The sequence below is a fragment of the Corvus moneduloides genome, chromosome Z (genome assembly GCF_009650955.1).
Source record: "Corvus moneduloides isolate bCorMon1 chromosome Z, bCorMon1.pri, whole genome shotgun sequence".
Classification (NCBI taxonomy): Eukaryota; Metazoa; Chordata; class Aves; order Passeriformes; family Corvidae; genus Corvus; species Corvus moneduloides.
The window spans coordinates 13,080,525-13,214,409 of NC_045511.1; the positions used below are offsets into that span (position 1 = coordinate 13,080,525).

At 39.8% G+C, this 133,885-nt stretch overlaps 4 protein-coding genes across 9 annotated transcripts; 3 read left to right on the top strand and 1 right to left on the bottom strand.

Moving 5' to 3' along the window:
- The first annotated feature begins 10,916 nt into the window (after positions 1 to 10,916).
- On the top strand, positions 10,917 to 41,640 carry RANBP3L (RAN binding protein 3 like). Of its 3 annotated transcripts, XM_032096730.1 has the most exons (16): positions 10,917 to 11,375; positions 20,528 to 20,586; positions 20,847 to 20,883; positions 21,487 to 21,564; positions 22,579 to 22,653; positions 24,446 to 24,520; positions 25,167 to 25,291; positions 25,804 to 25,907; positions 28,520 to 28,640; positions 30,037 to 30,136; positions 31,252 to 31,382; positions 32,310 to 32,430; positions 32,975 to 33,117; positions 34,484 to 34,676; positions 38,711 to 38,775; positions 39,126 to 41,640. In XM_032096730.1, the coding sequence occupies exons 1-15, from the start codon at positions 11,123 to 11,125 to the stop codon at positions 38,755 to 38,757; spliced, it is 1,662 nt and encodes a 553-aa protein (XP_031952621.1). In that variant the 5' UTR covers positions 10,917 to 11,122; the 3' UTR covers positions 38,758 to 38,775; positions 39,126 to 41,640. The 3 variants fall into 3 exon arrangements, with proteins under 3 accessions (XP_031952621.1, XP_031952620.1, XP_031952622.1); XM_032096729.1 differs by lacking the exons at positions 38,711 to 38,775; positions 39,126 to 41,640 and adding an exon at positions 37,803 to 38,704; XM_032096731.1 differs by lacking the exon at positions 38,711 to 38,775 and having other exon boundaries at positions 10,918 to 11,375.
- Positions 41,641 to 48,348: 6,708 nt separating this feature from the next.
- NADK2 (NAD kinase 2, mitochondrial) lies at positions 48,349 to 80,976 on the top strand. Of its 2 annotated transcripts, none has more exons than XM_032097369.1 (12): positions 48,349 to 48,831; positions 64,437 to 64,525; positions 64,878 to 64,966; positions 66,471 to 66,552; positions 67,862 to 67,945; positions 70,195 to 70,331; positions 71,116 to 71,194; positions 73,365 to 73,508; positions 75,597 to 75,652; positions 75,736 to 75,789; positions 76,243 to 76,366; positions 78,189 to 80,976. In XM_032097369.1, the coding sequence occupies exons 1-12, from the start codon at positions 48,484 to 48,486 to the stop codon at positions 78,325 to 78,327; spliced, it is 1,425 nt and encodes a 474-aa protein (XP_031953260.1). In that variant the 5' UTR covers positions 48,349 to 48,483; the 3' UTR covers positions 78,328 to 80,976. The 2 variants fall into 2 exon arrangements, with proteins under 2 accessions (XP_031953260.1, XP_031953261.1); XM_032097370.1 differs by having other exon boundaries at positions 73,413 to 73,508.
- A 532-nt stretch (positions 80,977 to 81,508) lies between these two features.
- SKP2 (S-phase kinase associated protein 2) lies at positions 81,509 to 94,191 on the bottom strand. Of its 3 annotated transcripts, XM_032097372.1 has the most exons (10): positions 94,109 to 94,191; positions 93,118 to 93,374; positions 91,457 to 91,568; positions 91,038 to 91,181; positions 90,413 to 90,547; positions 89,095 to 89,193; positions 87,497 to 87,624; positions 85,848 to 85,899; positions 84,588 to 84,695; positions 81,620 to 83,466 (listed from the first exon to the last, which is right to left on the bottom strand). In XM_032097372.1, the coding sequence occupies exons 1-10, from the start codon at positions 94,114 to 94,116 to the stop codon at positions 83,256 to 83,258; spliced, it is 1,254 nt and encodes a 417-aa protein (XP_031953263.1). In that variant the 5' UTR covers positions 94,117 to 94,191; the 3' UTR covers positions 81,620 to 83,255. The 3 variants fall into 3 exon arrangements, with proteins under 3 accessions (XP_031953262.1, XP_031953263.1, XP_031953264.1); XM_032097371.1 differs by lacking the exon at positions 94,109 to 94,191 and having other exon boundaries at positions 81,509 to 83,466; positions 93,118 to 93,679; XM_032097373.1 differs by lacking the exons at positions 81,620 to 83,466; positions 94,109 to 94,191 and adding an exon at positions 83,486 to 84,046 and having other exon boundaries at positions 93,118 to 93,723.
- Positions 94,192 to 94,301: 110 nt separating this feature from the next.
- Positions 94,302 to 121,000, top strand: LMBRD2 (LMBR1 domain containing 2). The gene is made up of 18 exons (XM_032097367.1): positions 94,302 to 94,428; positions 100,918 to 101,144; positions 101,583 to 101,662; positions 103,802 to 103,897; positions 104,713 to 104,880; positions 105,700 to 105,910; positions 107,350 to 107,424; positions 107,766 to 107,879; positions 108,454 to 108,637; positions 108,960 to 109,141; positions 109,941 to 110,074; positions 110,281 to 110,386; positions 111,068 to 111,165; positions 112,960 to 113,063; positions 115,310 to 115,356; positions 116,498 to 116,600; positions 117,800 to 117,929; positions 120,412 to 121,000. Exons 2-18 carry the CDS (start codon positions 100,971 to 100,973, stop codon positions 120,470 to 120,472), a joined length of 2,067 nt encoding a protein of 688 aa, XP_031953258.1. The 5' UTR covers positions 94,302 to 94,428; positions 100,918 to 100,970; the 3' UTR covers positions 120,473 to 121,000.
- The last annotated feature ends 12,885 nt before the right edge of the window (positions 121,001 to 133,885 follow it).

A 133,885-nucleotide genomic window follows, 5' to 3' on the forward strand; every position in this document is an offset into this window, starting at 1 on the left:
CATAAAGTCCCATTTATTTCTGTGGAAGTCTTGCCAGTTGACAAAGTACTAATTCAGGGCTTTTACATTATGGGGCACTGTTCCACAGTGTAGCAAACTAGAAGTGGTCCCTAGCAGATGGATTTCTATCCCTGCCCTTGGCCTGGATCCTTTGCCTTGTAAGCATCTAGTTTTCATTAACTTGTTATGTCTTAAATTGTTGGTTTTCTTCTTCCTCCAAATCTTTATTTATTTCAACAACTTCTTCCTGTCCCCCTACCCTTACATGCGAATCAATTTTGAGGAGGAATGTTTGTGCAGATGATTTCCTCAGTTGTTTGGCTTCCTCCATCTCTTCCCAATCTACTTTGTTACTTTATCCTTTTACCTAATTATTATCAGAGTATGCTCAGGTCTTTAGCAAAAGTCACGTGATAAATGAAGTCAGGAAATGAGTATTAACAAAATCACACAATCAGAAAACTTATGTTTTGATAGAAAGGAGAAACAGTTTCTTTGAGGAAAGACATTGTGTGACTAACATATGACAGCTCCTAACATGCAGGGAAGTGACACAGCTTTCCAAATCAAAAGAAGTCCAGTGTTTCACAAAAGGTTTCACACAAATCTAAATGCAGGACTTAAAAAAATCCAGATCCTGCTTTTATTTTTAGACACATATGAGATAAATGGTTTGTCATTCTGTCCATGAAGGTAGCTTGAGTGAACTTCAGAGGAATGTGCAATACCATAACACCTCAATTCGGTATTTCTTCCCACCTCTTGCAGATGCATTGGTGATCCATGCCTTGAGTCGTAAGAATTTATCCCTTACTCATTTATGACTCAATATAATTGTTATTCCTATATATAGTACTTTTACACACTTACTAATGTCTTGCCAGAAGTTTGTCTTGTGGCAGAGTGTTCCAAGTTGTCTTTATCCATTCTGTTAATAATGTTTTTGCTCAGTTTTAGGGTTTTTATTGTGCAGTTTCAGGATAAGTAGCTGTTATCTGAGCTGGGGCCTGGTGCAGGAACACTCAGCTCTCTATTATACACAGATGTAGTTATTCTCAGGACAAATGTTGAACAGTAAATTGGTTTGTTGAATTGCTTAATAGAGTTGTGCAATAGTGTATAACACTGGCTAGCTCTCATTTCTCACTAGTTTTACATAAGTAAAGTATCTCAAACTTAATTTTCAATGAAGTTAAGTACAGTTGTGGAGAAACAAAGGCATGTAGTTACTTATGTTTTAAGACTATGGAAAGACATTTTATTTTATAGGTCAGACACAAAGGGAGATATCTGTCATTATATTTCCTGGGGAAAAACCCACAATAATGTATTTTACAATGCTGCCTTATTACCTTTTATCATTTAACCTCAGTAGCTGTGGGTTTTATCGTTTTCATTTCCCTGGCAATTTATGTCCAGTCATATGGAGGAACTCTGTGAACACTATTAAAAAATGAAACCTTTCTGGATTACAGTGAAATTTGTCATTATCCATTATTCTTGTTATTATATGTATTATATATATAATTATCTATATTATATATATAATTTTATATATATAGTATAATGTCCATGCAATCAAAGAAGAAACTGACAAAGCATCTGTGATTAGGAGAGACAAAACTACTTGAGTTTACCTCCTAATTTGTTCTGTCTAGTTTTCTCTTAAAAGAACGTAAGTGCTTCTCTTTCTCCTTGATTTTCTTTTCACTTGCTGATGTCTTACACAAAAGACCAATGTCTTAATCCCCATATTTGCCATAGTCCCAGTGACCCAAATCAGGCTTTTGACTCTAGCCTTGAGCAATAGCTTTTGATTTCAGCCCTTACTTTGTGTATTAGCCTGCTTGGTACTCTGATTTTTTTGGAATAAAGGATAATAAAAATACAGCATTTGTAACTTAGTTCCTGTTTGTGTTTGGCTAATGATGAAAAACTAATCTGATAGTAAGATAATAGTTTCCACAGTAGCAACATTAATTATAGCAATTTTAATGTACTGTATCACACCTATCACATAAAAACATATTCATGCAGAAATGCTCTCTTTAGTTCTTTTTTACTCTAAAATGAGATGGCAGCTGTGAGTAGTTAGTTACTTGTACACACAAAGGTAAAGTAATATAAAGATATTGACACTGAAAACCAAAACAAATTATTCACTTATAGGGAGATTGTATCAGCACAGTAGCTTTCATGAGGCTTGATGAAGTTTCTCTGCTCAATAATTTAGTTCATTAAGAGGAAATTCAGGGCAACAAAATGCAGCCTTGCCATGTCTGTGTCAGCAAGGTCCAACAGCCACTTTAGGATGTGGGAAGTGATTCTTCTCTCCTTTGTGCTGAACACTGAGAAATCATTCACAGACAAGCAGAGGATCTGGGCTTAAAAACTGGCAGTCCTGCAGTACCCCTGGCAGCTGCAGGATAGGGTCTGCCAAGGAAGGAATCCTTCTTGGGTCTAGTGCCTGCCAGCATGATACAGCAGCAGCTGAAATTCCATTTTCTTCAACTGGGACCTTCCCATTTGTTCAACATACAAACTACAGCAGCACACTCTTGAAACTGAGCCTAAACAGGAGGCAAATGAGGGAGATTTCAGTGTTTATCAGAGATGTGTGATATATGACACCTGCATTCCACAGGGCTTTTTTCATCATTTCACTTAATGTACACTTTAACAACCCATGGTTTGCTTTGAGTATCAGCTTCCAATGAACTCCAAAGGGTTCAGACTCCAAAAATATTAAAATATGTTTTGATATGAATATGAATTCCATATAAGGAAACCTAGTCCACAGAAGAAGCCTGGATAATTTAATGAGACAGGAAGTAATAAAAAACCAGTGACTGGATTGTGTATGCCTGTTTTATACTAAAAGGACTATACACTTAATCTCTATTTAAGCAAGGTGAAAGAGTGACATAAATAAAACTTCATGTTTCATATCACAAAACTGTCAGGTTGCCTGCTTCAAGGAATTAGAGCTTAGTATGTTTAATAGGATTTATTAAGGGTTTGAACAGTCTCGTGTTGAAATAAAAAGTATTTCCCAGACTTCATAAAGTTTATATGGTTCTGGCCTTTAGATGCCTCAAGTTCTAGTCATAATTTTTGTGAAACATGTTGACCATGGCTAGCTAACTGATTTCATGTACTGTGTTACCGACAGACAATTCTGCTTAAAAAAATTACTAATTAATCACCTTTAAAGCGGGGAGGTGTTTTGCCAACACTCTTAGAGAAATACTGTTTCATTTAGTTAGGCTCTTTGTTATATTGTAGAATTAAGGCTTTGTTTTTACCCAGGTTTTGTAGCATAGCATCAGATTTGGCCAGAGACACTATATATTTGTGGTTTGATCATACCAAGTTTGACTTGATTGCAGCAGTAGAAAGGGACCTTACGGTTATGTTCCTCTCCCAATTCTTAGGTAAATGAGAATTGAGTTGAAGAATGTGATTTCCTTCCCAGCAGGGGAAAAATACTACTTTTAGCCATTTGAATAGTTACAGTGATACAACTTTTGCACTCAGAAAAGGACTAAAGAATTTCCTCTGCATGTCTCCAGAAGCAAAAGAAGTGAGAAGGGATTGTTCTGCATGCAATTAAACACTAATGAGTCCTAACAGCTGAAGCAGCTTTTCCTATTCATTGATTTACAGATTAATACAGATTATTGCTAAAAGGGGTAATCCTGAACATTTCATGACCTCCTGCATAGTTCAGGCAAAGAATTTCAGTTATTCTTGCCCTGTGCTCTGGGAAGTCACTTCGTACTTGCAAAGAACCAAAAGAAAACACATAAAAATGTATTATTATGGGACCACAAGCAACTGAATGATTCTTACAATTCAGTCATCTAATTTGCAAATGTTTGAAAGATAAACCAATGGATAATAAAACCTAGTTTTGCCTGAAGTCTGAAGTAGTCATCAAAAATGTCTGTTCTACTGCACAATAATCTGCTGACAGCTCTTGCTAACTGAGTTGCCAAATGCAAACCCTTCCAGGACCAAAAAGGCCTGCAGCTTTTTTTGGTTGGTTGGTTGGTAGGGTTTTTTTTGGGTTTGTTTGTTTTGTTTTGTTTTTTTTTGTTTTGTTTTCCCCAACAAATATGAAGAGTGTAATTGTCTTTCATCTGATGGGTGGGAATCTTTTGGGAAATTGCTCCTCTGACATAACACCATAGTACAATAGAAAACAATTTTTCTATCAAAATCATCCATTTGCTCTTGTCCTGACAGATAACCGAAGTGATAGGGATCCTACTCTCTAATTCTTGTCCTTAAAATATCTGCATTTTCAAGGCATAATTGTATTAGTAGCATAACTTCATCCATTATTAACCAGCATTATTTTTTGTGATGCTAAACTAAATTTTCTTGCCTATTAGCATTTACTCAAATGCTACACACAGCTTGGCGTCCTCAGAAAAGTTGCTGAGGGTGCCCTCTACACCACTGTTCAAGCTGCTAACAAAGATGTGAAAAATTGCTGATGGAAGAAAGGAAAACACAAACCATTGGTAGAGAAGAAGCAAACCTACTGCAAAGAGTGTAGTGGTTTCAGTTTAAGACACATTCTTCATAATATGCGTCATTAAACCTAAGTGGCCTGTTAATCAGTGAATTTTCTGCCACTCAAAAGCAGCTTTGCACTACAAAAAAAAATTTTACAGATATTTGAAATATTTGAAACACATATATAAATTACAGCACAAAAATGAGATTTATATGTAAGTCTCGTAGACCATTGTGCTTCTGTATTTGATTACAGATCTGATGGTAATGAGTCCATTTCCTATCCCAGGAGGAATGAGAGTTCAATGCCAACAGAGAATATAATGGAAACTCAGTGAAAAAGGGGTGTATTAAGACTCAGACACCAAAAGAGAATACAGTATTTGTTAAAAGCAAGGCAAAAAACCCCCAGTTATTCCTAAGCAAAAGCAGGTTTTCATTACAGCTTTCAAGGCCTTAAGCTTCTGTGCACCACAAGACCTAATGGCACGTTCATTTCTTTTGTTTTAATGAGTAATATCTTGCTTTCCTAGCTGTCTCTTCTTCATTCCTTTTCATTCTTTCAGTTCCATCTCTCTACTAGCTCCTAGAGAAATCTTTGAGGTGGCTGTTAAAATGGCTTGAGATCAGCAGATAGAGCAGACAGAGGACCTTTTCCTGTCCTCTCCTTCTCTTGAAGAGCAAACAAGACAGTCCATGCTCTGATCCTGTCCTGCTGAGCACAGCAGGAGTATATTTATGTCCTAGTTCTCCTTCAATTTCCTTTCAATAATTATAGGAGGCAGGTTAATTAAAACCAAGCCTTTTGTACATAGCATTAAGTAATGTCAATGATGTCCAAGCATATCTATTACAGAAACACTGGAAAGTTGCCAGGATATCACATGGAGCTAATTTAATGTGTTACTTACAGAGAACGAGTACTATTGTCATAGCAACAATGCAGCACAGTATCAGATTTGACATTTTGCAATGCCATGATGCTGTTAATACCCTGTGAAACACATCAGTTGGATAGGGAAGGTAGTTGAAGAATAACAAGAAGTTATTCTTTACACCTGTGTATTTTTTGAATACAAAGATATTCCAAATGACTAACAAATAAAAAAAAAAAGCCTAAGAAGGAGGCCAGTCTACTGTCTTTTATAATAAGTGGTGGCAAGAATTTTAATGTATATGAAAAGCAGGTATGATTCTACAAATACTTAAAGCTTTTGGCTTTTAATGTATTTATTTTTATGCACAAGCTATAGTAAAGTATTCCACAGAGTTCAGAGGGACAGTTCTCTCAGTGTGGACTATACAAGAAATTACTCATCTTTCTCACTTGGAAGTTTTCTGAAGGGAATCCTTGAGAGTCCATGCTCCTTCCACAGTCAGTGGAGGGACGGTGTCGGTCCAGAGGCAGCTCAGATCACTGGAATCACTCAGATCACAGTAGCAAAACAGTTGCATCCTGCAGATAAATTTTGCCTTAAACAAAGTTTGGTTTTGAACTAAAAGACAAGCTGCCATTAAGCAATAGATCCTGCAGAGGCAGGGTAGAGGTTTTTTCTCTGCTGGTCTCTTTCCCACACCGTGATCCACCACTGTGCCGATGCACAACTCAGGAAGTTTACTGAGGAGCTTTGTCCAGGCACACACAGATGCACAGACAGTCACACTCTCACCCCCTCCTCTTGGTGCTGCCACTCTTCTAGAATCTTCCAGAAATAAGACTCTGCATGGCCAGAACTCCTAGTGGAGTTCTGGGGCATTTATGGGGAGAACCAGGGTTATAAAACCCCAATTTCCGATCTGTATCTGGGTCCCCACCCCCAATAGACCAGGGCTGAATATCACAACCACACACCACGATCACCCACAAACGACTGGAGCCATGGGTTGGGATATCTCTTCCCTTCTCTCTCTTTCCCTCTTTTTCTCTTTCCAGTTTTCCTCTTTTAGGGTGATCACACCCTCCAGAACAGCTATATGCCCCTTTCTATTTTTTCCGGTTATGATTTCAATGGAGTTGTTCATTGTTATATCAGTTATTCAATGCTGTTTTGCTTTAATACACCCCAAAGGATCTGTTAACAAGGAACCTGGTTGCCCTGCCTTGGAGGCAAATCTCAGCAGTCACCCTCTCTGAGGTACAGAGTAGAAGCAGAGCAATGAGTCTCTTAATTTAGATGCCTGACTTGGGTGTCTAAAATTAGAAAGGTGTAACTTCAGAAAACAGGGATTTGGATACAGGAAACAGGAATGTGTTTTCCTGGAGGCCTTAACATATCTTACAGTATTTGTTGACGATTCTTTTTTTAATTCCTGTTTGAAATCCAGAAATGTCAGAAGTATTTTTCTAGGTTTTTACTGTGTTGAATGACTTGTTGAATACTCACTCATGATGTACTCCAAAGTGTTAGGTCAAAGTAAGTACTGTTCTCTTGCAAATTGCCATGAATGATTTAAAATAAAGGTCCAAATAATTCAAATTTAATCATAGAATTAGGCTCTGGAGTAACAGTTGTTCTGTACATGTGTGTTTGCATTAATGATATGGGCCTTACATATTTCAGATAAAGTTTTACAAGTCTTTTGATTTAATACTGCATCGTCCTGATTAAATAGTTGCATACTCTACAATACAGAGCTCATGTAGAATGAGTCAAAAATTGGCTGGTGTTGCTCAAAAAGTAGCTGTCTTTGGGGAAGTCATCTTTGGGAAAATCACCAGTGAACATGTCTGGGTTTTCTAGAGATTGGAAGCCTGCAGCTGTTCTGCATTTACACCAACAGTGTACAGATGGCATAATGATTTTGGAGTGGGTTGTCTAGCTGGCTTTGTGACTCAGGCTTATTTAAAGAATAAATGCTATAATAAGGAAACATACAGCGTTAAAAATCTAGCAGTGGGAGCTTGTGCATCTGCTGAGAGTGGAGAACAGCCCTGCCTCTGGGAGGACTATGTGTGCACTTATGTGCACTTGAGTGCAGTGTTACAGCAGCATTGCTCTCCTGACCTGCAGGTTCAGAGGATGTGCTGTGGGGAAATACAGGTTTTGTCTGCTTAGATTTTCATGCCATGAAAATAGATCATATAGGGCGTAGAGAGTGTAAAGAAAGGCATTTAAAGAACAATATAACCATCAGGCATAGGCATCATGAGTTCACAGAGGGAAATTTATGGTCATTTAATTTGGTGTCTTTCTAAAAGAAGTTCACCTGTGTAGTGGGTGGAGGGAAGGCAGTGGATGTAGTTTTTCTGGGTTTTAGTAAGGCTTTGGATACTGTCCTTCACAGCATCCTACTGGGCGAGCTGTCCAGCAGTGGGATGAGCAGGTTCATGGCGTGCCAAGTGAAGAACAGGCTGGATGGTAGGGCTATGTTTTGGATTTGTGCTGAACACAGGGCAGATAATATAGAGATGTTTTTGTTATTGCTGATCAGAGCTTACACAGAGCCAAGGCCTTTTCTGCTTTTGTACTGCGATGCTGGCAGGGAGGCTGGGAGGGCCTGGGAGGTTGGGGGGAGACAAAAAATGGACAGGTGGACCCAAATTGACCAAAGAGGTATTCCAGACCATATGACATCATACTCAGGATATAAAGTGTGGGGAAGAAGAAGAGGGGGGGATTATTTGGAGTGATGGGGTCTGTCTTACCAAGTCATTGTTACATTTGATGGGACCCTGCTCTTCTGGAGATGGCTGAACAGCTGCCTGCCCATGGGAAGTGGTGACTTAATTCCTTGTTTTGCTTTGCTTTTGCTTTCCTTATTATACTTTCTTTATCTCAACCCATGAGTTTTGTAGCTTTTACCATTCCAATTCTCTCCCTGATCCTGGGGAATGGGGGACAGAGTGAGAGGCTGCTTGGGGCCTGGTTGTTGGCTGGGGTTAAACTACAACAGCACTGTTATCAAGTTTGATATGAATTATATTCCCTCCTAAAATTTTAATAAGTGGAGAGTGCTCACATCAAGGGTTTGGTTGAGTGATTAATGTATCTGTAAATTAAAATGAATGTATTGTGCTTGCTTTATTCATGTTAAATAAGGAATTCTCAGATGTTATTTTTGGATAAATAGGAGTAATGTGAGTGCATCATGCTGGCATTCCCAAAACCTGTGCTGTCCTTGGAGGTTCTGTTGATAGAAACAGGTCTGCAGGGAAGATTGCCAGAGATATCCACGACAGCAGGACACATGCAGGCATTTTCAGGATTTTGTCAGAACACTAGTTGCAAATGCTTGGTTTTGTTTATCATAATTGAGTGTTCACAAAAGTGTTAGACTCATAATTAAATTATAATGACTTTGATCTAGGGTTCATAGTTACTTTGCCTATCAAAGAACCTTGCACCATTTGGAGCTTGAACTAATAAGGAATTTATCTTGTGACCTAGCCAGGAGTAGACCCAGATAACTACTCTGCTTTTTACTTTTCTCTCTCTTATCCAAAATTAATTTCATCATGATGTAATGGAAAAACTACTTATGGAGAAGTCAACTGTTGGTTAATTTCCATATTCATAGTTGAAATGTCAAAATAATAGGTATGTGTGTTTTGTGATTTTCATATTATTTTGCCTTTGTTTTACTTTTAGTTTACAGTTTCAGACGATGTTGTGCACTTACTTGGCTGTCACAGCGTATTAAATTAAATTCAACTGATATTTAAATTCATATTAAATTAAATTAAATTAAATATTTTATTATTTAAAGAAGTTGGCAAGGAAAATGAATACAGTATTAGGGCAAGGATATAAGAATGGCGATGCTGAATTGCACCACAGGATCCTCTCTTGAGCAGGGGCTAGCAAGGGATGCTGAGGCCGAGAACAGGATAGGATAATGTGATTTTTCCACAGAATACTTTCTCTTTCTCCAGCAGCTGTTATTACGGTATCTATTGATCCCCCATGACTCTATAAAGACTGTCATAGGAAGTTAAAAGGGTTAATTTCAAATGTCTATATCTGTTGTCAGACAGTGCAGCTGGTTTCACTGGAGAAATAGACATAGCTCTGTGCCATTACCTTTTCTGCAACTGCCCATGGGCCACCTCCTTCTGGAGCAGGGTGTTTGTGAATTCAAAAGGAATAATGACTGAAAAATTTTGAACAGTGATCTCAGAAGATGACTAGAATATATGACAAAAGTATAAAACAATGAAATATTGTTCGGAAGCTAGAATAGGACTGTTGCACATAATAGCAACAAGGCAGTATTCAACTTAAACTGAAAACTTGCAAAGCAAAAATTGCAAACTTCATGCAGTACTGTGACTGTGGAACGTGATGACAAAGTGCACACCTCAAATCAAGGACATATTAAGGTTTATACAGAGGTAGCATATACAATTGGAGGTCACAAAAATACCAAGTTATAACAGTAAAGGCTGAGGGTTCTGCACTCCAAATGCTATGTTCAGTTTTGGGACTCTCACTACAAGACAATGAGATGCTGGAGCATGTCCAGAGAAGGAGATTGTAGCCAGGTGGAGCTTGGCCTCTTCTTCCAGGTAACAAGCAAAAAGACAAGAGGAAATGGCCTCAAGTTGCTCCAGGAGAGATTTAGATTGTATATTAGGGAAAATTCCTTCACCAAAAGGGTTGTCAGGCACTGGAAAAGGCTGCTGAAGGAAGTGGTGGAGTCACCATTCCTGAAGATGTTTAAAAGATGTATAGATGTGGTATTTGGGGTAGTGGGTTTAGTGGGGGACTTGGCAGCGCTGAGTTAGGGGTTGGAGTTTGATCTTAGACGTCTTTTCCAGTCTAAAAGTTTCTCTGATTCTACTGCAGAAGAGTTAAATGGTACACTTCAGAAATTATGCCAACACACATTGGGGCTCTAATGAGGAAAAGTCACTGAGCATCTGTGTGCTCTTGGACTTCTTGCATCTTTTTTCTCTGAAACGTCTGATATTGGCTGTGCGAAGACACTAGATTAGACTAGACATATGATTTTCATGAACTTACAGCAAATTCCTGCCTTTTTGTCTTGAACTGTTATGATTACAGGCAGTTTGACACCAGGCCAGCAATATATAATGGCCAGAAATCGCTTACACTTGAAGAATTTGGGGCTGTTGCCATTTAAGAGAACAGCAGGAGGCACGGGCGAAGCTTTAGAACTTGCAGCACAGCGCGTCTGGAAGGAGGGATCGAAACACCTATTTGTCCAGACGCTGCACTTGGTTCACGTCAGCCTGGAAACAATCACAGTGCTCTGCTGCCTTGCTTGATATTTCAGCTTCTTTTTGAAAACAAAAAGCCAAAAAACCCCCGTAGCGGGCACAGGAACCCACCCGTGACGGAGCAGCTCGCAGCCCGCCCTCTCTCCCTCCCCACGTTCCCGTGCTCGGCTTTTCATGTACCCTCCCATGGCCCGCCCCTCGGGCGAGGAGCCGGCCCTGGCCCCATCCCCGAGCTGTCCCCGCCGGCCGCCGCCGCCGCTCCGTCCCTGCCTGGCTGCGGGAAGCGCCGCCCGGAGCCCGGGCTGGCTGGCTCGAAGGGTGGCAGGTTTCTAGACCCAGCTACGGCGTATATAACATATATGATCACATATAGAGAGAGATAGATGTATATAAAAGGGTACTTAGGCTGACCTCATAATGAGAAACGAGCCAATTCCTGCTTGCAAAGGGAATGTTTTCTGTGCAGGCACGCGATGCTCCTGTGCTGACTGTGAACTCTCAGTCAGACCCCGGCGGGGCGCGAAGGTGCCCGACCTCCCCAAAAGAAGAGACTGGCCCGGTGGTCCCTGGCCTATGCACCAAGCTGCTCACCTGCAAGAACGGACCATGCTCAGGCCCTGCCGGGTCTCCCGTGGCAGCATATTAGATCCCAAGGAGGAATGCTTTACAGGTACGTTTTGTTAGCTATTATCTTTTGCATGTCTCATTCCTGGGGAATGGGATAAACACAAATGATGTGCCTGGTTAGTAACAGTGTTGTGCATAATGCAAAACAACAGCTTGGCTGGCTGTGCATTTTTATTGCATCGTTTTTACTGGTAATCTGTCGGAAATCTCCAATTTGTATTTCACTTGAGGAAACGACACTATCAGATGTGTCTTTGCGGTCTCTCTATGTTTCTGACAGTGTTAACTCCCCTGCCATTTGAGCTTTCTGCTGGCTTCCTAAATGCTGGGCCTGGCAATGGGTGGGACTAGCACTTGCATTCCTGGCCATACCTGGAAGCAACACTCGTTTTCCAGGACATTCATGCCCTGACGTGGCCTGCACCTTGAGAGCAAAACTGTCCTGCTCTAGCTCCTCAGATAGATGCCTGACTACAGAGGTGGACAGTAAAATCCCTTATTGAGGTAGCGAGTTGAGCTATGAATTAAGAGTGATTTATCAGTATCATTAAAAACTGATGAGGATGCGTAATGAAACAAGCGCTAACATTAAGGACATTTTGCAGATGATGCCACCAGCCATTTTTTACCACAGGGGTTGATAATGAACCCAGATTACCTAGAGGAAATGCGCACTGTCAAGGTCTAAGCCTGATACTATGACTGATAGATTTTAGAGCAGTTGGGCCAATTTATCGGTGACCAGCCTTTCAGGTGACAACCTTTTCAGCCTGTGCTTAATATTGAGCACACAGTCCAGTTTAGTCACTGAAATTTAAGGGTGCGTGAGTGTTGTTGGATCATGACCTTAATACCTGTATAGTTCAATTCCCGCACAAAGCCCCTGAGGGTTACTTCTATGCTACCTCATAGGGATTTATGAAATTTAAATTTGGTACAACGCCCTGAAAAGGATAACTTTTTTTATGCATATGAATTTTATTGCCCTTGCATAGGGTATTTTACAGGCTTTTACAACAGATAAGACTTCTTAGTCAGAAGTTTCAGTGTTTCTAAAATGATTTTTTGGTTATACTCTTTGTCACAGTCCTGCTGGTCTAGTGACACAGTTACTTCTGGTATTGTATCATTTCTATTACACTCCAGTGATGAAACTCTCAAAAATATTTTCTTCACTCTAATCTTTGAAATAAAGCCAACTGGGTTACATTTCTCTCAGAAATTATGTTATAGTATTTCTGAGATAGGGTGATTTTTATTGCTGTTTTAAAGCCTGTTTATGTTTTGCCCATATAAAGATGAGGACTGTGCTCTACAAAGGTGAGTGAGTGTGTCATATGCTGTATTTATAGACACTTCCACAGGCTGTCAGCTGAGTTGCCATGGCTGAAGAGATGTTAAATTTTAAATCTCATATCTTATGTGGAATGCTATAAACCACAGTGGGAGCTAGGAGTATTAGATGGAATTTTTTGGATAGAGGAACCCATTCCACCCTGATCCCTATCTGTGTTTAGAATCTGTAGCATCGAGAAGAGTGACTTAAGAGAGGGTGAACATGTCTTAAAATGTTAAGAGTCTGATTATGCAGGACTGTGCCTGCATGAAGAATCCTTGGTCTCATAACTGGTGTCACTGATGACAGGGAAATTATTTATGTGGGTTATGAACTATTTGTATAACAAAGAGTGTACAGTATTGGAGTCCCAACAATGTGGTAAAGCTGTCCTAGGAAAAATTCCTTCAGAAATTTTATTTTGCAATAGTCAGTTAGATGACTTTTTTCTTTCTGAGTGCAATGAAACAGAAACTCCCTTCTTTGATGATGTACTCTCTGCTGATCCAAACAAGGAGGTGTGAAATTATTTATTGGTTCCTCAACCTGTGTTTACAGGACGCTGTCTGAACCCAAGATAAGTGATGGGCACCTCATGTTCAGTACAGGGTGTTTATACAGCACACAGTGCTGTGTCCAGCAGTCTCTTCTTGGGCCACAGTCACTTCTGCAGCAAGCGCAGCCAGTGGCCAAATAATCAGTGATACATGTTTAAGTTCTCTAGAAATAAAATTCTCAACAATGGGTGGTTTCTTTTTTTTCAAATAATAAAAACTTTGTCAAAGATTTCATCTCAATAGGTTGAAGTATTTTTTCACATAAAACACTTCAGCATGGTTTTGGACCAACTATTTAGAAAAATTTCTATTGAACATATTTGGAAAATCAGAATTTGTGGGAAATTGTTGCAAATTTATTGATTCACTGACATTTAGGAGAGTATTATAAAAGAAAAAAATCCATTAGCATTCACGTTTGGAATTACAACTAAGACACTGGACGTGCATGTTGCTGTATAGCAGCATGCTCGTACCCTTTGTGTATGGAAAACTCTTCTGGTTAACATTGGAGATTTGACCAGATTAGAACTTCATTTGATTTATGACCCTATTTTATTTTCTCATTTTGTTTTGAGTGTTTACAGATTAAATAAAATGCGTTATGTACATATAATTAGATGCAAATGAATGAATCAATCTTACATTTCAATGTCTTAGCAAAAAAAAAAAGAAAAAGTAACTTTCTTTGGAAAATCCCCAGTCTTGTCATTAAAACTGATCAAAAGTATGGAGGGTAATAAATGAGAATCTGAAAGTAGGTTTCCAGGTCCATATTTAGAGCTTTAATTAGTGACCTGGTTTTCAAAGGTGCTGAGCAGCTGTGTATGTGAATTCCACCAGAACGCTCAGCTGCCCAGTGCTTCCAGAAACACACCCGTTACTCAGGATCAGCAATGGGAAATTTTATAAACCCTTTCCCAAAATTATTTTAAGTTGATCCATTTTATTAGGTTGGTTACATGAAGTACTGTTGTAGGACATCCACATTTTGGCTCATGTCATCTGTCATAGATGTCTAAGTTTTGGCAGAGGAAAGCCTGGCTTATGTAGTGAGGTCGCTGAGGGACCCAAGATGTTGGCTGGCAGCATTGTGGCACTTTCTCTTGGCTGTGAACTGACTCTATTTTATGTTGTGAAGTTCAGTGAGTATTTTTTAAACAGAAACTGTGGTTTTGTTGCAGGTTTGGAAAATCCTGTTCTTAGCCAGAAGGTTTTTGTTATTTTCCACCTCATTTTAGATTAAAATGGTCTATCACTGGAAATACTGACAGATGTCTTTTTGTGTCAAAAGCCAGAAACAATATTTAAACATGATCTAAACAAGCTTAGAGAGCAAAGTATTTTGTTAATTTATCTTATTTCTTGTTTGCACTATATGTATTTCTCTTCTGCCTCCTGCAGTTTTGCAAAGTAGTTGGTAGTTTTCTATGGTTTTGCAGCATTTTGAACAAAAATTGGTCTTACTATTCCATAGTTTAACTCCGGTGCTCCTTGAGGCCACTAATTTACACATCATCACCTAGCAGAGTGCAAATAATTTTTTACTAATTTCTTTTATCAGTGGTTTTCTCAATCCATGTCTCCTGCTTAAATGCTAGTCCATTGTTGCTTTCTTTTTCTTCATGTATATTGCCAAAAATACCACAGAATTTGTCTTAGAGGTTTTTCGAGTAACAGCTCTACACAGTGTATATTCATTAGTCAAAGCTTTCCCTTGTGGTTTGGTTTTTTTTTTTACTATTTTAGAGATATAAAACTACTTCTGGGGATGTAGCAACCAAAGTTACATTAAATCTACTTTTCTTCTCCACATCTTCCCAAATTACATGTTTTCATTGAGCTAATTTAGATGTGAAACAATCAAAATGGCAGTTGTATGTGCAAGGATTTGTTATTATTGATTAACTTTGGTTAGAGTTCTGTGGGAACCAGCAATCTAAGCTGTAACATCAAAATACAGCAGTGTTTCTGCTTCTGTTTTAAAAATTATAGCAGTAACGTGCAAAGCTACCAAAATATGCTATAGCATATTAGAGCACAGAGACTTCATAATTCTATGTCATGGCTTCATTGTTTGATAGGATGAAATTCTAAGCTGATTATAAATTTTCATGTAGTCTTTGTGTGTTGTGTAGCACTTCCTAGGATGTTGTGAAGGAAAGCTGGATGTAGTTAAAGGTTTTGTAACTCAGTGACATTATTTGGACATCATACAATTTTCAAGTATCATGTTCTGTTTGAGAAAAATTATTTCTGATTAAGATGGGTGTTTCTGTTTCGTTTTGGTTTTGTGCAGGTTTTTTTCCTTTTTGCTTGTTTGTTTTGTTTTGTTTTTTTAATGTTGTGGTATGTTGACCCTGGCTGCTTTCTAGGTGCCCACCAAAACCACTCATTCACTTCCCTCCTCAGCTGGACAGGGGAGAGAAAATTATGGAAGGCTCATGGGTTGAAATAAGGACAGGGAGAGAACACTCAGCAATTACCATCACAGACAAAACAGTCTCGACTTGGGGGAATCAGTTTAGTTTAATACCAATCAAATTAGAATATGGTAGTGAGAACTAAACCTAAATCTTAAAAAAACCCCCTCTTCCCACCCACTTCTCCCTTCTTCACAGCCTTAACTTCACTCCCTCCTTTCTCTATCTCCTCTTGCTGAGCAGAGCAGGGGCATGGGGAATGGGAGTTGTGGTCAGTTCATCACACGTCGTCTCTGCCACTTCTTCCTCCTTATGGGGAGGACTCCTCACACTCTTCCCCTGCTCCAGTGTGGGGTCTCTCCCATGGGAGACAGTCCTCTATGAACTTCTACGACTTGAGTCCCTACCACAGTCTGTTGTTCTCCATTAATTCATCCAGTGTGGGTCCCCAATGGGCTCACAAGTCCTGCCAGCAAACCTGCTCCAGTGTGGGCTCCTCTCTGCACAGGCCACAGGTCCTGCCAGGAGCCTGCTCCAGCACAGGCTTCCCATGGGGTCACAGCCTCCTTTGATGGCATCCCCCTGCTCCTGTTTGGGGTCCTTCAGGGGCTGCAGGTGAATCTCTGTTCCCCCATGGACCTCCAAGGGCTGCAGGGGCACAGCTGCCTCACCATTCACCTTCTTTCTCTCCTCCTTCACTGACCTTGTGTCTGCAGAGCTGTTCCTCTCTCACATTCTCACTCCTCTCTCACAGCTGCGATTGCCCTTGTGTAGTATTTTTTTCCCCTTCTTAAATCCATTATCCCCAGAGGTGCTTCCACTGTTGCTGGTGGGCTCAGCCTTGCCAAGCAGCTGGTCTGTCTTTATATAAAAAAATGTGAAAGTTTTTGCTACAGCTATGAATTAAAGCATTTTCAGACTTCTGGCCAGTTTGGTAATGGTGAAGATGCAACAGATTTATTTTTTTTTTAATTGAAAATATAAAAATTATCTATTTCAACATCAGAAATAAGAAACTTTTATTGAGACCACAATTCCTATCTTACCTTCTGAAAGATCTGAGGGGTTTTTTTGGCATCTCTTTGAGAGGAATAGAGACAAAATACTGTGACCACTTTTGACATGATTTCAGGCATAGGATTGCCTGAAAAGTAGAAACAGATATGGGCTTATATTCTCTCCACTGTGTCCTTAGCCCTCAAAGGTTAAGGATCATTTATGTGTCTTTAGGGCAAGATGGAAAAATAGTAATAATAACAACTCTAAAATTTTCCAAACCATCAGTGTCCCACTTATTTTTTTAATGTATGTATTTTGTAAAGTCTCAATAGCTTTAGAAAAAGCAATAGCAATGGAAGTGAAGAGTAGCATGTCACAGCAAAGACAGAGGGACCATTACATCTCATGGACAATGCTGGCTTTTGGGATACAAGCAAATCAGAAAAACATACAAAAACCCAGTTTTACGTTATTTCTTGTATGTTATCCTGGCAAGTGCTTCCAAGGCATCAGCCAGCAGTTACTTTTCCCAAAATGCTCTTTCAAATAGAATGCAGTCTCCATCCTGTGTGCAGGCACCAACCTGGGTGCCTTCCCTGTCAGGTACCTGAGGTATGAGCACATTTGATAGTGCTTCTGTGCAGGACAGGAGGCTGGAGCCAGGAGACCCTCCAGGTGAGATCTCAGACAAAGGAACTGGATGTTCCTAATGCATCTTCCAGGCAAGGGCCTGTTTTGATCTTTGAATATAGTGAACATTAAGCCAACACATTTCTAATTCAACAGCTTCAGGGGAACTGTAGCAAGGAAAAAGAGAGCCCGATCTGTGGTGATTATTCATGGGCAGACTGACAGGTTCTGTGTCTGGACTCTTGGCTGAGGCTGGTGGATTATTCCAGTCCCTGCAGCCAGAGGCAGCTCATTTGGCATTATTTTCTGGTAACTTTTCCAACAAACTCTTTTATCCACAAGTGCCAAGCTGCTGAGGACTGGAGTGGCCCAGTCTGAACCAGGCACTAGCCAGCCCGTGTCTGTCTGTGTCCTGGTAGTGATGATAAGGGGGAATGGCTCCGGCCCACCTGCTCCTGTTCCTCTTTCTGCATCTGCCATTCCTCTTGGCTGCTGCTGCCTGTTCCTGGGACAGAGTCTGGCACTGTGTGGCTGGGTGCCCCCAGTGCTGCTTGGAGCAGAGGGTGCAGGAGCACTTCTCTTTTGCCCAGAACAGCCACCCTGGCAGTGGCAGACTTCGTGCAGAAAATGAAGGGGAGAGATGCAGAGGTACTGACCGGTGTTAAAATTATCACGTCAACATGACTGTGGTAACTCCTTGATGGCCTTGTGTTACATCCACAGTAAGTTCTGGGTGTCTTTTTATGTGGGCATCAGCTCCAGATATTTTGTGCCTGAATATCTGAGAAGCTGACAATGTAAATGGAAATTTATGCTTAGGATACATATATAGTTAACACAAATATATTTTTTAAACCCTGTTATGAAAAGCCTGATTGAGGAGTGAAGATCTTACTGATAAGCTTTGTGGAGTACCCTTCAGGAATTACAAAAAGGTTTTCTTGATTTGAGTAGAAGCATTGGAGAACTGTAAAAACTATAAATAACTGTGGCAACCTCAGAAAACTGACTAAATCTACCGGCAGCTCTTTGGCTCAAGAGCAGTAGGTGGGATATATTCTTTATATTTACTGCAATATTAAAATATGCATATTTATCTTTGAAGGGTGCCATTATACTGTAGCTTCATGTGTTTCTGTTGGTAATCAACCAGTTATGGTTTTTTCTTCAGGAACTTCTGGGTTTTAAGATATTATTGGAATCTTCTTGCTGTTTCAGACGTAGTGAGCATTTTTAATTCCTTCAAATCCCCTAGCTCTCACAAAAGTTAATTCTGATAGAAAGCCAGTTCCTTTTTTGCAGCAGTTCACCCTTTGCTAATTCTGTTCTTTGGAGTAGAAAATGTACCTTTAAAAATACTGCAAGCTTCTGAGCTTGAGGATTACTGGGAATATGAAGGTTTCTACAGTCACTCTTTACTTTTTGTATTTTTCCTTAATTCAATAAGAATGGCAGTTTAAGGGAACAGAAAAAAGCCTATTTTCTTAAAAAAATCATATTTAAGTGAAATACTATTGTTAATGTGTGCCACTTCCCTCTAGTGAATAGAAGTGGAATTGCTCCATCTCATGCCACGCCATTGAGCCCCTAGCTGCAACCAGGTTACGGAATTTTTCTTCAAATTTCAATAACAGAGTTTGCTTTTCTGCAATGGAAAACAATGTGAACTTTTTTCTGCTTTTTCTATTAAGGAAGAACTAGGCTTTCACTGCAAAGCATGCTAGATTTGCTAAATCTTGTCCTTTGCACACACATAATGCCCAAGTAAATATAAAATTAACAGCAAAACTGTATAGTTATTACTCCTGTTTTCTGTATATCCCTGAGTTTGAGTAATAGTTTCATGCTCCTTGTCCCTGTTTGCATACATGAAGCATTTATTTTAACAATGTTTACTTTTTCCTTGATAGTTGAATACATTTTTGTGTAGTAATCTTAACTCCTCCATGATGGGCTGATGTTTGCTTTATTAAACCTTTAAGTAATTGATACCAAAGCTTGAGTTGTTTGGTCACAGATAGGTGTGCAATTCTAGATAAAAATATCTAGCCACATATTTTCACTTGGATGTTTTTGTTGAAGAGGTAACAGAGGAAAAGAGTGTTACAAAAATGTTGTGTATGTGATAAATATTCTGTCAAATGTCAGCCAACAAGGCATCAAGTGTGAGATTTCTCTGGCTAGAGGCCAGTCAAATAGCTCAGCAGTCACCCTAGTCTGTACTCTGTACTTATGAGCCATGGAGAGAAATACATGCATTTAGCTTTCCATTTATCATCTAAAGTACACAGCTAAAATATTCTCATGGTCAGAAGCTGATTGTTTCTATTTACTGCACATGAAAGATGTATCAAGCTAGCATGAGATGAATCCTGTATGGAGTGGTCTTTAAAAAAGATCTATTTGTGTCTGCTTCTTTGCTCATTAATTGTGCCATTAATTAGTGTAATAAATGTGCCATTAATCAGTGGTGCTGGTGAAAACAGCTTTTTTCTTGTACGCTGACAACCAAATTTAGTCCATTAGAGTTGCACAGGCTGTGAAGGTCACAAGCCTAACAAAGTAAACAGCTTGAAGAAGTTGTATGACTCGCAGAAGGAGTGAACCTTAAATCAGTATGAAATCTGATGTGAGGCAAATGTATGCAGAAAAATGTTTCATAGAAAAAAAGAGCATAGATCCAAGATATTTTTAGTAATGCCTAAGAGATGCAGAGGTATGCTGAGACTAGAATTTGCTCTGTAGAGCTCTGTATGTTTATTTATTGTACTCACACATTAAAGCTGACACTAGACATCCACCTACCTGAAGCTTAAAGAGCAGAATGTGTGAATGTAGCTGAAAGGCCAAGTGTAACACATTCCCTTGTTTTCCTTCCTTTAGGGATATTTTACATTTCACATCCATGCTCTTTTCTGCTACCCAAAGATGCAATTCACCCTTGTTCTTAAAGGATGGCAGATATTTTTTGTAATGGCTAAAAGAACTTTTTTTTTTACCAAAAGAAGTATTAAAAATATGAGGCCAAATCCCATGGCATCTAGTTAGGCAAAACTCACACTCAGATTTGAGGATTATAGCTTTTTTTTTTTTTTTAATGTACTGTGCTGTACATCACTGCATCTGTATATTTTCTTCCTTTGTAACAAAAGGATAAATTCCTGTTTGTTATTGCACAGCATTTTCAAAGCTCTGGTTGAGAAATACTATTACAGAATTGTTATTAAAAATTATCTCTCCTCTTTTCCAGAGAAATCAGTGCTTGCCCAGCCAACATTTGTTTTTGAAAAGAAAGACCACTCTTTGAAGGTAAAAAGCCTTTTTTTCCCTTTTTCATTATTGATAAAAAGTGCTGAGAAATAGAGATTCTATACACAGTTATCCTAGTAGTAGTATGAGATTTTAGCCCCAGTTAAGACTTGTAATAAGTGGTCTCAAAATAGAGCAAGGAAGAATAGAAAACAGAAGCAAGACTTAATGCATATATGCTGGATTTTATACTTCGTGTCTCTGTCTAGAAAATGACTCTTCTATTTTCCTTGACCTTTCCATGCTTATTTTTTTTCCAGCGGCCTGCAGAAGACCCAGTTTGCAAAGCTGAAAATGGTAATGACCACCTCCCTGAAACAGCATAATATAACTGGGTTATTCATAGGTCTGCCTGTTGCCTATGGAAACGGTGTTTGGACTCTTTCCATGAGCAGGGGCAAATCCGAGTTACCAGACTAAGATTTTGTGGACTGTAGAGCCACCTACTCTGTCCTAATATGTATGTCCCTCCCTCTCTTACCTCAAGAGTTCCTCTACCTCTCATATTTACCAGAAAGACAAACTCCAGAAGCTCTGAAAATTGCCCAAGCATATTCATCAGCTGTATGAACTCCTAACTGCCTTTTTCTATTTGCTCAGGCAATGTTATAATGTAGCTCCTCATTCTTAATGGTTTCTGAGCCCATGGGCTGTGAACTGATTTTAAGTGCTTGCTTTAGGTTCCCTGAACTTGGTAGAAATAAAGAAGACTCCCCAGGGCTTTGTGACAGGTGTTGACTGAGATTCCAAAGCCCTCTTGCTCTTAAGTACCACCTTAATGCTGTTCTGTAAGTCACTCCTGGAATTTATTGTGTTCAGATCTTAATTCTGTATCATAACATCGTGCTGATGCCGCCTGCCAACCTGTCCCTGCATAACATCATATTTTCTTTTCTCCAGATTTCATGAGTTGCTCTAGAAAACGTGCAAGATCATCATCTTTGACTTTGCAGAAGTCTGACTCTCAGTCTAACACTGGTATGACATTTAGCTCTAGTCATGTTTTAATTGTTGTAGTTCTGTATTCTCATCTGGTGAAGGAAAGAATGAATTCTCCTGTCTAAAAAGTGTTTCTGCGTTGTAGGCATGCTGCAAGTCATGAAAACTTAAACATTGATACTTGCTGGTAATTTCCAGTAAATACCTTTTTAGTTAAAAATATATTATTTTTTCCATACTTACATAATATTACATATAGTGAAAAATCTATGAATTTCATATCATTTTCTTGAATTGCTCACACAGTCAAGGGAGGATGAGGGCTGGAAAGGAATACTCTCTGGCTTTTTGAAGAGATCAGTGTCCCCTGGGCAATCTTTTAAAATGTAAAGCAGTTTCCAGAAGGGCCCCCCCTTCTATCCAGCCAAGAGCTGACTGGGAGGGCCCATTAAAGACTGTGTATTGCTTCCATGGGAAATGAACACAAATCACTGAGGCTACTGTGCAGAAGGACTGATCTGTTTTTCACAATATTTATTTAACATGTGGATGGTACCAGAAAGGTACTTCTGAATTGAGGCATTAATATGTGTCCAGTGTATTTTTTTTAATGTAGTCCTGTGACACATCTGAATGTACCTAAGAGGACATAAGATAAGCTAGGTTTGGTTTACTCTGAAAGTTATATGCTAGAAATTTTAGGGCATGCCTACCAAAAAATAAAGCAGAATGCAGGAGGAAGCTGGAGTTGATTGCCCACACTGTTTAAGTGATAGGTCCCTCTCTGGTTCTGTTTTGAACCTCTCCACCTGGTGGTCTCCAGGACAGAGCTGCCACAGAGGGGATTAGCTGTGTGCCTGAGCCAGGCTGTGCTGCTTGGCCTGAGAGACCTCCCGGGACCAGCAGCACAACAGTCTGCTTCAGAAAGATGGTAGGTAGCAGATAATAATTTATTCTACTGTCAATGAAAGCATGACATCAGCCTAGCTAACCCTAAAACTGGTCTTTTTTATTCTCCAAACAAGTGATAATTTCAGTCTCTTATTCTTTTAGATACAGCTCTCACTCAGAAAAGAGGGAGATCATCTTCATTTAACATCCTTCCTACTTTCCCTCCCTCCCAGACAGGTAATTAAAAAGAAATATTTATGTAGAAAAGCAAGTATTAGCTAAAATAAAGACGCATGCAGAAATGCATTTTGTGCAAGACAGAGCTGAAGTGTGTTGGATTAGTCTGGTATTTAGATGGGAGAAAGGAATGTTTTATAAGGAGGATTGGTAGTTCAATACAAGAAATGTTTTTTGCATTTGTAGTTGGGGAATCCTCTGGGGCAGGGGTGCACTTACAGAGTGTGATACAAGTTATACTTGAAAAAATAAAAGCTACAGTAATTACATGAATATTTTGCTTGCAGTTTAATGGTGATTGTTCCTACACGAATATAATTTTCTATCCTAGAAGCCTGTTTTCCGCCTAACCAGGGACCCAGGGAATATCCTCACTCCTAGTGCTAGCAGGAACAATGGAGTGGTCTCAAATCCTAGTCTATGTCTCTTACCAGAGACAGGTTCTTGACAGACACTGGCATAGAGGATTTCTAAACAATGTTAAGAGTTCACAGCACTGTAATAGCAGCAAAACATACTCTTGCAATGAAAAAGTGGTGATTGTAGGTAGTGTATCAGCGTGCCATTTCAGAGGATGTGGTACACGTGTGGCATCCCACTCTTAAGGGGAAGGGAGCACCCAAGATTTGTAGGTGGTCATGGTGGAAAGGAATGACAGAAGTCAGAGGTTCTGCAAAAGCTTACAAAGTTTTACTGGTACATTACACACTTGGCATGAAAACTGGTATAAGTCCGCCCCTGATCTATTATAAGCACATAGAAGTGGGTTTTGGAGGAAGGGGTAAGGTGAAAGGGAAGAGAGAGAATTAAAGAGAAGAGAGAAAGCAAGAAAAAGAGAAAGAGATCACCAGTCCTGATTCCAGCATCAGCATTGTTCTGGCTGAAGGCATGGCCAGGATCCTGGGGCACACACCTGGGCTTCATGGGGTACCCTTACATAGAAAGGTTTCCCCACCCTAGGGATAAGTTTCTCTCTTTCTATGCAAATCAGTTCTCATGTGCAGTTCCTTCTTTCTGGAAATGGGTCAGAGGCTTTGGAGGTCTTGGTTGGTCTTGATGCCCCTACAGTCCATGGCCACATCTTGGCCTCATTCCTGCTGTGCTGAGCCATGTTGCGCTTACAGTTGTCCTGGAAAAGTGCTGCCCTACCTCTGTGTGGCCCCTTCTCCAGCCACATCCTGCACTTTCTCACAGCGCATTACTACCAGCAGTCCTTGGTTGGCTCCACAGCTATCCGGATGTCAGTGAACACACATTACCCTCTTACCTTCTAGGCTTTTACAACGTGGTTGCCATCACCTTCTCACTGGTGTTTGATATCTTTATTAAAACAGTGAAAGCATCAATAGTGCACTACCATCATTCTAGAAAGTTATGAAGGCCTTTTTAGCAGAACAGGGCAGGGTACATTTACTTATTTATTCCTATATACTTGGATCTCATTTAATAATCTTAAAAAGGCCTAAAAGTCGAACAGATAACATTGCCATTTCAATGATTTCTACAAAACAGGAACACCTACTTTTAAAAGCTGAAGAAAGATTTTTCCTTTAAAACATTCATTAATATCCAAAAGACTGTGACAAAGCCAGAAAACCTCTGGTGCTTTCTGTGCCAAAGTCTGTCCAGCTGTTAAAACTGAGATAGTAACAGTTTTCTTGAAGATCTTTTTCAAATGGTTATGTTGGAATATTGTCAAGCACTACCAAAACAGAGAGGAATTACAGAAACATGAATTAATGGTTAAAATTTGGGTTTACTCATTATTCAATTTTAAATTCCTTTTCTGTAGTAAAGAAGAATAACATATTCATGACCTCAGCTCTTCTTCAAAGAAATCCTGACTTCACCAAAAGTACAAGAGAAGGTAACTGTCATTGTAGTATTTAGTTGCTATAGTTCCATAAAGACATTCTTTAGAGATATGGAAAACACAAAAATAGCAGCTCTTTTCCAGAATGAATGATAGGCTAGGTATCTTTATGCAGTTCATAACTTACTCGTTTGACTGTGTAAATGTCCTATGAACTCTGGTCTGAGGATCTACTCTGACTGCTTATTTCCTGAGTGGACTAAATATAACCTTGCATAGTGAAATTTCACATTTTGAGTACCCCTGCTCCTGGAGAAGGTAATGAAGAAACCTCCTGGCATCTGCAGATGCAGAATTAAATCTGAAACGACAGAAGACATATCTAAACAAAGCAATAAATATAAGTATAAAGATATACTTAAATATATAAATATAAATATATTTTGTAAGTACAAAAGAGTATGTTTATGTATATAACACATTACTTTTTTAATCCTGATAGGATAACGCATTGGTTTCACTTCAGAGTTGTGTATTTTAGAAACCATTACAATTTTTCAGAATATGAAGCAAGTAAACAACAGCAAATGTTAGTTAAAAATATTTTAAAACTTTCAGTTAAGGAGGCAAGACATATAGGTATGAAATAGATGTGAAGAAAAAGTATATGTTTAAATATTTTGTCTTTGTATTTTGCAAGGATCCTTGTCACCAAGTCAATTGTGGAATGTCATTAGACCTGCCACTTTACAGCCCCCACAAGCCCTGACCTGTCCTGAAATTCCTGTAGTATCTCTAGTGGCTAAGAAAGAAGCATGTGTTCAGGTAAAAAGAAAAATAATTTTACTGGACCTCAAATTAAGGAAAAAAACCAACCAAACAAAAACACCCAAAACAACCAAAACCAAACAAACCAGTGCTGTTTTAAACCAATTAATTATTCCACTGTGTGATTTTCAAGAAACTTCCCATATGAGTTTCAGTGGAATTGATGTATCACTGACGTGATTTGAAATGTTAAACTCATACTGTTTGTGTTTGAAAAATCATCTCTTCTCTGCAGGCTGTCTTACCTTTCTGATATCAGGGTTCTATGGGCAAATCAGCTTTGGGTGTTTTGGATTTTGTTTATTTAGAAAGTGAGATTTTAGTATTTTAATTGAGGGCACTGGCTTAGTACACAGCTGGAGGAAGCTCTGCCAACTACCACATCTATATCTGTAACAATCTATATCTGTCTGTCTGTCTATACCTCAGTGACTTTGGATGCTAGCAGATCTGTTAATGGCAGAAAATATAGCAGTTCTAATTAATCCATTTGATTTTATTATTCCTAGCTATCTGAAGACAGCTCTTATTCATCAGCTGAGAATTCAGTAAATTCCAAAACAGCAGTGGGGTCATCTACTACTGTGAGTTTTTCCAGCTCTCAAAAAACACAGTAAGATTTTATTTATTACATTTCTACATCATTTTGTCACTTGGCTGATGGCATGCCCTTTTGTCCTGCATGTCTAACATGGTACTAAGCCCATGCTATCTGCACCCACACAGCGCTCAGTCGTGTCTTTGTGTGGTGCCAAGATCTTTGTGTGCGGACATGAGCTTCATATACCATAAAAAATGGACTCCTAACTGTAATTAATCTCTGTGGGATAGGCAGTTTCTCACTGGCAACCACCAAGCCAGAAACTATTTTGGTTTGCCACCTCTCTTATGACTGCATGTCTGCTGCATCTCATAAAAAAGATGCAGAGAAGCTCAGGAAATTTCATTCTTTTGAGGAATTACCAATATATGTCAGCATATTGGACATGAGGCATAAATAAAAAAATACAGGATATTTTTGGAAGACCAGGTGAATGCTGCAATTGATGCTCTACTGTCCTTCACAAAGCAGAATTTCTGGCACAAAAAGCTTTCTGTGGTGACTGTGATAGGCTGGCATTTTTGTGCAGCACAGACTTCAGAATTTTTGTATGAGGAAGCTGATTTCCTTGGACTAGGATGTTTCCCCATCATCTCAACACTGTATGTGATGGAAAGAGCCCCATTCTTGGAGATTAATCAAATTCTGACTAAAAGCTTGGAAGGCTTGTGTCATAAGTGACAGAGGAAAACTCAGGCTTGCAGTCGTGTTCAACTTTGCACAAGATTTGCCTGGAAAACTGAAAGGGTTCAAGGCCAGCACTGGCACTGGTGGCTACTCAGACCTTTCTGGACACACTGAGAAGGCCACTACCTGAATCTATTCCCCTTCCATAATCCCATACCAGTACCTTAACCACATTTCTCCTCCCATTGTTCCTTGTTAGTGATCATTCCCTGATATCAGTGACTGTGTTTTGTATTTCCATGACAATGCCATCCCTGGTACACTTTGTTCTTGTCATGCAGCAACATAAGGCTATTGAGGCTATAATAACATTTTAAGGCTGGCACTTCCAGTTAACTTTCTCTTAAAAGAAAGATCCTGCACTGATTAATTTTTCTTACATTTCTGAATATAATCAAAATATTTTCCCACATTTTTTCTTAGAAATTAGCCTCTAGCTCTTGTTTTTTAGCTCTTTTGATGTGCTGTCCTTAAGAAATTGCTACTGGAGCAGCCTAGAAGTAGCAGATGAAATGTCAGTATGGAAATTGATCATAATTCAGTGAATTTTAGTGAGGGGTGTGTTTAAGGTTAAAAAACTCATTAATACGCTTCATATTCCCTGTTCATGGCCCAAAACATTCATAGAAGCTTTCAAGGCTGACAAGTATTTTCTAATTTCTCTTTTTTGCTCCTAGTCTTAGCAACACATCAAGCATGAGAATGTTACGGAATATTTTTCTCATTAAGTGTAAGATTGAGATAGGTGGTACTTGGTAAGCCCTTCATCCTTGAAGAGATTTAAAGCACAGTGTAGTTGTGAACAGAGAAACTGTGTTTTAGAGGCAATCATCAAGGTTCTGCCAACAAGCCCAGCTAATTAACAGGAATATCCTCTGCATGACATATGTTATGTTAAGCTCTTCCAAGGGTGATAAATACTGTGAAAGAAAAGTAAGTGGTGCTGAAGTATGCAGTTTGTGACACAGTATCATGTCGCCTTCCTGCCAAGTCATTCTTCTGGAATAGAAAGTGAAAAGAACTTGCATCGTTTTGCCTATGCCAGCAAGACATGTAGGATTAAGCTCTACAGAAAGCATAAACAACCCATAACCCTTTTGTAAAAAAAACCCAAACAAACGAAAACCAAAACCAAATCAGCAGCAGGAACAACTTCCACATAAAGGAGTTTACAAAGACTTTTGTAGTGACTTTTACAAAAAATGGACCTGTTAATTTAAAGTGGCTATGTAATTAGTAGGTCAAATCACAGTTCTACTTATATTAGAGTATTCTTGAGTGTAATCTCCAAAATATAGTTGTCCAGTACCAAAGGATTGCAAATATTTAGTTTTCTTCTCATTTTAAGTATACCTATGGAACAAGTAATTGAGAAATGGAAACACTTTTCTCTCCCGTTTTACTTATACCTCATCTTAAGCCATCTGCTATCATATCTTTATATGTTTTCAGTATTTGTGTGTGTATGTGAACACACTGCTTTCCTGCCCTTCCAAGATGTAAGCAGGATGACCAAGGAGTGCCTGTAAGACACCGGGGTGTACATTATTCTGCAGGGTACCAGAGCTTCACCAACATGAAAGGATAGCTGTTAATTGTTGGTAGTCCTTTGGAGAAGCAAAAGGAAACAGGGAAATGAAAGTAGCTCATTAAATTTTCTTGAGTAAGACATTTCGCTGAGGAGGAAGTGGCATGTTGTTTTGCTGCTTGTTCTTTGGTCTTAAGGAACATCCTCACTAATTGTAATAAAATACAGTGTGATACTCTTTGTTCCTTTTGTGAAATGTTGCATAGAGAATATTCTCAGATTCTCTTAAAGAATTCGCCCGATTACTTACGTGATTGTTTTTTGCTTTTCTTTAATGTTAGATGTGGTGAATCTTTAAAATGCTTTAAATAGTTCTAAATCACAGTCTTATATTATCTTGTTCCCACAGAAGTCAGTTGCTCAAAGAAAGAAGTGTACAAAACAGCAGCAATTCTGATTTTGTGTTTGGGGAAAACATGGTTGAAAGAGTTTTGGTTGGATCTGCACATGCTGGTAGACTTTTTATCAAGGTTAGTATACTTAAGAGTATAATTATTTTTTCAGATATTGATTCTTTTTAGGTCCTCTTTCTTTTAAAGATGGGAGTAAATATGGTTCAATGACTCTTGAGGAGAAAATATCTAAGAATGTGCTGCTGGAGGTGTAGGCATTCTTACCTTCACCACCTGAGACAGGTTCTTTAATTACTAATGCATACCATTACGCGCTTCTGGTTTGCTCATTTTTGACTTGAAAAAGTTTTTTATCTAATCCATGTAAAGTGATACAGCCACAACATAAGATAAAAGAACGTGGGTCCTATTGCTCTAATAACTTCCATCATAACTTTGAAGGGATCAGGTACTTGAAGGGAGCCTAAGAAAGCTGGATAGAGACTATTTACAGGAGCATGGAGTGACAGGAGAAGGGGAAATGGCTTCAAACTGAAGGACAGCAGGTTTAGATTTGATATTAGGAAGAAATTCTTCTGTTTGAGGGTGGTGACACCACTGGAACACATCGCCTAGAGATGCTGTGGATGCCCCATCCCTGGAGGTCATCCAGGGTGACCATCCAAGGCCAGGCTGGATGGGACTGTGAGCAACCTGGTCTAATGAAAAGTGTCCCTGCCCATGGCAGAGGGGCTGGAGCCAGATGATCATTAAGGTCTCTTTCAACCCAAACCATTCTGTGATTCTGTAATAAATGAGGGAAAAATTGGACACCCACCGTAGAGAGTGTCCATGTTAAAGCATATTGTGCATGCCCGCGAAACAGCTTAAGTCCTGAAGGACTCTAGGTCAAAAAGTTGGTTCCCAAGCTGAGGACTACACCCTTGAAAATGGAATTAAAATTCAGTTTTCAATAGAAGAAGGATGAAAACTGTATGCTTATCTACCAGGTAAAAAGCTTGGCAACCACAGGTTTGGGCTATGACTTCTGGCCAGGATTTATATATAAGGAATGAGTTGTGCCACTGAGCATTGTCAGAAGCCACAAGCATTTATTTAGACACACCTAAGAAAATTTATCTGCAGAACTGAAGGTGATAGAAATTTTTAAGTCCTCTGAGGTTAAATTTGTGCTGACTGAGTTTTAAATTACTCTTCTGGGAACTATGGCCTTGAACTGGAAATGAACTGGTACCTTAACATCTAAGTACTTTGGTGGATTTAAATATCACTCAAGGATCCATACAAAGAGCCCATTCTTCTTGGAGGAAGAATGGTGTTCTGATTCTACAATAATAATATTAGTTCCTCTAGAGACGGAAATTGTATCATCTGGGCCAGTTTTTACTCCGAAGCTATTAAAATTGCTAATCTTCAGCCTAGCATGCATTAAATGATTCAATGTTCTGTTTGATATAAAGTTACATACCATTTTATTTAAATAGGAATTGTTATTTCCCCCGTGTTTCTCTAGAGTCCTGAGAAGCATCCCAAGCTGTGTAATGAAGCTGATTTACACAAAGGAGAAATAACATCCATGTCCTTAGGATCTTCTCATGTTGGGCCACAAACAAGTAAGCATACTAAGCAAACAAACACAGTTAGCTTTATTGTTATGTTTCACTGTATTTTAGAGGATGTCAAATAAGTGGTGGTCAATAATTTTCATCTATTCTCAAGCTATCCAGTCACGAGTACACTTAAAGTATGTGCCAAAATCTATATTCAGAAAGCAGCTACAGCTTGGTTTATGACATGTGAACTGGACTAACTTCAGAAAGTATGATCTAAATTACTCATAAGCACAAGAGTTTCTGGTTTGCTCATAAGCACAGAGTTTTACAGATTTTTATTTATTGTTTGAAATAAATGCAGCAACTTTTATGAATGCCTTGTGGACCACATTTTTGAACTACAATTTTAAGCTGTCTGCTGCTTGCACTTTGCAAATTCTCATATAAATGACTTTGTTATTTGGGATGCTAATTGTGAGACTCAAAGTTCTATGCAGACAGATTTCAGGGCTTGTTGGTGACTGGTGTGAGATTTTCTACTAAACAAGCCATGTAAACCTAGGCTGTGAGGAAATCCCCAAGAGACCCCTATCGTGAGCCTTCTTTACAAATTTTACACTCCTCTTTACTAACAGATGTATTAGAGCCTATGATTTGTGTAAGCATTCTTACAAGTAAAAAAATTATAAAAATAAAGCCTTTGGAACATGTGTATAGATTATGCAAATGTACAAAGCTTTGTAATAATGCTGTTCCTTTTAAATCTTGTCCTTCTGTGTTACTGTTAAATATTAATTGTATATGTATTATTATACTGAATATTGGGATATGTATTACTCTGAATAGCAATATAACACATGAGTTTAATTTGGAAAATCAGCTTCTAAATATTTAGGCCTTGTTTCTGCTTGTTTCTGTTTGTCCCTTGGGATGAACCTCTGCAACTATAAACAGCCCTGTTCAATTCTGTATGAGCCTTTTTAGTGAGGTATTTTGCATTTCTGCCTTTTCTTTTCCTATTCTGTTTATTTCTTTGGCCAAAAACTTACTAATAACACTAAACCATGTCAGATATCACAGGTATTACTGAGGTCACAGGTCATCCTCTGTACTAGTTTTGTGATCCTAAAAATATTCCCCGTACAGAAAGAATTTCTTTTTTTTTTTCCCTACAGAAAGAGCTTTGTTGAGGAATGCAACACTAATTGAATCAGCAGCTGTTTGTATTTCCAAGCCAGTGGAGAAAATCCAGTTAGATAAAGTTGAAGTTATAACTGGAGAAGAAGCAGAACACAATGTATTGCAGGTGTGTACTTCATAAAACCCTGATGGTGACTAGTTTTTTTCTTGAAAAGAACATCTAGATCTGTTGCAGATGCAATAATCTGAAAATTACTTCAATTTATATTTTAAATTTTTGCTTTTTTTAAGCTATGCCTCAGCTAACCTATTTTTCTGTGGGTTGGTATTTTCTTTTTCATATTATATTTGTTCATTTTATAGTCCCTTTCGATCAGTGTCTTTTTCAGAATGTCCTTCTATAGTGGTATTTTATAAGCATCTACACAGTATACCAGTGTAACCAAAACCTCAGAATTGGAAGTGATTTGAGTAAAGATGGGGTTTATGAAAAAACTTTTTTGTGGAAAATAGCAATGTGTTGTTAAAGTAATTTGTTTTATAGTTCAGCTAAAATAGCAATTATCTTTCCAACCTGGAAGGGCATATCTTGCTATTCTTCATCTTCAGAATGTTATTTTCTCAGCAAATAGCAATTATGATTTTAAAAATCTTAACACTATTTTATCTTTGATTAATTCTTCTGTCTTGGCAGAACACAAAAGTTTTACTTGGAGCAGTACCCTTCTAGTAGTGGTACTGGTATCCTGGGCTGCATAACATTTGTAATGAGTGAGAAAATAAGGTTGTACAACTTTTGCAACAAATTCAGCTTCACTGGTGGATATCATAGATGAAGAGTTAATGAAGAGGAAATAATTGAAAAAGTCAACTGGGATTCATGCTGAATGTTTTCTATGATGTGAAAAGAGTTGAGCACAGATCTAGGAGCCATTTCATTTTAAGTAATAATGGTGATATATCTATATATCTACTGTTCTACATGTGCATATGGATGTATAAAAAGTCATACCAGAAGTTTTAGAACCATAAAGCTTTAGAGCAAATAAAACTAGCATTGGCTGGCAGGTTTCGTCATGTATTTCTCTTTCAGATTAACTGCAAGCTCTTCGTATTTAATAAGCTTTCTTTAACCTGGACTGAAAGAGGCAGAGGATCCCTGAGGCTTAATGACACTTCTAGCAATAAGCATGGATTGTTGCGGTCAAGGCTAAGTAAGAATTAAATAATGAAATATCTCATACAGAAAACACCAAATAACCTGTATTATTGTTGGCCAGAGTTTATTTCAGAACAGTTAAATCTGAGAAGATAATTATATTTAAGTCAAGTTGCTGAGAATCTTTTTACCTGATAAAATTCTCTGTTACAGACTGAGGAACTAGGCTCACAGACGTCATTAGATTCTGTGTACTTCTCTGCTGCACTGTGTCTTCAGCTCAGTCACCAATCTGACAATTTGCTCTTTGTTGGTTCTGCTTTTTCAGCAGCACTGTTTAAAGACACTTTTGGAATGTTTTTTTTTACTGTGCTGTAAGTTTTTGTACTGTATTGCACAGTTGCAGCAGATTATTTCCTTTGTGTGCCAGACATATTGAAAGAAACGAATATATATGGATACTAAAAAAAAAAAAGATCTCACTATTATCAGGGTTTTAGACCAAATTAAAAAGAATAATTGAAGGAAATTGAAAATATTAGTTGTATACAAATGCTGGAGAAATGCTGCAGCGTATCTTATTAACCTTCTTATTTGAGTTATGCGAAATCAAGGTAGCTTGAGGCTGATTCTCAACACCCGACTCTGGGAACAAATGGTTATAAAGAGAGCAAACAGAAAGAGTCTGTGCTTCACTGCGACAGATCAAGAGGATCACTCTGTTCAAGTGTTTTTAACTCAGGTGAGTAGAAGCCAACAGCTCCAGCCAAATCCCCACTTCATCTAGAATTCTGAGGAGTTGCTGAAGGTTAGTTTTGGCAAATGGCCTTCATGCTCTGTCAGACTATGCTCAGCTTAGATGTTACATGGGTTTTATTATGGAATGCATTAGAATGATATTCCAAAAAAACAGGTGATGATGTGGTATGGCCTTAGGACATTTCCAGACTGGTTCACATACCACCAATGGAATGGATATCATTGCAGTAATATGCAGAAATGGCTTTTTTATGGAAGCAATACAGTCAGAATTTCTTCACAGGTAGTTACAATTTTTTAAGATACTCTGGTAAAAGGCAGCAGCTTTCTGCCATGGTTCTCAACACAGCACTTGCAATAAATCTATCCAGCGTAGGACCTGTGTTTCTCAGTTGAGAAGAATACAGAGTTTCAATATTGCCTTATGTAAGACAATAGTCTTGGGAACTCTGGTTTTCTCCAGCAAGGGCTAAATTGGAAATGGAAATGACATAGACTTATTTGCAAATAAACAGCACATATGTCCCAAGTTGGAAAGTGAGAGCATCCGCATGAGTTTAAGGATGTTTACAGTTTCCCCAGTAGATACTTCTAGAAAGGATTCAGCTTGCTGGGAAAGAAAAATAAATCATCATTTCCAGGAAGTGTCACATGTCTTACACAAGCAAAGCACCATGCACTGTATATGCAAGTACTGTAAGTCTGTCACTTCCTAACAGGGATTGACTTAACTATGGCTGTGCTGGACTGCTGGTCTGCATGTGAGAATTAAAAATGTCCTGATTTCCAGATGTGCTGCCCTGTTTTGCTAGAGTATATAATTTACATTCTGTAAATTACGTCTTGGCACTACTGGGCAGTAAAAATAGACATGTATGAGGAAACCACGATATATGAGAGCTGTGTGGGTGTGGCAGAGGTTGCAGGAAGCTGCTTTTGCAGTCGTTGAAGAGGCTGGTGTGCATCCCTACAGTATCCACCTGGCGACTGTATATGTTAATGTTAGTGCTTTCTTACTTCTAGAGTCATACTCAGGAGTCATCCAGAATGTCAAGTGCTCCGTACAAACAGACCTATTCTTCGGGGAAAGTAATTTTTAAGCTTATGTTTCTTGTAACTATAAAGAAAATAATCAACAGCTGCACATAAAACTCAGACTACATAAGGAAACTTTACATTATTTGTATTTACATTAATATTTGGATGTTAATTATTACGTGTGAATCTTAAATTGATTGTTTTGATTAGAAAGGACAAAATACAACTATTTCATTATTTTTTTAAAATAAATTTTAAAAATAGACATTTTTGTCAGTTGGTTTGGATTGTATGCATTTTATTTTCTGCAGGCAAGCTCAAAAGACACTGAACACCTGTTTGCAGCAATACATCATCGCCTTGTGGCCTTGCGAAGCTTTGCTGAGCAAGAGCCAGATGCTCATCAAGTAGACACAGAGTCAGAAACAGCTTTTCAGCCATTAAACTGTGATAGTGATGATGAAGATGATGAAGAACTAACTCAAGTGAGCAGCACTGGATCTGGTAAGGAGAAGTTTTCCTGGAAATACTGTAATCCTTTCAGGCTATTTGCTTAAAGTAATGAAAACTGGATTTTTCTTTTTTTAATTTTTTTTTATGCTGACCGTAACTTTTATCTGATACAGATACCCCTTTTTCAGGTAGAATAGGGTAATTCCTTTCAGTATTTTGACTTACTGTTATTAAAATGTACGGTTTTGCCAGCTTAAGCATCTACACATATTTATAGCCATGGTATACCCTTGACAAAAGCTTGAGGTTTAAGAAATTTTATATTATCAAGCATTACCTAAATGTTTTTTCAGTATATTTCAGTAGAAATTACTAGAGATGTTGAGATACTGATTTTACCTTGAGTAAGTGAAGGATAAGTCCGTTCACATCAGAGACTAGCTCGTTACTAAAAGCCTAGAGTACAATGTGTTTACTAAGATATTTATTATGTCATGGTTAACTTTATTTAAAACACTGATTCTTGATCAGCTGTAACAACTACCTCAACTAGGAAATCTGCAGGGCAACATTTACACACCAGTTTTGCCAGCTTTCTTCACCATAACAAAAATGTAGGTTCCTCAGAGGGAAAAGTGCCACTAAAATAAGATATAAGATATTAAGGACTTAACACTTCTGTTAGTGCAACTCACAACAGAACTGCGGTCACATCTGCAGAAAGCAAGGCAGAAACAGCTGTTAGACTTAAAAGCTCTTCTATCTTAGCAAAAGACAAGTCACATTTCTGGGGCAAATTCACTGCTTGTGTCAAACTGCTACAGTGGATACAGGAGCTGCCAATTATGTGTGAATTTCCAACAGATGGACTACATGAGACAACTTTTGAGTTGTTGCTCACGGGATTAGTTTCCCTCTGCAGCTAAGTAACATACTGTCCTTATATTATAAATCTTCCTTTCAACAACTGTTTATAAAGAATCAAGTAATGAACAGTAACAGCTATAAGTACTGTTTCCTTAAGGAAACAAATATTTTCCCCTTTATCATAGAACCATAGAATATCCTGAGTTGGAAGGGACCCTTAAGGATAATTGAGTCCAACTCCCGCACAGGACGCACCAAGAGTCCCACCCTGTGCCTGAGAGCATTGTCCGAATGCTTGCTGAGCTCTGTCAGGCTGTGACCTGGGGACCCTGTTCCAGTGCTCAACCACCCTCTAGGTGAAGAACCTTTCCCTGATATCCAGCCTAAATCTCTCCTGACACAACTTCAGGCCATTCCCTTGGGTCCTGTCACTAGTCACCCCAGTCTCTGCCACTCCTCCTTCCCCTCAAGAGGAAGTCGAAGATGCCAGTGAGGTCTCCCCTCAATCTCCTCTTCTCCAGGGACAACAAGCCAAGTGACCTCAGCTGCTCCTCATACATCTGCACCTCAAGGCCCTTCACCATCTTGGTTGTCCTCCTCCTGATAGACTCCGATACCTTTATATCCTTCTTATATTGAGGTGACCTAAAACTGCACACAGTTGCTAGTGACTTAGAAGCTTTGGATGGAGCTTGATTCCTTTCCAGAATTGCTAATGATAAGAACTCTTTCTTCTTTTAGAAAAGAAAAAAAAAAAGAGGGGAAAGGGAATGTCAAAGCAATGTAGGAACACAGATATACAAGTTAGATATTTAGATTTCCAGAGACTTCTGATACAAATATTCAGATGGCAGACAGCAAACAGTTTCTGAAATGTGTGAGGTGCTGTTTTTTCTTGTCCTTTCAGTTTAAGCATCTGTCCCTCATTTATGTCCAGTTTGTAACAACAGTTTTAACAATCCCTTTCAAATGGTTTTTTAATGGCTTCTGGCATTTCCTGCCTATCTTAATCTCTTCTCAGAGCCACAAGGTTTTAATTCACACACATTTCAGTTACTGGTATCCAAGTCGCTCTTTACCTTCAGACATTCAATCTCAGTCATGATTGTCCCTGGAACTCCCATTTACAAAAATGGAACAAAAATAGGCCTTATGGGTTTTGAACAGGAAGAGGTCAGTTTTAAATTTCAGCATAGAAATGTCCATTTAGATGCAAGAGAACAGATCCTGTTTTTTAAGAGCACTTGTTTAAATCTTTTAATTTTCATTCTTTCATTTTCATTGAAGGGCGTATGTGAATAAGTCATCTTCTTTTTATTGATGTAACTCAGTTTCGAAGATTATCTCTCCTTAAGAGTATAATGTTAATATAAATATTAAGAAGCGTAAGTCCTCAAGGAGTGTTTCTTTACAAGAAATACAATTTACAAAACATGCCTGCATTTTATTTTGTTCCATTCTATTTGTTTTGTCTCAACCCCCACAAAAAAAGTTTTCTTTTCTTAATATAGCAATCTCCTTCTTATTAAACTGAACTCACACAGTTGCCTAGATGATGCTATGTATTTCATGACACTGTAAAAGACATAAAAAATTGGATATTTATCTTTATAGTATCTTTATAATAATTGTCTTTAGTGCTTAAAACTGAAGAAGAAAGCAAGTATGATATACATAGTAAGTGACACATTACAGATGTTGAAGTGATTCTGTATATTTGCAAGACTGTTGTAAGCATTTTTTATAGAAAATTCTTAATCTACAGTATCTTAATGCTGTATACAGACAATGTATAAGGTAGTAGAGATATTTCTAAGATTTTATGAGTTCGCTATAGACATTTATTCCAATATTTTAAAAATTCTTTGTTGAATTGCTTTACTTTCAAGTGGCGATAATAATTTCATAAAGTCCATAAAAAAAAACTTGCTGTGCCTGATATTTTTACCAGATCATATTTCACCAGTTACAGCCTGAATATTTTTACCAACAAATTGCTCTGTAAATCTAAGTGGAGAGAAATAGAACAATTCATCTTTAAATAGATTTTGAGAGTGGATGAGATCAATGACTCTTTGGAAAGTATTCATCTTTTCCCTCTGACTATAAAGTGAGCTGAGGAAATGAATTTAGGCTAAACAGTAAACTTCTAGACTGACCAAAGTCAAACAAGTAAAGTACATGGGAGGTACAAGGACGACAGTGTCACTAGGCAAAGAAAAGTTTTATGCATTACCCCTTATACTGCACCTCACCCATCTGAAATCTCCTAACTTCATTCTTATTGAGGCATCCTCTCTTTTGATTGAGGTGTCTTCTCTGGAATTTTAGAAGCTATTAGAATGAATTCAAAGATTCTGGAATCTAGGACTAGGTAAGTCTCAAGAAGTGTCTCCATACACAGCCACAGACCTTAAGAGAAAATCACAGTGTGCGAAGACGTAAGAGTGTATCCCATATGGATCTACAAAGAATTGCATGGACTTTGGAGACTACTGGTATTGAGAGCCAGTAGTCTCCAAACACCAGTACTGTGTTGGTCTGAGAGCCAGATAGCATCATACCACAGAAATGCAAAAGGAAATGCATTTGCAGAAATGAAAAATGTTTTATTTTAGAGACATTTTTTGGTCCACTATATATGCACTTCCCATCTCAGCTTCATTAGGACTCTCTCATCTGCTGGAGTTTATCAAGATTTAAAATGTTGAAAGAGCTTGCTTTCTATTTTGAAGTAAAGCACTTCTAAAATTCTTAAAGGAACTACTCTTCAGCAACACCACAGTGACTCGTGAAAAACTGCCATCTTTGTCATTTCTTGTCAATTTCATTTAAATTCTTATCAGTTGTTAAGGATTCCAAACCATAAAGCTAACACACACACACCTGTTAGTGATTAAAAATGAGGAAAAAGGAAAAGTTAAGAATTAACTTCTTTGTTTGAGTGTCTGTATTCTTTTCAGCAGGCATCAGTAATATCTAAAGCAGAGAAAAATGACATTCTGTGATTGGTTTTAAATGCTCTCGTATCAGGAAAGAGAAGGGGGAAAATCAGATTTAATTTCTGACAAACAGTCTTTCATTTCACCTGTAAGAGATTTAAAACTCTTAGTAAGTATTTAGGGGTGGCCAGATGGTAGCAGCAATTTTTAAGCAGATACTGTGATAGTGATATTATGTGTCGGGTATTATTAGTCAGCTCTACCTACTTTCTGCAGATGAGTCAGAGTCACAGAGATTACGCGCCAAAACCACTTTGTCATAACCAATGAGCTGTCTGAAGGTATGTTGGATTTCTCACAGTTTTCTGAGCATCTGTAATGAAGTCTTAAGACAGTGTATCCTCCATAGAGTGAGATAATTTGCATCCCAGGTACACTGCCCTACTAGACATCAGATTCCTTAGTGTTTATGTGCTTGTCTTTATTGACATGGAGGGTCATAGGCTTCATTCACGATTCACATGCTCAAATATTTGTCAATAATCCTGTGTTATCTAGTTAGCTATTTACCTAAACCAGGAACTGATCATATCCAAACTTTAACCTACTGCCTTGGTATTATGAAATGCTTGATTGTTTCAAAACATGAAATGCTCAAATAAGCAAGATTTTTTTAAAAATTCTTTTTCAGATCATTCTAGATGGAACCGCAGGCAGTCTGTTGTCTGCTCATGATATCTGCCAGAGGTTACACCAGCTCAGTTGGGAACTCATCTTCTCAAAATGTCTAAATTGACTCATCAGCCCCTGGGGGGAGGAAATCAGATGCATGTTACTTTATGACTTTTAAGTAGAGATTAATTTTAGAGACCGTTTAAGTTTAACACATTGAGAAAGAACTTCAGATGCACTATTGAGGATTTCAGGCAGCCTGCTTTGCACTGAGCTGTGAATAATACCGTGGCTTCCAACAGTCAAGAACTGTTACAAAGACTTCCAATTTTAGAATTAAATATATTTAGACACATTATTAGGGTAAGGAATTTTATAGGGAATAAGTACTTATTCATCATATTGATGCATAATACCACATAAGCATGAACTAATAATATATGTGAACAGATATTTGTTACTTTTAATGTGTTATTTAAAAGATACATTTGGAAAGCTTTAAATTGGGCTTCACTGAAAACATTTATTTAAAATTGTGTGGTAAAGTTCAGCATCCTGTTTGTAAGAACATACAAGCAAAACCTGGGCTGGCAGTTTAGCCTGACCAAGGCCTAGAGAAACCAGCCTTCCTACAAGACATTTTATTTAATGTTTGTTTTGGAAATATCTGGAGTCGTATACTGGCTGTAGAATTTTGTTTAAGGGAAAAGAACCATGATCTACATTTTTCAGCTGTACGCACCAAAAGAATTCACCATGAAGAAGTACAAGGCAGTTCTAAGGGGCATATGAGCTTTAAAATAAAAAAGTATATCTTCTTGCTCATGAACACCTTTCTAGCTGCAAAACAAGCACCTGCACTATTAATTGTCCATTTGATATACACAAATAAATGCATGCACAGTACAATAGGATAGCTGCATTAAAAAAATCTCTTAAATGTGTGAGATTATTTGAGATTACTTCCGCCTTAGCTGTCGCTATTCCTAAGAGCATCATTCATTGATATATATAAGTATGTTACACATCCTCATGCGCACAATAATCCCAACAGTGGCCAAGACACAGTTGGTCTGTAAAAGTCATTCCACAAATTACTGCCTTCTACCTAAACATCTTTGTGAGAAAAAAACCCCAATTCTCTCTAACACCACCTGTGAATCAAGATTCGCAGGGTCATTCATATGCCCATGCACAGTAAAACCCACCACGTATGTTCCGTGTTTTCATCCTATCAAAAGACAGAGAGAGTATGTCTGCAATCTCTCCACTGCCACTTCCCTGCTGCCTTGTATATTGTTTGTCATCCTCAGAGCTGAAACAATGTTCTGACATATCCCAAGTCCTTTTAATTAAGGTAATTGCAACGATTTCTCAATCTAAAAAGTTGCATCACACCTGAACAGTCAAGTTAAATTCAGTTTCCCCATCTGAACATGTGTATGAAGTTGGAACAATACTGGCTTCTTCCTGCATTCTCAGTGCACTGCCAAGATTAGCATCCAGCTGAAGCTGAACTAGTTACCTGGATTATGCTGAATCCTAAATGGCCCGCCAAAATTAGCACTTGTCTGACACTGATTTGGCATCTGGATGACAGTAAGTTTAAATGGAACTTGATTTTTGCCTTCAGAAAAAAAGGAGTGCTTCCCAACAGAGCACCTGTGTCAAACAGTGAAGCACTGGGGTTCTCTTTGACTCCAGTCTGCCAATAACAAAAATATTCTTTCCATAACGAGCTGTGCATTGTGTCCTTTGTTATCAGCCACACTCATGACCACAACAATATTTACATCACTGACCTTCATATTTCATTGCTGCAACTCATCGTCAGGGACAAAGCTCCATGTTATAAAAACTCAGGCAGTTGTAAAACACAGCAGCCCTATGTATTTAGCAACAGGTCATGGTGGTAAGTTTGCCCTGGAGTTCAGCTGGCTATGGACTGAATGCAGAGTTTGATTTCAAAGTCTGTCCTGATAATCAGAGCTTTCTGTGAAACAGGATTGAAGCACCTGAGTGTCATGATACCCCTCTAAATGCTGCTACAGCTGTAAAATCCTTGGCAAATGAGGGAGGGTTCCAGGGCAGGGACAACAGAACTTTTTCCAGACACAGGACTCACACTTTGTAATTTGCTCCCACAGCATACAGAACAAGGTTTATAAATAAATGCTCTTTTGATCTGCCTCTTCCCAAGATCGTTAAATATATACACAAGTATACATATAAACACATGCACTCATGTACACACTCAAACATGAAGCTTTATCTCCTAAAAGCTGAGGAGGAAAAGAGATGTTTATTTTAAAGAGATCGGATGCTTTGGTAATAGAGGACAAATTTTTGCTCTTAAGAACCTAATTATGTGTTCTCTTTAGTCTCACTGCATTAAAATTCACTCTTTCAAGACTGAAAAGTACACCATTACGTAATATATTAACTTGGTTTTAAAAATGTAAAGTTTGTCATTTTATGACACCTGGAGAGCAATTTCTATGCCTCAACAATAAACAATTTTCTTACCACTTAAATTTCTGTGTAACTAGTAGTCTTATTTTGTGTCCCAGTTAGAGCTTCTACAGTTCCCTGCTGCAGAATCTCAAGTCTTCTTTCCTAAGGAAACAAGATGTAGGCAGTCGTGTACTCCATCCACCCATCTGTCAGATCCACGTTGAGTCCACTGTTCAGTTTCAAAAAATTGGACAGGAGCTAGAATGCTCTAAGGCAATTTAAATTCTTCTTCAAAATTGGCAGTTGCTGAGTGACAGAAATCAGAGAAAGGCATCCTTTGAGGAAAAAGTTGCAGGGTAAGCTTGGTATTTTCTGCGATGGTGATGGGGCTGAACAGTGCATTCCTGCTTCTGTACAAGCTGCAGCATTTTCTGGGAGGGAGGAGAAACAGACCATGGAAGGATGAGTCCCTGTGGCCTGAAGAGAGGTGTAGGGACATGACCCAAACTCATATGAAACCAGAAATCATTAGGTTTTTTTTCCCAGATAAGCATTTATTTATGACAAACTCCAGTGACTGATTTATAAAGGGATGTAGAGCTGGAAGATCTTGGTATTTATTCATGCAGTAGTAATTTCCCCAAGGAGGGAGAACTAACTGTTCATAATAATAATTATATATATACAAATATTTTCTACTAAGATTATGAATTTCTAGCAAAATCTACTTGGATGGCACAGACTGATTGTCCTACTTCACATTCTGGAGGTGTTTGTATCTCGATGTTGTGGTGAGCCATGATCAGCCGAATCAAGTGAACCAAAAGGTCCATTGGTTTGATGCTTCCACAGCCCAAAAGCCTTAACCATTCAAAAGGCTGTGAAAAATATATAAATCTGTGCCTTACTATTGGCTGCAGCCCTCCTCTCCCCTTATTTCTCATATTTGGTTGTCTTTCCAGAGAGTTCTATGTTCCTCGGTAGCTAATTGGCTCTTGTTACGCTTCCCTGCCTGCCTGTTCTCCCACTTGCTGTAATTCCATCTCCCCGCCTTGGTAGCCCCCTCGGCTGATGTTCCATGGGTTACTGTGTGTTTTCCACGCCCATATTGTGGGGGTACAAGACCCCCTGCAAGCCACGCTTTTTCGGTTTTCTGCGTGGATTTTTGTCTCCAATAAAGCCCTTCCTGCCCAGGAAAAAGTCCCTCCGCTTCTTTTCTCCTTCCTCCTTTCCGTGCCCTCGCCATCGGTGGGCAAGGCGAACCCGAGCAGGAGCTTTGCCTGCCCTCCCGCGCCCCCGCTCGGAGCAGGCAGAAGATTGCCCGGTGCCAGGACAGCATGCTAGCCAGACGGCACCGCGTCTTCTCTTCATAAATCTTGTCCTTCAGGTTTTTGTGTCATGCTCTTCAATGACCTCTGAAACAGTTTTGGGAGACCGTATGAAGTTTAAAGTTAGGTAATGTCTCTATTAAGTGAATGAAAATAGGAAAAACTAATAGCACATTTGCTTTCACTGTTAGTGACACCCAGTACAACATGGACACGGAGGGAAAGAGCATCCTCATTTCCCTTAGCTGGGTTTGAGAGGCCTTTGTGCTGACCTCTGTAGCGGATTTGGTTTGTAACCGGGCGGAAACACCAATTTAGTGTAGTGGTTTGGTCCAAAATACTCATTGCTATTTACCTTCTGTGAGATAAGAATTAGGAGAAATGCAAAGCAGGCACGAAACTTGAAAGAATATAAAGAAGTTTATTAACAGACCTAAAAGAGGGAAAAAAAATTATACCACACCTTCAGAACTCTCTTCCTCCCCCACCTTCCTCCCTTCTCCCACTGGCAATGTAAAAAGACACCCCTTAAGATGTTCAGTCTGTTTATCACTTCCATAATAACTTTTGTTCAGTCCATTTAGGAAGAGAAGTCTCTTCTTCCTCATGCTATGAAAACATTATCACAACGAGACAGCTGCCCACTTCCAAATAACTCTGTTCAGTCCATTGGAAGAGGAGTCTCTCTGCTCGCATGTGAGTCCCTTCCCCCAACTTGCAGCTTTTCCCACAACTGCTTTCGAGGGTCCACTCTTGAAGTTTTTTGGGGTACAATTTTAAGGTTGAGCCCTTCAGAAACAAAAGTTCTCTTCACCCATCTCTGGGAGCATTTCATCTCTAAGAACAGAGGCCCTTCTCCTTCCCTGGGAGCAAAGGGTCCTCCTCATCTTCATTGTTAGGACTATCTCTGGGAGCATCTCTAGGAACTGAGGTTTTCTCCTTTCCCATTTGGAGCAAAAGTCCTCATCGCTTCCATCTCTCCCTGTCCAACTTCTCATGAAATTACAGCTGCTTCAGCATCTGCCTATCTGAGCGCAGGTGCTTTTGCTTACGAGCTGAACACTCCACCCCCCCATATCTTCATGAAATTGCAATGGGTACTCTGATATATCATAGCTTCACAACAGAATTTCAGCTTTAAGCATCTCCTCTTTCTCATTCCTCAGGCTTTCAGCTCTTCACAGCAATAAAAGGGTTAATTTCACCTTGGCCTTGCAGCTGGAATGTGGCTTATCGAAGTGGAGAGGGGGAAGAGCCAAACTGCTCCGACTGCCCACAGCAAGGCGGGGGGGGGGGGGGGGGTTGGGGTGGGGGGGGGGGGGTTCCACGGCTGGAACAGGTCCATCGACTCCAGGATGGCCGTGGCCCGGCCTGGCCTGGCCTGAGCAGGGCCTGCACTGGGCCCACTGGCCCTCACACAGGGCCTGCAGCCACCTGTCCCAGCACCGGAAATGAGAGAGAGCTTAGGGGGGAAGTTTGTCTATTCTTAAATGTGGATCACAGAATGATTTTAAGTGGCTTAAAGAATTGTCCATATTCAAACTGGCCATCTGATAGGTTCTGTCAGGTCATGGGGAAAACTGTAAGCACTCCTTTGCGAGAACATCACTTCTGAGACTAGGCTAGCTAACCCATGACAACCTCACAATTCCCCTGCTCAAACAGCATGCCTGCGGAGGTGTGCTGGCAGGAAAATCTAGAAGAAGCAAGCATGGCCCATTCTACAGCAGTTGTCTATCTAAAAAGTGGAGTTCAAATCAGAACAGTTTGTGTTTCACAAACACGAAAGTTATTAATACAAAATAATGTGTCTGCAGCTGTTTGAGCATATTCAAATTGCTTCTGAAATTTGAAGTCAATTGTATTATACTAGGGACGGTGTAAGTTTGCTTTGCACAAGTAGAGAGTGGGAAGAAAAGTAGAAAAGTAAACTAAAGTATGTTCTAATGAAAGTGTGGACAAGAAAGCTTGCTCATCTCATTGGTTTTGTGTAAAAAAATTCAGTAATTTGCGTTCATAAGAATAGCTGCACTTATTATGCTTTTTCTTAACCTTCTTCCTTGATTTTGTAATTTGGAATTTATGAAACAAATTACATGACTCAACTATGTAATCAGCGATGAGGGTACATACTTTGCAAGCAAAGTGCAAGCACACAGATAGGATCTGGGATCAGAAATTCAATCGGACTACACCTGCTAATGCATTCATCTATGTGCCTTGTAAGACTCTGACATGTCATATGAATGACATGTTCTCTAAGCATTAGTCTGGAGTTTTCCTCTGGATTATCAGAATTAACAGCTGTGGTCAGCTGGCCTCAAAATCCAAGGACTTGGGTTCACGAAATGTTACAGTGATGGTGTGTTTGCCTCCTCCCCTGTGAATGCAGCTAACACTGATAGCATTACCATTTTAAACACAAATTAACCACAATCATTTTCTGTTACCAGTAGCACTGAGGGTCACCTAGATGCACCACAATGCAAATAATTGGATAAGTTAATTATATGCCTGTTATTAATTAAAATATCACAAGAAGGCATTATTCACAGACTTCAAGAAAGAGTAGAAATGAATAGTTGTCTTAGATTGTAATGGCACTAGAAGCAACATATACATTCTTTTGGGTGGAAATAGGCTACATGTGGAGATCATCTTACGTAAAACAGCTGGCGCAGTCGTGCACTGCCAGTTTTGCAGCTAGTGAAATAATTTAAGGAACCATTTATTGTTTATGTACAAATTTTTTCAGTTACTTTGTTACACAGAATAGATTATCTTGTGTATTATGTAGGGATTTTTTAAACTTTACTATATAATTTGAAGCATATAGAAGAGCTAAGGGTGCCTGGTTTTCTATGGATTTGTGTCTTGAAATTTACATAATGTATTTTAGACACTCCTTGGTGCCTAAAATGGGCATTTTCTGAAGCATTTTTCTAACTGAAGGCAGTATTGAGTATCCATTTCCATGAATAATTTTTAAGTACTCTGTACCCAAACCAAAGCTGGTTGTGGTCAGACAGGGGTTCCGTAAGTTATTACAATGGGAATTCACTCCTAGTCCATATTTGTGTCATAGAAGGATACAAGGTTTAAATGCTTATATTTATTAGTTTAATTTTGTATGAATGAATCTGTCTCTTAATCCACTGGGTATATTGTTTTAAAGTCATTGAAAATGGGGCATGAAGACATGTCATATGTCACAAACTGAATATATCTCAAAATAAGTAAAGGGTCATTTGACAGATATGCGTGTCTTCTTCCTGTTTATATGTTCAAATCAAGAATTGTAGTATGGGAAGGATTAGTGTCTAATGAACATTTTTTAAATAGGTCCATTTCCAAATTAAGATGCAAACTGTAAGTAACATTCCACAAACTTTATTTTATATGTTATAGAAAGTTTAAATCCTTTTCTGCAAAGACAATGGGGTATCAGAAAATCTGTGTACTCTGACAAAGAGCTAGTCTGTCAGAGACTTCCTTCGGGGAACTATGGATTAATCACTTCATGCCCCATGCTTCAGCATTGTTTCCAGAACTTTAAGGTATCATCTACTGATCTAAATTTACATTTTAAAATAGATATTTCATATTTTATGCTTACAAGCTTGCTGTGGGAATTAATTCAAAAGACCATAACATGATAATTGCATGACTTCAGAATAAAATACTGTTCCATATTCAAACTTAGTGGTTGAAGCTGATTTGTTTTTCAAAGATCAAAACAATTCAATATAAATAGATAATACATGAAACACAGAATCTTAGAGGAGCAGCTAAGTGGTCAAACAAGTTATAAAATAGATACTATTCAGAACAGAGTCATAAATTTTCAAAATCTCCTATATCTTTTTGGTCTCCAAGATCTTGTATTTCCTACTGCTTTGTACAACCTAAAAGTTAATGGTTATACAGAATGAGGCATTTTCTGGTTAGCAAGGGAATTAGTTGTGTTTAACTGGTCTCCTGGTAATCTGTTTTATGACAGTATCCTTCAAGGCTAAGCTAATCAGTAGATAGAGAATCCTCCTACCCACCAGCAAGGAGAGAGCCTTTGTCTTGTGAGAAGGGCTGAATGGCTGCAGCTACGGTCATTTCCTTAGACCCTTGGCAAAGCACTGTAGAGGAGTGCTGCATTGACAGGCAAGAGCTACTGCTTCAATCCCTTCCCCCAGGGAAGATCAGGCACAAGGTGAGTAATGAGAAATGCGTGTCTAAGTGAAGGCTTCAGTGCAGGAGGACCGTCTGTGGCAGTCGATGCCTGTGCAGGCAGTTATTAATAATGATGCAAACCCCCACAGAAATTCTGGACAGCTTGCTTACAGTATTAAAAAGTAACTCAGGATCGATTTTTTTTTTTTTTTTTTTTTTTTTTTTACCTGCACTCGCCAGACGCTGTCTCGCGGCGCTGCGGTCTTTCTGCCCTTCCTGACACTAGCAAATGTCACAAAGACCAGAACAGGCACGGATAACAGAAAGACCTTTTAAGCTACATGTTTCTCACCAGCTCTCTGGCCCAGATGCAGCATTTAGCCCTTCTAAAACACAGCACGTGCTGTATTTTCCCACCTTTCAGAGTTCTTTTCCGAAATCCCCCTGCCCCAGTTTCCCAGGGAAGCAGGCAGCCCCCCGGCGAGGCAATCCCACCTGATTTCCACAGTCTGCGTGGTGCCGACCCCACGATCCCCCTGCTCAAACAGGGCATTATTTCACAAGTAATGGGGCATTCTCACTGTCCCGCGGGGTGGGGGGACACTGTTTAGGAACACTATTTAGTCTCAGAATTCCTGTAGATTCCCCAAAGCTATGTGAAGTTTTCCTAATATACTATTATCAATTCGTATTTGCCTTCCTGCCGTGCTGTAAAACTACCACAAAGACCGACAACAAAAGCGGCAACACGATTACGTGAGATTTCCACACACACGGTCAAACACCAAGTTATTTGTTACTCTTTATGCGTTTAACACTATCGCTATCTCCCAAGGCACTGGAAGTACTGGGGGCATGGGTGGCACTATCGCTGTCCCCTGGGACATAGGGGAGCACCGAGGAGTACTAGGAACACTGTGGGGCACTGAAGTACTGGGGGCACTGTCGCTGTGCCCTGGGACACTTGGGGGCACTGGGGACACTGTCGCTGTCTCCTCACGGCGCCCCAGGGCGCCGGGCGCGAGCACCTCCGCCGCGCACCGCCTACGTGCCTCGCGCCCCGTCCGGCGCACCGGGCGCAGCCAGGAGTCGAGGCGGGGCCCCGCAGGGGCGGGCGGGGAGCGGGCCCTCTGCGCTGCGCATGCGCAGCCGGCGCTCCCCGGGGCGCGGGGTGGGGCACGCGCTCGCCGCGCGCTGTGCCGCGGTTGGCCGGGGAGGGCGCACGCGCCGGGGAGACCTTCCGGGCCCCGCCCCCTCGAGGGGCGGGTGCCCCGCGGCGCCGCTGGCCATTGGCGGGAGCGGCGGCTGCGCGCGGGGAGGGCGGGGCGGCGGGCGCGGCCGGGCCATGTGTGCCGGGCGCCGCCGCAGAGCGGCCGCAGCCGCCGCCGGCAGCGCTGCGCCCGCCCCGGGGAGCGGCGCAGAGCCCGGGAGATGTTCTCCGCGTGGGGCTTCCCCTGCGGCCGCCTCCGCCTCGTCGGCCGGGCGGCTGCTCGCCGCTCCGCGCTACTCTGCCAGCGGGCGGCGGCTTCCCCCTCCCCGCCGTGGCTGCCGCTGCTCGGCGGCGCCCACCGGCGCCTACTCGCCCTCGGTGGGCTGAGCCCCTCCGCGGCGGCGGCGCCCGGGCGGGGGGTGGCGGGGGCCGCTCCGTGCGGATCGGGGGCGGCGGGGGGCGGGTTCCGGCCGTCGCGAGTGGCGGTGGTGGTGAAGACGACGCGGTACGAGTTCGAGCAGCAGCGGTACCGCTACGCCGGGCTCTCCGAGGAGGACCTCAAGCAGCTGGTGAGCGGCGGGAGGGGCCGGCGGTCCCGGCCACCGAGGGCGTTGCCGCCAGGGCTGCAGCGGGGGGGGGGTCCCCAGGGTGATGCACGGCTCCGGCGAGGGATGGCCGGGGTGGTGCCCGGCTTCGGGGGATTCCCAGGGTGATGCCCGGCTCCTTGGGGCCGCCGGGCCGCTGTGTCCGAGTGTCCCCGGGGCTTCCCCGGGCCCTGGTGGGGCGGAGCCGGCGGCCGGGGAGGTGAGCGGAGTCGCGGCCGCTGTCCCCGCGCTCTGCCCCTGCTGCCGGAGGCTCTGCCCTCTCGCCGCGTCCCTCCCCGCGCCCCCGATCCCCCGATTCCGATGGAGCCACCGAGCAGCACCGCCTGGGAGAGGGGCATGAGCGGCGCCGCTGGTCCGCCCTTCATTCATCGCTTGCAGGCTGCCGAGAGATTTGTGTAGTAAGCGTGCTTGGGTTTTGCCCTCGCCGGGATTTCAGCAGCCCTCAGCAAACTGCGGGCTTTTTCTTTCAGTGTGTAGTATAAACATTGGAGAAGTACATGCCGAGGAAAGCTCAGTGTTGCGAACAATTCCCTCTAAGTCTTAGAGTGGACTGATTCGCATTTCCTCCGTTTTCTTGCCTCACATCCTCGCTTCATCCTTACGTATTTTCCTCCGTTCGGACAGCCAGATCTCTCTCAAATACGCTCTGCTTGTTACAGTTCTTAGAAAAGCCTTTTTCTTTAGTGTCTAAGAAACCTTTAAGGTAAAGGTCCATTAATGAAGGTATACTAAGGAAAGCAAGCGTCTCTGAGAGTTGGTATGTGCACCCAGTGTCTTGTGTCTTCATCACCATCATGCTCAGTGACTTCACCCAGTTCTCCCTTTACCCTGTGGCTGTCTCCTTCCAGTGTTCATCTGCCACCGGTGGATTGAAGGATGTACCTGAAGGAGTTACTTTGGCTGCCAGCAGTCTGTACAGTCCCTGTCACGAGCTCATATTATTATGCCTTTATTCCGAATAAGTCTATTACAGTAATTTGTCCACACATTAGTTTGTGTCTGTCAGGTCTTCAGTCTCTTACAACTGGAAATATTTTAGGCCTCTGTTAGTTTGCAATGTTTGGATTAAACTTGTACATGTGCTTAACGTACATAGCAACGACAAATGGCTGCATAGCCATGCTGTGTAAAGAATTTGGATAAAGTGTACAGTATCTACAGCAATGTCTGTGTGCTTCAGTTGGTCATCTGCCTCCTATGGAATTCCTGCCCAGGCATTTTTTACACGTTTTGTATAGCTTTCTAGTCACAGTTCAGCAAGTTTAATGACAGTCTGTGTTGATTCTCATGTAGGTTCCTGTTGGCTGAGGTGTCCCTGTACTTCCTTTCATACGCTGGTGAGGGGAAAGAAGGGTCTCTCACAGCTCATCTGTAAGACTTTTTCTCATCATTTAGCTTCTCTTGACGAATCATTTCGTGTTGTTGGGTATAGAGGTTGTCCTCAGTGTGCAGCTAAACCCAGGAGAAGCAGTGTTTGGTTGCTTTTCCCTAACCGCTTGTGTACAAGTGGTGACTCAGTGAGCAGCATTGCACATCCTTAAGGTGCTCATGACTGAATGTAGTGGTAGATGCAGTTTCTTTCCTCATGTGAATGCATATTTTGCATGATTGGTAACCTGTATCGCTCTGAATACGCATTTTTTAAAAAGTAACTGTGAACTCGGTGATTGTAATAGTTGCAGAAATGCCTCAGAGTCCTTTTGGAGAAACTTACAGGTACACAGTAATTCTTGGTATTTGTGACAATTCTAGAATTTCTGTTCTAGGACTGGTGCTTTTTTAAAATCTATCTTTCCCCTTAAAATAGTGCCTTGTGAGGAATTGCAGCAATAAAACTTGGTGTCGCCAGGTAGACAAAGCCCAACTTGCCTAACTATGTGTGTAGCAATATTGAGTTAAGCTCTCCCTGTATGGGTGGGAATACAAAGATTTGTGCAAGAACACATTTGAAAGGTCTTCCAGAATTCTGGTTTTGAAACAGAAAATAAGAGAGTGAAGAAATTATCCTTGCTGCCCATTTCTTACCATTTTGTAGCTAACCTGTAAAAACTTGTGTATTTGCATTCTGCTGTGACTCTGATCTCAGACCGTTTTTGCTCAGACTGAGTTAATGGCAGCCTCACTGAATATGTTATGTGAAGGTTCAGAAGACTCTTACCCTCTCTGGTGGGGACAGAGATAGATCACTTTGTAGCAGAGTGATTGCTGCGAAGTGTCCTTCCCCCACAGTGCCACTGCGGGCAGCTTGGGAACACGATGCATTTTGCTTCCTGGTGCTAGCTGCGCTACATGCTGCCTGTGTCTCTGTTTCTCCTGGGGAGACTTGGGAAGCTGCTCCAAGGCAGCTGGTCTTAGAAATGAGCCCAGACACACTGTCTGTGGGTTTGCAGCTCAGTTGCATTGAAGGGCCACACAGAAGGCAGGGTGGGAGTTGAGTTTGCGTGAAAGCCTTGTTTTGGGATACAGGCAAAGAGTGAAAGCAAAAGAGCCCAGGAGAGGTTTGGCTGCCTTGGTGGTCAGAGCTACTGGCTGACCCAGATGTACTGGTGGTGAGGATTGTTACATTGCAGGGGCTCAGGTTTGGGTGATCCTGGAGGAGGCTTGTGGTGTGAGGGAGCCTATGCCAGAGGAGGAGTATGGTGCTGTCATCCTCTGTCACGGACCTTCAGATGTGCAGATGCTGGCTATCTGAAATACAGAAATTCATTTTCAAGGTAATGTTGGAGGCTTAGATTTGAGCAGCCATACCTGGGCTTGTTGCCTGCCAGTTGTGAGCAGAAGAGATGTTTGCAAGTTTCTAGAAGACAACTGATGTCTCTGCTTGGAAGCTTCAGATATCAGTAAAGTACAATTAATGAGAATTGTGGGCTTAAGCAGTTCTGCGTGATCACCAAGACAGGAGAGAAGTCCTTGAACGTAGCTGTTGCAATCAATGTGTTTATATATTAAGACTGAATATGCAGTAAGTAGCTTAATGCGGAAATGGTGGTGCCTTTAGGCACACATTCTAATGAGATGGGATTTGTTCCATATTTAAGGAGGCTGAAGATGAATCATTGGTATACACCAATATATAGAGATACATGATACAGATTGTAGCATATATCATATCTGTGATATACACAGTATAAATCACAGTATCCTCCAAGAAGCAGAATATCAGTAATGAAGGTGACTGGCTGACATTTCTAATAAGCCATGAAGGCCCTGGGCATCTGTAGCTTAAACCCTTCTGTGGCCTTTCTTTTGGACACCAAGTGAGTCGTATTATACAGACACTATGAAATGTTTCAAAGTCAAAGCTACAAGGTCACAATTCCAGAATTCTTTCTCTGTGCAAACAGAGATGCGAAAGGTGAAGAAGCGCTCTAGACAGCAGAAGGGCAAAACATCTGGAGGAGAGATGGAGAGCAAGGGCAGATACTCTTTGGAGTGTCTAGTAGATCTGTGAAAGATGAAATCTTCCACTGGCTCTCTACATGCATGTTGTGCGTGCCTGCTCCAGGTTGTTGTTTTTACCTACCTTGTGGCAGATACAGATACTCTTACATGCTTATAAATAAATTGTTAAAATCTGTTCTTAACCATACATAAACACGTCTGACCATCATAATTAGTGTTCTAATTCTGACTTAGTCTGAAAAGTGTAATTAAGTGCTGTGTGTGCCGTTGTACAGGGGAGGGTTTCAGAGTCTTTAGTTCAGAAGGGAGATTAGAGAGCTATAAAAATGGATTCCTAATACCACAAAACAAAAATGTCCCAGAATGACCCAGCAATTTAAAAAAAAGTGTTACATCAGTAAATTTTGTGCTTCATATCATGCAAGAAATACTTTTCTTTGCCGTTATGAAATTTAAAGGGACTGTTGAGTTTCTAAAACTTGCAGTTGCCACCTTTAAGTTAGATGAAAAATAGTAATCTTTCTCCCAAGTCGATACAAACATTTTGCTTACCAGAAGTGGTAGCAATTTGCAGTTCTTCTGATGTGGTTTACTGGGATTAGCATCTAAATACGACTAGTTACAAAAATGCATGATCTGGTCAACTAATGCTGAAGGCTACTGCATGTTCTGTTTATTTCATTCTCAGTAAATCCATGCAGAAGAAGCTCTGCTGTTGTCCTTATGTAAACTAAGAGAATATAATACCCCAGTAATAGATAAAGCTAATTTCCTGACTTCTGGTTTTTGTTTTGTTTGATAGTGCAGATGTGATAAGCTGATGACTTCTCACAGCTGTAAGGGAAGATGAACAATTTACCTGTCCAAACAAATTTCATAAACAGTTCTAGTTATCTCTGAAAATGTCTTGTCATATGAAAAATTATGTTTGTCTTGGTCTTAATTGGAAGGAAGTTATTCAGTGTGGACTAGAATTGATATTCTGTTGTGGCTGGCTTTTGTGTCTTTATTTGCAGCAGGGAGGGAGAGCACAGGAGGTTTGGAACACTTTTTGGCTCTTTTGGACCACTGCAGCTAATTGCTAGGGGTGGTAATCTCAGCGATGTGACGTTCACACAGCGCAATGGAAACTTGTATCTGGTTAGAGAAGAGGTAACCTGTTGTCAGGATATTGCCTCCCCTGAAAGAGGCTAGTGTGAATTCGCACAGGTGGTGCATGGTGCACCAACAACATCATGAGCAGGGCTGGTCAGGAAGGAAGGAAGAATTGTTACCCAGCAGGTAGGCGAGCTTCAGCTGGGGCTCCTATGCTGTGCCAAAAAAACCCCACAGAACTGTAGATGGGGTGTGTGTAGCAGAACACTACCTTCCCAACCTCCAGCTTCTACTCTGGATGTGTACAGCACCAGTTGTTGCTAGCCTGTGCATTAAAGTTTTCATGTCTCTTAGAAAATTTCCTCTTGTGGGAAATGTACTGTTTTACCCATAACTTGATAGGTGATGGATTTTTGTTTTTAATGACAGAAAAATTCTTTGCTATTTTTTACATTAAATGATGAAAGATACCATTTTAGTATCACTTTTAAATTATTTTTCCTGGGTACTAGTGTTACAGGCTTGTAACACTCATACCACCACCTGAAGATAGCCTTTTGGAAAATAGCCAAGTATTTTGGTCTTAGATTTCTGTTTTAGAGGACTGCACTTCAATACTGATGCTCGTGATCCTTTCAAGCACTTATTTAGAAAATGCCACTCAAATATTTTCAGAACACTGGGATTTTTGCAAGTGCAAAGAAGGTAGCAGAAGGAAAAAGTGATATGCAAACTTCAAAGTTCAACTGAATTCTAATTTTAAAATGAAGTCTGATAATTTAGCAGACAATTTTTAAAAAGTTGCTTTTCTGAAAATCAGTAAGTATTGAGGCATTTAACCCTGTGTCCTCTTGTGGATCTAGGTGTACAGGGTATATTTGAAGGTAGTATCTTTAAATAGAAACTTAATTAATGAATGAGGTGATACTGCAAAATTTTTCATTGTTCTGTTGAATTCAAACTACCCATCTCTTCTTACCTGGTAATGTGAATTTTTTCAGTGGATGTTCTTTTAGGGAGCACATAAAGTGTTTTAAAGCTGTTAAGACTGTACTATTCTGTATCTTATCCTGAAAAGAGGGAGAAATACTAACTCAGTTTAGTGAATTGAAGCATACAGAATTCAAGACACAGGTTATATTCCACTAGGATTTTATAAAGCTAAAGAAACTTTTTTTTGAGAAATAAAATTTTTGAGCTAATCCACTGGAAACTGAGATGGGTGTAAATGCTTTTCAAGTTATACAACCATGGTGTGCATTTGTTTATCATTACCTTTGAAATTTGATATACCTGCATCAGTGTTAAGTAACTTTACTTGCATCTGCTTTTTTAAAAAGTTCCTCATATGTTGTTGTTCCAAGAGGAATCTGGAAAATGATAGAAACAATTAAATGGTATGTAGTAATTATTTTTTCAGTAAGATTTGTTTTTCCAGTACACCATTCAAGAATACTCGGTCATTTATATCAAATAGAGCATTTCAGTGTAATTCACCTAAATTAAACTTCTGAGACTATATCACCAAGCATCTGATGCTGTATACAGCTGAAGAAGGCTGCTTCTAGGAAGTGACTTTAATACTGGTTTTAAGTACTTCATTAGTTGTGATTTACAACATCATGTTGTGCTGAATTAATGAGAATGTTTGAATTGCCTGGATTGCACAGGTTTTCTAGAAATCTGTTAGTGCAGTAAGCAGTTACCACTGTTTATAGTTAACAAAACAATTTGCTCTTCATTAGCTTTTGAATTGCAACTATTGTGTGTTCTTCAGATGTGATTGAAATGACAATAGTGCTTTAATGTGGTGGATGAAGAATTAGAAAACAGTTTATAGCATTTTTACTTTTGTTCATGTATGCATCAAACTCTTGCCCTAAAGCAGCATTTCTGTAAACTTCAGAACATAATGTTGCCAGTGAAGTCAGCTAGTACTGAAGTAATGGTATACAAAATGCTACAGTATCTATACTTCACAGTCATTGGTGTACAGAAGGTACATTAGTCTACAGCAGCATTTGAAGGCCTGCCCTGACTGTGTCATGAAAGTGACGAGTCTAAATTACTGAAGAAAAAAAGTGAGGAAAATATAAGGAAAAAAATATTCCTAGCTAAAGCAGCCTACTGGACTTCTGCAGTATGAGGGGTGATGCAGCAAACTGGTAGAAACAAAGCAAGTAGCCAGGAACAATACTGGGAAAAATTCTGAGCAACTGACAGCAAGTTAGTAAATCAGTCAGTGGTGCTGGTCAGGTAAGTCCAGCCTTCTTGCTGTTCTTGTGTGGTAGGTACTGACTTACTGCATTGGTTAACCTAGCATATTTTTTTTAAAAGCAGGTTTAAAAGAGGCTTGTATAATATGTAATAATCCAGACTGGGAGGGGAGGAGGAACTTGATTTAATGCCATAACTTGCAACTCAACAGTAGTTTGTAATGGCAAACTTGATTCATGTTCAAGGCTTTATGGAAAACTTAAACCTGAGCCTTGATACTTCTCATCCTCAGTCAGAGTTTGTTTCAGGAACCTGCTTAGGTTTCTCTGCTACTTTAGTTAAAGCAAATACTCATTATCAAAGCCATCCTGTAAGCAATGCATTGCCTTTGTGGATTGGATTTTTTAGCTATTAAATTGTCAGAAGCCAGTGCATTTTAAGTTCACTCAGGACCTGCAGCTGCTCACTGAGACTGTTTTTAAGGTTCACTTTAGAGAAGGTTTCAGAGCACTTGTGCAAGTCTGAATGAGCTGGACTGCAGGTTCTTAAAGGTGTCCCAAAATGGGTTAATCCAGTGGTAGCAGTTGTTAGCAAAAGATTGAGTGTACTGGATTTGTGTGGCCAGGTTTTGGTAGTGGGGAGGACTACAGGTGTGGCTTCTGTAAGAGGCTGCCAGAAGCTTCCCCCATGTCTGACAGCTGATGCTAGATGGATCCAAGATGGACCCTCAGTGACCCAGGTCAAGCCAATCAGAGGTGGTAGTGTCATCTCTGTGATAACATATTTAAGAGAGAAGAAATGTTACTGTGGAAATGTAATTGCTCTCAGAGAGGAGAAGAGTGTGAATGTATGAGAGGAATAGCTCTGCAGACACAAGGTCAGTGAAGGAGGAAGGACAGGAGGTGCTCCAGGTACCAGAGCAGAGATTCCCCTGCAGCCCATGGTGAGGCAGCTGTGCCCCTGAAGCCCTTGGAGGTCCGTGGGGGACCAGAGATCCACCTGCAGCCCTTGGAGGACCCCAAACTGGAGCAGGGGGATGCCATCAAAGGAGGCTGTGACCCCATGGGAAGCCTGTGCTGGAGCAGGCTCCTGGCAGGACCTGTGGCCCATGGAGGGAAGAGCCCACACTGGAGCAGGTTTGCTGGCAGGACTTGTGAGCCCACAAGGGGTGCACAGTGGAGCAGCCTTCCTGAGGGACTGTACTCTGTAGAGGGGCCTGTGCTGGAGCAGTTTGTGGAGAACTGCAGCCCATGGGAAATACTCATGCTGGAGAGTCTTTAAAAAATTATCTCCCGTGGGAGAGCCCCCAGGCTGGGGCAGGGGAAGGGCTCCTCTACCTGAGCAGTGTCAGAAACAACTTAAGATGAACTGACTGTAACCCCCATGCCCATGTCCGTGTTCTGCTGAGGGAGCGGAGGGAGAGCTGGGAAAAATGGAGGGATGGAGGGAAGGTGTTGTTAAGATTTGTTTTACTTCTCATTATCTTGCCCTGATTTTGATTCATAGTAAGTTCAGTTCATTTCCCCAAGCTGAGTGTTTAATCTCTGATGGTAACTGATCAGTGATCTCTCCCTGTCTTTATCTCAACTTGTGAACCTTTCCTTGTATTTTCTCTTCCCTATCTCATTGTGAAGGGGTGTGATAGAGCAGCTTTGGTGGGCACCTGGCATCCAGTCAGGGTTGACATGTCACATTAAGCCAGTGACTTATCAAACAGTATTATTCAATAAGCCTGGGATTTTTCAGTAAATACTTAAATTTGACTAGCTTTTTTTTTCTAAATGTCGTGGCAATACTGTCTTGAATCTTTATCTGTAGCCAGACCATATGAGATCAGATGATGCATTTACTATTTCTAGTGCAAAAGCAATTAGGAGACCACATTTCCCCTTTTAAGAAGTCAAGCAGCTTCTGTGAAAAGAGGGATATTAAAGATCTCTCTCAGCCTGTCTTCACAGGAGAGGTTCTCCAGCCCTCTGATCACCCCTGTGGCCCTTCTGTGTACTCACTCCAACAGGTCCCTGTCCTTCCTGTGCAGGGACCCCAGAGCTGGATGCAGTGCTTCAGGTGGGTCTCAGCAGAGCGGAGAATCCCCTCCCTCCCCTGCTGCCACCCAGACATTCTGGGTGCAGCCTGGGGTATCTTCCTGGGCTGTGAGCTCACATTGCTGAGCCATGTCCAGCTGTTCATTCACCAACACCTTCCAGTCCTTCTCCATAGCTGCTCTCTATCCCTTCGTCCCACAGCCCAATATTGATAGTGGGACTTGCCCCCAGCCCAGGTGCAGCACTGTGCATTTGGCCTTGCTCAATTTTATGAGGTTTATACAGACCCACCTCTCAAACCTGTCAAGGTCCCATGACTGACACCTTCACCCTCCAGTGTATCAACTGCACCACACGTCTTGGTGTTGTCAGCAAACTTGATGTCATTGCTGTGAATACAGCAATTGGAGCTCACAAATGATACTTGTTTTCTACTATACATCGAGGGTAGGTGTGCTGTCCTGTACTTACCATGAAAGTTAGTGCCCTGTCCAAACCTGGGTATCTGTTGTGTACAACCATCTAATTCAGCTCTCTCATCAATTCCAGCTGATGGCTGGTAGAAACACTTACCATTCAGAGTTGTGGTTCAAGCTTGCTGTGCCTACCCTAGCAGACCCTTTTGTCTGGGATACTTGAAACGTGTCTCCAAGTTACAGATATCTATTGGGCAAGTTCTGCTATGGCTAGCTGCTCAGTTTATTTATCTATTTTGTTGTCAGTATTTTATTATCTAAGATTCAGAAGCTGAACCATGCTTTAATCCTGTGTACTTATATGTGGATTATTTTTACATCGTGAAATAGAAAAGCTCAAATATGTCATTTGAGCTCCTTAGAAATCCGAAAGTTTAGTGTGTGCCTGACCTGTGAGGAAAATTGCATTTGTTTTTAGCATGACAGATTGAGCTTTACCTTAACTAGTAGTTAACACCAGAACATAGGATAATTACTTGCATATAGATTGACAGACTTTGGTAATTAAGTAAGTTTTGAGTCAAAGTCAAGTTCTGTCAGGAAAGCTAAGACATGTTTATGGCTTGAAGCATGTCCTATATTCAAAACTGTTTCTAGTTCAAAACTTAATGTATTGAGGAAAATATTTTTTCTATAAGCCTGTCAAAATCTCAGGTTTTTTTTAAACAGAACAAAGCTGAACACTAACTTTGGCTATACTTGGGACATGTGGTTAAATCTCAAGAGACAATTTCTGAAAGTACAGGACTTAAGTGCTGTACTCTTCTTAGAAACAGATTGCTGTATCTATAGCGCTCAGAGTATTTTTGACTTTAGCTTCAAATTCATATTTTTTGTATTCAGCTGTTGCTCCCTAAATCCATTTGTATTGTATGGTGGTTCTTTCTGTAGAAGTTGGGTAGACTGGAAAGCAGTGATCTGCTCTTGTTTTCCAGATGGTGTGCATGTGTGGGCAAGTTAATTGTGGAAATTTGAGAGAGTAATTGTTTCTAGATCTATGCTTTTTGTTGTTGTTAGCTTCCCCCCTGTGCCCCCTTTCTCATCAGATATTTAGTTTAACTCCTGAATGAACAGCAGTTATAAAACAAGTGACTGATACACCGAGGCATTAACTCCCCCCTGGTGCAGTGGCAGTTTAAGGCTGCATGAAGGTTAGTGCTGTAAATTCAGGATAAGCCCAGTAATGAGAATATATATGTATTCATAGAAGGCCAAAGTGCATCTGAAAAGTTTCATTTAGTCTTACTGGACAAGTCCAGGGGAGGGCCACAAAGATGTTCATGGAGCTGGAGCACCTCTTCTGTGAGGACAAGACAGTTTGAGCTGTTCAGCCTCGAGAAGAGAAGGCTCTGAGGAGAACTTATAGCGCCTGAAGGGGCTCCACAAGAAAGCTCAAGAAGGACCTTTTATGAGTCCCTCTGAGTGTATTGGTGGATGAATGGAATGGCTTTAAGTTGAAAGAGGGGATATGGTTTAGCTGTTAGGAAGAAATCATTTACTGTGAAGGTGGTGAAGCTCTGGCAAAGGTTGCCCAGAGAACTTGTGAATGCACCATCCCTCAAAGTGTCCAAGTCCAGGTTGGATAGAACTCTGGGCAGCCTGGTCTAGTGGAAGGTGTCCAGAATAGGGTGGCTGTAGCTGGATGATCTTTAAGGTCCCTTCAAACCAGATCATTTTGTGATTCTACTAGGATGAGATGCAGAAGGTGCTCAGTTGACAGATTCACTCCAGACAATATCCATATTGCTGTATTGAGAGAACATACTCTTTTATCCTAATGCTTAGATTAGCAATGCCATAGGACTCAGCTGTTGCTTTCTTTTTCCCATTGTCTAAATCAAGGGTTATAATCCACATATGTAGACAACATTGGGTACTCTGATGTTGCTGGGCTTCATGTTGCTTCTGTATTTGTGTCTAGAAGCCATGTCCTTGTTGTGCAGCAGTGTTCCTGCAGGGCCAACATTACTAAAAGACAGCAGATCCGCAGTTTAAACCAAATGAGGTGGGACTTGCCAGAGGTGCAGGCTGAGACTACAGAAGGAAGGCAGTCAAGCAAAAGTTCCTTGCTTAAGTGGTTATTAGAGGAGCTTTGTGAAAAATTATCCTTTCTTTCAAGAAGGATCAGGCCAGAATATTCAAGAGCTATTCTTAGATATTTGATTTAGATCTTTTCTCCTTCAGTCTAAGGGAAAAATAGCTCCATTCACAGGAAGTGTTCTACTCCCCTGAGTATGCTTTTCACCACAAGCTCTTCTGGAAGTCTACTTTGCGTTGCATTTCTGCTGTGAGGTTTAAGACTACTACTGAAGTTGTGCCCGAATGTATTTTTGTCCAATTTGTCTTTGTTTTCATATGCTAATGCACTTTTTGATAGAATAGCTCTTGTATATATATTCATGCATTTTGCATGGTAATGAGGTCAGATTACTAGGCCTACTTGTAAATCAGAGCTTCCTCCAAAGGAAGAAGAGCTTGAAAGTTGTCTTCATGCAGAGTTTAATACCTCTGTGCCTTTTTGAGGAGTCAGTTGACAAAACCCAAACCTGGCATAGGTTTGGGGGCCTGTCTGATGATTGGGCTCAGGACCCAGGCTGTCCTTTTGTTGTCTGTACGTCCCAAGTTCCTTCAAGGCTCTTAAGGAGGTAGTCATGCACACAGCAATTGGACTGCCTGATCTTTGCCTTCATCTCTTTTAAAGTAAAAAGCAGGTGGTAGTCTCGGTTTGGTCTTACACTTTATCCTAAGTGCAAAACTCTTTCCAGCAGCAGCATTTGTCATAGTTTTCATGTGGCAGTCAGGTGCTGGATATGAGGCAGGAGCAGAGGCAGTGAAATACGAGTGTATCTGTCTGAACATTGGGAGACACTTTTTCACTTTGAGGATGACTGGGCACTGGCACAGTTTGTCCAGAGATGTGGTAGGGACTCCATCTGTGAAGATCTTCTAAAGCCATCTGGATGTGGTACTGGACAGGTGGCTTCAGGTGGCCCTGCCTGAGCTTGGGGTTGGACCAGAGGACTTCCAGAGGTCCATTCTAGCTCAACCACTCTGTGATTCTGTGGCCTCTGACCACAAGGACTGTGAGCACTTCTCTGGTTCTTTGGAGTAGTTGAGTGAGAGCAGCTGATGATTAGCATTCCTGTTGGATAATACTTGACTGCGGTTAGGCTCAGTCAGGCTTCCCCTTTGTGTGTTCTTAGATGAATGAACTTGCGAGTTATTAATCTCTGAACTAGAGAGATGAGGCTGGAGATGAACAGACTGTTGTAGTCTCTGGAGCCTTCTGCAAATCAGGACAATTTGTTAATTCCCTAGATGTAGCACAGCCATTTAAACTCAAGGCCCTAACTTTTCATTTTTCTTGTTGTTTAGTAATACTTGCTTTCTTGTTCTAGAGCTAAATTCAAAGAGGAGATGTACACATTCAATGCCTGTTCTAGAGTGCTGCTGAAAAGGTTCATCCAGTTGTCAGAATACTGATAGTTTATTTGCTGAATGACCCCTTCTGTTTTCTGAAGCTGTTGATGAAATAATTTAACTCAGCTGTGGCAAATGGAAGTTACAGAACAGACTCTGTTCTGTAGCAAGGGCACTACCCATACCTCTCCTTCCTGGTGATGCCAGGGAAATGTTAGCTGTAGGCTCACCACTGATGTTGGTGGCTCAAAAACCTGCAAATGATCATGCAGAGAATTATTACATTCTTATTGTTCTGAGATAAAAGCTCTCTTCCACCAAGTTGAAAAATAGCGTGCTGACAAATTAGCCAAATAAATGAAGTACATAAAATTGTAATGTGGAGTTTGTGGTTTCTATTTTCTGTGGAAACAGCAGCCTGGAAAATGTGTGCTGCTGCAGCAGTCTGCTGGTCAGGTGTTTGTTTCATTTCCAGCGGATATTTCTAGAGGAACCCTGATTTTAGTAACAGTTGGTGTTTTTTGGAAATTGTTTGGTTGTGGATTTCTTGTTCTTATTGTAAAGAAAGATCAATTTATGCTTTGAATGTGCAATTGAAAATTCTTCTAGCAAAGTAGACCTGGGGTGCTCAGCGGCAGATATCTGAGGGAGGCAAGTACCTCCTTCTTCCCTTTCTACCTTTTCCTTTCCCATCCAAATGGATCATGAGAGGCTGACAGCAGACCCAGCAATGGGCAGTGCTGTAACTAGCATAGCCCTGTGTACTCTTTCCCTCCTCAAAGCCCACAGGGGCACTGTTCAAGTTCCCAGTGCAACACCATGGACTCTGCACGACTAAGAGGGGTCCAGGGTGCACAGCATTGTAGCTCAGGAGTAGAAACAAAAGATTTAAGTGTGTGAGGCAGTTAATGGGGCAAAACACCCTGTACCCCAGTAAACCAATGCGAGCAAGCTTTGTAAAAATAACCTTCAATAATTGTCTGGATGTTTCCTGATCATCCACATGCCTGTGTCTGTGTGTGATCCTGCATAGCTGGCAGGCAGCTACTCCCATTGTCTGTTTTTAGTGCCTTGATGCATCCAGACACCCTGTGAGTCTGTTGGAAGTGGTTTCCTGATCCCAGCTATAAGATAACTGAAGATTTTGTTCCTGCAAGTTGCTTGCCAATTGTAAACACACTGAGTGGAACAGCCATGCTGTTCCAGAGCAGCCAAGTACATACTTTTCTGTAACTTCTTCGGTGCTCAGTCTGTCTTACGTGCTTAGCTCATGGTTGGATTTCTTGACGTGAATGGGTGTCAGATGCATAAAGATTGCATTTCCTGGGTATTGGATTGTGGTTGACTTCAGTCATATCCCAACAGTGCTCTTCCCTTCTCTCAGGAGTTGTGTAGTATGTGAGTCTATAAAAATGGGATTAGATGAGGCTGTCTGGCACAACTTTCTCTTGGAATGGTATAAAACATTGAACTTGAATAAATTGCTGGAAGTGCCTGTTTAGAGCTTCTGGCACAGATGAATTCCTCTACACAAACTCTAGGAGTTCTGTTTCTCTGCTGATAAATTGGTTTTAACTGTTCAGGGAAAAGGAAGCAGTGACAGTGTAATTGTAGGTTAATTCAGGCTAGAAGGAGCATGAGGATCCTGCTGCTCAAAGCAGGATCACTTTCACTATGAATGTATTTATAGACTTCTTTTGCTTAACATCCTTTGCACCCTCTTTCTTTCACTTTCTTTATCTCCATGCACACACATATTTGGCAGTATCAGCCCCAGATGAGGGCCCCCCTTGCTAAATAAGATAAAGAACAAATGGTGACTGAATTACTCGCACCAAAACTTGTTGAAAGACTAATCTGCAGTCAGTAGTCTCACCTGCCTGCTCGTAAGAGTCTATCTGTATAAACTGCAAAATATTTCCATGGTCTGAAGATTGTGTTGAGATTAAATATTCAAATTCTCCAGTTTCCACGAGAGATGAGACTAGAATGCACCTGCACAGTTTGTCTTGTTATTGTTTGTTACCAACTTGTTTAAAAAATGTGGCATATAATCCAGGGAATGATATCAAAGGTAGTAGGTAAATTGTCCTTAAGCTTTTTTTTGATGCAGAGAAAATGTCACCTTTGTTAGCACTTGGCAGTCTTCCATTTTAGCTCAAATACAATTTGAAGGGTAATGCTGTAGGCATTTCAGGCTCTGTTTTCTTAATTGTCATTCCTGTTGCTTTTTCTGTTCTCTGTCTTCTCTGCAGCACAACCTTGAGCTTTTAGCACATGGCAGAAGCACAGTTAGTGTAACTTTATGTACAGTTTAAATCAGTTGGCAGATTCAGGAGGAGCAAAATGTCGGAAGTTGCATGGAAGTTAATGTAGTATGCTTGTTTGCATATTTGTGTAGTCTGTGATTATTGACTGTTGTGGCCATGTGATTCATTTAATGAATTAGTCAATATAAGCTGACTGCTATGTATATAGAGATGTAATTAATGGAGTGCTTATAAAAACGGATCTCTGCTGAGAGAAAAGACATACTTTTTTATAGCTTGTATTTGCACTGCTCAAGAGCACTTACTGTAGTGATGAATTGTTACAGTGGGGATACTGCAACACGTGTATCAGACAATGAGGCCCATGGAAAAGAATATATATATGGACTGATTCTTGATAGATGTTTCAGAGATGTTTATTTCTCCAGCCACATGGCTGAGGATCTGCTGAGGAACTGTTGCAATCACAGGACCCGAGGGTCCCTGCCCGCGCAGGGAAGCACAAAACAACCAATGGGGAACGAGGCTGAGCAGGGGCAGGGAAACACCGTGCCTCCCCCCAGGGCCCCTCTCCCAGGGCTACATGGCAGGGGGGGGAGAGACCCCAGCAATTAACTTCTACAAAAACCATTTGTGTTTTACAGCTTGCCTTGAAGGGATCTAACTATGCTGGTCTGCTGGAACGGCATCGCATTCACACAAAAAATGTGGAGCATGTTGTAGACAGCTTACGGTAAGAATGTATGGCTATTGAGGATTTCAGACACAGTGCAAATATCCATGGACTGTGTGAAACAAAAGGAAGCCTTGTTACCAGCACCAATAAAACAGGAGTACTGAAAGGAGAGTGATGCAGTTGAACAGGCATTCCTGAAAGAACCATCATGTGAACTGGCTCAGTTCAGTTGACTAATATGCTTTATTATCATCTTGAAAATAAATGAGAAAGTTGTACGGGATTTGTGTGTCAAGTGTTTGTAAGCCAAATAGGAGTGTCATTACTCCTTAGCTGCATGACAGCTTTTTGGAAGGCTGTGACAAAGAACAGTACAGGACAGAATTCAGACTTTTTCTGAACTTTACAGGAACGAGAGGATAGAAGTTCGTCTTGTTAAGCGTCGAGAATATAATGAAGAGACAGTTCGGTGGGCAGATGCTGTTATATCAGCAGGAGGTATGACTTTATTGGAGGAAAGTATTTGCTTCAGTATGTTTTCATAGATACGTTTCTCAAAAATAACTTTGCAGTTGTGAAGCAATTGGAAGTATGCACGTTCTGAAAACAAATTGCTAATCTAATTGTCAGAAAATCTGACAAAATGCAGTGGTTGTGACCATCTTGTACTACCTCTAGTATCTAAAATTGAAGCCCATGGAAATGAGTCCCAGTACATGGCCACTAGAAAAGTTTGGCATGTGTGAAACAGTATAAACTGTGGAATTTACTGTAGTTTTCAACTAAAGAGGATAAAATGCTTGATGTCGTGATTTTATGTAGCCCTAAAAAACTACTCGTTTTTTGGGATATGAGGTGTAGAGCAATGTACTACCTCACGGTCCCCTTGCTCAAACTGTCTTTCTTGCTTTCACACTTAATCCAGTGACTGGCGTATCAAGTTGGATGGTACAGGTAAAAGTCTGCAACTTCTGAGCATCTTGTGCCACTGATAAGTGTTTTTCAGATGAACAACAGAGCAACTAACCTGACTGTTTATTTTTAATATTGGATTGCAGCTGTTCATTCAGTGGGTTTTTTTGGGATATGCTGCAAATACAGCATTGTGTTGCTGGGCTCACTCATCTGTGGCAAATAGGCTTGACCACAGCTTTCTCTCTTCCCACTAGTCGAGTTTGCCCTTAGGTACTGGTCACTGTGAAGGATGGGTAGAAAGGCTTATGTATATATTTCTGAAGCATTCTAATACACTCTTGTAGATTTCAAAGAACTTCTCTAAAGTGCCAGTTTGTCTGTGGCAAAATTTTTTATGGTTGAGGGAAGCAGCTGGGAAGTGATACATGATCTGAGGTTTTCAGAGCTTATGTCTTCGTGCTTTTCAGAGCTTATATCTTTGTGCAAAGAGTGGATGAGGTTATAGTTGTCTTCTGTTTAACAGACAGGGAAAAATACCGATATCTGGAGAAGCCAGTACATTTAAAGATTTCTACTTCCAAGATTTCTACATACCTAAGACTTCTTTTCCAAGTATCCCTATTTGGGGCCAAATAAGACCTTTAAATTGCCTTCTAGGAGGGCAGCTGGGGTGAAGCTGAAGTCATTGTTTTTATGTGATTCACAGTAACATTTGGTTTTGTTTCCTGTCTCTTGTGGCTTTGTTTAGCAATACTTTCTAAATTTACTTTTGTTAAAGAATTTCTCTTACCTACTGGTAAAAGTACAGAAATTTCCATAAATCTCTTTTAAAGCTTGCTTCTGCCACATTCAATTGCCTGGGCATGTATAGCTATCAGATAAGTTGTACTTCTTCCAGTTATGTTTGCCATCTTGAATTCAGTTGTCACTACTCCTATTTGAAAGGTGTCAGTAGTTTTGTCTCATTGTATTTTTGTCCAGCTTGCCTGATTTGTTGTTAATATAAAAGCACATAATGATAATGCTGGAGTACGTTCTGGTACTAGAATGTGAAGTGAAACTAACTTTTGGTCTGTCTTTTCTGTAGGTGATGGTACGATGTTGTTGGCAGCCAGTAAGGTCTTCGATAAATTTAAACCAGTCATTGGCATAAATACTGATCCTGAAAGGTAAAAACATACTTGGGAAAGCAAAGCTTTATTTAATATTAGGCACACTGTGCATCTGTTTCCATGGTACATGAGGCATACCTGTAGCGTTTGGCAGCATAAATGTCTATTTTGGTGGGTTGTAGATACCAAGGCAACCTGTTGTTTTTTCAGAAAAGTTTCCACAACAAGTTATCCTGTCTCATCTGAGAGGACATTTAGTATTGGGTAAGCGTAACTGTTACACTGCCATAACTGTTCTCACACCAGTGTAACAGCACTTGCAGCTAGCTAAGTTGAATTACTAACCAGAAATTTGAGGCTAGGGATGGCAGTATAGAACTTAGACAGGAAGCAGGACTTCATAAAAGCAGCTAAGTGTGGTGCCTGAACACACAGAAACATAATTTCTTTGTGAAGAGGGTGGATCCAGTAGAGCCTCAGATGAAGTTTGCTGTGGTTTCTTCGTGTAAACCATGTGATACCTCAGAAAACACAGTCTCCTGAGCCAATTGTTGGCACTTAGTTGTCCTATTATAAACTCTGCACAAGCTGCACCCACCTGCCCATATCAATCTTACAGCTCAGTGGATGCAGTGTGTTAGTACTGCCTGGTTGGTATAACCTTCAAATGGATGGCAGATGAAACTCCGAATTCACAAGGCTCTGCCTGCTGAGAAGTCTACATTTAGATTTCTGCTTTTGATACTGACAGTTTATTCCCAGTACATAAAGTGGTCGTCAAAAGGTTTAATTCCTTTCATACCTTACTTTTCTTCCAAAACTTTTCAAATGCTCTGAGTAGCTGTTCTGTATTATCAAGCCTGACTAGCAGGGTTCAAATAACAAGTACCTTTAAATTGTCACATATTACTCAAGGAAGGGAGCAGTGTTTAGTCTTCTGGTTTTGACATGAGATTCTTTTCATCTTAGGCATGTTGCTTAGCTGTTTGTGTTGCTAACTTGTTTGTAAATGGAGGAAATTTTCTCACCTGCCAGGTTTATTAAGCTCAAATAGCTTTCCAAGAATGGTGACAGGAACTATATTAGTGTTTACGTATTCCTGCAGGATTACTAGCTGAACAGACAGTTTTTAGGGGAAGTGTGGGAGAAATATCCTGTCTCAGACCCACAGACTTCAGGAGCTGAAAGCAGTGTATGGTTGCTGATGTGCTACTGTGCAAGAATAGTACAGATTCATAAAGATCTCAAAAGTGTAGCATAGCTAGATGTAACACAAAGGGAGACCTACTTTGTTTTGTTTTGTTTTCCAAAGGTACCAAATCTGAACAGTAATACTGTCATTTTCATTGTCATTTTTTGCTACCAGATCAGAGGGTCACTTGTGCTTGCCTGTGAGATATACACATTCATTTCCTGAAGCTCTACAGAAGCTTTATCGTGGTGAATTCAGGTAGGATTCACTGATCTTTGGTTTTCAAAAACATAGAGGGATTGGAAAACACCTAATCATGTGCAATTCCTAAGGACCAGGTGCAGCTTAGTAAAATCTTAATGGCTCAGATTGTGAATTCTCTGTAGATGTTTAAAATGTTGAAAAATGAGTTTGTGGTCAAGAGTGAGATTGGAATACAAATGATAAAACTAGTTCCAGCAAAAAATCTTCTGGTATGACCTGCAGTAATAGATTTTCACTTCTGATTTAGTAAATTGACAAATAAGGAACTGCATCCTTGTAAGGAGTATATTGGTTTGCATATTTTTTAGGATTCAAAAACATACAATACATAAGAATAGAAGCTAGTGAAACACATTCAGTTAGGAAATGGTCAGTGTGTTGCTTGTGGGGTTTTGGTGATTGAGATAAAGTGGCTTAAATTTAGTTAACAGATTAGTGTAAGGCAGAACTTCTCTTCATGCTGAATATAGCTTGATGTTTTCAGTACCAGATATTCTTAAATAGAACAATCTTACTTGATTTAAAAAGAAGCAAGCTGACTTTTAAAGGACAGACTAGGGAAGAGTTTTTAATAACTACTTAAAAAGGGACATTGTTCTGTGTATATAATAACTTTCCAGAATACTTTTATGATGGCAAACCATCAAACAGAAATCAGTCACTCATGTGAAAGTATATAGCAATTGATTTTTGTTTATACTTCTAGCGTATTAAATTTGTAGCTTGAAATGTAGCTGTATTTGTGCCATAGAAAAGTTCTGAAATGAGATGAGTACAGTTGCCAGGATAAATAACTGAAGGAGTTTCAATATGTTGAAAAATATGTTGCTAAAAGAACAGGAACTTTCCACTCACGTACTCTAAGATTTAGAAAACAGAAACTTTTTAGTCTCCATCATTCTAAGTTGCTTAAATAAAGCTCTCAGTGTTTATGCAGATAAACTCCCTTGACATTTGGCAGTTTTGATGTTTTGCTGGAAACAAAATTGTATTTTTGTTGCTGGAACTCCTGTTATTGCTCATTATGGAGCTGAAACCTCACCAGAGTGAAACAGAAAGGATTTCCCTAATTGTTTTTCTGAAATAATAGAAACTTTATTCTTAAGCAAGGACACAAGCAGGTGTTTGATTTGACAGTTCTTAGTTTTGTTTGGCCCTAAGCAAACTTCGAAATAGGTGAGTAACTGAATCCTTGTCTGGAAGGGCTTCTGGTGTTTCTTTTCTTGGTGGTCAGTGGTGTAGTAGGTTCTCTGAATAGGGGTATAATAGAGGTACAGTCCCATTTTCTAATTTTGTAGGGAATGTGACATGTTCTAGCCATGAACACTGTAAGGAGGCTAGTATAGTGATACTCACTGCATGCTTTCTGCATGACTACCTAAAATCGTATTTGGAATTTAAGGGCAGATAGGTTGTGTAAATGAGGCTCTATAAAGATGACAATGAGGAAAAACTAGCAGTGTAGTCATATAAAGCATAAGTCTCATGTAATTTCAGGAAAAACTGGTTACTGTCACATGGATATCAACAGTATGAACAGGGAAAAGATGTGCTTGTAACACTCACTTGTGATTTGCTTTCTTAGTCAAAACTATTGCTATTTTGTTTTATGACATCTCTTAGGTTGTAAGAGGAAAAAGGAATTGATTAGGGAAAAGTAAAAAAATCTGAGTGTTGTAACATGGCTTTTATATCCTTCTCTTGCTTCAAATGAATTCCTCTTTAACACCCTAAATTCCTAGGCCAGGAGCATTTGTTAAAATGAGAGGATACTTGGGGCCTTATTTATAAACGGATGCATAGAGCTGCTTTTCTGGACAAATACAAACAAAAGATGTTAAAAGTATGGCACGTACTGCTGTATAAATTCTTGAGAGCTCTTTATTCTCAAAGCATTGCATCAGTCATTCATTCACAAGTTAGGGTCACATGCCTAAAAAGGAGAGTTGTTACATACAATTTTATAGACTACTTTTGGCCTGTGTCCTCTTATTTTGCACATTTTACACATGCAAGAAACATTAGGTAGCAAATTCGTAAGTGTGAAGAGTTGACTATTTAGTACAATTAACTTTTTAAATTTAGAAGTCATAGTGGAAACTCTAAAACTTGAAATATGACTTTGAATATATTTAGCTTCTGATCTTAAGACGTTCTGCTTTGAAAGTGAAGACTTTCAGATCCTATTTAATTTTGTAATTAATATTTCAGCTGCTCATATGGGCTTCTTTCTCCTCTCTTAGGTGGCAGTGGCGGCAAAGAATCCGACTGTATCTTGAAGGAACTGGAATTAACACAACCCCTGTGGATTTACATGAACAGCAGCTAAGCCAAGAGCAACACAGCAGGGCTCACATAAATGAAAGATTCCAGGATCAAAGTAGGTTAAAATCTGACAAGATTGGAATCACTTTGCGATGATAACTTGGAATAGAAGATAAAGATTTGTGAAAGTTTCAGTATTTGAAATACCTTCTGTCAAAGTACCTGATCTTAGTACTGTACTACTATCAAAGTACTGTAACTACTTGAGTATGTGTGTACACATGCTAACTTTTAAGTTAGGTTAATTCAGAGTTGTAAAAGCTGGTCTTGGGCTACCAGCAAGCAAAGAAGACATTGGAAGTGAGAATCTGTCTGTAGGTAATTCTTGAACACTTTCACCTCTTTTCTTTATGGTGCGTTGAAGATGCATGGTTCTGTGCCTAACCTGTGTCCAGTAATGCATTTGCTCACTAAGAAGTCCTTGTCAACATGAACAGTTTGTTAATCCACTTTAACTACCTTGTGGTATGACGTCTAATTCTCTGAACTTCCTCAGAAATGTCTGTTAAGTCACTGCCGGTGAGTTTAACTTGGCTGGAAGAGTGACTGACAGAAGAGGAGACTTCATTCTGCCTGGCTGCCCATGACTTTTCAGGGAAAGCAGTGTCTGAACTTAAGTGTCATTGCTGACCTTGGTTTAAATGTTTATTGTCTCCAGTAAAGGACAGTGACTGATCACAGAGTAAATCAGTGAAAAAATAAGTTTGAAGAAAATGGAGCATGAGGTCTAGAAAACAAACCCAGGCAGCAGAATCCGTCCTCCAATAAATTGTGAGCATTTTTTTAAAATTTTGTATTTTTAATCCATGATTCAAAACTCTTATTTTCGATATCTGCAGGGTCTGATATTTCTGGTCCACATCTTTTACCAGTGAGAGCACTCAATGAAGTCTTCATTGGGGAATCTCTTTCATCCAGGTGTGTTTTAATTGTTGTTTCAGCAAGGCACAATTGACTTAATTTCTTGTTATGACATTGCAATAGACAGTCAGTGATGAGATTTTACTGTCAAATTTCAGTTCTACTCTATAAATATTTAACACTGATTGTATTATTGCTGATTACAAAGTGTATTTTCAGAGATGTAAGTGCTGTAATGTTAATTTCTGGTTTTCTACTTCCTGTCTCATCATTCTTTCATTTTTCCTGTTTTCTTTCCCTTTTACTGACGATTTAAATAGTTCTTAAACTACCTCCTCTCCTGCATATCTTCTTAAGTATCTCTTCATAAGCTTTTAGCATGACCAAGTAGAAATAAGTTTTACCATGATTCCTTTTTCTGCCTTTCTGTCTTTAGAGGCAAAGGTATCAGCCTGCCTTTGGCAGAAACCTTGTTATTGATGGAAAATACATCTTTTCTTCTTTTAAGAAATGAGTTTGTATCAAATCATGGTACTGCCTTATTCAGGATACATTTGACTGTCCTTTCTGTCCTGAAGATCAATGCATTTTTGGCAGCCAAACAATAAGAGGAACATGGGGAATATGACTGGGGCCGCAGTAAAAGTCATGGTCCTTAGTCAGGATTTGACCAAACTTTTACTGTATTTTGTATCTCTTTTCACTTTATTGTTTATCTTAAAAAACATAAACAACAACAACAGAAAAGCCACTTTAGACTTTAACAGCTTGTGTTTGTACAGTGCCTGGGACACTGATTGCTGCTGGAAACAGTATAAATATTCTGTGAGTGCTTTATTTTTTGTCTGGACTTCAGCATGTGGCAGAAGGAATTAATCTCAAAGAGATAAAAATCCTGCTTTCTACTAAATCAAACCTAATTTTATCAATGTTTTAAAGAATTTCTTTAATGTGCAGTGACAGAGGAACACAAAGCTGTTTTCCAGTGCTATCTATGAGTGTCACAAGTACATTGTGCTCTTGGCTCCAGTGTATTTGAGAACCACTGAGGAACACAATACCTGTAGAAACAAACCTCTAGAAATTATTACGGCGTTAATAGGACCTTACACTTGAAGACTTAAATGTCATAGACGAATGTTCTGTCAGTGTCAAATACACAGGTTTGCTGTTTATTTAGACAAAATAATTTCAGGAGATTCTTTTAAGATCTTATTCTGCATGTCAGTGATGAAAAGAGGCAAATTGAAGAAAAAAACCCCAGAAAACCTGTTCTACCCAGCTTGCAAAAGTTACATTAAACTGACTCAAGCTGTGCACCTGTGTACTAATCTACTTCCAGTTCTCTAATCTCCCCATCTTCTCAAGAGTGATTACACAACATGCCCTAAGTTACTGAGAGTATAAACTGACACCAAACAGCCAAGAGCTGTGTTTCTAGTGGATCCAGACTGAAATAATAGCTCAGTAAGTTCTGTTTACTAAGAAAGGTGAAACTCAGTCACGCATAAAACAGTGAATGTGGTATTTCTGAGAGGGCATCTATTAATCTGAAGCCTGTATCACATTGTTTGAATTAGTCACTATGAATATCAACAAGTTTAGTTCATAAATTACTCTTGTATGTTCTTGTAGAGCTTGGAGAGGGAAACTTTGGTCTCTAGGCCTAACACTTGGAATCCCCTGATAGATGAACAGTAACGTGCAGGAGATGATTGTACATCAAGACCTAGTACATTTGAGTTTTAGGATTAATTTGCCCTGGAGAGAAATGTAAGCCTGCTGATTGTGTAAAGCTATTCATGAAGAATCACTGGATTTTTGATTGCTGAAGTGATCAAGAATTCAGGTTCAATCATGCTATTACTTACTGATGTTGAAATGTTTAGTGTTCCTTGACATAATTTAATGAGACCCAATCATAGCATAACCACAGTTTTTGTGCAACAGTTATGACAGGAAGGTAATTGTTTATAGTTTTATTTGTAAGTCTAACAAGCCCTGCAGATGAACCACAGAGCATAAATTAATATGAGAAGCGACTGCAGAAAAAGTGCCTTAAAATGCTGCAAATCATTTTAGTCCATTATAAAAACTGCTATAAAATAGTAAACCAGAAGTGGCTGTCAAATTGGAAACACTGTACAAAGCCTGTGAAACTGTGATCCAGATATGAAAGTCTAAATTGTTATGTGCCTGATAAGGCTGTGTGTTCTGTCTTATTCAGGGAGAACTTTAAGTCCTGCAAACCCAGTTTTAAATTCTCGCTTCATAGGGCCTCCTATTATGAAATATCAGTTGATGATGGTCCTTGGGAAAAACAGAAGAGTTCAGGGCTTAATGTGTGTACTGGAACAGGATCAAAAGCATGGTGAGTACATGTTGCTGCTTTGATATAAAATATAATTTCAGATAAGCTAGATGAGCCTATTTTGCTCATTCATTTTGTCCTTGCTGAGACTCTGTTGGACTATAGGTAAGTCAGTCAAATATTCTCACTGTCAGTATGGCTCAAGGCTGTTACAAGTATATGAGAAGAGCAGAGCACTCATTGCTTATGGGTATGGAGAGAAGCCTTGAAAGGGTGAGGAGCTGTTGCACTGAGACAGAAGTTTGCCTTAGGTGTAATTTCAGTGAAAGATGAATGCCACATGTGAAGATGAATGGTTGGGAATTGTGAGGGAAAGAGATTCTGCTCTGACTTGCAGAGAGCATTCATAGTGATCTGTGAACTACTCTTGTTGGCTAAAATTAGAGTGCTTAGATGATATAGCTCAGTAAACTTATAAAATCTAAGCTCTAAGAAGAATGGGAAAACATGTACTTGGAAGCAGTGTTAAGTGTTCTCTGGCACATCTACTGCCAGTTCTCCTTTCAAGCCTCTTGTTTCTTTCATACTTAATTGACAGGGGACAATCTCTGCCAAAATACTCCCCTTAAACAAAGATGGCCATAACTGTGCTAGCTTAATCAGAGGGATAAATTATATAAACTTCAGTTTAAATGTGCCACAGTACTGCATGTAAGTCTAATCAATTTAGTTTTGAGATGTGAGAGATGTGTTTGTGCTCGCAGTTAAAAGTTGTACAATAGGCACTGGGTTTATGTGGCAGGCTAAGATGAACTAAAACAGAAGCTTTTAATGAAATTCAAAAATGAGTATTCATGCTGTAACCATGGTTACTGGGTTTTACTCTTCATTGTAATTCAGAATTTCGTATTCAGGCAGCATAGCTTAGTCCTGGAGCCTGCCAAGGTTGAAATTGGCAGAGTGCTAGGGAAACTTCCCTAGTGTTCAATACCTTGGGAAAGTACAGTCTTATTTCACTGCTGTTCTTACACATCTCATTTGCTTATACATGGTGCTGAGCAAACCCAGAACCAGGAACCAAACTCCAGGATTGCCTCTCTCCATTGCAGCAATCAGTATGAGTTGCTGGACTTCTCTAAACTGAGGCCAAGCCTCAGTGGAGTGATCTTCCTTAACCGGTTGTCTAGGCACTCTCCTGGAACTTCAGACTTTCTGGGACTGAGAGACATTTAAATGTCCAGGTACTTTCTGTAGCTGCCAAAACTTGGGTAAAAGGATATCTTGATAGCATCTGCTCAGGCTTGCAGGTAGGCAGTAAGTGTAAGAGACAGAGCCTTGGACAACCATGGTCAGCAGCTCTGTGGTCTGATAGGTGTGTAGAGGATCTGTATTGCAGTCTGAGGCATTTTACTGCCATGACAGTGCTGGACTGAGGATTTTGAGCTGTATTGAGACCTGGGCATCTGAGGTGTTCACCGTACTGCTGCATAGTGGCTGTGATTTAGCACCTACTCTCTTTTGAGCCTGGGCAGAGGTGGAAGACATTTTTTGGGGTTTTGACTTAGTCCAGACTGAGGCTATGTTAACTTGCTCATCCAAATGTGTCAAATGCAGAAGTGTCTGATCTGACTGCTCCTTTTCTATATACACCAGTTCTGTGATATTCAAGGCCACACCTTAGGGTATAAATACACACATAAAATATTTATAAAGAAGTGTTGGGTTCATAAATGAGAGCTAACAGAAAATTAATTAGCAGGGGTTGGATAGACCCTTGGATAAGAACACAATCTCTAGAACTGTCATGCTTCAGTTTTTTAATGCAGGCTTTATTCAGCCGTTACTGGGGTTTTAAGGCAGGAAGGTTATTGATAAGGAGACTACATCCCATGCTCTTCTTTCCTGAAGACTTGACTTAATGGGTTTTTAAGGTTTACAAGGTCACAGGTAGATGCCAAATCAAGAGTTGATTTAAGACTTGTTTTTTAAAATAAACTGGTATCAGCTCACACTTAATACCATTCTTTTTCCTCCCCAGATGTTGAATTTAGTTTTTCATCAGTGTGCAAGATTTTCTGTTTTGTTTTTGCTCGGCTTTTCTCGTAAGTTGTACTGCTTAGTAAACAAGACTTCTACTTCTCTGTCTAGGTCCTATAATATTAACAAGGTTGCACATCAAGCTATTGAAGAGATCCTTAAGATGGGTGAGTGAACAACGTGGCATTAGTAGCCAAGTTTATATAAAGATACATCTATCTAATCGGGGCTCTTTCTCTTGGCTCAACAGCGAAAAAGCATGGAAGTTTGAATATGCCATTGAACATGGAACTGGTACACAAAGGTTAGTGAAGAAGGCAAGATTTCTTTTAAACTATCTTTGGCCAGTTCATTTTGTTTGTATTCTGTACTACTCAGCTTTCAGTATTTTAGCACTCTTGCAGTAACAGTCTTTCTTGCAGACATTAATTAGGCACAGTTAGCAAAAAATGCTTTACTTGATATGAAAGCACTTATTTAGACTTCTGTATATCCTCTTCAGGAGAATTTCAGTTCTCCTAAGATTTGAAACAGTTAATATTTAATCACCTGAAGAGAACTTTTGAGTGTTCATCATTCAGTAGAACTGAAAGCCTTCTTCTCTAAAAGTAATTTTTTTGCATGTGAAGGCTGTTAAACATCTGTCATGACTTCATGTTCCTTCTTGGTGGAGAAGCCACTCTTCTATGGAGGAATGTGTTTCTGAGAGTAACTAATTTTCTCTGGAAAAGCTAATGGCTGATTCCTCTACTTACAGTAACAAATGATTACAATGAGTCTCTGCTCTACAGTCCAGAGGAACCAAAGATGTTTTTCAGTGTTCGAGAGCCTATTGTAAACAGAGTTTTCTCAAGTAGCCGTCAGCGTGGCTTCTCTTCAAAGTAAGTGTTGGCTGCAATAGTGAAGAGTTACTTCATTCTGTGTATCTGTCAAAGTATAGGCAGGACTTTCCCTTGAAGTGTTTCAACATCCAGTTAGTTCTTTGAGTGACTTGAGTATTGTTCTCATAACAGCAGGAAGAAAATGTTTCCTAGTTGTGTTACGGCTTTTTAATGTTTGATCCCTGCACAATCTCACAGAATAAAAGAATCTCACTGTGCCCAGTTCTGGATATATGCCATTCCCCTCAGTATGAGACACATTGACAAACTGGAGTGAATTCAGGGAAGGGCCACTGGGGGAATGAGGGGGCCAGAACACGTGGTTTGTAAAGGAAAGACTCAAATAGTGCTTTTGTTCATCCTGGAGGAGACAAGACTAAGGGGGAATTCAGTTGCTGCCTTCAGCTACCAAAGGATGGTTACAGAGGAGACTTAAGTTAAACTCCTTTCCGAGCAGAGTATAAGAAAACACCCATGATATTATGGGATGTAGGATTCTGATTAAAAAAAAAGAAGAAATTTTCACAGTGGGAATAGCCAGGCAGTCAACCAGGTTGCCAGGTTGTCTCTATAGACTGTCTTATCACTGTTCTTGGAGAGACTCAAAACTTGCCTGGGCAAGGCCTTAAGCAAGCTAACCCGTCTTTGAAGTAAGGTCTGCTTTGAGCAGAAGGTTGGACTAAATGCATTTCCAAATGGAATTATTTGGTAATTCATCATTTTAACTTAGGGCACTTGTGCCAGTGGAGATTTAGATTGAATATTAAGAAAATTTTCGTCATGGAAAGGGTTGTAAAGCAGTGGAACAGGCTGCCTGTGGAAGTGGTGGAATCATCATTCCTGAAGGTATTTAAAATACTTGTAAGGCATGGCACTTAGGGATATAGTTTAGTGGTGGGCTTGGTAGTGCTCGTTTAATAGTTGAGCTCAATGATATTGCATATCCTTCCCAATCCAAACGAATCTATGATGTATGGAGCTTGCCACAATTAAGTATAAACACATACAGCCATTAGTTATATGATCAGAATAACTGAACATGCAAACAATAACATAGAAACTATTGAAAGCAATACAGTATTTCAGTTTTATTTAAATGTGAATTCAACCTTTTGTATCAAAACAAATGTTTAAAGGAGCTCTGAGCCAAATTCTTTATTCTGTCTTGTCCAGCTCTAAAAGAGATGCCGTAAATTTTATAAGCTTAGATTTAAACTTCTTAGCTTAAATATGATATAGTCAGACTCTTAATATTGACAGTAATATGCTGCAGTTCTTGAAGTTGCCTGGCAAGCATCCTGACCTTCAGCTTTGTGTTTGTTATTGCTTTCCCTTCTCTCTGATGATTAATGTAACAAAATAGACTATATTAATGTCCAAATTATTTGAATCTCAAGCATTGCTACTTGAAAATGTATATTTCACATAACATGAAGACCACTTATTAGAATCTTAAATTAATTGTCAGCTTTTCTGTGGAGATGAAGTAAATCACAGTTAAATGAGATCATCAGTAGCTTTCATTAAAACTTGCATCTAAGCTTCAACACCAAGTATTATATTATAGGCTGTTCTCAGACTCTGGGAGCAGTAGGCTCCATTGAGTACATCCTTCAGTCCTCTCTGGACTCTTTGCTTAGTCCATACAAAGCACTGAGGCACACAGGGGGTTTGAGTATTTAGTACAATGTTAAATGGTGGTTAAGCATTTACTGGCCCAAGCAAAAGAAAGTCCCAGAACCAGTTTTATTGTTAAGTGCTTGTGTGAAATGCCTGAAGTTTTAAGCTGTCTTGTGATAACTTACTTGTTGGGCTTCTGCAGGGTCTGTGTCCGTTCCCGTTGCTGGGATGCTTGTATGGTTGTAGATGGAGGAACATCTTTTGAATTCAATGATGGGGCAATAGCTTCGATACTGATTGACACAGAGGATTCACTGTGCACTGTTCTGCTGGAAGAATGAAGGACTCTGATGTCTTTTGCTGTAACATTTATGGATCCATAGAGGGAAACCATGGGGATATCACAATGCTGCATTATATTGGAAGCTGGCCTTTTTGGATGCAAGAGCATTTGGAGGAAGCTTGAAATGCTTTTCATTCCTTTGGGTTGGGGAAACATTAGCCTGATATTTAAGCTCTTTTTGCATCTAGTGTAAAACATGTCTGAAGTGTTACCTCTAACTTCAGTGAAAATTGACATTTTAACCTGTAAGGCAAACATGAAAGCTTTGTAAACACAGGTGAATGGGTTCAAGTATTAAGTCAGTAGCATTAAATATTCAGATGTACAGTTTTTTTAGTAACAGTCTGGGACTGATGAAACTAAATACTTCGTACATACACTTTTGTAGAAAGGTTGACTGTCAATCTAGCAATTTGATGCAAGGATATATAGATTTTGGTAAACCATGATGTTGATGTAAAAGAAATGATAATACAAACCTTTTGTATGCTTTTCAAAAATTGTACAACTTTGTAGTTTCATACAACTTGTGGCAATTTTTTTTGTTCTTCCAATATTTTTTCCTACTTTGTAGACTTACATCAAGAGTAAAAGTCTGGTTTAATACATCTTGAATGACGTAGCTTTTACTTTTTGTTTGGCTAGATAGGGACTTGAAACCCAAAGGTTTTTTTGAGCCCTTCATCAGGAATATACAAATTATAGAAATCATGTTGGAGTAAGATAAATTCCTTCACTGAATGGATTAGCTGGCAAGGAGATTATCAGTGACACTAGTATATGAAAGTGGCTATCATTAAGAAATATATTTGGCCTTATTAAGTTGAATGGTTTGGAATTTAGGGTTCTGAATTTCTTATAATTAAAGAAGAATGAGATACACTGGGTATTAGGAGTTGGACCACAAGCTAATACCTACGTCTTCCAGTTTTCCCAGCATGTTTTTTTTTTACCTTCTCCAGAAAACTTAAATTTCCAGTCCTATGCTGAATTCTACTGGTATGTAAATGACAACAAATTAATTTCACTTATCTCTGCTCATATTAGGTAATCAAGTTGATACAGAAAAAAAAAAAGCTCTGATTAAAGAAAAGCAAGTCACCTTTTAAATGTTTTAGAGAAACTGTGAACTGTGACTGCCTTTTGGAGTCTGTGCTGATAATTGCAGAGATAAGGAAGCAGAATTTGACAACACAAATATTCCTACAGCAGGAACTCTTCTGCTACGTGACTTGAAAATAGTATGTTTTGTTTACTACAGATTGGTTTCCAAGAGTGAGTTTTCTTCAAATGACTTTTGAACGAAGAGACTTCTGTAACAGATGTCCTCAGGTCTAATGGAAATGTTCTCCCATGTGGCCAATCAGTTTATTTATTGCCATTTGCAGAATGTAAACTGCTTTTTATTGGTGGAGGAAATGGACAAAGGGTTTTTTCCTTCTAGACTCAGAGTTAATAGAACTCAAAACATAATTTAGAGCCTATTGATTTGACCAGACCATTCAGTTTTAGGAAAATATGAAATTGATGGAGATTTCTGAGTAATCTATCACTGTGTACATTTCACCTTCTAAGTGTGCTGCAGAGTTATTTACACTGTCTGGTTATCGTGACTGCAGACCCAGAGGGGAAAATCAAAGTAGCCAAGTAAGCTTTCAAAAGTTGGTAAGCTCAGGAACTACCAGAATAAAGCCCTTATTGCCTAAAATAACTTGCAAAGCTTGTCTAACGGTAAAGACACAAAAGCCTAATCTTTATAAAAGTTGTGTGCACACAGACTAGGGTGTTCTAGTTATTCTCAATCCATCTGTAACCAGTTAAGGATTGTTTATTATGTGCCTGTGTCAAGTACATAGTCAATATGCTGTTAGGATTCAAAAAAACCCCAACCCCACCAATGCCATTAACACTAATTTATTACTTCCTAGGACTCCACCACTCTTTGATCAGATTTAGGTATTGAACACCTGCACAGCAAATCTATGGCAGAAATCTTATCTCCTGCTTATTTAAACATTTGTGTGCTGAAATGTTTTAATGGAGACTGATTAGACTGTCTGATCAGTAAGCATACCTCTAAAATATGCCTGTCATTCCTTATTATGAATGTCAAGACTAAAAGGCAATGTTTTCAGACCCAAAGTATGATCGATATTAGGACTTAGTAAATTTTCACAGTCAGATTCCTAACTTAGCAAAATGGAAGCCTGACCTACTCATGAGTGGCCTCTACTGGTTTTGTCTCTATTTAATTCCAGTTCTGTCAAAGCATTTACTGGTGAACACTTAAATTGATTAGGATGATTCAGAAATCTGTAATTAATAGTAAGCCGCTACCTTTTTTTATTAAAGAGCTGTAGGACCCTTTTTAAGGATCCTTTATTACGAAGTGTTGCAGTACAGACAACTTACTTGGTAGACAGTATTCCAGGACAGGACTGAGTATTGGTTTAACACTGATTTAATCTGCATGGACTGGCAGTGATCTTTGCACCCGTTCTACCTGCTGAGTCAAGTCCATGGTATTTTCATTTAGTGCCAGTCTACACTGTGTTCTGCTAGACTAGACCTGTTATTCTTTGCTGCTTTTTTTTTCCAAGTGGTGTTTATACATTATGTAATAAAAATTAAAAGGTTAATTGATAAATGAAGCTGTCCTGTGCCTTATTTCAATCTTCAAAAGTGTTTCATGTGCTCAGTTTCTTCTCGCTTACTGTTTCAGGTTGTTTTAATGGTTTGGAAGCCTTCATGCATTTACATGTAGTACAGAGACTTACCAGTGTAGCAGGTTTTGTTATGGATTGCTTAGGGCTACAAAAAAGTTATTCCCCTTGGGAAAAGGTCAGTTGTGCACCTTATCCAGAAGACTTTCATTTTATGTCTACTACAGCTGCCATCATAACCAGACAGGCAACAGTAATGTTGATCCCTTTCCAACACTGGACTTGGTATGTAAAACTATTCCTTCTAGCCAAAGGCCTAATACTGTTCCTGTTCTGCACAGGGTTTTAAAGCATAGTCTAATAAATGCTGAAAGTATTCATGATAACACCCTGTCCTCTAAACCACCATTGCTGACACACTGCTAGGAGAAATTTCTCCTTTTAACCCATGACCCAAAGCTGGTGGCAAATCAGGGAAAGCATTCTCCCAGCCATCAGTCATTTTGTACAATCTAGCACTTTCTTAGATCTTTATTAAATGCAAGAGAAGCTGCATGGAGTTACATTGTGCATAGGGAGAAGAAGAATTTACAGTAATGCTATGCTCCAAAGATTTACTTTTTTTTCTTGAAGTAATTTGAAGCGTAATTCTAAGGCAGCAAACTGAGGCAATAGAATATCCAGTGTCCTCCAACCTCCCTTCACTCCTCCAGCTTTCACAAGGTATGCTGCCCATTAACTCCTTTATAAGAGATACAAGCCCATTATAAACTCCTTACACTGTTAAATTTAATAAGAACAAACCAACTTAGATTACAAGATAATGCTTTATTTACTATACTCTAGAAAGTCAAGTTAAATATCAAATTCTAGTACTCATACAATCTTTCCACAGTAATTAATCTGTTCTGCACCAGGTATTCATTCCTGAATGCTTTTTCTCAAGACTGCAATGGGAAATGCTATGTCCATGCAAAGCCCTACAGTAATATGTCAGCTACTCTTAGAAACATCCATGAATAAATTCAGCTGCTTGCTTACTGCATTCATGGGAAAAACAGCACTATGTTTATGCCCTACACAGGGTCCAAGTTTTGCCCTATAAATTATCAGCTAAAACACCTGCTGGAACGTTCTAGGCTTATGCATGAGGACCCTGATAACAGATGCAGATAAAAGTTTCATTTAAAGTCATTACCTGTCCCTATCCTTTATTTGGTTTTCTTTTTTCTTTCTGGACAGTTACTCAGCTTCTCCTGGGACTTTTAAAAAAAAAAAAATCAACACTAGACAATAGTGGTTAGTGATACAAATACAAGAACTGAAGTGCTACTACATACAAACTATTATAAAAGACAAACTTATGTCTCTTGATAGCACCAAAGCATCTCTTCCTTTTAGCATTCTTACACTGCAGTCCCAGGTTCTCATTTTTGGTCATATCTAGAACCCTTTGAGCCCTCCTCCTGCAAGACTTCTACCAATTTATCAGTTGCAATTGAAAGATCTTATTCTTTACAGGAAGTTTTAACTATGATTAGGCTCACAGAAGCTACATTAAGGTTCTGTAATATGTAATCAGAAAACCTAGGACCACAACATGAAATAATGGATAACCAACATCTATTTTTACAGATGCTAATTCTGAATGGGCTTTTCAGACTATTTGGCCAAAAAAAAAGGCTACTGAAGACAAACATTTCCTTTATGGCCTCCTAAAAAAAACTTCACTGTAGCTCCTTTATGCTGCTTAACTGGTATGGTATTGAGCTGTCTCTTAGCTGCTTCTGTGTAGATATCCCCAATTTACTGTTTTCAAGTTTAATTCATTCATCCTACTGTACCTTTTTCTCAGTTACGTAGTTGAATAGATTTAATATCTAAGTATTCATTTTGAATTCTGCAAATTCCTTAATAAACCTTATAAAGATACCTAGCACCTCTGCAAGCTGTTCCAGAAATTGCAGACAGTTGCTAGAGGCTGACATTACTTAATTATGTTGATTTGTTTCATAGTATTTTTTTTCAAAGATCCCCTGTAAAAAAGAAAGACTGAAAGAAATATTCTGTAATTGCTCACAGATTATCAGATTTCTTAAAGGCTTTAAGTACAAAAAACTAATATAAAATATTATGAAACAACATTAAGGAGTGAGACCAAGTTAGACAGTAACAGTACTATGATAAAAGGTGCTCCAGCACTTTTTTTCCTAAGGAGCTTCAACGCAGAGTGTGTCCATGGCACCCGGTGCATTGTACGTGATCACAAACTAGGATTCCTCAGCGTCAATCTGCATTTGATGCCCCAAATCTCATGGCTCTTTTTAGTGCCAACAGTTGGCCTTGCAATGCTGGTGAAATGTGAACCATTGATCTTCATGTCAGGCAGTGCTTCCTCAAGGAGCTGCAGGGAGCTATCAGTCACTATTCCAAATACCTGAAGAGTCTTCAGTGTTCGAATTTCACCAAGCTCTCTAGGAAAAGAAAAATATGAAATTAATCATGAAACAGAAAAAACTTTTTTTTTTTCCCCGCCTGTACCCAAGCTAGGTAACTCCATTTCAGTAATTTTTTAGAAGAGGGTAAACTACCTAAGCATGTATTTAATTGAAACAAGTATGCTGTACTGATACTTCAGGAAACTGGCTGAATAAATTACTTCTTTGCTAATCTCTCTCACAGACTGAAAACAAATTGATCCTTTCCCTTTCATATCCCTGGACTTAAAAACCTAGAACAAGTGGAAGAAATTGCCCAGATGAAGTGCCAGGATGTGTCTCAGAGGACACAAGCCCTTGAGTACTATCAGTCAGTCTCCAATTTGTAGCAATATTTTGGTGAGTAGCCAGACCCAGCTTCTTGATTGTTTTACATTTTCCCAGTCATCATCTGAACTTTGTACCTTATAAGCAAGTACTGGACAAAATCTAAAGGCTGAGGCACATGCTGCTACAGAGAAGGTTCTTCAGATCCTCATCTTCAATAGTCCTGTTCCTCTCACAACCTTTCTTCTTATTGTTGACCATTTCCTTTGGGTTGACATCCTTCCTGAAACTATTAGGACTGAAAGCTTCTATACTAGTAAAAGGCAGAATGGCCTCATGAACAAGTCACTCTAAGCCATGTTTCAGTCACAATCAATAACTGATAAAGGTGCATACAAAAGCAAACATACACAGCTTACTAGGCCAGCCAGTATTGTCAACTCTGCCAACTTTTCCAATCCTTGCTGCACACTCAGAAGTCTGGTACTGATATTGATACTGGTCACTGGCAGGACTGCAACCTCCCGTTCCAGCAATGAGTACCACTGGTATAATGCCACTAACAGGAGACACCAGGCATGCATGGAGCAGCCAGTTCCATGAGTACAGACTGACACCACTGAAAGATTATCTCAGCTTTGATTCCAGTCTGGATTCTCAAAAGGTACAGGTTCTAGGAGTCAGGTTATTTTATCTTGGTTTTATTCCCAATTCCTCATACCAGTAAGTTTTGTGAAACAGTTTGCAATTCTAAACCTAAAATAAAGCAAATTTAAATTAACTTACCCTCTGCATGAACAGCAAAACAAAGCTATTTAGAGGTTACTTACACTAAGGCAGCAGGTGATATCTGGTAACATCGGCTAAGGCACAGATGTTGTAGGAACATGAGTTGTTTAAAATACTGAAAGCACTCAGGCTTTAACATCATGCTGTCACTGTTGAGAGAACACATTAAATTAAGGTTTAAGTATAAAGCAGCAATAAATCTGGTATTTCCAAAATTCAGGCAGAGGAATTTATTAAACATCTACTTTTTCTGCCACTGAAGTATGTTTTTGCTGAATATGGAAGCAACTCATCTCTAGTAAGTATGTATTGTTGGGGGAGGAATTTTGATTTTCACTGAAGGGCAAGTGAAGCAGAAGTTTCTCTTCACAGAGATACTCTGCAGCAGAACTTATGCCATGAATAGGCAAGTTCTTCACACAGATTTCAAATTACTGTGATGCCATGATGATTTTTTTTTGCCTTTTCCTTTTACATACCTTTCATGTATTCTCAGTGTCCTTAGCACACATACTTGCAATCTTTAAGCCTGATATCTTAGCATAGTCCTGGAATTCTGCTAGGCCAGAACACCACACATCCTGAAGGCCTCACAGCTGCAGGCCAGAAAGCCTTGTGCTATCTTGAAAAGCCAAGGCCCTCTCTAGAACGTATTCTGTAAACTAAGATTAGGCCCATCTGGGGGGGGAATACTTTCGAATAGGGAGATGTCACACCATTCATTTAAGCCTCTCATTGGGGAATCTTTGTCAGATATGCTAATTTGCAAGGTCTATAAAATTGTATATGCAATATATGGGGTGTGTGCATTTTGGTATGTTCCACCTTGACAAACTGTTGCACATAAAGATCCCTATTAAATACCAAAGTAAAAACCCTTTTATCCCTTAACCATGTCTGACTTAATTCTAGGACTAGGGCTAAGGCATCAACTGTAACTGACTAGGTCAAAACCAAAATACACCTTTTTTTACAGTTACATGGCCAAGCAACAAATTTGTATCAGAGATGACTTAAACCCTCTCTAGGGTGCTAGGCTAAACAACTCTAGGCATCCTTCCATTCTACCTATCAACTACTATCTCTTGTTAGTTAACAAATCCTTTTAAGTATTTATGCTGGGGTAACAAAGACATCTTCAGGTTACTTACCTTCTCCAGATTAGGTCATGCCAAATAGCAAACCTTTTGTAGGTTTAGTTTGAGTGGTACTTCCCGGATGTGCAGTACTACACAACCTTGCCTCAATGCTAATCCCTTGAACCATAAGGATTTAAAGACTGGCTGCACAGGTCTTCTTACCTGAGATCTAAATGGACAAGCAAAGGACACCTCTCCACCAGTGTTTTCACATCTGAAAAGAGGTCACACAGAGACAGTCCCTCTTTCAGTAACAAGATGAACATGTTTTACACAGCCTACTCACTTTCCACACATGTTCATTTCTATCTTCTCTATTGAAACTCCACAACTAAATCACAATTTTTAAACTAAAAGATACATGCTTAAGACTTACAGCATATGATTATGCCTATCAAGATACCTTACATGGGCTTCTTTTAACCCTCAGCAATACAGAAACATTTAGTTCAGCAAATTGTCCCTAGAAGTCAGCTATACCAACCATCAACTTAGCAAGAGATTAATTCAAATGGTATTTCTGTGAAATCTACTGAAACATAGTAATGGTGAGCTGCTGCCTGAAATACTTACGTGTAGTGAAAAAGTAACAAAAACTTTCCATACATCAAACACCCTTTCACAGCACCAAATCCTTTAGGCATCTCCATTTTTACCCCCAAAAAGTTCTTTCCTCATGACAAAACGTTATGGTTTTCCTGATTTAAACTAGATTTTTTGAGACTTTCTTTTCATTTTCTGCAAGTAGCACTGAATCATCTGTGGTTCAGGTATCACCTAAAAGCCATTGCAAGGTGCTCAACAACATGCAAGAGAATTTTGCTATTTCAGAATTCATGTGCAGAAATTAAACAAAACAATACCTTAATTATGATCATTAATTCAAGTCTTTTGCCTGATAAATTCCACTAAAACAGAGTAAAGTCACTCAGAGAAAGTGTCTGACAAACAGAAGAGGTCAGCACATGGTATCTAACGGCCCAATTAGAGGCCCCAAGGTTCAAATTCCTGATGTGGATAAGATTATGTAGCATATTTGTTTATCGGTTTGGGGCTGAGATAAGAAGATTTACCTATTTCCCAACAAAGGGAATGCGTGAAGGGGTCTGTGTGATGCTAAACAGAAATGAGAGGTCACCCCCTGTATGTCATCCAATGTCCTGCTGTCATATTTCACTCATTGCGAAAATTAAATTCTCTTTACCACAAAAGGACTTTCACCCTTTAGCTATGCACTTGTTCGTTTTGATGTACCCTCCCCCAAATCTAGATTTATCTGCCTTTTCTATTACCCTCCAACTTAACACAACTTTTCTTCCCAGACCTATTAGCAAGTAAATGGTTAAACGTTGATTACTGAGATTATGTGCCTTCCAAATTAACTGGTATATGGATGTCAGTCAAACTCAAGCAGTTACTACAACTGTTCTCCTTCAGAAGATGCTTTCAGCAGCCACAACAGCAGAAGCTTTAAGAAAGCCTTCCAGATACTGTTCCTGGAACTAAATCATAGCACACAAAGTCCTGCTTCCAGGACTTACTTCAGAAGTAAGTCTGTTCCTTTCAGCTGAAGAAGAAATGAGCTTTCACTTGACTGTTCTTAAATTCAGAAGAAAAATCATCTCACCCTTCATGACTGAGACAGAAATATGAGTAAGAGTCTCTGACAGCAAGAACTTCAAGCTATACAGAGCACAAAAAGTCACTGTTAGTACATGATTCTTCTATACAGTGAATGCCAACCAGAAGAAACTGTAAAGCCTGATGCTTTATCCCATAGTGGGATAAAGGTTTGTCACACTGCTGTTTACCTGCTATTTGTAGATTCTCTCTGTATCCACTTAAATTTAACTGGGTGACTTTCGAAGTAACATGACTGACTGCTGCTTTCACATGAGTAGCTGTGAATTCACACCAGGACAAGTTCAGCTCCTCCAGCCTACAGACAAATGAACAGAGTTGTTAACAAGAATGGCTGAAATGCAGTTCATGTTCTGGTATTTTCTACTACAATTTGTACTTTTAAAGCAAATACTCGTATCATGCCTACTGCCAACTTCCTGTATTCGTGACTGGAAATCCTAGTATGACAATAACTAAGCACTAATGAACGATCCAGGAGAATCTGTCTTTTAAGATTTTTAAGATCCAAACAGAGAAAATCCTCATCCAACAGGACAGCGCTGATTTTAGACCCTGATTAGGGAAAGGGGTTAAAGTGACTTCCCAAAGCCACTTTCAACTGGAGGGATTCGGTAATATCTTAGGAAGTGAAGGTTCTCTCCACGAACTGCAACAAGGAGACACTGTCTTTTCATCGGGTTTGTGACCTGAATCTGTTACAACTGAACAGATGGTCACATTGAGAGGAAAAACCACCACCCATTATTAGCATTGGTCAGATGACCAATTAATCCTAATTAGCATAAAATAATTCACCGTTTTATATAAACACTGGTCATGCTGTGAGCTTAACTCTCTTTACGTGCTTGATTACCTATAGCCTGTCACCATGGGGCTGGGACAAAGTATTGTTCTGTGTGCAGGTGTTGTAGCTGTAACCAAGGGACAAAAACACAGTGAACGCACAACCAGAGCATTTAGCACTCTCTACATAAAATGAAAAAACAGTTAAATTGCCACTAGCATTCCTGGGATCAGGTTTGCCATCTGCTATTCACTGTGCACTGCACAGACTGCCATCCTCTAAAGAGCTCATGATCTGAGTAATCAGACCAAGCAACAGAAAGATTAAGGCTCTGGCTGCCCACTAATTCGCAATTTGATTAAAAAACATGCTTTTGCAGAAGGAAAGATTACATATGTAGTCCTGCAGGTCACAGGAAGTCAGCAGAAAGATTGGGATATAAATCCCAAACTCAGTGGGGCCCAGTTCAATGATGTGCTGCCAGCAGATAGTTTAATCACTGGAGCTGTGAATCTGAACACAGCCTTTCATAAACTAGAAGGTTACGGAAGGATTATTCTATCATGGAAAGGCACAGTGTTCTCTGCCACTCATGCCGTACTCTGATTGCAAAGGGAGGTCTGGAACTTCACTTTCCAGTTTCAAAACACACACTTCGTCTTTGTGAGAATCACATACTGTTTTCATAAAGAAAATCAAATTTACATGATATCAAAGGAACATAAATGGTGTTTACCCACCCAAAAAGATGATTCGCAAAACTCATGAAAAACTACAGAAGTACATCTTTGCTATTAAATGAGAAAATTGCTTGATGGAAAGAAATTACCTGACTGTTTAGGTAACAATCAACTGTTAGGCATTTAGGAACAGAAACAAGCACATTGAAAAAGAGTATTACATAAAAGTATAACTGGGATGCCTAAGGGAAAAAAAATAAATCCTTTTTTCAGGAATAGCAAAAAACTGGTTTTGTCTTACATAGAACAGCTGCTCAACATCAGCTCCAAGGTTTCTGCAGAAAACCCTGAGCACCCACAGAGATTTAGTCGTATCAAATTGGGATTCCTAGCAATGCTCCTGTAGAGAGAAAAAAAAGAAAAATCTCACAAAATTTAAATGTTGTAACATTGCTTACTTTGCTAGGATGTGACTATTTTTAAGACCTAATTTCCTGTGCAGGGACTTGTTCATTAAACATGAAGTACTGCATCTTTAATCAATTGACCAACCTGAGTCACTAAGGGTCTCAACTCTACTTGCTGCATCAGGGCAAAACCTTGAAAGGGATACCTGTCCATTTACTTGACATTGCTGACAAGTCTGCCTATTTATAAACTACTAAGTTTACAAGGAAATGGTTTCTTTTCACCTTTTCGTGTTGTATGCCAATAAATACACACCACAGCTTATCAGAGATGACTACACCTTTAACAAAGACAAAGCAACCATCCCATTTCTGGTATCACCCCTCTGCAAGACAGCTTATTCCAGAACAAAATACATGTCCAAATAGCATCTCTGAATGCATTTGTCTGCAAGACTAGAGCACACATGCAGTTAGCAAAACCTGGAAGAACCCTTACACTCAGTATCTACATTTGTTCAGAAGGCAATAAAATTCCATCATTAGTGCCTGATTAGTACCCAATTTTCAGACAGTTTTTACCCAGTATCAAAAGCCAAGCCATACTGATTTATTTGTGTTCTGGTTCCCCCCTCCCTGGAGTGAGGAAAGCATCAGAAAGCAGAATAGACAGAATCTCTGCCACCTGACCTATGGCCACTAGCACCTCCACAGTCACCGGGTGTGACTGAACAGGAGGTTGACTGCACACCCATTAGTGTCTTTGCAATCCAACCAAGAAACACCTTGTCTGCTTGACAGAATCTGTAATATTCCAGGACTTCAGAGTGAAATTCAACAAAAAAGTGAGCAATAGTGCAGAAGCACAATGAGCATCTGGTGGAAGAGCCACTGAGAGCCCTTGGAATGGAAAAGAACCTGCACACCAAACACAGCGTTCTCTTGGGAGCACAAAAATGGAAAAATAAAAGTAGCTCTGCTGTACGTCTTACATGGACACATAAACCCTAGAGAGACGAGCAGTTTCTCCAACCTCCTGTTACTCTGGGGAATTGGCAGGGAGAAAAAAAGGAAAAAAAAAAAAAAGGCACCTGGCCATTTCAAGAGACTCCCACAATGAACAACTTTCCACTGCATTCTTTCATCAGCCTGCACAAAATGATGGCACCAAACAGAAGGTATTTACTGAATATTCCGACACATGTCACTCACTTGATGATGCTGTCAGAAAGCACTAGACCCTCCAAGCTGAGGTTCAGCAGCTTTTCACACAGACAGAGAATACTGTGGAGATCTGCAACAGACACTGTGCAGTTCGACAAATCCAGGTGCTGAATTTTAAGAAGACTAAAAAAAAAAAAAAAAAAAAAAAACGAAGAAAGTGACGTTTCTAAAATTGCATTAAAACCTGCTCCATAAATTCCCCATATCACAAATATATCCCATACACTAAAAGCAAGCAGAATGTGCAGAAAATATTTCTACTGATTCCTCATAACGCCTGAAAGTCTATCCTGCTGAAGTTAAATTATTTTTTTGAGCGTACCATAAAAGAACACTGGAGATGATACTTCTACAAGATACAAACTGCAAGTGCCTTATGGTGCTTGATACTTAAAAAAAAAAAAAAAATCACATCAACTTGGTTTTAAACAACTGACAGGTGAGTGCAGATCATCCTGTTTCAACACATGCCTAACCACTGATGAGCTCTTCCACACTCCAGAGACAGCAGAAACACTGCTGCTGGTTACGACTACCTTAAAACCAAAAACACACAGAAAGACTGTGAATATTTGAGACATGGTTTCTGCAGAACATGCAGAAAAAGCCTTACTTGCTTGTTTTAAACAATGGATCCCCAATGCAAGATCTTGGGCAGCGGAAGACACTAACTCCTGCAGGCAACAAGTGTCCAAGCACTCCTGGCAGCAGATTCCCACCAGTCAAATCAAGAGTCTGCCAGAGAGATTCATCAAACCTAAGGCATAGAATTTTACTTGTTAGTGAGCTCAAACGGGTCCAAGCTATGAGTACAACCACAGCAAGTTTTCAGTGTCAAAAACAGACAGAGAAGGGAAAGCTATTTAATAGATTACAATAATATTAAAATACATGAGTCATCTTTTGGTTATACATATCCACATATGGCACAAATTCAATTATATATGTATAAATAAGGTGAGAACCAGACCACTTAATCGTCTATGGAAACAAAGGTTTTCCTTAGTACTAAATGACAGAAGTAACACTTACGAAAGTCGATGCCATCTCTTGCAAATCATAGAAACTTTCAGCAAGTCCCTTAGGGGCAAATAGGCAAAGATTGCCAAGAGCAATTCATCTGGAAGTGCATCCAAAGAAATACCTTTAGGGAAAGAACGAAACACGTTCTAGTTAAAGCTGGTTCATTTTTGCCTGCTGGTCAGATGCCTTGTTTGGTTTGGTTGTTAAAAGCACCCCTACAGTTTCTCTACAGAAAAATATATACATCAGCCTACATCAGACATCAGCCCACTATTCATAACCCTTGCAGCTCATCATTGTAGGATTTTACCATCTTTGCCTAGGCACGACTGGCAAATGCAAGGGTTTGTGTAATATCAAGTTTGTATACATACTAAAGCCATGGACATTACTCATATACTCATTTGGGAAACAAGAGCATCTTAGTTGCTGCCTCCGTAATCTAAGGCTTGTATGATTCTCTGGTGTTTTCCCCCCACCCCCCGCTAAAATGCTCACTCTTCCTATGCATACAAAGGTCCCAGAAGGGAGCCCAATGTAAGCTATGCTTCCGTGTGATACACAGGAAAAATGAGATGCTACAAACTGCTTACTAAAACATGCGTGCTATCACCACTCCAAGAATTATCTGAAACGATATGGTGCAATTGCAGCTTCTCTCAGGGCTCCAGAAGATGTCGTGATTCACATGAGAGATTTCTGGGTGGTGGAGCTCAGTAACAGCTGCCTCTGACCCAGCACTCTGTCTTATATAAAAACAGGATTGTCTGAAGGCATGCCCACCCTTCTGTGTGACAGCACAATGTCTGGAAAGAGCTGCTTATTTATTTTGCATCCCATACTCAGACTAAAACCACATCTTGACACCAGGGAAAGGAACCCAGCATTCGATAAGCCCCTCTTCAAGTGTCCAAGAGCCCTGCTCTTTCCCTGTCAGTCCCTTTCCAGCCCAACAGCCTTCCATCCTTTGGTGTACTTTCCCTGTAGCTCTCTGGCACAGTCACTCACATCGCTCAGTGGTTGCCTCCACCGGCAGCTGAGACACAGCCCTGCCGGTACACCTCAGCCTGCACTCCTTACCCCTCCCTTCCCGCTTCCAAACAGATAATTTTCAGATTGAATTTGGTTTTAGACTGATTGATTTCAGCTTTCTTTTTCTCTGTGTGCTTTAACCATCTACTAACTAGAGTGAACATTGCAAACAAACTTTGTCATACTTTCGCTTTTACATTAAACCTCATTTTGCTGTTACCTTTGCTGATGATTCTTTGAACGACCTTAAAACACTGATTCACAAAAGGGCCCCTGCTGGGCCAAGGTGCCACCCATGTCCCACACAGATAGACAAGAGCAGACGGACAGAGGGACGTGCAGCACAACCCCGCCCCCCCCCCCCCCCCAGCACACACGCACAGGAGCTCGCAGGGGTAGGCAGCAGAGAACCATGCTTTTTGTGGACCTCAAATCTGGAGCCAGACACACCACCCCCGTTTAAATGGATACATAAAATAGAATTTATCATCCCAAGCCTGAAAGCCACTAGATCTAAAAGTGACATTCTGCTGGGTAAGAGCAAAAAAAAAAGTAAACAATGAAGCAGGGTGGACTTGTAATGCCCACTCTCCACCTCTACTGAAGGGCGAGCAGAACCTGGAGCAGGGTGACGGTACCTGACTCTGTCTCTCGGAGCAGCCACGGCCGGCGCAGGATAACAAAGTCCTTTTCGTTGTCCTTCACCTTCTGCCGTTTTGGAGGAAGACAGGGTGACGACACCAGCAGGTCCTGTGGTGTGTTTTCATTGCCCAGCTTGTCTTTCTTAAGGGCCGACACTCCCATGCCCGAGAGAAGCTCCGAGGACTTGCCGGAGTCCCATTCCAGGCTGGTGGAAACATTAGTGCTAGAGGATGGGATCTCCTGGAGGTGTTTTCTGCAGACACAGCAAAACCCAGAGGATCTGAGGGTACTGCCAGACTGACACCAAACACAGGGTGAGGATCCTTGAAGCATTTCAGTCACTCGTACTCCACATCCACACGCAGAGCGACTAAGTGCGGGAGCTGCGGGCGCTGGAAGCACAAGCAGCGGCCACAGCGCAGGCGTGTGCTCCGTCTGGCAGACTTTGGGGGAAGATCCCGCCAGGGACTGAGCGCGCCCCGCTCCCGGATGGGGCGGGCGAGGGACCGGGGAGTGGAGCCAACGGAGGCGGCGGGATACGGCAGCCTCCCAGCACCACCAAACCCGGACGCAGCCGCGACAGCAGCGGGCGGGAGCCTCGCACGGCGGGGCGGCAGCGCGGGCAGCGGGGCGGGATGCACGGGCAGGCGGGAGGAGCTCCACTCGTGGCCGCCGCCCGCTGCGGGCGGGAGAAAGGCGGCCCCCGCCCCGCCAGCTCCAAGGGCAGAGCTCCCCGCACTCCCGGGACCACCCGCGGGGCCACACATACACACGCACACAACGTTGTGATCCCCGCACCGCTCCCACGCCCGGGAGCCCATTCCCGCTCCCCAAGGACCGACACCCGCTCCCGGGGTTCCCACGCACAGCCACCCCCGAGCAGCCGGGGTACCGGCCGCGAGGGCTCCCTCGCAGCCCAGCAGCGGTACGGCCGTGTCCCTGCGCATCCGCGCATCCCGACGTTCCCGTGTTCCGGTGCCGCCGTACCTGTACATGGCGCTGGAAGGCCCGCGCGCCCCGCCGCGCGCCCCGCGCCTTTCAGCACCGCGCCATCCTGGCACCGGCCGGAAGCCGCAGCGGGGAGGCCGCAGGGACTGTCGGGAGTTGTAGTTCGCAGCCGTGTGCCCGCCCGGGGGCGGGGCTGTGCCGGGCCGGCGGCGGCGGGCGGCGAATGGCGGCGGCTCCGACGCGGAAGAAGCCGGGAGCGGCCGCCGCTCTCTGCGCCACGCTCTGAGCCCGGTGCCGGCCGGGATGGCGGGCGGCGGAGCCCCGCGGGGGACGCGGCGCTGAGCGGCGGCTCGGCCGTGGTGAGGCGGGACGCGGGGCCGGGCGGAACGGGGCCACAGTGCCGAGTCACGGCCGGACCGGTTCTCTTGAGCAGGGACGGGAGCCCGGTGGGAAGCGGCAGCGCCCGGGCACGTCCCCTGTGACAAGGACGCGGAGGGAAGGGTGGTTGCGGGGCCGTGCTGGGTGAGGGGGTCGGCGCGGTCGTTTCCCGGCTCTTAGCCGAGCTGGTAGCTCGGGTGTTGGCTCGGTGTCGGCGGAGCGCGGTCCTGTGCCGCACAGGCCTGTGCGCACACGGCCGGGCGGGGAGCGCCGGGGAGCGCCGGCACATTTCGCCGTGGAAGGTTTTCTCTGGGAAGACCTGAACCTGCCCGTGTGTGGCTGGTCCTGACCCTCTCCATGCTTGTTCAAACCCTGCAATCTTTTCAAACCGTGATTCACAGCCAGCGCGACTTTCAGCAATGCAGCTCTTCCCTGCGTTTTTTTCCCAAACTGCTTGTTTTGAAATTGGTGGGGATGGAGAACTAATTCTGAACACACCTAGAACCCCGCTCTTAGTCAACCACTTGCTTGCAAATGCTGTCCTTTGTTTACTGCATAATGATGGAGAGACGTGCCTGTAAAATTGAGGGTGGTAATGGAACCCGTGGCAAAGAGAACACAACTTCAAGTCACGTACAGAGAATGATGTGACTCAAATTAACATTCATATAATCTTTAAAAAAATATTTTTTTAGCCGTTTCCAGTTTTAACTTAAGTCACGGAACGGTTGTTCAAAGGTTATTTAAGCAGATAATAAGATGAAAAAGAGGTGGAGTTTTGGTTTTAAAAAAACCCTGAATTTATTTCACCTTTTCTGCAGCCCCTTTTTTCTTTGTGAATCATGTCACTATTCTCTATTAATGTATGGGAAATCGAAAGATGATTTTGTGGAAAATCAATTATTTTTTACAATCTGGAAACGAACACATAATCTGTTTGCCTGAATGCAGTGTTGGGGAAGTAGTCATGTGACTGCCTTACTGACACCTGCTTTGTGAGAGTGCATTAGTCTGGTAGCCCAGATAGCGATTTCTATTCTTTTTTTAGATTCTGCTTGCAACTGTACAGCACTTGCATTTGATTCTATTTCAGTTCCTCTGATAAGCGAGTTATTTTCTTCTGAGTATTATTTTAAGCATACTTCCTAAACTGTTTGAAACCTTTGGCCTCTGTGGTACTTAATATATTAAAGGTTGGACTTGATGGTCTTGGAGGTCTTTTGCAACCTTAATGACTCTGTGGTCCTTCAGAAGAGGACAAGAGAGCACCATGTGAAGCAAATGAGCTCGCCATGGTTTTGTGCTGATGGTCCCTGCTTGCATTTGAACACAGAACTCTTAATATTCCTTGGTCGAGCATTTGTCTTTCTTTTAGTGCTAATGTGCAGAACCTAGTCTCCTACAAAATTAGAGAGAACTGCTATTTTGAGTGGTGTCAGCACAGCATTTTATTTTTTCTTTTAATTAGAAGATACAAAACTTGTTTCCCTAAATGTCAATCTCTTACCAATTAAATGTTTAGTCAATTTAAAATTTTTCTTTGCTGCAAAATAGTTGAACTGACAGGTACTAATAAAATATCTCTCAGTACATACACTGACTAGTGGGTCTTAGAAGGACAAAGCCATGCAAATTGCTTTCTTCACTAATCTCAGAGGTTGTTTCTCTCAAATAGTGCAATCAGATAACTTCTCTGGTTGGTCGTCTTGGGCAGTTCGTGGCTATTTTCTTTCTTTAGATAGCCCTTTCACTGTGCTGAGATAAAGCAGCTCTTTGTTGTCTGTTTATAAATACACACTATTTCCCCCAAGCTGTAAGGGCCAGTGTGTGATAAAAAAGTAAACAGAAAAACCCAAACCAATCAACCATGCAAAACCCACAATGCCACCCCTTCCCTAAACCTGAAACCAACCAAAAAGAAATCCCCACAACACCCTCTGCAGACTTGGATATTAAAATAGCTGAAGGGACTATTTTTACTGTTGCTTTGCATCTCGTTCTTCTCTCTTTGTGTGTTCTGAAGTGTAACTTAGCCCATTTTGTTGTTTAAAGGTGTCAAGGGCTCTTAGTGTGAGGCAGTTCTACCAGTACTAAAGGCTTAATCATGTCTGTAGAGTGAAGTCTGTCTTTATGATCCTTCGCAGCATAATTTTGCCGAGTAGGGCAGGCTTCAGAAACCAAACACTGGGTTGTCTTGCCGAGTGAAATGTGCTGGTAGAACCTCAGTAAGAACTAGCAGAAAGGCAGAAGCTCATCACTGAGCTGGCCATTGATACATTGCTGGAGATGGCAGCTTTTGTACTTGCAGGTGAGTTGTGAATTCAGCTTGAGGTGGGAAATGCTGTTGCCCAGTGTTTCTTTTGGTGTGTTGAGGCTCTCAGTTCTGTCCACGACTGTCTCTGATATCCCTTTCATAGTTTGGCGACTTTTTTGGTGACAGGTTCTTTTCAGATGTAATTGTGATCTTTGAAAATACAGAGTAAGGCTTCTTGGTTTTCCAGGTGTTTAATCTGAAATATCCAGGATGTCTAGAAATGCAGCTTTTCCAAATCTATTTGATCTCTACCTGAGAATGCTTCAAGAACAAGAAAAAAAAGTCTTTAGTATTCTAGAAATGTCTGTGGTACCACAGACACGAAAAACAGAAGCATGGTGGCTGTCTTTATTATTAATGTTAGAAGGACAGGCAGAGCTATGGATTGGCAAACTCCTCTTCTTTTGAATTCCTGAAAAAAATTCTGGCACTAAAGCTGTTTGTCAGTATGTAGAATATAATAGCTGAATTTGTCAAGGACAAATAGTTGAAGTAATCTAATCTGTCTCAGTAATGACTGATAGACCTACTGTATACAAGAGGATCAGTTGATAATCTTATATGTTGCTTAATAGGACTTTGATTCTGTTCCTTAGGATGTTTTTGGTTGGGAAAGAAAGCTGGGAAGAGTCACTGTTGTGACTAAGGAGGCCATTTCCTTGTCAACTACTTTCCATGGTTTTCAGTTTCCCTAATGAAATCATATGATGATTAAAACTATAGAAGCCACAAAACTATGAGAGATTTCATGTCTTTTTGAGTGTGGTAGTGTAAATCAAAATGCCTTAAAGATTTGGAAACCTAAGAGAGAGGAACGAGTACAAGTGAGTGGAGTTTTTTGCCTGTGTTTAAGAAGGAGCAATCAACCACAGAAATACAGGACAGAGAAGTAGTGCTGTGTTTCCTGGAGGGGAAGAATTTGGAGGCCTTAATAAAGCTGAATTTGTGAAGGAAACATCCTGCAATCTTATTTACACTTTTTAGTCAGGCATGTGAGGCTGAAGGTTACCCTCAGTTCAGGCCTTCTCAGGCATTTTTTGGGAGACTGGGGGAATCCTTCACAGATATGCTTTACTCTTTTTAGCCTTCTTTGAGAATATAATATTGGAATGTCTTTGTTAAATTTGGTGCTGTATAAAAACTCTAAGGAAAGTGTGGGGTTTTTCATTCTCTGCTGTTTCATTTAGTAACTTGAGATTTCTGTACCAGGCAGAGTAGTTAGTTCATTTGTAATGTAGATGTCATGAGTGCAGTTACTCTTAGGTTGGCAGAGTAATTTAATACTGTTGATAGCAGGGAGTCTATCATATAAAGGGAATTAAGCCTGAACTGAGCCCTTTATGATGCTTGCAGAGTTAGTAGCTGGGTAAAATTAAAGACTTAACTGATTTTGTCTGTGTCTGAAAAGAAGCAGGAAAATCCTAAGCTAACACAAGAGCATGTGCTTGTATTTTATTGGTTAAGGTGCACTTCCCGTGCCAGTGTTTCAGCTTTTAATCGTATTTATATTAATCTGGAGTTTCCTGGTTCTTCAGAAACTGAGTATGCCAATAAATACTTCTCCATTCTTGGTGAGGGCTCTTGTTACTTTGTCATTGCTTTAATAGGAGCATCTTCTAAGCCATTGAAGGTTGTACAGTACAAGAGAACTCTTCTGGAGTAGTTATTTCAGGCCAACATTTTTTTAGAGATTCTGGAATTTGAGCTAGCTGATACTAGGTAGCTGTATGCCAATAGTGAGATGGCAGTCTAAATAAAGTGAAGAAACACGATGATGGGTAAGGAGCTTACCTTTCTTTGAGCTAACAATCAGGTTCAGGAAATCCTGCTTTCTAGAGGAAGTCATGGCTTCATAGCCTGCTGTAATATATTTTAAGGTCTAGTTCTAGTAACACAGGTCCCAGATAGGTCTGCACTGTTGGGTTGGATTTAGCTCACCAGAAGAGCTCCTCTCAAGCATTGCAATTCTCACTTTGTGGATTTTCTTCCATTTAATCTCTTTTATGTGGAGAGCTGGCTTTAAATGGTTTCTATCGAAAAATTTTAAACTGTTGAAAATGTTTGAAAATGTGTATACATTAATTCAAGACAGAGTGTTTTTAGTTGCAGTCTTGTGAAAAAATAGGCCTTTCTTTTTGTATTTTAAGATTAAAATAGGAACCAGGGAAGAACATAAAGATGTAGTTTACTGATAACTGCAAAGTCACTTTTGTCTTTGAAAGTGAGTTAAGTTGTGGTAGGACTCAAGTTGCTCTTTATTTTAGCATATTCAGTACATTTTTATAATATTTCTGGAAGTTCCCTAATAATAGTAGCTGAGTGCAGCATCTTGCACAAAAACTTTTCACCTTCTGTTTTGATAGCAGCTTTTTAGGTGTGACTGTAATAAAGCTTGTGACTATGAGTGTATGCTGTATAATTTTTTTGTTTACGTAGTAAAAGGTGTGGCTATAATGGACACCAAAAGCTACCACTGCCAGAAAGCAGTGCCTTAATTAAGCTGGTACATAATTGTTTTGTTATTTTTGCTTCTTTGGAATTTGCTGCTATACTGTAAATATGAAAGACTTCTCAGGGGAAACAGGAGTGGTACAATAGAACAGTCAAGGACTTGCTTCAAATAAGTGATTGAGAAATGGATTAGATATCCTGGATTTTTAATGTACAAATGATCTAGCTAAAGTAGAGTATAGACAGATGGTAAGGGGGTGCTTTGTCCTAATAGAAATGTTTGATAAACATGTTTGCTGAAAGGCAGAAAAGAAAAAGTATGTGCATCTTTGACAACAAACAGGAAGGTAACCTGAGTTATTTTCAGAATATAGAATGCTCTGTGGGTCGCAGCCAGTGTGGAGTAAACAGACTCCTCTTACTGTTTGAAATTCAAAGAAGAAAGTAGAAACTGAGGAGAAACAAATTTTTGAGGGGAAAAAAAAATCACAGAATAATTGTTCCTCTGCGTCCTCAAGGTAGTAACAGCATCACAAACTTCAGAGTTTTTTTTAGTGCAAATAAGAGAGTTTTCACTGCTTAGTGCCCTCAAGCATAACAGATCTGCTTAAGCAGTTTACTGAGAAATTAGTAGAAGAAACGGTTCACTTTACCAAATTCTAAAGGGATTTAAAAGTAAGTAGAGGGGAATTTTAGTAATAGCATTTCTTCTAAATCTCCAGAAAAGTGGAAGTACTGAAAGTCTTAACAGCAAAGCCATAGCAAAAACTATTTCACTTAAATCAAGCCACCTAAATGTTAATCTTGATGGAGGCAAGTCAGACTGGCCACAGTAATAAACTTCTTTTTTTCTTTATAATGCTTTAAATGCCAGTGGTAAAATGATGCTTATTAAAAGGTTTGAAGCAGTTTAAATAAAAGTGTAACAAGTCAGTGAAATTTTCTGTAAAGGATTTGTGCAGCTCACTGGCCCTTCACGTAATAGCTTGTCTGTATGAAGCTGTATGAACTTTCTAGCCACTTACAGCACTCCTGATTGTAACAGAGTAACTAAACACAGAAGGAGGAGCAAAGCAAAAATACATCATGGCTAACTAATACCAAATGAATTGAGACCCTTGTTTCTCTGGAGAGCACAAGAGGAGTAGGAAGGTGAATAGAAATTCCTGAAATTTCAAACCTAAGAGAAGTACATTACAAGTAGACTAACACATACTTTGCTGTGATTTTTGCGCTCTGTTAACTCTTGTGTACAGACTTCAAATATGTATTTGAGGTACATTCCATTAAAAAAGTTGTTCATTAGCTATCCAGAAACATTTAATAGTAATATATAACCCTTTGTCCAAATTAGTTGATTACTTCTAAAAGGGAAAAAAAAGAGCAGGATAGATTTTCATCTTGAAGTTTGTACTGGACCTAAAGTTGGGCTAGGTAGTCTGTTCAGGGGCCAAGATTTGCTTCCTGAATCTACTGTATATCAAGGTGATGAACAGTAGTTGTTCTAATATGTTGCTGGAAATTTGATTTCTGCAGAGGTCTTCAGGGCACCTTGCTGAAAAACTTTGTCTTTTGTCTGATCAGGGTCCTGATCATGTGAAGTACGAGAAGTCTGTTATGACGTTTTAAAGTGTCCATTCAACAACTCTTCATGTAAGTATCTTCCAGAGATTTTAATGTCATTAAATGTCTTTCTGTCTTGCAGTTCTGATCCGCTTTCCCGAGCGAGTGCGGTGTGGCTGGAGCCAACATTTAACAATGAGTGGTGCAGCGCTGGGCCTCGAGATAGTGTTTGTCTTTTTCCTGGCCTTATTCCTACTTCACCGGTATGGAGACTTCAAGAAACAGCATAGGCTGGTGATCATAGCAACATTATTGGCTTGGTATCTCTGTTTCCTGATTGTATTCATACTGCCTCTGGATGTCAGTACGGTAAGAAACGTGCAAGACTTCCTGCTTAATTGCATCAAATGGGTATGGTATTTCTCTAAACTAATGATTGCAAAAGACCATCGCTTAGAAACACCAAAGAAATCTGTGTAGTGTCTTAATAAATTAAACATGACAGTGTCTGTGTTTATAATTAATTTTACTTTTTGTTGATCTCATCGGGTAACAAATAGATTTCAAACATTTTAAAATTTCATTATATGGCTATAACAATTCTTTTTATTTGTTTAGGCACCATAAGGACACTTTTAGCATTTTTCTTACTTGATTGCTGATTGCATGTTGATTTGAATGTTTATTAGTATAATTAATTCCAGATGTAAACCTGGAGTATAGGAAATGTCTTTAAAATAGGACTTATTACTTTTAAATAAGTATTATACCTCTGTGGTCAGTGATATAAAATAAATTGTCTTTTAGACTATTTATAATCGGTGCAAACTTGCGGTTAACTCCAGTCCTGCAGAAAGTAATGGCTCCTATGTTACTCTTGCTCCAAGGTATGAGCTACATGTTTTTTTCTTTAGACTGTATTTTATGATTTTCTTTTTTAAAACTGATAAACAAGTGTTATCTGTGTGATGCAAAATTTGAAGTCTGTAAATATACAGGACAGTGAGGGAAGAGGTGAGGAAAAGTGAACCTGTATCTGCTGGGAGTAATTACACTGTAATTATGTAGTAGTTCTAGCTGATTAGGAAACTGTTCTTTTTTTGTGGCACTGGATTCCCTTTTTTTGTTAAAGCAACAGGACTAAGCTTTTTGAGCAATCCTGGTTATGAGGAGAGGCTTTGGTGAATGCTTATCCTTTGCAATCTTAAAGACTTTAAACCTGAAAATCTAATTTTATGCCTTATAAATGAAATTAGCATCTTATCTTATATGTAAGCAGCATATCTAATTGCTTATTTTAATTACATATGTAATTGTAATAAGCAATTATATATATATGCTATTTGATATATGATAATTGGAGTTATCTGAAATCTACTGTATTCCACTAGAGTAATGATAACCTGCTAGTTTTGTCCTGGCAGGAAGAAAGGAATCCCTAAACTTGGAGATTTTTCCCTAAATGTGGGCTCTTTCCCGTGGCTGCTCATCTGTTAGCCTACACTGGCTGCTTCCCTGTGTTGTTGATGTGTGCAATGTAGTTATGTGTAAGATGATCAGAGCCTTTAAGATGTCAGCTGATGTATCAATGCAAAGTATTGCCAGTCTTGCTGCCCCAGAACAGGGCCTGGAAGCGTGGTGAAATGGTGAAATGACAGACTTAGTGCTGCAACATTGCACCCTAGACTTAAGACCACCCAGTCCATGTTAATTAAACCTAGTTAAGTATATACACAATTTAAAAACTATTCTGTAACCTTTCAATTTGCCTATAGCTTCAGACAAACTTTTTTTCTTGGAATCACAGAATGGTTTGGGTTGGCAGGGACCTTAAAGGTCATCCAGTTCCAATCCTCTGCCAGGGGCAGGGACACCTTTCACTAGCCCCATCCAGCTTGGCCTTGAACACTGCCAGGAATGGAGCATCCACAGCATCTCTGGGCAACCTGTGCCAGTGCCTCACCACCCACGCAGTAAAGATTTTCTTCCTAATCTCTAATTTAAACCTGCCCTCTGTTGAAAACAATTGCCCCTTGTCCTGTCACTCTGCCCATATAAAATGTCCATTTCCCTCCTTCCTATAAGCCACCTTTAGGTAGTGGAAGGTGCTGTAAGGTCTCCTGGCACCTTCTCTTCTCCAGGCTGAACCGCCCCTGCTCTCTCAGCCTGTCTTCATAGGAGAGATGTTGAAACCTTTAGTCACACTACCTGTCATTCTATCTTAATTTGATAGTTTTGAAAATATTTAGGCTGTGCCCATAAAAACTTACAACTCAGGCTTAACTAGTTTGACCCTGGAAAACTCCAATTATTTCTCATTAGGTAATCCTATCTAAATTGACTTTATTGCCCTTTGACTCACCCTTGCTTCGTTATCCAGACAGGTGTGTCAAAAAAAATCGAACTGCCTTCGTGTAAGGTGGACACCTTGTCCTTTGTTTTTTGGGTTTTTTTTACTGCAATGGCTCATATGGCTTTTCTGGTCTTCTGAAGTGAGCACTACCTGTCAGAAGAGTATTGGCTTACTGAATCAAAATTTATATAAGACTGACTGAATCCAGCTGGGTGGCAGAAGAAACAATTAATGTGTTTTTTGTACAACTAAATTCTTTAGATGATGGTGTCCCTAGATATTTTTTTAAAACCTGCTGTACTAACTAAAGTTTAATGCTTCTTTGTCTGAAAAAGCGTTCTTTCTGTGCATGAAGTAATTACTACTAAAAACCAAAAATGTAACCTTGAAATTCTTTATTCAGTATTCCTCTTCAATCTTTGAGCTTCTGTTTTTTTCTCTAAGAAAGATGTCCTGTCTAGATACATTATTTGTGGTTAGGAAAATGATAAATAGTTCTAGGTGATCATTCAGTTTATGTATTTGGGAGGTGGTTGATTGTTGACTATGTACTTGAATAGTATTGTACTACTTCTATGCTCTTTCCAAAAACCTTTCTAGATAGGAATTTATAGAAAATGCTTTTCATACTCATGCTCTACAACTAACAGTAATCTTCTTTACATTGTAACAGCAAGCAAAAATGTTTCAAACCCTGGAGTTATATTCCTGATGGAATTATGCCAATTTTCTGGCGTGTTGTATATTGGACATCTCAGTTTTTAACATGGTAGGTAAGGCAAAAGAGTATGGTGACGACTATGATACAGTTTTTAAGTGCACCATTTTAACAGTCATAGCGTTCTTTAAAAATGTGTATCACTGCGGCAAAGAGCTTTTAAATTGTATATTATTTGCTAGTAGTGAAATTTCTGTAATAATTACTGTACTAACTTAGGCATATTCTTTTCTCTTGCTTCTGTGGAAGCAAATTTCAGGTAGCAGTCATTTACCCTTGGTTCACATTTGTAGTTGAAACTGAGCAATTTACACATGTGGGTGTTTATGGATAGATTATCTGAAAAAAATGAGGTTTTGGCAACCAGATACCAAAATAATTCCATGAATAAGTTGGGTGATTTTTGAGTAATACCGTAAATTATTTGGCTTTATTGGATATATTATATAAAACTACAGAAAAAAGATTTGTCTATGGGGGTTTGGGTTGTCTGTGCTTTGTGTGGTTTCTGGTCAACCTGTCATCAAATACTTACTTTTGTAGTTACTCAAGGATATCAGGATTGGTAGTTCATTCTTATTTATCGCAGTTTTTTCATAGTAAAGCTAACTGTATTGTTTTTATCTGCAGCTTGTTTAAGGTTTGCCATCAGACAGGTACATCTAGAATAAAAACATTTAAGTAGCTAATTTCTTAGAAGCTTGGGAGTCTTAAACTTTAACACCTCTGCCTCAGTAACCTGACACTGCTAAAGTACTCTTTTTGGGAGGGTTGTTGGTTTGGGTGTTTGGGAGATTTTTTTGGTGGGGGTTGGTGGGTTTTTTTGATTGGCTGATGTGGTTTTGGTTTGTTTCCTTTTGTCCTAGGATTCTGCTACCTTTCATGCAGTCATATGCTAGATCAGGCGGGTTCTCCATCACTGGAAAGATCAAAACTGCTTTGATTGAGAATGCTATCTATTATGGCACTTACTTACTGATTTTTGGAGCATTTCTAATATATGTGGCTGTAAACCCAAACTTCAATTTACAATGGTAAGAATAATGTTGTAAGCACTTGCATGAGTTCTTACAGAAATGGGTCTTTCTAAAAAGACTAGTTTTATTTACAATATTTTGCTAGGCAGTTAGAAAGTTATGTTAACTTTTTATATGAAAAGGTCTTTTTTGAGTACTTATACAAATTTGGTTTTTGGTTTTCTTATTTTGTAATGTACAGCAGAGGAATCCTCTTGTATTTGCAATGGTGCTTTTTTCTCCATACAAACACATTTACAAAGTTAGTGCAGAAACTTCCAGTGTTTTCAGAACAACATGTTTCAAAAAATCAGTATTTCCTGTGTAATGCATCTGAATGCTGTAGACTTTGAAGGTGAAAAGGAAAGTTAAAATAATTGACATCTGTGAATTGCTAGTAGTCTTCCATAGGAGATGGAATACAAATCTTAATGCAAATTTCTGAACACAATATTCTGAGTACAAATCCTGGGTTCTGAGGCTTCTTACAGCGACTGCCATTATGCTGTTTTGACCTCACTTTCAGTAAGTTTGATAAGTTCATGTTGTTTCCTAAGGGAACATATTCCCTTAGGAGAACAGTTTGTTTGAGAACAAACAAATTCTTGTCTTCCCTCCATAGTGGGCAGAAACATGGGAGATACAGAGAAATTGTGGCAGCTTTAAATATGGCCAAGTAGCAGGCTGCCTCCAGGCAAAAATTTAGGTGATAACAAGTCTGTTCCTGTAAACTTGAAAGCCATACTGGTTCATCTTGATACATCAAGGCTGGTTTCTTGCAGGCAGGATAGGAGGATGGTATTTGTTTGGGTTTTACATAATTTTTTGTTTCCTTAGGAACCAACTTCAGACTATTGGAATAGCTGCTGCAAACACATGGGGTCTGTTCCTTCTTGTGTTGCTTTTGGGTTATGGTTTGGTGGAAATCCCTCGTTCTCACTGGAATGGGGCCAAGAGGGGTTATCTACTCATGAAGACTTATTTCAAAGCTGCCAAACTGATGACTGAAAAAGCAGATGCAGAGGAGAATTTAGAGGATATTATGGAGGTAAGTAATGAGCTTTCCCTGTGAAAAAAGTGAAGACTGTTGTTAGTTGTGTCTGAATTTGCTGGTGTTGAACACTTGTAGCATGACCTTACTGTAAAATACCTGTAAACTCAGAAAATGATCATAGCGTCCCACTCGATAACACTCGACCCTGTGCAAAAGTCAAATCAAAAATAGTCCTTGCTGTGATGAACTTAAAAGTCATTGCAACTTGATAACCATTATTTGTTGAGTCTATTCTTTTATTGACCCTTTTGGAGCAATACTGGTCACTAACAAATAACATTTCAGAGTGAGGTTGAACAGTCAGTGTACAGATGTTCCACTAGTGTTCAAATTGTGTGCTTCTTCTTTTATGCTCTGCTCACAGTGTATATCTGGAATCTTGAGAAGAGTTTCCACATTGTGGGGCCACACTTAAATGCTTTCTGATAAGAGAATAGATAATTGTTTTTTTCAAACTTTCTGTTGAGACTCTGTTGTTAAATGTCTGTGAGCAATAGGCTCTAATGTAGTTCAAGAACAGAGTGGAAATCCAGCCCTTTGAATAGTTGTTCCTGGTTCTACTGCTGGGTTACCATGGCTTGGAATAATACGTGTGACCTGTTGTAGGGTAGGGTGGAAATTGTGTTATGTGTCACTATAAATAGTAGTAGAATCTTCATTCATCAGTAATAGCATTTTGAAGAAACTGCTAAAAACAGCTAAAAATGCCTAAGTGAGACGTAACTACAAAACTTACTAGAAAATGAGCAATGAAGACTTTTTTACGAGGATAGCACTTAAAACAGAATATTTCCACTGGAAGGGACCAACAAGAGTCACCTGATCCAGCTCTCTGACCACTTCTGTGCTGACTGAAAGTTGAAGGAAATTACTGAGAGCATTGTTCAAATGCCTGGAGAGGGACATGCTCTGGTAGCCAGTGACAGGATGCATGTCAGCGGTTCAGAGATGTGTCTGGAGAGGTCCAGACTGGACGTAAGGAAGCATTTCCTTACCATAGGGGTGGTGGGTGGTCTCACACTGGAACAAGCTTCCTAAAGAGGTGGTCAATGCTTCGAGTCAGTTAGTGGGACTTCCTCTTTATCTCTTTTTTATCTATAACTTAAACATGAAAGTCTTCTCCATTTCAGCCTTCGTGCACAGAAACAAATCTTCCACACATTTGTATAGTAGTGTTGCACACTGATGTTTGTTTTTAAAATAATACATAGGTGTTCTTTACAAATAATTCACTTACCTTTTATGGGGTATTTAGTAAAGCTATGGCTTTTAGGAAGCTGTATTTTTCTTCAAGCTTTGATGGCTATCTTTTCCAGTTGGGAGGGCTGCAACCCTAACTGACCAGTAAAAAGATATAATTTACAAAAAATTTATTTAATTCACATTTTAAATTTAGCAGCATTAAGCTACTCTGTTATTTTTTCTCTCAACAGGAAGTCCGTAAAGTAAGTGAGAGTATCAAATATAATCACCCCTTGAGGAAATGTGTTGATACAATACTGAAAAAGGTAACCAATTGCTCATCTTCAACCATAATTATTAAGCTGAGGGGAGGTGCTTCCTGCACATACAGAATACTTGTACATTACTCTCTCTTGCTTTTAATATAAAATCTGTAGTTGACATCTTGAGTTTCTGAGAGTCTGAGTTGAAATTCTTTGTGAAATGCTTTCTTACGGCGTATGTAATTATCAGATATATATTGTATAGAGAATGCTGTAGAAAGAGAAAAATGTATGCTTAGAGTGACCTTTTCAGTTGCATGAAGTGCCCCAAATTTTCACAAATAATAAGCAAAGACTGCTTGCTACTCCTTCATCTCCCAGTTAATTTTCCCTTTTCCTTCCAGTGCCCTACTGAGTACCAGGAAAGAATGGGTAGGAACATGGATGATTATGAAGATTTTGATGAAAGACAGAACAGTTATCCCAGTGAAAAAAGTTTGGCCAAACTTCACAAGCAGGTATACTAATAGACAGGAGAATGCCTCACTTATGCTAATGTAATGAGAGTAAATGATAGTCAAAGATTTTGAATGCACTTTGTCTGGATGGTTGAGTATAGTGGGTGTAAGCTACTTAACAGAAACTTTCTTGGTGAAAGAAAGCACAGAAATTTAATATCCCAAGTGATCAAAGTTCTGGATGTGTAATAAGTGTCCTTCTTGTGTTACATCTTGATAGTATTATAGCTGTCTGTGAATAAGCCTTGTAGTGGTTGATTGACAGTGCATTCTGAAAAAAAAATTTAGTAAAAGCTTGATATTCACTGAGATGCAAAAATAAAGTGGTAGGTTGGAAAAAGTAGGATTTAACTGCTACAAATGGTTTGTGATGAAAAAGCTACAAAACTCAGTAATCATGTATGTAGTCCTTCTATGACATACATTTAGAGAATTAACTACCTGTTTTTTTGAATATACGGAATTGTTCTTTGCAGTTCTGCAGTGCACACATTTTCAAGAGATTTTGCAAGGATTTTCTGCCGTTGTTTGAAATGAGTACCTTGTAACCCTGATTTCTTTCAATTTATTATAGGTAATCTATTCAGTACAGAGACATCGTCGTACACAGGTCCAGTGGCAAATTCTTCTAGAGCAAGCATTTTACCTAGAAGATGTGGCAAAAAATGAAAGCAGTGCAACTCGGCAGTTTGTTCATACCTTTCATTCCCAGGAACCAGAAAATAAAATTATTCAGTATTTCTACACACCAACGGTTGGTAAGTGCTGTCATGCAGATTTTGAGTATGTCAAGCCATAAACTGATACCATTCTGTAAAAAGAACCAATTTTATGTAAAAAGTTCAGCTGCAGTAGAGGGAAGCAAGTCTGCAATATTAATTCATTTATGTAATGGAATAGCTATCATATACTAATTCATGCTGCCATAAGCCTAAATTTTATTTACAAATTTGGTAGCAGCTGTGTGTTGCAATTAAGCATTAGCAAAGTTTGAAGCCTTTTGTGAGGGAGTTCTGTTTCTGGTTGTGTAATTTTCATTAACCTGTTCCGGATATGTGTGTGTGTGTTTGTTTTTTCCAGAGTGGTACTGGGAATGCCTTCTGCGACCATGGTTTTACAGAGTTCTCGCAGTTGTGCTGGCCACATTCTCTGTAATTGTTGTGTGGTCAGAGTGCACATTTTTCAGCACAAATCCAGTTCTGTCGCTATTTGCGGTTTTCATACAGCTGGCAGAAAAGACATATAATTACATATACATAGAGGTAAGTTGGAGATAATCACTTGACAAAAATATTTTCAGATAAATGGTTCTGATAACAGCGGTAGATAAAACAGATTTAAAAACAAATCTCTATATAATCTGTGAACTTTCAGAAGGTCTCTAAATGTATGGTAGCAAACTTCATATCTGTGGAGGAAGTCTGCCTTTTGCCACTTGTTAAAACTCTCAAATACCAGGTGAAGGCATGACCCTGAAGGCTGAAGGCTGGCTTGAATATCATGTGTAGAGTAATTTCTGAAACACTAGCTTGGAGCATAGGTGTTAATTAAACTTTCTGTGTAGTCGGTCATGTGTGTGACCTCAGTTTCCTAAACGGGAATTTGCTGATGACCAGGAATCCAGTCACAGGTGTGGCTAGCATATGTGTGCACAAATTTATTTATCAGTAAAGATACTGAGCTGAAAAATTCCAGTATACTTAGGAGAAGTTGATTCAAAAACACTTGGGTTTATGCCTTTTTCTTGTAGGAAGAAATGCCAGATCAGTCATAGTAATTACTGAGGCAATTATAGCAATTTTATTTACGTAACAAGAAGTAGTAGAATGTTTCTAGGGTCAACTGTGTTAGCTTATGTGTAGAATGTTACAATTACCATTCCCAGTTTAAATTGTTCAGAAAAACTCCTGAAACTCTTCTTAGAGCTGGTGATGTTCTCGCATCTCAAAATGAAAAATTATGGCTGGAGATGGTCTCTATATGTGACAGGCTATGTGCTGAATACATTGAAACCTTTAGTAGAGTTCTACATTTAAACAACAACACTTTTTTTTCCCCCAGATGGCCTGTTTTCTTACCATCTTTTTCCTAAGTATCTGTGTTTACTCTACTGTCTTCAGGATCCGTGTATTTAACTATTATTACTTAGCTTCACATCATCAGACAGATGCATACAGTCTCCTTTTCAGTGGCATGTGAGTATTTGGTATATGTTTTACAGGTGTTCTATCAAATACTGAATTGAAAATGTGCGTGAAACTTCCATTTACATTCTTTAATTTGTAATTTATGGGTTTAATTCCTAATGAGCTCTGCATCATTATTCTGTGATAGATCCAGTTACGATTTTGTAGTAAATGTAAGAAACTTCTAAATGCTGTTGCCTCTTGCATTTGTGCAGGTTATTTTGCCGTCTTACTCCACCATTGTGCTTGAACTTTCTGGGCTTGACCCATATGGATTCAACAATCTCTCACAAAAACACTCAGCCAACTGCTTATACATCTGTAAGTAAGAAAATGTGGATTTGAGCTTTGAATATGGTTTGGAGAATAGACCAAGTATTTTAAATCTGTCTTATAGTAAGATTCCAATATTCAAATCTTTTCAATCTTCTCAGCAGGGTGAAAGTACTTGGTTATAGACCAGGAGTTTGGTAATGATTTCTAGGAGTCATCATTTTTGCCTCTTTATCTTAAGAAAGTAAAGTATTATATTTTAGAGTTCAGGGTGCTCTTCATTTCCTAATACGAACTCCTATTAGTTTTAGCTTCCACTGGCTTTAGCATGTGGGGCATCCCTATTGATTGGGAGCAATCCTAACTTGCTACTGAAAACTAGTGAGTTTGGTTTTATTGAAGAACTGGTTTCTGTTTCATCTCATATCTTTGTTGTTAGTAACTAAATTCTTAGTGTTGTCTAGAGACTCTTTTTCACAGCAGATGAAAAAATCCACCAGATTGGCCCTTGTTCTGGAGTAGGTAAGACTACAAAATCTAGCATTTTAGAAACCTCAAAGCGTTGGAGGTGACCTTTACATCTGCTTATTCTCAAGCAGGTCTGTGGTAATATTGCCTTTGTTTCAGTAACTGTAAAGGATTGTATATTTATGTGAGAAGGCACAATCTTCATGGGTTTATGTAGAATATAGCTAATTAGAGCTTGTTCTTGTGGATTTTTTTTTCTAGATAATGGGATCCATGAGAGTGCTGTCCTTTGTTGCAGATGGATTCTATATATACTACCCAATGCTTGTTGTCATTCTCTGTATTGCTACATACTTCAGGTAAGTGATTTGCAAGACAGATCCTCCATGCTTCTTTACGTTAAAAAAATTTGTTTCTAACTCCAGAAGACATTCAGTACTCCTTTTTCCAGCAGTTGAGTTGTATCATTTTAATAAAAATGCAAACCTAAATCCATAGATTGCTGTTTATATAGGTGAAATGTGTACATTTTAAGAATATAGATTGTATTAACTCATAACTGAGTTAATTTAAACTTCATTCCTAGATTTTGAAGGATGATCTGTTCAAACTTTGGAGCCTGGGGACATTTAGATTCTGCTTTTGAGATTAAAATTACCATGAGGAAGCTGTTTTCAGCAAAGTTTTCTAATAAATTAAGAAGCACTAGCAGCAATATTAGGTATTGAACTTTCTAACAGACTCATAACAAGCTTCTGATGTGTTACCAAACTCCTGGTAACGCATACTGGTTTAAATAATTTGATCTTGTTTCCCTAAGCCACAGTTTGTTGGAGGCTGGGATGGTAATTGGCGAAAACATTGTTACATTCTTGCTTTATAATTCTAAAATGTCTGCTTTTGAACACTGTGAGGAATGAGATACTCTTGGTCTGACCTTGCTGAACTACATTTATGTAATAGGTTCAATTTCGTATTACCATTCAATCAGAAGCAATGTATATGTTTCTAGTCAAGTACAACGTAGTGAAATGCCTTGGATGTCCATTAATACTGTATGTGCATCTATAGATATTAAGACAAGTATCTAGTTGTGAGTTCTTCCTGCTTACCTTTAGATTAAGTGACAAAAGTGGTGGTGGAGCTAAAAAAACAAACAAAACGAACAACACACAGGAAAGCCAAAGACAAGAAAAGAGAAATGAGTTTATGTTACTTCTTGTCCATGATGATTGTCCTGGGCCTTGAATGCCATAGTGAAAAGGAGGAATAGAAATTGAAACAGAGTTTCTTTAATGACCTCTGCTAATTCAGATATATGCAAAACTGAAGGTTGAATTAAAATCTATTGAGGAAAGCCATCTCCTGTGTTTGATCCAGCAGTCTTAAAGTTTAGGTAGTATAAGAAAAAGAATTTTCAGCCTAAATGTACAATAAAGCTGACTTTGAGCTTGATATCAATGCTCCAGTTTGGAGGAAGGAAAACAGTACAAAAACAGCAGTTGTGTTTTCTGGTATGAAGTTGAAAAAGTGAAAGTCGTTTCATGCTATGTAGTTCCAGGACTGGCTTAAAAAGGGTGGAGCAAGCTTGCTATCTGACTGCTGCCCAATGGCTATCCAAAAGGGCATCCAGCATCCCTACAGCTTAAAAATATGCCACATTTTCTTCCAAGTGGAATCTGAAGTGAAAGTGGCTTTCCTATGTTACTACTGTTTCAAAAACACAGAAATCATAATAAGCAGAATTTTTATAATAATTGTTTTCTGGCAAAAAAGAGTTGATGACATTTTACAGGTACAAATTCTGTTACATCTGAGAACATTCAAAGCAAGTGTCTTTTGCACTACTCTCAGACTATATGCGTTTCAATATCGCCATTTGAATAGGGTTATTCCATCACTTTGAGTTGTATTTAGGAATGCGTTACTGTTCTGGGTCACCTAGGTCACCCTACTGTTCTGGGTCACCAGTTATTGTTCTGAGTTCTGAATTTTCTGTCTTCTCAGCTGGCATAATAATTTGTCTTCTGTGTTTTTCCTTTTTAGTTGGATTGTCCATACAGTTCTGAATAGTTTGTTTTACATTTTGTTTTGTAACATATCTAAACTACTAATTGTAAATTAACAAAGGAAATTGCTTCTTCTTTTACCAGTTTAGGAACTCGTTGTTTGAATCTTTTGGGATTCCAGCAGTTCATGGGTGATAGCGAAATGACCTCTGATTTGATTGATGAAGGAAAAGAGCTAATCAGAAGAGGTAAATTAGGTCCTCTGTCAGTCTTCCAACAAAATCATACTACCATAGAATTGTCAAGGCTGGAAAAGACCTCCAAGATTGAGTCCAACCCTTAACTCAGCACTGCCAAGTTCACCACTGACCAATGTCCCCAGGTGCCACACCTACACATCTTTTAAATATCTGCAGGGATTTTGACTCCAGACTTCCCCCAGCAGCCTATTCCAATGCCTGGCAACACTTCCAGTGAAGATTTTTTTTCCCTAATACCCAAATTTCCCTAGGACCATTTCCCTAGGCCATTTCCTCTTGTCTTGTTGTTTGTCACTTGGAAAGGGAGGCCAACCCCTACCTCACTACACCCTCCTTTCAGGGAGATGTAGAGTGATAAGGTCTCCCCTGAGCCTCCTCTTCTCCAGGCTAAACACCCCCAGCTCCTTCAGCTGTTCCTTATCAGACTTGTGCTCCAAATCCTTCCTCCGCACTAGTTGTACTTTGTCTGTGAAATATATCTCAAAGAGTTGTTCTTGACCTTGGTAGCCAGGAAGAACCAAGATGGGATGGGGGCCTTGTACCCCCCAGGGCTCAGAGCTCTGGAATTTGGTTTGTCTTTCTGCCTAGGGAAAGGCCACAGAAAATTACTGGAAAAACTAGCTACTAATACAAAAAGTTACAAATATATGTGTAAAGAATACAGAGAATATGTAAAGAAAAAAAGGCGAAAACTAAAATCAGTCACTGCCCTGGTCCTGCTGGCCAAACTGTTGCTAGTACAGGCCAGGTGCCACTGACCTTCTTGGCCACCTGAGCACACAGTGCTGTCAACCAGCACTCCCAGGTCGTTTTCCAACAGGCTGCCTTCCAACTGCTCTGCCCCAAGCCTTTAGCATTGCATGGGGTTGTTGTGACCCAGGTGAAAATTTAAAGGGAAGTCGTTTGGTGAGCATTTCCACCAGCTCCCTCAGTGCTTTTGGGTTGGTCCCATCTGGCCCCACAGACCTGTGTGTGTCCAAGCAGTGTAGCAGGTCACTGACCATTTCCCCTTAGATTTTGGGGGCTTTATTCTGTTCCCCATCCCTGCCTTCCAGCTCAGGGAAACTGGTACCCAGACAACAACTTGTCTTAGTCTTAAAGACTGAGGCAAAGAAGGCATTAAGTACCTCAGCCTTTTCCTCATCATATGATATATTTCTGGATTAAATTTGTCTGAAATGTTGCAGGAAAAAAAAGCTTACTGTCTGTCAGTATTTTGAAAGCTATACTGAGGAAGGCCACAGCACAAACTGCAATAAACTTACAGCACTGTGGTCGCTATGTAAAGTCTACCAATGGACTTCATTTGACATCCTAAATGAAGTACCGGTTTTAGTACTTGAATTTTAGATACTTCTAAATATTTTACAGTGTGTTACTGATAATACCTTAGCAGGTGCTTGTGTAATCTGTCATAAAAGATGGTTAACATTTAAATTGTATTTATCATCAACAAACTAATCTTCCTTTTTTAAGTGTATTGATTGAGCTGCACAAATTCAGTCATTTCCTTTTGTCTTTTTTGCTATGTCAGCTAGCAGTGTTTTATTAGAGAGAGCATGTTTTTGTGTAGAACTCGAATTATCTGCTGGCTTGGAAAGCTTCTTATTTTACATTAATTTTTATTTAAAGTGTTTCTTAGAAGTTGCTAAAAGCTTTTGTGATTTTTGAATAAATGTTTAGAAATTAAAATTTCTGGATACAGTGTTATATTATGGAATACTTTTATTCCCATAGTTGATGAAAAACAAAAGCTGTGTTTACTTAGAGTAGTAGTATTTCCTTTTTTTGGAGAAAGATCAAAGTCTCTTATTCCCTTATACAAGAGGTTATGATGACATTGACACTGTGATGTTATACTTCCAACTTTATAACAGATATGGACACAAAGTATTTGGGTCATAGGCTGGGCCTCACAGAACTTCATCAAGGTCTTGATTCAAAAATGCTGAAGTTTTTTCTTAATGTCATAACTTTTCCAGTTATTTCTAAGGGTTTGGTTTTTTGGTTTATTTTTGCTTTGCCAGCTGGTATCCATATGTTATGCTATGACCCAGGATACCATCATGACAATAATTTTGATGGTTTTTGTTTTGTTTTTGTTTAATTGTAAGAGTCATGTATTTCAATAAGAATCTTTGCTAGTTAACTTTGGATTTGTATTGTTTGTTTAAAAAAAATTGCTAATGATTTTCCTAGTATGGTGCTCAGACAGTTTTGTTTTTTATTTTTAGAGAAAAGAAAACGACAGAGGCAGGAAGAAGGTGAAAACAGAAGAAGGGTATGACATTTTTTTAGCTAATTGTAATATTATACTGCAGTATCTGATAGGATTTACTATGGCTATTTAATTCAGAATGATCTATTTCACAAAGGAATTAGTCCCAAATAATTGATGGAATCAGTTTAATCTTGATGAATAGTCTTGGCTGAGGGTAATTGTAGATGGTAAGAGGACTATTTTAGTGATACTACTTGGACAGTTTAGTAACTCAGTGTGCTGTGGTACATGACAATAGGTATAACAAGCGTTTAAAAAGTTCCTGATTTCTAGGACGCAGAATAATCTGAAATGGCATATTACCAGTCTCTTACACTGATACTGCTCTGCTTGAAATAACTGCAGTTGCAGGGTTGCTGTACTGAAACATGGACTCCTCATTTGACTTGTTTTGTGTGCTCATTGGAAAGTCATTGGCACAGGTTCTATTTTATTTTTTTCCACAAGAAGGAATTACATTTTTGGCAGAATTAATAGTTTCTGCTGAATAACAAACAGAATGTTTGATTCAAATCATGTTTTCTGTGCATACTGTATTGAAAGATTTTTGAAGTTTTCATTTTTCTTTAGTTTATAACAAAATCTAGTATAGGAAGTCACAATAAAAGACATAGATGAGAGAAAGGATGCATGCAAGATAATAGTAGGACTAAAACCTCTTGACTTTTCAAGCTCAGGTGTAATTTAATCCTAGATGACAGCCAGTACTGTGTAGACCTTTCTTTTGATCCTTTCCTTCCATCTCATAATTTTAAAACTTGAACTTGTTGGGATGCAAAATAGCAAGTGTATGATACATTTAATACACACTGAAATGACTTGACACAAAGCTATGAATTTTTCTGTGCTATGTGCCTCTCGTTATTTTTCCATTTTGCCACTAGATGGAAGTAGTAATCAATAAAAGCAGCGGTTCCCACCATAACTTAGAGCAGTGGAGTGAACTCTTGAGTGCAGATTTGAGATGAAATTTGTTTTCTGGAAGTCTTGTTCTAAAGAACAGTTATGGTAACCAGTTTAGTGAAGGAACATGTTTTGCGTTTAAAACAAAACAAAAATTCTTTCTGTATCAAGACACTGAACAATTGTTGTGTTGCTTTTTCCTTACAACTTCCTTTTTCCTTCATGGTCTTTTTTCCAGGAATGGAAGGAGCGGTATGGAAACAGAGAAGATTCTACCAGAAGCAGAGCTGTCCACACAGACCAGAAAGAATCCAGCTTCTCAGAGACCAGTGCCAATAGACGTAAGCTCTGTGGGCTGGAGGGGAAGTTTGTTTTGTTTTTCAGTATCTTGTCTGCACACCACTGGCTATGAGAGTAGTTTCAAATATTTTCCTTTTTGTCTTAGATGATGTGTTGATAACATTCACTTCTGTGGCTCAGGGCCGCCTTGCCATTTAAGGCACTGGGAAGAGTTCTGTGTTTCTTTCCATCTCCAACTAGTTGGAATCAGAGATTCTGGCTACTCTTCAGACCAAGTGCTTGGTCTTATGGGGTATATAATGATTGCCATTAGAGTAGCAGTTGTCAACAAAGAAACTTCATGCTACATCTTGAAGTTGGGTGTTGTAAATCTTAAAATTTACCTCTTCTGCTTGCAAATGAACTGTCTCAGACTGGAATAATGAAGCAATCAGTTGACCAACAAATGTAAAACCATATAAGTGTATATACTTTTTATTAGTAATGTCTATTAGCAGAATGCTTTTTTTGTGGATACTTTAAACTTCCAAAAAGTTTGTCGGTGTTGATTTTTTTCCTGTATTTTTTGTGCTCTTGTAAGCTAACAAGTAAAATGAAACTGAAGAAAAAGGAGGAAAAAGGGGAGGAGGAGGGAAGCTTTGAATATGCTTTTAAGAAAACACTGGTAGATTTCCCCCTCCTCTGTACAAAGTTGCAAACCCAGATTTTTAGTGGTACACTAACTGAAATTGCATTTTAATGTTCATCATGTGATTATGTAGCATTCCAACACTAAAGCAAGCCATAGGTACTGACCTAATGAAGGTCACAGAGTGAACTGCAAAACAACTGTATTTCATTAATTCATGAGATTGATTTTTTTAAAAAACAAACAAAAGCAAACAAAAAACCTCTCCAGACAGTTTAATTAAAGCATGAAGCTGGGAGGATGAATGGGTGATTGTTTGATTTGAAAGTAATGCTTGCCTGTAGTTTTTCATTTTCTTCTGATTCTTTGCAAGGTAGTTTTCAACCTGTTTGAGGGGCAAAAGTTGTAGTTGCATTTCTGTTCAGATACAAAATCAAAATACTACAAATTTGAGCAAGTTTGGTTTAATACTAAGTCTACTCTAAATTATCTCACTTTTGCTTTGGATGAGGTTGCTTTGTTATTCTTACGGTTTTTTAAATTTGATGTCTCCATACATGCCAGGCTGTTCACAAAGCAAATAAGTGTCTTTCCTTCCTTTTACTTACCTAGCACTATCTAAGTATACCCGTTCAAATGGTAGGACTGAAAGAGATAGAATAGAACTCCTCCAGGATGCAGAACCTTTGGATTTTAATGCAGACTCTGTTAATGACGACCCCCTTGAATCGGACTCGGGAAGGTGAGGAATATTCTCTGTAATTTCCAGTTAAAAGTTTCTAATGTCTTCTGTTTTCTGACCTATGACAGCTGACCTATGACAGATAGTTTCAAAGTAAGAGTTTTTTAAATGAAGCTTATAATTTAATCTAACTCTTTTCCTTTCTTCCTTTTCCCCTATGATAAGGGAATTCTTTTAAAACCAATTAAAACCTGAAGGTGTTTCAGGCTTTTTAGAAATGTCAGAGTAAGATTGGAGCTGGATATAACTTTATATATGGCATAATCTGAAAAATGCTGCATATAAAACTGGTGAACCACCTGTGTGTTAAGGAAACGTCCCAGTGTGACCATTCAGGGGGCAGTCTGGTAGTCACACTCGTGCCACCCCAGACTTGCACTGCTGGGACTAAAGCCCCTTCACCACAGGTCGCTTCAGTGACCCAAGGGGACCCTTTCACTCCCTACTCACCCCACTCTCACAGTCAGAAAAGTTGTCCTTTCCATCTCAATCTCAGGTTTGCCATAGCAGAGTCCCAGATATCAGGTTCCCTTAATTTAATGATAGTGCAGTGATGGCATAACAACTCGAATTTGTGCCTCCAGGGAGGGACCCCAGACAAAAGAATCCTTGCGCTTTTACACCCTCACAGTCTATGTGCATCATAATCCAGGCTCTTCCAGGTGAGCCCTTGGCTCCTGCAGAGTCTCCAAGTGTCCAGTCCCCTGGCTGGGCCACAGGTCCCTGTGCCCTTTGTTAGTTGTTCGTGGCACCTTGCCTGGGGCTCCAATTTCTGGCCATCCAGGGCAAAACCTGCAGCTGCACACTGAGCTACCTAGTCTAGGTGTATGCCTCAACAAACAGATGTACAGTGTAAGGTTTTCAGTAGTTTCCTACGAAGCTCAACTTCAGAAAGCTCACTTGATTTCCCAGTATAAAATCCATTATGAAAAGGCTGCAGGAAAGAAAACTGAGTGTTACAGCATTTGTTGCAGGAATACAGCTGGATATTAGATCTTGGAACTACTAAAGTAAATTAAAATATGAACTTCTTGGGCAGAGAGTACCAGGCTGCACTGTGTAGCTCTGTCTGTAATAGAGGATTTTGTGATTCTGTGGTTGTGACTCCAACGCCAAATTTCCTCAGTCACAGAATACCTTATGTAACTGCTAAGCTCTGCTCATATTTAAGAAACAAGCAATACATTGTATGGGTGCTTTTTTTTTTAGGCGGTTATTGTGTTGAACCACTTAATGCTAAATAATTTAAAATTCACATATAAAAATACTATCTGTTATTTTTCAGCTACAGCTAGTTTATCCAAACAAAAAGACTCACAAAAAGTCAATGTTTCAGAGGACTTCTAAATATAATGTCAATAAACAAATGCCAGCTCAGAAACATGAAATGAATGCTGTTAAATGGCACTGCCAGGTTTCACAGGTTGATTCAGACAACTGGTTTAGTCTCATGTCACCACATTTGAAAAGCTGGGGATTTTTAAGCACAATAGTTTAAAGAGGAACTAGCCTAGAATTTCTGTCAGCAGTTGGCTTCTATGCAGTGTGAAAGGGATTTTCTACTAAAAATAAGAATATGCATTTGTAATTATTCTGGATCAAATAGTTTTCAAGCACAGTGTCTGAAGTCTTCAGGCATATATACATACTTTGCAAAGTGGAACATCCTAAACTTCTTCTTTAAAAAGAAAGCCAGGAGCCACAAAGCGTAGTTGAGCTTCCCCTAGTAACCTTCATTTCATTTCTTGGAGGTAATAAATCAAGAGTAATTACATATGGAATTTCAAGTAGTTTAAAAGTAGCTTATGTAACATTGGTTTTCAAAACTAGAGTTCCTGAAATAGATAGAACATTATAGGACAGTAAGGACAGTCAGCACACCAGGTTCTGGCTTTGTGTTTATTCAGATTTTAGTAAATGCTCCAGTGAGGAGCTACACTGTGCTTGTGTTGGACCCTATTTGTGCTTTTGAAGTGTTTCTAAAATATATTCGACTAACAGTTTGTGAAGTTTTATCTTTTCACACTAAGCATGCAGGCATTTGTTTTCATTATCTTTGATACTGTATTTTTTCTAAGAATACCCAATGATATGTACTGTTAAGCACCCAAAATACTTTTTCGATGCAATTGTTTGTTTGGGTTTATTGTTTTTTGGGTTTTTGTTCATTTGTTTAGTTGTTGGTGTGGTTGGGATTTCTAAGAAAAAAGTCCTGCTCAGCCAAAATATCCAAGTTCTTTTTTTTGTATTAGGAGACATAGGTCTTTAAGATTCCCAGTATTCATATCACTGTTTCTCTTGGTCATATGAGGTTTAATTTAATGGTCTTTCAAATTCTCATGGAAACTAATTCAGTAGAACATCAAAACCTGTAAGTCACTGGAGTTAAGGAGAAAGATTGCAATGAGAGTTAGATGATTTCATGGGTCTTTATTTTTCTATCTCCTGTGACACTTTTTCATATTTAAAATTGATTCTACAGGTACCAGCCTGGTGGAAGATACCTGTCAATGTCTCGAAGCAAAATATTTGATGATGTCTAAGCTCATCAAAGCAAAAGAAAATTCAGTGGAAATCTAGCTCCTACTCATTGCTTGGAAAATACTGTATTTGTGATATATCACTGAACCGTCAAAGACTCTTTAAAAAACATATGAAGGAACAACTCTTTTGGAAATGCACGTGTATGATAACTTCACAACTTGTGATAGAAATATGCTTCTGCTATTGTAGATACTGTTGTGCATCAGTATGGGCTTTTGTGTCATGACCAAAAGGAGAAAACTATTTAAAGTTAATAGATGATAAACTCGTAAATATACCTAGGGCTCAACTTGAACTGTAAACAGACTAAGTTTGGGGAAGAGATTTTTTCGGAATTTTTTTTTTTTTTTGTATTTTAACCGATGCTGTGAGGGCATATTGATACATCCAAAGTGCAGTTATATCAATTACTATAATAGACACTTTTTATAGTTTTTTAATTTTAACTTTATGCATAATCCAAAATCTGCTGAAGAAAACTAAGGCTTCTTTTGCCTTCAATGGCATTTGAATCAGACCCCATATAAGGAGAAGGCCTGAATGGCAGGCTTTCTTCATAAAATCAGAAAATGTGAGTTCCAGTATTTAGAGGGTGGCTATGAAGGAGATGGTGACTTCCTTTTTTACAAGGAGTTACATGGAAAAGACGTGGGCACAAGTTACTCCTGATGAGATTCCAGTTGGACACAATTGGATATTTTTGCACAATTAGAACAATCAGGCACTGGAATAATCTCTCCAGAGAAGTGGTGGATTCCCCAGCACATTGGACACTTTTACATTTTGGCTGGACAAGGTGCTGGGTCATCTTGTCTACACTATGCTTTTGCTGAGAAAGCTTGGACCATAAAACCATAGTCACAGAACGGTTTGGGGGTTGGAAGGAACCTTAAAGGTCATCTAATCCCATCCCCCTCTGCCCTGGGCAGGGACACCTTCTAGACCAGGTTGCTCAGCCCTCTATCCAACCTGGCCTTGAACACTCCCAGAGATGGGGCATCCACAAGTGCTGTGTGGCAACTTGTGCCAGTGCTTCACCACCCTCACAGTAAAGAATTTCTTAAGATATCTAATCTAAATCTGTCCTCTTCCAATTTGCACCCATTTCCCCTTGTCCTATCACTACAGCTCCTGATGAGTCCCACTCCAGCTTCCCTGTGGGCACTTTCAGACACTGGAAGGTTCCTATGAGGTCTCCACACAACTTTCTCTTCACCAGGCTGAACAGCACCAGCTTCCTCGGCCTGTCTTCATTGAGGGAGGTGCTCCAGTCCTCTCGTCAACTTGGTGGCCTCCTCTGGACTCACCCCAGCAGGTCCCTGTCCTTCCTGTGCTGGGACCCCAGAGCTGGATGCAGTGCTCCAGGTGGGTCTCAGCAGAGCGGAGCAGAGGGGCACAATCCCCTCCCTCCCCTGCTGCCCACGGGGCTCTGGGTGCAGCCCAGGACACGTTTGGCTCTCTGGGCTGTGAGTGCCATGGCCGGGGCATGTCCAGCCTCTCACCCACAGCACCCCCAAGTCCTTCTGGGCAGGGCTGCTCCCAATTCATTCTCCACCCAGCCTCTAAGGTGTGCGTGGGATTGCAATGACCCAGGTATAAGAACTTGCAGTTGCTTTGCACAGACCCCCCTCTCAAGCCTGTCCAGGTCCCTCTGGATGGCATCCCTTCCCTCCAGTATCGACACCACCACGCAGCTTGGTGTCAACAGATAATCCTTGAGGTTCTTTCCATCCTGGTATTCTATGATTCTATGAAATTTTTTGGCATAAATTTTGGAGCGATGCGTTTTGGTCTAGAAAGGCTGTATTTTTTCTTTTCCAGCATTATATGCAGATACATGATTTTAGCGTATGTAAATAGTTGAAATTGAGTATGGACCCAAGTGTCACTTGTCATATGACCGTATGTGCAATAGCAAGAATACATTATTGGAGATACAACATCTGCTTAAGATGTTTACAGCTGTAATAATTCAAAATCTTGGCACACTAGTGTTTTTGTAACCATAAAAGAAATAGACTGTGAAAATGGAGTTAAATACTGAAACATGATAATTTGCACGCACCTCAGGCACGGCTTCAAACTGTAGAGTATTTCTTTAAAAGAAGAGAAATACACAGCATGACTTGGTGATGGTAAACATTTTTAATATCCTAAATACCCTGGTTGTATTATGTATCCGTTTTTAAGGTGCCTGTATTTTGCAGTATGTTGTTGCAGAAAGAATAATACTTTGCCATTCAAAAATGCCAATTATTAACAGTGTAAAAAAGCTTCACATAAATTTCATTAGTGTAGGCATATTTTTAAACCACAGTTAGTTGAATGAATTTTCAAATGTAATCATAAGGTAAAAGATGTGGTCAAATTCATGATAACTTTGGTAATTTGAATAATTTAAAATGTTGCTTTTTTCAGTTTGTCTGAAGTCTTTACCACTTGGGAGCTTTCTTACGGGCTTATTGCAAAGTTATGTTGAAAACTTAAAGAGGACATGTTTCTATCATACATTCTTTATCATGCTTAAAAAACACACATCCCTTAAAGCAGCTAGGAATGAGTTATTCTGAAAAGTAAGTTTTCATGAATGACATATTTTACTAATTTTTTTAAATAGTCTGTGTTTTCTCAAGTAATTGTTAATGGGGATCTAACTCTACCTCCTGTGATTTTAGTACATGTGTTCTAAGAGTAGTGGTATTTGTAATACATTGATATGCCTGTTTTAAAACTGAATTGTTACTATGAAGAAGAAAAAGAATCTCTATTTGTATAGAAATAATTATGTTAATAAATTGGCAGACATACAATAATTGTCAGTTTTGTTCTTAGGTGAATACACTGAACGTCAGCCATGCCCACAGGCATTCAAGCTCATGCAGTTTCCAGATTACTCATATGAGGCCACTTTTTTAGTTTGAGTATTTTGTATTTTTAAAAGCTTGTTCCAAGTCTTTAGGCTGGAAATGTAATCAGGGACAGGAAGTTGAAAAAATTAGTCTCTTTATTCGGATATTTCTTTAGCAATTCTATGTTAGCACCTATTTAATTTATTTTTGAGCTACTTAGTAGTGCTATCATGAATTCAGCCTTATATGAAAGGGGTTATATATGTTCTTGGGCGCCCATCCACATGAATGTTCTTAGGCTCTATATTTCTGTTTTAAAAATTTGTATCTCATTTAATTGCTCAGCAGTTTATTTATAAAAATCTTTGATGGAAATAAAAGTCAAATTCTTTCTTTAACTCTTGAGATGTCACTGCAAAGGGATCTAATTCAGTGCCAGGAGAAAAGCTATAGAAGGAATGTCTGTTTTTCTGAACGTCTGTGAAGTAACCTTACCGATTCCCTGGTGACCAGACACTTGGATCGAGCCTTCTTCGGCCCTGGTTTTTTCCTTTTTTTGAGATGGCTGCAAACAGAATTTTCAGGGGGAAGCATGGTCAGGATTTTATACACAGCAGGTAACTAGTCCCTGGTGCAGTTTTCATTGGAATGCAGTAATTTCAAGAGTTGACTGTATACATTAGTGGCTCTGGGATTTCAGATTCTAACATAGACATTCTGAGCTCATTGAAGTAGGAATTTACTGACATTTTTGATGTTGCAGTGGAGTAAGGGAGTAACCAGCTCTTTTTTGAGCTCTGAAAAGCTCTATAGAGTTCTCTCTATTGTGCTTGGCAATACCAGGTGTCACCTCCTACCTGGATGCTGTTTGGTTAAACAAGGAGTTGATAAGTGAAGTCAGGTTTCATCCATAGTGTGCATTGCTGACCAGCAGTTATCCATGCTCTAATTACATGCAATTTGTTGCCTAATTAATTTAAAGTGTGTTTTGAGAACTCAGTGTCGGCTCATATGACTAAATCTGGAAGACTTTCAATAAAGAAATAGGGCATACAACTATAAAAGAAGATCGTAGAAATAAGGGATGTGCCTGTGCAACATTGGCCATTCACTTGAGCTAGTTTCAAACAAGTTTGGTTACTGCTAGTACACATAATGCAGAACTTGTCTAGGGGCTATGTCCATAAAGACTTACCCCACTGCAGAGAGGTGTGGATGCCCTATCCCTGGAAACATTCAAAGTTTCAGTTCACACATCCAGGTTGGATGAGGCTCTGAGCATCCAGATCTGGTTGAAGATGTGCTGGCTGATTGCAGAAGGGTTGGACTTTACAGGTCCCTTCCAACCCAAACCCTTCTGGGATTCCATGGTGCTTCCCAGCCAGATTGTGGCAACTCTTGATGGGTTATTTGCTGCTATAGCTCCAGTCCCATCAGCACTGCAGCTAAATGAAATTAAAACCAGCTTTGATATGTATAAGCAGTGACTGTACGGTAGGTTAACGGTGTTCCTGCATCACATTTGATGGTCCAGATTAGGTGATTTTAAATACAATTCCCTTGCAAACTGTGCTTCTGGGAACTGAGTGTTAATATATTTTTATGTCACTGTACATACAGAGTCATATTTATTTGCAGCTAAAGAATGTCAATTATATATTTCTTTGTTATTTCACTTCCTGAATTACTGAGCAGTTAGTGTATACATTTTGCCATAATTTCTGCAGTTTTCTCTCCATCAGTGAACACCAAGACAACCCCCCAAAACACCAAAAATCCCACCCAATTTAAGTACAGATGTTTGAATGTCTTTCTGTTAAAGATTTAAATGAGTGAAAAGAATGCGTGCAAGTCTCAATGAACTTCAAAAAGCAGTGTGAAAACAATACCTAATCAGTGTTGGAGTTCATAGAAAGTATGGATAGCAAAAAGCTGAAGTCAGACTTACTACTCCTACTAGAGTTGTAGTTCTCCTTTTCTTTAATACATATTTTGATATGTATATTGGGAAATAAGTCCCCTACTCTGCTAAAGAGGGGTGGATCTCTCAGCTGTGAAGTGAGGGAGTCTTTTTATGAGGGAAAGTAAAGGATTAATAACTTCTAATCTGTGCTCACAGTGACACTTTGGGCAAACAATGACATCGCTTCTTATTTAACTACAGTAATGTGTTAAGAAAAAAATAAACTTTATTCTTCTATAAATTACACTACTGGAAGAATCATGGTAGATAATCTGCCTTTATTTTTCAATCAAGCGCTTGTAAAGTAGTCATTAACAGTATTAATAGGAATGGTGGAAAGCTGCTGTCTTTTCAATATTTATTTGTGCTATTTTAAAATATAACATGAACAATGATTTTTACATAGGAAGTATTAAAAAATTATTACTATGATTTTCAATAATTATGGTAATTTGTATTTTATTAAATTTGTCTTGAAATACTGTAAATACTATGTGAAAAATACTACACTTTGTTTCAGTTTTCATTATTGCTTTAATTACTTGAAATCTGAGGGACATTCATAATACCAAATAGAGATCACTTTATGAAGGAAAACTTTTTATGAGGCTTCTTAAAGAAATCTGACTGGTTCATTACAGACAAATAAATAGGTGCGTCTTAATTATTAACAAAAGCATTGCTAAGGGGATATATTGTGTCCTAGCTTTTTAATTTTTCTTTGAAATTCAAAAAATTGGTACTTTTTTCAGAGCAGCTTAGTTGTGAATCTCGTAAACTTTCTGAAACTTTTACATTCCTTTTCCCTAATGGGCTCTGCAGGAATATGTACTGCTTCATTGCAGTTACCTAATACTAGCTGTGCCTCTAATTAAGTAGTCTAATCTGAAGCTGAGACACTCCTACACCATTTGATTATTTTAACAGAAATTCAGCATTCCTAGCAAAAAAAAAAAAAAAAAAAAAAGGCAAAAAAAAAAAAGCACGTCGAACTAGATCCCTTTTAAATACATAATTGTCTTGTTGATTTTATTGCATTATATTTGGTACCCTCTGTTTGGGTCATATTGGTAAGCCAGTTAGGTTTATTCTTTGTTTCTCTTTGAATGCATTGGAATGTAGTCTTCAGCATGCTTTTGTGTGCATGTGTGTGTTTTTATTGTAATTGACAGGCAATAATAATATGCAGCTTCAGTTATTTCCTCAGGATAATGTTATATTTGACATATTCCTGTGAACTATAGTAGTTGCAGAGTGATAGCTTAGCTGTCACTGTAGAAATAAATTATTTTCTATAGAAAAACATGGTGTTTCTGTAGAGGTATCTGGAAGGTAAGGGAATTCATTTTTAAGTATAGGTTTAGTAATAGACCTTCATTCTCCAGTGTGTATTAAGATAGGCTGTAGGAGTGCTGCTTATGGATAGACTATCTTCTTTTGCCTTATGATACAAGTTGTATACATAAGTACCTTGTTTTGAAATTCACTGAGTTATGCATTTTTCTCTGTAGTGTTCTGGATTACTGTTGTGCTGGATAATATTTTTGAAATGTGTGTTACTATATATATAGTCAAATACTTAAGTTGGCATGAAATAAATCATTTCTGCAATACATTTTCCCTGGTGTATTTTAGATATTCATACTTCTCTGTGCTGTTTTTGAAAGTGGTCTTTTAGAGAAATTTGACATACTTCTTTTTTTCCAGGTAAGTTATGTTTATACTTTAGAAGACCACTAGAAAACCAACCTTGTTTTAGTTATCATTTTGAATCTTCTTGAAGGCAGATTTAAAAGGGAAATAGAAGAATATTGCATACCCTATGTTGTCAGGGAAGCCTGTGAGGACCCTGTGTGCTCCTGGGACTGACTGGGTGCTGGGTATTTCTGTGGGGTACAAGGTGGGATGAAAGGTAGGGTCCCTACATCTCTTCCTCTTTTCTGTAAGAACTCAAACTAGGACATAGTTCCTTCTAGTTGATCCAGACCACTGGTGAGAATAAAGGCAAGAGACTGATCCACTGCAGCTGTGAGGAGACAGGCACAGCAAAGGAGTTGACTCCATCTCTTCTTCTAATGCATACTTACTGCTTTTATTTTCCCTACAAAAAAAAAAAAAGGTAAAAGAAGAGGCTCTATATAGCTACAGAGTAAGTTGAGGGAGGTGATTCTGCCCTACTGCTCTGCTCTGGTGAGACCCACCAGCGCTGCATCCAGCTCTGTGGTCCCCAGCATAAGGCCATGGATCTGTTGGAGCATTTCCAGAGGAGAGACACAAAGATGATCAGGAGGCTGGAGCACCAGCCCTGTAAGGAAGAAGCTGTGTTGGGTTTGTTCAGCCTAGAGAGGAGGAGGCTCCAGGGAGATCTCACTGCAGCCTTTCAGAACATATGGGGGGGTTTGCAACAAAGAAGGGGCCTACAAGGGATAATGGTTTTAAACTGAAAGAGGGTGGATTGAGGCAAGATACAAGGAAGAATTTTACAATGAGGGCAGTGAGACACTGGCACCAGTTGCCCAGAGAGGTGGTGGATGCCCCATCCCTTGTAACTTTCAAGAACAGGCTGGAGGGGGCTCTGAGCACCTTGATCTAGCTGAAGATGTTCATGTTCATTGCAGTGAGGTTGGAATTAGATGACCTTTACAGTCTCTTCCAACCCAAACTATTCTGTGATTCTGTGAGTGATCTATGTATGTTTATATTTTTTGTCCCAGAGGTGGTTTGAATAGTGAAGTGAATCATTCTCCAGATTAACCAGCCACACTTTTCCTCCAGACCTAGTCTGATAAGTGACTACTCTTGAATCTACCAATCCACCATCTATGCAGTTCAGATGATGGGGATTGTCCTTATTAAATACTAGCTTTCAGTTACCATTTTTTGTTGTCAGATGTTTATTTGCTCAGAGAGCAATATAAATTCTGGTGTTTAGTTGTTAGCTGTTGCTAATGAAACTACATTGACTGTTCAGTGGATTGTACATCTTCTGAAGTACTATCTGCCTGACTGAGAATTACCAGGCTTGTGAATTAACCCTACCCTTCCCTCTAGAGCTCCACCTGCACAGTGCTGTGGCGCTTGTTCATCCTGGTCTCTGTTCTGCATGCAGCGAGAAAGATCTTTATCCTTTCTCTCCATACATGTCCTGTCTTTCACACCTTGTTCTGCATTGGTTCATTACATGCCATTGCCTTCAGGATTTTTTGAGAGCTTTGTCAGAAAGACAAAATTGGTCAGGGCCCAGCTGGGAGAGAAGACAATTTCTCTTCCCTGCTCGGTCACCGTGACCTGGACTGCAGAGAGAGATTCAGCTCATGAACAGACGTCAGGTATTGGAGTGATTTATGAATGTGGGCTGTGTGCAAACACAAAAGAAGCTCTTGGGTTCCTCCCACAGAAACATCTGGTTAAAAGTGGAGTTGCTCAGTCAACATTAAAGCACGATGTTGTGCTGTAACTGAGGTGAGTGCCTCGGCATATCTGTGGAAACCTGCTAAGCCTTTGAAATCCAAGTGAATGCTGATAGTTAAACAATTCACTGTCAAAAAAATAATTTCCAAAGTTTAGGAAAGGTCATCTATTCTAAGTAAACTTTATAAGGGCCGGATGCTGGTGGGAATTTTTCTTGTGTATTCTCCATTCCTCTTTTCCCCCAGAGGCTGCTCCTTCCACAAGCATCTGCACTCCTATAAAAACATCATGCTTTTTATTTTGGAAGATTTTGCTGGTTTTAAATCTATGGGAATCATGAAGAAAATGCAAAAGTGGTATATGACTCCCAACATGTTTCAGTGAGCAAGCAACAGCTTTCTAGCCCAGGTTTCACAAATAACTACCAGGTCTATGGCAAGAGGCCCGTGGCAGCCAGTGTGGCACAGCAGCACCCCCTCCAGAGACAGCCTGTGTGTCACAGCATGTGGGAAGAAATGAGGCGAAGCCAACCTAGGGCAGAGAGAGACAGGACAAAGGAAGTGGGCTGAGAGACAAAGCAAAGCATGGGAGAGTACTTGAGCAGCGGTGGGAAGGGAGGTGTGAGCTCTGCTGGCTCCTGGTGTGAGTTTATCACCTTTTGCTGCTCCCAGCTTCATTATGTATTTTCTGTAGGAAATCTGGTAGCAACATGCTGATGGCTGGCCCCTGAGCCTTGAGAATATGTAGGTTTAGCTGCAGAGAAGTGACAAAAGCTTGTGTTGGGCTCAGTACTGTGCTACTACCTTGTAGCTTTTGCCTCTCATTTCTGGTATCAAACCCAAGCACAGTTCATGGCTTGAAGTTAGGAGTATCCTAACACAGGGAGATTGAGGAAGTGGTTGGGAGAGAGTGTGAGCAATCGCTGTGCAATTCAGACCACCAAAATAAAATACTTACCTTCTGTTTTTGCCTCTCAGTTCGGTGCTGGATTGGGAAGACATAGGCAGTGGGAGTCAGGCCTTCTGAACTAATGCTTAGAAGGGCTTCCCAAATAACCAGAAACTTGTTTTCTCTGAGCAATAAACACTGCAGAGACTGTGGTTAAAGGCTTGAGCACTGACAGGCTGTAAAGCAGTAGCCAAGGCCGTGCAGAACAGCAGGATTGGGATCTGCAGGGTCAGGGGAGCAAGTGGCTGGGCAGTGTCTGTCCCAGGTACCCACAGAGGTGGAGCCGTCTGCTAGAGGGAATGACAGCACGCATTATGGTGAGTGTACCCCTTTTGTCGGTTCTGAGTGATTTGGGACAAATTTAGATCTAGAAATAAATAAAAACCTTAAAAACACTTCCAGAAAATTGGATGAACTTGTTTCCTGTTGAAATGCTTCTGAAATATAATCAGATATTCAGTCGCAATTTACTGGGAACAATAACACTAATAAGCCTTAGGAATTGCCAGGAGCCATAATTACTAATGAGCTATAAGAATTAACAAGCTTGATTCTACTCTCATTGAAATGAAGGCCTTTGTCAGCAGCAGTAACCTATGTCTTATGTGGTTATTTCCCTGGGAACTGTTAATGGGCTTGACTGAGCTCCTTAGTATATTTGAATAAAGAACAAATATGAAACCAGTTGTTACATTAGCTATAGATTCTATCCATTGGAGCCCATAGCTTGTTGATCCTTCGGAGGGATCCAAGCTGTTCAGTGTGGCAACAGTGAAGGGCTGAGCTCTTAGCATGGGCAGGAGTTTCAGTGTTTGCTCTGGTTTGGATCTGAGCTGTGACATTTCACAATTCATATGTCAGGAACCCTTAACACATTGTCCCTTTCCAGGAAACTTTTCTAGGAAAGTCCCTAGGCTAGAGAGTCAATGAATTAAGTGCTTTGTAAACTTTGCAAAAGAAGCCTCGTACCACCCTAGGGTTGTTCCAGTATGGTCCCTGACTTCTGAGTTACACATTAAGGCAGGGGACTAATGCATTATCCATTCCACATACAGGAGATTTCTCACGCTGATGACCAGGGATGTCCCAAGGAAACATCCAAAACCTTGAGAGAAAATGTCACACTACCCAAGAAAGAAATGTGTTGCTTTTTGTGCTTCCTTTTCTTCCCACATGCCTCAGTTTGGGTAGCAGGCATACACTGAAATGTTGGTGATAGATACAGAACTACACCGACCTGGATTTCATACTTAGAAATGTTTTGTATTTTATTCAAAGTACAAGGTCCACCAGGGAAATACCTGGGCTTGAAACTACAGGACTTAACTCCCTGAATGTGTTTATCTAAAATCTGTTTTATGTGGCAGCATTAGCTTTGAGTAGGAATAACGTGGTAAAGGCTTGGAGGTGAATGGAGAAGGGAGAGGGAACTTCCGCTTAACGAGTTTTGACGCCATACTTCATTATTTGAAGCCTGTTATTTAAAAAGCCTCTGTCTGGGACTGTGAGCAATGGAGATGGGCTTTGCAGATAACCCAAGCTGCTTAAGAACTGTACACAGAAATGACAAAGACAGTGTACCTGCCCTCCACAAACCTGTCAGTGCTGCTGGCAAACCCTCTTTTATATACAGCAGTGCAGTCCTGGCCATGACAGTACTTCTTGCCAGGGACTTGACTACTCCCATTTTGACTTCCATGATAGTTGCAGTATTTTCAAGTAGGAGATGTTTTAGCATACTGCTTTTAACTCAGCCTTCATTTCTTTTTCCTGTGGCTTCATCAGAGGTTAAAATTTGTTTCTTCACAAACAAAGAATAAGTAACAATAATAATAGTACATGCTTTTTCACCACTCTGGGATAAAAGGAGGCAAGGGGTTTACGGTTTGTTCTGATTTGAATCACATTTGTGACAATGTCAGTTGGAGAAGAGGTAGATGTCAGTCACCAAACCTCTCAGAAAGACCCACTGCCTGGGGACAAGTTAATCCTCCCGATTAACCCCCTTTGTCCCTAACTAAGTTAGGGACATTTAGTTCTTCTAAGAAACAAGCACTGCTTTGTGCCATGTAATGACAAATCCTCCAAGAAGAGCTTGGAGCTCCAAATTTTCCAAAGGTCCAGGGCCCTCTTGTTTTGTTTTAGATGAGGTCTTTTCCTTACAGGCAACGAGGGACTGGTATGACAGTGCAGTTAGGAGTTTTACTTGACGTTTGTGCCAAAGCACTGCTGAAAGCAGCCAAAGCAGTCCCAGGATTCTGCTTCCATCTTCTTTCTCAGTGCTGAATACCACATTGGTGGTAGCAGGACAGGGTTGTGCCACATCAGGCAGTGCAGGCAGGGAGCCATGTCAGAGGAAAAGCTGGACTCAACTGTAGTTCTTGCTCAGAGGAGCCTCTTACAGTCCAGGAAGCTGCATGTCATAGCATAGCATAGCACTGCAGCCTCTGTCCTTGGCAGAGACAACTGGTGGTGGACTGAATGTGCCACTCCTAGAGCTTGCATAATATTTACAATGGTAGTGTAACTAGAATTAACATTTGTCTTGTAATATTCTATTCTAAGAAATGTTTTATTACTTTTTGTGAGCTGTTTTTTTTGTTTTGGGTGGGTGTTTTGATTTTTTTTTCTTCTTGGCATCATTGAAACAGCCATCTTTGGTGGCATCCGGGTGGTATGACTGTTTGCACAGAAACTTGTGAGGTTTCATCCATCAGAAGATAATGACTTCCCCAGATAACAAACATGCCAGATTATACAATTTCTGGGTAGATAATGTTAGCAAATTCTTGTTAGCATTATCTGGCCTCAAATGCAGGAATGGTGTATTGAAAACATGGCAGTAATTGTAGTCTGGTTTCTTGTTCACATGGCTGCACTACATTTTTCACTAGCATGAATCCATTTGAGACAGTATGACTAATTTGTTTTTAAAAAGGATAAGTCTTCAGACAGAGAAGGTAATTTACAAACACTTAAATGCTGACTTGTGGCAGTATCCTAGACTTGATTCTGTGTAAATGATTGTGTCCTGGTAGCTGCTAGTGGCTTGTACTGTGGCAGGGTCCCCATCAACATCAGTGTCTGTAATGGAGATGCACAACAAGGCACGGGGCAAGAACATTCTCTTGTGTGAAGGGCTGTGGTTTGGGTGACTAACTCTAGGGAGCAGTACAGATACCAGGCACTTCATTTCTGTTGCCTCAGGCCTAACCACACAGGTTAGATGCTACACTTCTAAAATCAGCAGGAACTTTGCTAGAGAGTAAAGTTATGACTTGACAAGTGAAAAGGACTGAACCACAGCAGGGTCTGTAACATGTTGTAACTTCGCAAATGGAGTTAGAAACCTTTGGAGAGTTCTGCTACCATTTCTGCAGCATGGGGTGTGCCTGCTTCTCTGCATTTCCCTGTCTGATGCCCGCTCCAGCATGTCCCTACAGACCTGTGCCACTGTCCCATGCTCCTTGGTCCCTTCCCACACAAGCCACACAGGTTTCTACTGCATTGTAGAGGTGGGGTCATGAATGACGGCCTGGGAACAATGCTCTCCTGCTCCTGGTGGCACTCCCACTCAACCTGCTGCTAGACAAGAACATCTGGTTTATAATAGAAAGCCTTGTGTGCCTTTGGGGAATTTAACATAGATTTTGTTGTTCCCAGCACTTCTTAGACTAGAAGTCAGACAGAAGGTTTCTTGCTGGTGTGCAAGAAAAAATATGTCACAGATAGAGCATGTTCCCTCACAGGCTGGACAGGAGGATCTATAGTGGATGATCCAAGTAACTGATGTCAAAAGCTGCTGGGCATCACCAAGACATACTATCACCTCTATTTTAAATCATTCTTGATTATCTTCTAAACAGGGTCAAGTAAGGGGCCTACACAAAGACATCACTACCCTGCAGCCCACAGAAAGACATATCACCTACCTAACTTCCCAGCTAAGAAAACCACCATCCCATTTCAAGGAAAATGGTAGCAGGGCGGGGCAAAGCAATCTCACTGCTGAGACAGACCTCAGCTCTGTGGGTGTGAAAATAATGACACACAACACAACAGTCTAACTTCCCATTAAAGCAGTTTGCAGCTAGCAAAATATGTCAGGTACTTCAGAAAGAGCAGGAGAAGTGTTAGAGTGCCTTTTGGCTCCCTGCTAGGAGCTGAGTTTGAAGATTCCCCCATCCTCCTCTCTCCTGCCTTGCATTATGCTTGAGGTCTTGTTTATGGGCAAAAAGAAA

What these genes read in the sequence shown, in the direction of transcription:
- SKP2 (XM_032097371.1), bottom strand. Translation starts at nt 93,454, where the DNA reads ATGCTTCAAGGATCCTCACCCTGTGTTTGGTGTCAGTCTGGCAGTACC. An exon ending in GCTCCGAGAGACAGAGTCAG is followed by an intron (nt 91,569 to 93,117) that starts GTACCGTCACCC and finishes CTTTCCCTAAAG; the next exon opens with GTATTTCTTTGGATGCACTT. An exon ending in ATGTTGAGCAGCTGTTCTAT is followed by an intron (nt 87,625 to 89,094) that starts GTAAGACAAAAC and finishes ATTTGTCTGTAG; the next exon opens with GCTGGAGGAGCTGAACTTGT.
- LMBRD2 (XM_032097367.1), top strand. Translation starts at nt 100,971, where the DNA reads ATGAGTGGTGCAGCGCTGGGCCTCGAGATAGTGTTTGTCTTTTTCCTG. An exon ending in TGGCCAAACTTCACAAGCAG is followed by an intron (nt 107,880 to 108,453) that starts GTATACTAATAG and finishes AATTTATTATAG; the next exon opens with GTAATCTATTCAGTACAGAG. An exon ending in CTTGAATCGGACTCGGGAAG is followed by an intron (nt 117,930 to 120,411) that starts GTGAGGAATATT and finishes TTGATTCTACAG; the next exon opens with GTACCAGCCTGGTGGAAGAT.
- NADK2 (XM_032097369.1), top strand. Translation starts at nt 48,484, where the DNA reads ATGTTCTCCGCGTGGGGCTTCCCCTGCGGCCGCCTCCGCCTCGTCGGC. An exon ending in CATGTTGTAGACAGCTTACG is followed by an intron (nt 64,526 to 64,877) that starts GTAAGAATGTAT and finishes TGAACTTTACAG; the next exon opens with GAACGAGAGGATAGAAGTTC. An exon ending in TGCTGTTATATCAGCAGGAG is followed by an intron (nt 64,967 to 66,470) that starts GTATGACTTTAT and finishes TCTTTTCTGTAG; the next exon opens with GTGATGGTACGATGTTGTTG.
- RANBP3L (XM_032096729.1), top strand. Translation starts at nt 11,123, where the DNA reads ATGAGAAACGAGCCAATTCCTGCTTGCAAAGGGAATGTTTTCTGTGCA. An exon ending in TGACTCTCAGTCTAACACTG is followed by an intron (nt 21,565 to 22,578) that starts GTATGACATTTA and finishes TTATTCTTTTAG; the next exon opens with ATACAGCTCTCACTCAGAAA. An exon ending in TCATGTTGGGCCACAAACAA is followed by an intron (nt 30,137 to 31,251) that starts GTAAGCATACTA and finishes TTTTCCCTACAG; the next exon opens with AAAGAGCTTTGTTGAGGAAT.